The sequence below is a fragment of the Coturnix japonica genome, chromosome 2, assembly GCF_001577835.2.
Source record: "Coturnix japonica isolate 7356 chromosome 2, Coturnix japonica 2.1, whole genome shotgun sequence".
NCBI classification, from domain to species: domain Eukaryota; kingdom Metazoa; phylum Chordata; class Aves; order Galliformes; family Phasianidae; genus Coturnix; species Coturnix japonica.
In genome coordinates, this window is record NC_029517.1 from 97,203,946 (window position 1) to 97,348,124 (window position 144,179).

A 144,179-nucleotide genomic window follows, 5' to 3' on the forward strand; every position below is an offset into this window, starting at 1 on the left:
AAGGGGAAGTCCCTGGAGATGACATAACAGACTCAAAAGGAACAACGAATGCTTTCAGCATTTCCTGGCGAAGTAGTGCATGGGAATTATTGAGATATTGGCAAGAAAAAATGTATTTCAAACTGTTAACGGTTCCTTTCTCTCTGCGATTTCTCTACAAATAGACTCAGTTGTTTAAGGTTTCCTATTTTAAATTAGCCTATAAATGTTTTGCATGAACCCATTTCAGCCTGTGCCTGCTTTTGAGTGCTGTAGAGCTGTAGCCTTGGGTGTTTGCTTATCCAGAGGGAAAAACAATGGCTGTCTGTCTGTCTGCTGGTGCTGTTATACCCTCTTAATTGTCACTTCCTTCAGAAGTAATTCCTTTTCTCATATTTCTCTAATCGAGTGTGTTCTATAGATCAATTTTCATTACACTGCATTCTGCCTCACTGGTTATGAGGAACGAACCATGAACTGTAGACCACATCTCATTGTGGCCAGGGGAGATAATCAAAGAGATGGTTAGTTCTGCTTCCTATCCAGCCTGATAATTTTCAGCAATAATCTCCTTTTTCCCTTCTCCCTTCTGACCCCTGTGAATATGACTTATTAATTGGGGTTTCACATGAAAGAGGAGGGAAAAATGAAGCTACATACAGTACCACATTGTAGTGTGCTGTAACAGTGTCATTCAGTGATTCTCCCTTGAATTCAGAGCTACTGCAAAGCAATTGACATTCCTAATCTTTTAGTTAGAATGTTTTAATTTGACTCATGTGAAGTTACATTTGATAATACATAAACACAACCAGGACATTTAGCAGAGGGATGTTCTGGACAATATATAAAAACTATCAAGGAGGTTCTGTTGGATCTTGGTACCTCTGAAGAAAAATGTGTGGAGAAAGAAGCACAGTTTTATTAATGCTGTCAGAGACATATCTGCAAATCAGAATGCTGCAATCAATTGTACTTTAAGATTGTCACAAAACAGCTGTGAGGACTGTCTATCTGCCATCTCTTTTGATCTCTTGGCTCATCATAGTACTGGTTTAATATGCACTACAGTCCATCACTCAGAAATCACTCGGAAATAATTATCTTTGTTCAAAATCCATAAGATAAGAGTTCCTTTTACTTGGATCTGGGAACTGAAAATACAAGCTTCAAAGTTTAAAAGTCCTGAGTATTAAAATGTCCCCTTTTCTCTTCTCTTGCTGACAGTTAAGGTAAGATCAGAAGAACAGATACAGTGGATCAGATTCGAAGCCCAACTAGATCAGGATCCTGTCCCTGGCTGTAACAAATACTACATATTTGGGGAAGAATGCAAAAACAGACAGCAGTGTAGTGAAATTCTCCTAATACAGTTATTAGCCTTCTGCAACTTCAGGGAATGCCTGGACCAGAAATGGCATTTTTGTGTTCAATAGCCCCTGAGGATTTTTCTTCCATTAATCTATTTAGTCAGTTTTAACCTTTACAAGCCACTTGGTTCCATAACATTCTGTGGCAATGAGATCCATAATTTAGATACTTGTTGGGCAAAAAGCACATCTGTTCTTACATTTTTTTTTCTCAGTCTGACACCCAGAAACTGCATGTCTTATCCCAGTTTCTCTAGCTCTGGGAGTGAGTGATCACTCCCATATAACCTCCTCAGTGCTACAAAGGAGGTAATAGAGGTATCTGTCATATGCCCCCACTTGCCTTTTCTCCTGGTTGCAGAGAACATCTATGCATCTCAAACTGAGCAAAGCTGCCACATCCTTCATCTTTGTGGTCACTTCTCTGTGTAGCTCTTCCTTTGCTGTTAAACTCTTCCAGCCAGAAGTGTGAGAGAGAAACCAAATCTAGATGCACCGTATATCATGTCATAATGATAAATGACAGAATAGTGTGCAACTCATAACAAAAATGGCAGAAGTTAACAACACTGGGAGTGGAAGTAGCACTGCTGACCCATTAGCAACAGGGGAGAAAACACAAGATCTGCTTTGTGTGGTGCTGTACAAGTATTTTAATTGCATTTACAAGTTTTCTCCCATAATTAAGAACATGCACTCATCAGAGAATTACTATACTTGTTTTAGAAATTACAGATATTATGGAAATATTCAGAATGTCAGAAACTCCAGTCTGACACGTCAACTGTAGGTCAGCCCACAATGACCAACTATCTAGGTTCTCAGTCTCAATGTTTTCTCTCAGCTCAACAAACTTGATAATATTCCCGAGTTTCTGAATGAAATGTTCCTCCTTCAGCCTTGACCTTTCAATTCAAATGTAAGAACTGGGAAAATGGAAAAATACAGATTCTTTTCCAGAATGTTTTCAGTAACTTCTCAGCGTATCTGTGCAGTTGAAGTCCTTCCATGCCAAAAGCTGAGATTCATCATGGAGTAGCTCCAATTACTGAAAAGGTCTTTGAATGCTTTGGTAGAACTGATTGTAAGACTGCTTTAAATCAGCCTAGAGATGTACCACTGCATGGGAATGTTCTTGATCTGTGGGTGATAGTGAAGTCTATACAAAGACCTTGCTATTGATATCTGCAAACTTTACCACCTCTGCTGTGGCCAGCTGGGATGAAATCTGGATCCTTTAGTTACCAAACCCCAGACTTTGCTGCTCTGCTTTGAACCAGCCCCTGAAATGGTATGCTGTGTTCCTTTCTTGGGGGTTGTGTCAGTCCCACTTCCTAACCTCAAGTGCATTGAGCGGCCTGACACTGGCACACAGATACGTGACCTATACTTCTCTGTTGGGTCACTGTCTGTTTTAATCACGTGGGGAGCTGCAGGGCAGAAGGAGCACAGATGTGTGCATGCAAAGGGCAGAAAGCCTACGTTGGCCCTGACACAGTATCTCAGGCCGTGACAATTCTTATCTTCCTTACAATGCTCGCACCTCATGACCCTGAAGGAAGCTTTGTTTTGTGGACAGATGATTTTTAAAACATAATGGGGTCAGATAGGAGGAGATTCGAGAGGTTTTATTTTGTTGTGTGGTTCCATTTTTATTTTTAATGTTTACTTCTCACCAAGCACACTGAGCATTAAAAAGCAACAGCTATTGTTATTTTGTATCTTTCTAGGGAGCCTCATTAGTATCAGGGCATCTGTGGCACGGAGAGCTGTGAGTACTATTTGTTTAACTAAATCCTTACAATCAGCCCCTTTCTGGACAATTTGTAACAAACATAGCTGTGTGGTTCTCCTCTTCTTCCTCCTACCGCTGCCGCTCCTGGCTTTGCTCCCAGACAATTCTCCTCTCCAGCACAGAAGATGTCCCTTATTACAAGCCTGAACCATCACTTCACAACAATTAAAAAAACATTTGCTATAGTGATTTTTTTTCTCTTGTATTCTTGTTCCTGCCTGGTTTGAGGCTACAGCGGACATTCTGTCTCCACAACAGCTACACTCACACTGGGACCTCCAGCCTAACAAGCATTGCCACAGAAGAGTTGTATTTCTCTGCCTGAAAATAGGTAACTAAAAACAGGATGGTGGTTGTAAGAGATGAGAACAATCTGACTTTCCTTATTATCATCATCAGAGCTTGGAGGCTATTTGAGAATACGGGCCAACATATTTATGTGTGCCAAATCCTAACAAAATTCTTAAGTTATTTAGGTGTCTCCTTCAATATCAGGATGTTGGACATCTGATTGTTTTTGAAGTAAGCTTATCCAAGACTTGCCAAATTGGGTTTTCATTTCTGGGAGCTTAGTTCTTATTGAAACTCCACAGGCATAGAGCCTGCTGATTCTTCTCAGCCTACTTGAAAATCTCTGTTCATTTTCTGCTGTCACTAATAGCTGGGGATGCCAGCTTGTCTACAAAGGATGCAGTGAGATGGAGGTTTCAGCTCAGATCAGCATTATGACTGTCAGGTACACCATCATTTCCCTCTGCCCACTCCTGTAAGTAGAGTCAAACCTGTTCCAAGGATAACCGTAGACTGATTGAATCATTAAGATTGGAAAAGACCTCTAAGATCACCTAGTCCAACCATCAGCCCATTACCACCATGCCCACTTAAATGTATCTGATAACTATAATAAATTTTAAATTAATATTGAAAGCATATTTTATACCCCATACAAGCAGCACTGCATTTATAGCCTATGTCAATCTTTTCCTTCCTTCCTTCCTTAGGGATCTCTACTATCTGTTTAAATACAACCACTCCATAACTGGGATCACCTTACCTGTACTGATAAATGAGTTGCCAGTACACAAGTTTCCTTCTTTTATAAGCAGCATGCCTGGGTTTCCAATCAAACTTTGAAGGCGTAACTTCAATCAGGAGGTCATGATATAGGTGTTCTCTTCTTTCTTGTGTTATTGAGATTCTATGAATATTATAATTTTATGTAAATGAGAAGCAGAGAGCTTTTTAAGTTCGGCGATGATTGTATTTACTCAGGGGACTGGTACTTCTTCATGACTTTCTTTTACAGCTGTTCCTCGTGTTTAACTTCAAAATTTACTGACTTTTGAGGGAGAAAGTCACTTGTGGAGGTAGGCATTGCTAATTCAAACTGTTAAGTCCTCTGGGAAATGGTTTTGGCACTCGTCATTAGCTCATTTATTACCCACTGTAATGGATGAACAGTTATTGGTTTGAATACACATTCTTAGATGTAATATTTAATAAAACATTCTCCTGTTATATAGAAAAATAATAATCTGTGAACTACTCACAGGAGATCTACAGCCTAATAGGAAAATGTGTTAGTTTTTGTTCTAATGTTAGTCACTATTACGTGACAAAGCCAAATGCGCATACATGGATAGTGTGCAGAATTAATTTCTTAGAGAACAAAGAAACACGTGGTGGCAGGGTGAACAATGATGGGGTTTTCACTGCTCTGCTGACTAGGACATTCAGCCCCCTGGACTCTTCCTCTATTGTTAGTTTTACCCTTTATGGATTCACTAAGACCTGATCCAGCTCTGTAAACACAGTTCATTTACTTCTCACACGGCTTGTTTCTATGGTAATACTAAACCAGGAGATTTTTAGTTACTTATGACTCCTTATTTAGAAATACCAATGTCAGATGTCATAAACTGAGCCATTTTGACCCACTATGCTAACTAAGGGTGCCGCTTTGTATCTGGGTACCACAGTGCTTCTTGCTGCTCTGATTACCCTGAACTACCTTGGCCTAGGAGGATAAAAAGTTTTGTTGAGAGTAGGTGGTTCCTCACATTGCCCCTTATTTCACTGCTTCTGTTCCTGACTGAAGGGAGGAACAGGAATGGTGCTCTCCGGCTCCTGTTACAGTGAGATGTGCAGAGGATTTTCAAAGAAACATCGCCCTTCAAGTCAGGTGAGGTGATACAAAGGAAAACCACTGTAAAGGCGAGATGTGTTCAACACAAGCTTCAGCTCAGCTTCATAATTATCCCCTCAGGGAGCAGAATTTCTTCCAGATGTAAGAAGAAGTCTGACTCTTCAAAGCAGGAGATTTTCTGGCTTTTAAAGGGTTTGGGGGACACCTGTGGAAGGTGAGGAGACCTCACAGGATGGCATCACATGGTAGTTAGCAACCATTTTGTCAGATCTTTGCTGCTTTTCCTCAGGCAACACAGCAACCACAGTGTTGTCTTAGGGGTATGGGGGAAAGATTCACACTCTGCTCTGTGAGGTGCCACAGACACTGTCTGCTGAGCCATCTGTTTCAGTCCCACACACACTGCTATGATCCCACCTCCGTTTAGGTGAAGCTTCCAAGGGAAGGAGACTTTCAGCCTCATGTTACCATTCCTCATTCTCACAGTGCATTGCCCTAACTGTCAGCTGGCAGGTCCCAGCAGCTGGGGGCTGTCCCCATCCATAGATGTACGACTGCCTGCTTTCACTAAAAAAGGGGATCTATCTCCTTTTTAAACTATTTCTACCTTTGCAACACAGTCTGCATGGACTGGTGCAAATACCTCTCTAATATGACGACATAGATTATACTAATCTTGAGGGGTTTGCTTCTTTCCTGTCTTGGGCAGTGACCATAAATCCCATAGCACTGGGAAAGCAGCAGCAGGCCTCTTAGAGACTTTCATATTTGAAAGATTTAACTACCTCAGTTTCAACACAGAAGCAAAAAATAGCCAGGTTCTCACTTCATCCTAGTTAGAAAAGCATTTAGATGTGGCCTAATAGGAAGTGCAGGCCTAGGAACTCTTCTGTAAAGGGCCTTGATTGGCAAGTGCTGTTGCATAACCCACAATAAAGAACTTGCCTAGAGCATCTATTTCTTCAAATGTTGCCAATTTGTTAGCACTGAATGCATTTCTCACCACTATCTATCTGAATGTTCCACTGTGAGACACCCCCACCCCAGAGAGAACCATTTTAAAAGGCCACACTTGGGCCTTGACCTCATGGCAGTGCCCCTTAAATTAAATGCACTCTTAAAACTCATCCATTCATACCGGTAATATGGTATACCAGGGCCACGGTAAGGTTAGATAAGAAGGATTGCTCTCCAGGGATATTTGCAGAGTGGGCAAATATGTAGATACAGCTCAGAACCTAATTTTTAACGCTGAGACAGGGTTGAGGTAATTACCACTTAACACTGTTCTTCCCCAAGGCAAACACGTTAAGTAAAATGTGTGAAGGGAGGACTGTGCTGAAAAGTCTTGCTTTGGCCCTGCTAGGAATTACATATAGGGACAGCAACAGAAGCAATGATTATACCCTGCATGGCCCCTAAGATGCTCTACTCATACCTGCCTTTGAGCAATATCACGTAAAAGGTGATGAAATCAGTGTGCCCTTGAGTCAGACATGTCAGAATTACCCTGCTGCTGATTTATGCTTCACTATAAAACATTAAGAATGGCAGTTGATCTATCATATCCCTTCTGTTCCACACATGCCATGTAAAATGTGCTGTGTGAATCCAGGCGAACAATCTATTAAGCTAGCTTACCATTAATGGATTTCTAGATCTTTTTTTTTTCCTTGAGGTTTCAGCAGGGAGAACTTCCACAAAAGTACCATAAGTATTGACATAATAAAAGGTAAAGCTTTTGGAGCTTCCTCCCCTCCTGAAGCTCTGGTCTGTACACCGCAGCTATTCTAAGGGGGAGATAACAGAGGTGCTGTATTTAATGAGGCCACACGTGTTTTGAAGTGCTGTACACCCTGTGGGACCCAGCAGCTACACACTTATGGTGTGAGTGGTGAATCCTATGCCTCCATAGAATCATAGAACATGTTGAGTAGAAGGGGGCTCACAAGGATCACAGAATTACAGTATTGAAGGGGTTGGAAGGGATCTCCTGAGGTCACTGAGTCCAACCCCCTGCCAAAGAAGGATCACCAATTCCAGCTCCTGGCTCTTGTGCTCAAGATGAGACCACTCTGCAGAAGGCTGTAGGTTAAGCTGGAGCTGTTGGCTGACTTCAATACCAGACCATGCAGGGCATATTCTCTTCCTGGTGACTGCATTGTGCCTCAAATGAACAGGGTCTGTTTGTGTGAAATCTTCCAATTTGTTTTAATGGAAAATATATTGCGCATGTTGGCTACTGTAAAAAGAAACAACAAATCAGGAATCTCTTGCTGTGGTTAATGAAGTAGCAAATGAAGAAACAGAGAAACATCTACAAGTGGAAGTGCTAAGCTTTTTGCTCAGATAGATGGCTTTGCTGAATGCCTTTGATGGAAGAGTCAGCTTTTCCTGTGGGTTGTGTCTTGGGTAAGAGCTTAATGCTCATGGAAGAGCATCTAAATCAGTTTTGCATTAGAGAGACTGACACTCCTTTTGTTCCTTCTTTCTTTGCCTGCACTCACTGAGGAAAATGATTAAGATAATTAATCGCAGCAATGAAGAATGAAAGTGGAAGATCCATATTGCCTCCACAGCCATGACCCTGCACTGGATTAGCATCAGGGAGGCCGCAGGGTCAAAGGAGTTCAGGAAAAAGCCTTTGGTAATAAATGACACTGAGATGATGTCCCGTAACGTAGCTGCAACTATTCCATCAGTGATTAAAGATCAAATGTAAAGAGCTTTAAAAAAAAACAACAAAAACTAAAAGTCATCATTTCTCCCTGCAAGAAAAGTGTGGCTGAAGATGGATGTGTTTCCTCTGTGCTCTGCAGGGACAGATAATTCACCAACCCCTGTGACTGCAGTGGCCTTTTTTGTGCCAGGTCAGCCCTGACCGGGTCATGGCCGCATCTTTAGGTGCTTCTCCATATGTGTTTGGAGGAAACTTAAGGCACAAAAGTGTTGCTTTGCCCTTTGCTTTCTCAGTTTGGAGTCATTTCCTGGAGTCATTATTTGCTAAACAGGAATCCATAATGTGAGATGCAGAGCAAGTGTTGTGAAGGAATAACTAACAAGCAACTAGTTTTAGGGATGTGACAAATGTTCATTCTTTCTTTAAACAGTTTTGGTTTGGGTGCTGCTATATCAGGATCATTGGTGGAACGTGGTAAACAACTTACACAAAGCTAACCCGTTTAATTTCACCAACCCCTAACAAACAACAAACCAGGAAATCCTGACTCTGAATGGGAGGTTTTCAGAGTTTTGGCTACTTTGTGCTATCTGAGAGTATTTGTATTTGGGACACTTTTCCCCTTTGGTGTGTGAGACGTGGGGGTGCCCATGAGCACGCTAGGTCTCTGGGCCCTGTTTAATATCATCCCATCCGTGTGTGGGGCAGTGATGGCAGCATGACATTGTCACTGCCTTTCTACTGGGACCATCTGATGGCCATAAGTCTGGTTCAAGCCCCTGCCCACACCCTGCAGAACAGGGGGCTCTGGTCCTCTGGGTCTTGGCTTACGCTCAAGCAACAGGAGGGCCTGGAGTGCCTTGGGCTCCCCATACCCATTGCTGGGCTGTCCTTTCCCTTGGTTCAGAGGGAGAGCAGGGCTGTGCCAGGTCTGCTTGGGATCCGTGCATCCCCAAGGATATACGATCCCACAACGCACACAGCAGAGATCCCAAATACACCGTGATATAATCTGGGACCCACACAGAGCTGCCCAGGGGGGAGCCGCATCCTCCTGGAGCAGACATGCTGCTTTCCCCTGTCAAGAACAAGGGGCTGCAGAAAATCCAGCCTATTTATGTCGCAGCTTTTGAGCTTCCCCCGTCCCCTCCCACACGGTATTTTTAGTGTTTTTCTTCACCCGAGACTGTCCCGACTTCACTCCCAGCGGGAACCATCAGGTCGCACTAACAGGGAAGGAGATATCCGCGCCGTTTCCTTTCCTCCAAGCCGCGGTTTACGGTTCCCACCGTAATACACACACATAGGCAGAGCATCCCACACGGCCGCATGACAGAGCTGGAAAACACAAACACGGGGCTCCACGTGGGCAGGGCTGGAACAACAGCCCATCTGCGGCTCGGGACTGAGGCGGGGCCCGGGCTGCCGCGTGTGGGAGAGCAGGTGGGGAATCAAACACGGCGTGAGTACGTGGGCACCGGGAGGACGGCAGCAACGAACCGAACCGAACCGAACCGCGGGGAGCAGCGCCCGAGCGGATCACGCGGCGCCTCCCGAGCGGGGCGGAGCGCGGCGGGGCGGGCGGACAAAGCAGCGCTGACAGCGGGCGAGCGGGAGAAAGGAAAAGAGGCTGCGGAGCGGAGCCCAGCAGGTGAGCACAGCAACGCCCGAGAGACGGGCCACGTTGGCACCGGGGGAGGCCGAGTGGGGTGGGGGCGGCTTTGTCCCGGGATAACGGGACCGCTCGGCTCCGCGCTGGGGAGCGCGGCGGGGGATGCGGGCGGGGTTCGTCGTCACCGTCGGCCCGAAAGTACTTAATGGAGGGGAGCGAGCTGGGCAAACATCAATGCATCACTCGGTTAAACAGCGCCTGCCTGTAACAGCCCGCTGTGGTCTGTTACGGTCCTTTCTGTACTTTCCTGGCTTCCCAGAGGGATCTTAGCATTCTCTCTGCCCCCAAACTTGGTAGCGCATGGAATGTTAGCGATGGTGTAAGCTTTTGACTTCCAATAGTGAGAGACCTGCTGCGAGGAAGGAGGTGGAAACTTCCTAAAAAGAAATATCGCAGCAATTTTCTCCGTGCTTTGCAAGATTAACACCAACAGAGATATCATCTCCTGAGCGGAGCAGCAGAACAGTGCAGTGCTCTGTTTGAAATATGGCCTAAGAGTTGCATGATGCACTCGCTCTTCTAAAATATATTGTCTTTAAAGGTACAATGAGCTGCTCTAAAAACTTGTGCAGCAGCACTGCTGCAGGACGAATCTCTCAGTTAAGGTTCTGATTGCTTCAGTGAAGTGCTCAGTATTTGGAGGAAACATCTCAAGGGCATCCTGAGGTATTTCTCATTCTGCAGCTGTACATGCTGTCACATCAGGATGCCCAGCTCACAGTACAAGCACTCTCCAAGTCCCTGGTGTACGTGTGCTTTGTGCTGCCCTAGCAGGGAGAGCTGGCTGACCGTCCTCCATTTAAATACAACCTTGGGCTTCAGAAGTGACAAACAATTGATGAATCTGACTTGTCCTGAGGGCAAGTGAGGGTTTCTCCCAAGTCAAGTGTATGGGACCCCATATATTCTTCAGTGTTACAAGGAGGGAAGAATCAGCTTGGTAGGACAGCAGCAGATGGGGCAGTTTGCATCCGATAAGCTTGATGCCTGTTTCTGAGATACCTACACCCTTTGGATATGTTTCAAAGACAGAAAAAGTCTGGGTATTTTTCAATGGCATCACTGCATGGGATGTGATGTGCTGGGCTGGCGCGTGCTGGCCAACTTCCCAAGGAACTTCTGGTGTGTCCTTGTGAGGTTTAGTAATTTGGAGTGTTTTATGCTTATTTGAAGTTTTTGGCAATTGGCCCCTTACCACATGCCTGTTCCTCAAGGTTAAACCTTGCTGTAGTGTCTGCTTCCCCAAGGAAAACAGAGGTGCCCATGCTGTAGCTTTTGCTCCTCAGACCCTATCCACAAGGGCAGCAGGAACAGGGGATGTAGAAGGACACCAGGAGGCTGAGAGAACTGGGCTCGTTCTTAGAAAAAGCTCTGGGAAGACCTCATTGAAGCCTTCCAGTACTTGAATGGATCTTATATACAAGAGGAGGATCGATTTTCACACGGGCAGATAGTGACAAGACAAGGGGAGTGGTTCTAAACTAAAAGTGAGCAGAGTTAGATTAGATATTAGGAGGAAATTCTTTACTCAGAGGGTGATGGCACTGGCACAGCTGCCCAGAGAAGTTGTGGTGCCCCATCCTTGCAGGCACTCAAGGCCAGTTTGGTTGGATGGGGCCCCGTGCAGCTGAGCTGCTGGATGGTAGCACTGCCCATGGCGCAGGGTTGGAGTTTTTGAGGTCCCTTTCAACCCAAGCCATGCTATGTTAAGGACACAGAGGTTTTATTCCTGGTTCTCTAAGGCGTATTGGAAACAACCACAGTGTCAAATCTGTCTGGCAGCAGGGGAGCTTGGGCAGATATTTCAGCTCTTTGAATTTGATACGTATTGCCTTGTCCCAGTTAACTTCAGTAGTCTGATGTTCTGTATCTAGATCCTCTCAGTGACAGTAAGAATCTCAAATCATGTTCCTTTTTCTTTCAGCTCTTACAAGCTCAAGTATTCTAAGCTATTTAGCATTGTCTCTTCTGGCTAGTGTAAAACTTTGCTCAGATATTTTGGCATTATTTTTTGACCATTCCTCCAAATGCTAGTGAAATATTTGGAGGAGCAGTTACTTAAAGCACAAACAGTGCCCCACACATACATACACCCAAATGGGTAATTGCAAGAATTCATCCTCAGTAAACTCTGGGGGGAAGGGGAAATTGCAGTAAATTTTGCTAAAACACATCCCAAAAATGTAGCTCTGAATAGCCATTATCTTGGCCTTCTTTCTTTCGCAACACTGAAAGTTTTTAATACAGTTAAGTGTTTTGAAAACAAGCTTAATCCCAGAAGAGGGAGAAGCTTCAGACTAACACAATTAGGTGAGTGGAATTTTTCCCTCAGGCGCCTCTGGAGAGTGATACAATATCGTGTCAAAAACTGTAAGCTGTGGCTCACAGAGCTGGGCTGGGCCAGTGTTTGTGTGAGGCATGGGAAGGGAAAATGCAGATGGTGCAGAAAGTGCCAGTGGTGAGCGTGTCAATAGCACTGCTCTGAGTCACTGGTGGCCCTGAGTCCATCCACTGCATGATGACACACATATTAGTGTTGACTGAGGCTTCAATGAGATCCTGAATCTCTCAGCACCTTTATATATATTATTTTATATATGCATAGTGTACTTGTATACAAATGTCAGTGTTTTTGCTTAGCAAACCACTAAGTTCAGGATAGCTCCAACTGCCCACATTAATTCCTTGCAGCTTCAGTAGGGCTGCATTTCTCACTGCTGAAAAGATGACTTGATCTGTGTAATCAGTGCACAGCTTTTGTGTCACTGCCACGAGGTACCTCTGCACCATTCCTGCTGTCATACAGAATCACAGAATTATCAAGGTTGGAAAAGACCTAGAAGATCATCTAGTCCAACCATTACCAATACTTCCCAGCTAAATCATATTCATCAACACAACATCCAAATGTTTCTTGAACACTCTCATGGTCGGTGACTCCACCACCTCCCTGGGCAGTGCATTCCAATGCCTGACTACCCTTTCCGAGAAGTAATACTTCCTAATGTCCAGCCTGAATCTCCCCTGGCGCAGCTTAAAACCATTCCCTCTAGTCAGGCTCTGGGAACACTGTGAACTCTAAGGGGAGAGAGGGAAACTGGGATGCTTGGCCGCCTTGATAGGGGAGGTGGAGAAAACCTCAAACAGGATATCTTCTTACAAAGGGATTGAAAAGGCTTCATGGATGGTAAGGAAAAGCACCGACTAATCTGCATCTGGGGAGGCCAAGTGAGGGAAAGGGGCATGGAAGCAGGGTAAAGAATGAGGAAAGTAGAAGGCAGAACTTGAACTGCAGGTAAGAGATACAGAAAACAACAAGAGTGGTCCAGGAAAGCAGCCAGGATAAGCATATATCATATAAGCTGGAGATGCAGCTGGATCTTGGAGCTGTTTCACATTGCATTTGTCATCAATGGGCTGAACCACACCCCCAGCACACACTTGTGGGACAGGCAGGATTAAGGGCAGTTCTGGGAGCACTGCCAGCATCAGCAGCCTGGCTGCAGGGCTGCCCTGGGCTATTTTTATCTTGGCTATGTCCAGAAAGAGTTTTTAAAACAGTCTGAAGAAAGCCTGCCCTGCTGTCTGACAGTCCCCGTAGCAAGAGCAGGGCTTTAGGTGGGGCAAGTGTGCTCAGATTTGATCAGCCACTGAAGAGAACAACTAAAAAGCGGATGATGTTCCAGGCTGGTCAGGTAAAGACAGATGATGGAGAAGGGGTGATGAAGATGATGATCCTAGCTGAGCACCTCCTCAGGCCCAGAATCTTCTTTGAGTCTTGTGCTGAAAATTTTCATTTTCCCCCAGCTTTATTCCATTGAGCCTTGAATGACCCCATTTTAAATATGTCCTGTTTGAAGCTTAGGAATAGTTCTAACGCTTTACAGGAGCCTAATCATTAACCAAATCCCCTCTGAAAATGGCTGACTGTAACTTTTCCACCTTGTAGGAAGAAGTCAAAAGTATTTACTCAGACACTTTCAGATATTCAGTACTTAAAAGAATTTGAGTAAATTTTCATTAAGGGATAAAGTTAATTAGGTCCTAAAGCTAAGTAACCCACCATTCACATGAATAGAAAGCTTTCAGGTTGATCTAATTATCAATGCCTAACAAAAAGTAAAAATAACAAGTTGCTAGAAAGTATGAATCCTAGATTTGACAGGTGGGAAGGGAAGGAAGATGTAAGATGCAGGTTTATTAGAGGTAATCTTCAGACAGTGAAATTGTTCTAATCTAGTTAATCTTTTTGTACATTTGATAGACTTGTTAAAGTTGGCAGAGAAGAAGCTGCCTCTGATTTCATCACAGACGTTGGTTGTGCAATTTCTGATGAGAAATAGACAAGTATCTTCTCAGGCTACTCCTTTTTGAGGAATTTTATTCGAATATGCTTTGATCTCGTAACCATTTTATGTCCCATTAACATTAGGCTGAATATAGATTAGTGATAGTCTCATCAGACAGTTTTATCAAAGGAAAACAATATGTTTAGTTTGGCTTTGTCATATTCAGACTGAATAGAAATGCTATGAATAAACTTGTTCTTGAATTTTCATTGCAATGTGGCACTTGGAACTAACCTTGGATCTCATGACTCATCTCTTCTGGGAATGCAGCATCCCTTGTAGAGCTCAAGAATCCAAATTCAAGAACATTTGCAAGCCAGAGGAAAAGACCCAGGCTAAGAGGCAAAATAGAAGCGATAAGAGAATGCTTTTCTTGATTCCATGGTTAGAAAAGACTTCCAAGATCACCTAGTCCAACTATCAACCCATCCCCACAGTGCCCTCTAACCATGTCTCTCAGTGCCACATCCACACGGTTCTTGAACACCTCCCTTGGGAGGTTTTTCCAATACCTCACCACTATTTCTGAGAGTAAATTTTTCCTAATATCCAACCTGAACTTCCCCTGCTTTGACTTAAAGCCATTAGCTCTCATGGGATCTCTTTTCCACCTAGGAGAAGAGGCTGAACCCCACTTCGCTACAGCCTCCTTTCAGGTTGTTGCAGAGAGCAATAAAGTCTCCCTGGGCATTCTCTTCTCCAAACTGAACAGTCTTATTTCCCACAGCCACTTCAGCCTTTCACAGCTTCACTGCCTTTCTCTGGACATGCTCCAGCACCTCGGTGTATTTCTTGTAGCAAGAATCCTATCTGATTTCCATCAGGTTTCAGAGTTTTTCAGGCATGACAGTGCTAAATACATTATCTTGCAGGATATGCAAGTACATACACAAATGCAAGTATTGTTTGGCAGTATTTAGGTCTTTTGGATTTTGATGGACAGATAAATACATTTCCAAACACCTACAAATATTAATTGCTATAGCTTCTAACATTAGAAACAGCTCATTGGCAGATAGCATCTGTTTGATATCAAAAGAAGCATATACATTCAAGGAAAACAGGTGACTAATGTTTGTAATTAAACTAGTCAAAGAGGCAGTGGGTAACTCATACTTCTTCAGGACAGCTGTTTCAACTCTCAGCTACTGTGCTGTACCAGCTCTGACATAAACGTAGCATGCAATGTATGTGAGTTAAACCTTAAAGCTGTTAGTTGATTATCACAAACTTGCTTTATCTTCTCATGAATTAAGTTCTCAGCCATTAATAGTTGCAATAACTTTTTATAGGCACTTCCCTTCCACTTCTTTCAACTCCATTAATCCCTTAACAGCCTCATGTGCTTTGGTGTCAATCATCATCATGAGAAATGCTTGCAAACAAGATGGGAAGTTAGAGATACAGGAGAGTACACGCTGACAGCTGTTTGTGAAGATCTTTGTGCCTCCTTAGCAAGCCACGGGAAACTTATTAGGAGTATACATTCCGTAGGGAGCAAAGGTTACAACATGCAGTTGGAAACTGGGGAATGTGAGAGGAAAGCTGCATTTGCTGAAGTTCTGAACAGCAGCTCTTAGTTTGCCATCTCTTGGAAATGTTTTGAAGTATCAATTAAATAACTCCAGATTCAAACAAACAAACAAACAAACAAAAATGGTCTGAGCTTTCAGCTCTTTCTGCATTTAATACTCTTTTTTTTTTTGTGCCTGGGAGGAGCCCTGCTTTCATTCAGTGCTGCCTTTTCATGCATTGCACTCTTTTCTCACACAGTCCTTCCTATGTTTTCACGTTCTTTATCTATTTCTCTTCCTCCTAACTGCATCCTGACTGCACCACTTCCTCCTATCAGCATTTCTGTCAGCTTGTTTTTTCTCCTCCCCATCTCTGACTTTGTTGGGGCAATGGGCAACCTCCTCTTTTCATCTCTAGTTTGCGCACTACTGCTGTGGGGTGCTACTTACAACTTGCTCCAATGCACATTTTGGGGAGCACTTGTAATTACTCTTGCTCTGAAAAGCATGTGTGTTTTTAAGTCTTGCCTTTGTGCAGTAGTTGCTGGTAAAAGCCAGATGGCATCAATAGAGGTAGATATTGCCGAGGTGAGCTCCCATTATGTGCTGACCCACTGGACAGCTACTTGCTTGTTCACATTCATCTCTTCCAGTTTGGGCTGCTAAAATATGATCTGGTCAACTGAGCTTTAGCAGTTTCTCATGGCTGTAACAGCAACAAGTATGAGTGCTTGTACAGCTGCAGAATGCTTTGTTTGCCTTTAGAAAATTAATGAAGTAGTTCTAGCAGGCAGTGCAGGTGTGCTCTTGTAGTTGGAAGAGGCATTGCCAATACTCAGTAAATCACATTATTATTATTTTTTTTCATATGCAAGGTTTATTAGAAGCCAACCTGAAGCACAAATTATTTCTCTCTTGGTTTTAGTTGCTAGCTGCTACAGCTCAGGCCATATTGCTTTACCATTTCATGTTTTAGTGTTAGAGAATAGTTACTACCAGCCAAAACAGCAGTACTTGTAAAAATTAAAGCCTCTCTGTTATCTCACCATCCACCTAACAGAAGGTCCTAGCCTTGAGCCTAGTCCTAACCCTGGAGAACACTGCAGAATGTTTGTATTCCTGTATGGTATGACATGAGATTACGTTCTTTCATCTACAGAAAAAGACATAGGAATCTGTCCTTTAATTATAAAGTTTAAAGCAAAAGATGCTTTCTCTTGTTGCAGAGGTTTGGAAGCGATGAAAAGTAAAAGCTGTAGCTTATTAAGAGAATCTTTAGATTGTTTTTTTCTCCCTCCATCTGACACTTTGTGAGGACTGGAAGGGGAACACAGGCAATATTAAGCTTATATTTTAATGTTATAGCAAAAGTTCCATATGGATACATGTATTTTAATGGCCAATTAGCATTTTCTGACAGAAGTGGACTGGTTTTATGAGAAGGAATGTATGTTTTTTAATATTTGTTAAAGTTAAGACTTGGCCCAAACAATGAAATCTTGATCTGCATCCCTGGAGGCATTCAAGGCCAGGCTGGATGGGGCACTGAGCAGTCTAATCTGGTGGGAGGCAGCCCTGCCCATGGCTGGGGTTGAGACTGGATGAGCTTTAAGTTCCCTTCCACCCTAAACCATTCTGTGATGATGATTCAGGAAAATACCTCTCCATATCAAGATGGGGCAATCGCTTCAACTTAAATACAGGAAATGTTGGGCATAATAGCCATTACTTGCAGAGATCTTGTTAACAAGAACATAATCTCCTAATCACTCCCTTGACGGCAAACTCAGATAATAGAAGCATAGTTGGGCTCCTGCCAAGCAACTCAAGAACTCCAATTTCACACCCAATCTCCTGCAGGAGTGCCAGGATAACCTCAATTATTCACGGAAGAAGAGCCTAACCACTGTGAATTTGTAGTTCCTTATACCTACAGTTTTAAGAAGAAAAAAAAGATGAATTGGGAGTGCTCAAAATAAGAAACAGGAATATATACCTCTTGATCTGTTCATGCTACATACCAAAGCCATATATAACCACTAAGGCTGTAACATTCTAGTGCATCTCTTCACTCTCTTGAATTAAACTCTGAGGAAAGTTTTGTTGTTTTCTATAAAAATTAGAATAATAAAATAATTGGATCATAGAATCACAAGGTTGGAGAGGACTTACAAGATCAAGTAGTCCAACTGTCCTCCCATCACCATTACTACCCACTAAGCTACTAAACCATATCTCATAGCTCCTCATCCAGACGCCTCTTGAACACTGCCAGGGATGGCAACACCACACCTCCCTGGGCAGCCATTCCAGTGCCTGACCACTCTCTGAGAGAAAAGGTTTTTCCTTATGTCTAATCTAAATCTTAGAGTAGTTGGAACAGAATCCAGTTTTTAGGAGTTGTGGTCCCAGTGCATCCAAAGCATGTATATGTTTTGATGAGATTTGCGAAGGTTTTTAATCTTGCACCACCTTCACGATATCAGAGATGAAGACAGGAGCCTTACACTGGTGGTGGAGGCTCTTGGTATGTTATGGAGGTGTAAGCAGAGATTGCTGCAACTTCATAGATATGTTTGGTTTAAAATTTGATGCACCTCCAATACAAATTAATACTAAAGGTTTCACTCACTTTGCTACAGCAGTGCTTCTAAAAGGCAAGCAACCAAGCGAGCTCCCCCACTTAACTTTTGTAGACCATATGGCAGAAAATGCAAATATTAGGACAATGTTAATTTTGTTTATCTACATTTTACCATTATCTTGTAAAGCTGTCAACTGGCTATCTACTTTTTTTTCTTTCCCCACTAGTAAACAGAGCACACAAGAAGTTGACAACACAATCATCTTGCTTCAAACTTTATTACAGGCTGAGTTTCTGGGTGGGATGAAGGGTGGAGCCAGACATTTAGCTACACCCATGGTGAGGTTTATAAGAAGAAGGTTTCGAGGGGAGCTCTTTTCTCCTATTTACCAGTCTCTGGCAACTGTCATTTTTATTTAGCAGGTTTGTTTGTTTATTTGTTGTTTTATTCAACTGTTAATATGTCAAGGCCTCATAAAGACTCACGTAGTGGGGATGGTCCTGCAAATACATCTTTGAAACAGCGAAGTAAGGTAAGTCACAGAGTCTGCTTTACTAGCTTAGTTCCTTTTTGTGCATGATACCTCTGAGGCAGAGACCTGAGTACTACTGTAATTTCAAAGGCCTGTATTTTCTGTGCCATGTGTAATTGGAGTTTTGTTCTACATAGTTTTGCATTCCTGTAGTGCTAAGTCAAGTGGGGGAAAAAACAACCCTAAATGTCCCCAAATTTTGTGGACTTTGGGGAGGTTAGTATTTGCTATAGGGTGATCTGGTCTTTAAGAATGATGGCTTTGAGGACTAATTTGTGTCACCTGTCTGCAACATTGAGGTTATTGTGGTTTTTGTTGTAGTGCTGCTATTTGTTAGCCACCCCAACATTAACTTCTCAAATGTACAAATAAAGGATATGCTATGCTTAATTGCATAATTACTGTGGCTTAGTCAGAACTCTTTGATACACCCAGGAATCCTGTCATAATTCTGGTTTGAATTGTATCACAGTTTCCTTTTATACACCTGCACGTAAATGCTTAGAAACTATCCTGTTCGGCAGAGGTCTCTTGAGTTACTACGAATGTCCTGAATTGACAATATGTGCTATGAAGGCTTGTTGCTGTTCAACATAGGCTCTTTTGTTGGTACAGTGCTTGTCTAGATGCATCTGTATTTGTTTATAAGATGCCTGGGTGCAAACATTTGTAATCATCTACTGAAGTACTCAGAAGGGATCACAGCAACATAGAGAGGGTGCAGCTGGGACATATCAAGGTAATGGTCAGCATAAAAATACCTCTCTTGCACTGGTTTCCTAGCTCTGAGCTTATGGTTGGTAAACTGTAGTTGTAAGGAGCTAGCAAGAAGGGATTGAACCTTGGAAAGGCTTTCTTTTGGAGCTCCCATCAGTCCTTTGGCAAAATGGAAGACAGCCTGGACTTCTTAAAAAACAGAATAAGCAACCAGAGACATTTATCTGAAAAGTTAACTTTTTCCTCCAATCAATTCACTTGTAGCCATCCAGATTTTCTTTTGCGACCTTTCAATTTAGAAGGAACGATGCTGGATTTTATTTTGTTTTCGGTCATTCCTCCCCAAACATGGGAAGTATTGGAGAATCTCTAGTCTACAAGTTTCTCTGCCAAGTGCTGAATTTTACCACCAAGTGCCACAAAAGTAGCCAAAGTCTTGGTTTGCACAGAGCTGCTGCTGTTGATGGGTTCTCTTTTTTTGTTGTTTTGTTGGATTTTTGTTTGTTTGTTTCCCCAAGCTGTAAGCAAAACTGTGAAGACTGTATCTGGCAAGAAAAGCTGACTGACAGCCCCTTGGGCAAAGTGGTATGATGCAAGTTAGAGATGCTGTCAGAGCATTTTGACTGTGTGTGCTTAGTAGACATGAGAAATAAATGCACCCTGAGTTTGAGGAGATGCGTTTTCCACCATGATAATGCTGTGGTTTTGCTTTGGAGCTGGTAATGTCAATACTGAACTTGCAGGGTGCTTGAGCCACGTGGTTACTTCCACTTCTTACAATGTGTTTTTACTGATATGTGACAAGACTGGTTGTGGTGGGAGGATGCTTGTTAAACAGCAGAGCAGCATCCTGCAGAGGAGTCCCTTGGCCTTATCCAATGCCATTCTTACAGTATCTTGACGTGCTGTGGTTGGATTCTTCATAGATATTTTTAAGTGCATTGCATTTGTTTTTTGCAAGCCAGTATATTAACAAACTGTTCAAAAATACTTGCTGTTACTTTCTGTTTTGTTAATACAGTGAATGGGAGGGGAAAAAACGAGGAAAATAGAATCATCAAATAGAATCATTAAAGTTGAAAAAGATGTCTAAGACCATCCAGTTCAACTGTCAGCCCATCCCCACCATGCCCACTAACCTTGAACACCCCAGGGATGGTGACTTCACCAGCTCCCTGGGCAGCCTGTTCCAATGCCACACCACTCTTTCCGACAAAAATTTTTCCAAATATCCAGCCTGACACTTTCAATACCAGCAGAGAATTGTAGATATTTCTGCTCTTGGATTCTTTTGGATGGATTTTCTGAGTCAGAGAGAAAGTCTGAGCTTTTTCAAGTGAGTAACGGAGAGTTATTTGGGATATCAATACAATGCTTAACACGTGTCTGTGAATTTGGTCATCTCTCTAAGGTGGGATTAAACTGTCATGTCTTCTTGTGACTTGAAGAGTGTTACTCTTGGAATAAAGTACTTAGCCCATGTATTTATGATACTGACACGTTCAGTACTCATTCAACATGAATGAATAAGGGACACTGATTCTCTTATCACAGATTACCTTCTGTATTTGACCAAATTTAGGTAATTTTAATAGACTATTTTCAAGTAGCCAAACTGCAGACCTAAGGATGCCTCTAAGGATCTTCCTCTCCTGATTTTTTTATTTTTGGAGCCATGTTAATGCAGTATTAAGTGCAGAAGGTCTACAGAGATGATTTCTTGATAGTAAACTGTGTGATTAAGAGGCAGAAGGACCATGAAAATCTTTCAGTAACTTATTTTATTTGGTGTGGTGTGTGAATCCTAGAATCATTTGAGTTGAAAGGGGCCCTTAAAGGTCACCTGGTCCAGCTCCCCTGCAATGAAGAACGGCACTGGCAGCTGGATGACTCCAGATTGGTATTTTCTTAGTCCTGACATATTTAAGTAGTTTTGCTATCAGAAGTTTCAAGCATAAAACTTTATTGTATCTTGGTAGTTGCTAAAATTAATTTCTCCTCTGGGTTCTCCCTTCTTGGTCCATATGTGGCTGTGGGAGAGCATTTGGAACTGAGCTGAGGTGTGACCCTGGCACTGCTTAGCTGGGTGCCTCGTTACCTTAAGAACCAGCAAATCTCCATGGATTCTCCTGATTCTCTTGGTTTGTTTACATTTTAGGAACCTGAAATCAGAGGGATTTTACAGATCCTAAAATTACTGCAGTTCTCTCAAGATAACTGAATATCCTTAGTAGTATTCTTTTCTCAGGGTGCTGTTAGGTGAAAGTGCCAGCTGACCTCTACTGACCAGGGTTAGTTCAAGTCAAACTAAGCTGCTAAGGTTAAACAAGATGCTGCCTTTTATGGATTTGAAATTTTGCTATGTTTGTCTACCTGACAATCATGCAAATGATCGACATCTCCCATTACGAGGCAGGAGCCTGAACTTCATCTTCTCTGTGCATTGTAGCAGAGGCAGTGAAAATTCTCCTTCAATAACCAACATCACAAGAGGTTTTATTTATGTCTGCATGTAAAATAGCAAGCTGAGAAAGAAATGTAACGGCCAGTCACCCAGTCAGATGTTATTGACCTGAAATAGCTTTTGTGAAGTGTGCTAAATCCTTGAAGGCCACATCGGGGAAAGGATGTGATTAGTGCTATACTTATGTTTTTAGGGTGATGCATTGTCTGCTGCACCAATAGTCATTCATTGGGATGCAGCAGCTGCAACACATGATCATGTTAGAAAACCAGATAGAGAAGTGCTATGATGGGCTTGTCAAATGACAGGGACCTTATTATGTAGCTGTGGGCCAACAAGAACTGTTTGTCTGACCGTTGGCAGTGATGCCTTTTGTCTTCCTTTGAAAGGAACGCGTAGCTACTGGTACAGTGTCTGTCCATTAAAACAATGTGGCACTGAGGAATTGTTGCCACTTTGTTCTCTGTGCATTAGTGTGAAAAATTCAGAGTATTGCCTTGCTCTGCATGATGATCCTATTGAAGTTTTATTGAATTTAGTAATGTACTATAAGATAAATGTCTAGGTTATGCAGCAGCCTGAATGCATTCATTTAAACCCTGCAAGACAGTGGTGCAGGGGCTGTTATTCCTGTATGTCTCCCTCTTTGCAGTATAGACTATCTATGGGTTGTTTTTTTTTTTGTGTGTGTTATCTATTTGCATTTGACTTCTAAAACCTGAATCTGCAGGAAGAGGTTTACTGGGAGCAATATCTGAGATAGAACAGCATGATGTATTTCTCCCCGTCTCATAATCCCAGGCATAGAGGTTGGTCTTGGGGTGCTGTCAGTGTCTGTCAGTGTCCCACTGCAAAATTGCACTGGAGGAAAGCAGTGAAACTTCCATCATCTTGTAAATCAACAAATCTTTAGGGAAGGGCAGCAACTGGTGTTTCTGAATTGATGGGTTCTCACTCATGTCCTATTTTCTGCTGTATAACAGTAGGAAAGAGATCACAACACCTCAGCAAGGAGAGGTTATAAGCATCTGCTCTAAGGAAAGCAGAAGTGTTTCTGGGAATAAAAGTATTTGGGTTCCAAGTATAACAAAGCATCAATCCAATAAAGTTGAGACAGCTTCAGCTGTGTTATTCTTTGCATATCTTGTATGTCAAAATATATTATCATGGTCATTTTCGTATTCTGGAAGTTCAACATCAATTTATCATCAAAAAAGAGCAGGCAAACTGAATCCTGGCAGTCTTCTTTAGGATACAGCAGTTTGTCTAAGCTGACACATTGCGTTGAGGGAGAGCAGAGTTACACTGAAGTAAAGTGATGTGCTTGTGCTCTTGACAGGCAAAAGGCATTTAGCTTGTTTGGTAAGCTGCCAAACCCTGTCATTTGAGAATGTTGTAAAGACTCCCAGCTGTCTGTATGTGAACAAAATATCTGGGTGAATTAGAATTTGTCCCACTGAACATCTCACCAGAAATGACCTTGCCTGATCTCGTGTATTCAAGCTCAAGTGCAGCCTGCTGCAGCCTCCAGATGATGGTTGAGACCAGGACAGCACTGCTGAAAACCATGTTGAGGGAGAGGTGGATTTTCCTGTAAGATTGAGTCAGATGCATTCATATTCTTTATCATAAAGTTTTCCACACAACAGGAGTGATGAGGAACAGCTGCCAGTGTTTTGATTTTCCATCCAAGCTAAAAGATTTCACCTTCTAGGTGTGAAAATTCAGCCACCGTGGAGGTTCTGTCAGCTATAAGAGAAAGAGTGGGTATATAAGTGGTGAATCCATCCAAAGGAACCATTTCTCCAGTTAAGTGGTGGCTTTTCTTGCTTAGCTTGGAAAGCAAACAGAAAACAGGGAGTGTCTGGGAAAGGCAGTATGAGAAGTATCCACATTTACACTGTGTATGCTACTAAAAGGAGTTTAGTGTTCCTCCAGACCAATACTTGTATGCAGTGCGCTGAAGGAAAAGACGCTCCAGAGCCAAAATACCATGGAAGCTCCAATTCAATCTGATATGGTAGAACAACTTGTTAATTTCCCAGTCAGTGTTTATCTAATGAGCAGAAATGATGCACGTCTTCAAGTTAATGTGCCAGTCCACTTTGATCTGTGGCACTCGTCAGCAGAACAAATAAAGAAGAATAACAATTCCTGTGAGTTTTGTACTGTAGCCTCTTAGAGGAAATAGTACAGCTCACAAGTGCAGCCCAGAAACCTCTGATTTGAAATTTAAATACAAACTGCCCTTTCAAAACAAAGCATTGCTAATTGGAAAGGCTAAAGTTTGGCACCCAGCCTTGTGAGCCCCCTTCTATGTGACTTGCTTGAACTATGTGTAATATCATAGAATAACTAAATGAGGTAACAAGCTGTCACCATTATTTGTGCTTCCTGGGTTAAATGTACCGGTCTTGCAATTTCATCTATACTAGTTACTTGTACAGTGACATTATTGTAACGCAAGTGCCTTCAATTTTCCATGCATTTTAGCTCAGTACTCACCATTGCAATGCAGGGAGAATTTCACAAACTATGGCCTGCCTGCCTTCGCAGGTGTGTACATCTGCAATTTACTGCAAGCAAACCACTCCACTCACATGAGAGGAGTCCATGAATACTTCAGCTGTTTGACCAGGGCTATGGAGAGCAAAGATTTGTTTTCAGATTGGTATCTTAAATACAAGTGCATTGTGCACTATGTATTGTAGCTATACTTCCACATTACATATTCAGACTATTAAGGAGTGAAATAAAAAATTTAGATACAAGATTTTTTTCTGTCTCTTCCATCTCTACAGACACTGGAATCTATCTTTACATTACTGAGTTAGACTTATCATTTTTTTGATGTTGAGGAACTTGAGGCAGAGAAAGACACTAAAGCTTTTAAAAGGACAGAGATCTGTGATGTGTCAGTCTAGCACCCCAGTTAGGGCTCTGCTTCCTTAGTGTGCTATGCAGGCCATGAGCAGCCTGCAGGTGTGGCCCTCTCATACAGAAATATAGGATGAAAGTTGAAAGAGGCCTCTGGAGGTTGTCAGGTCTGACCCCCATTGGACCTAATCCCAATAGATCAGTTTGCTCAGCGACATGTTGAGCTCTACATGTCTCAAAGAACAGACATCACAGCTTCACTGAACACAATATTCAACCACCCTCATGCTAAGAACACTTTCCCTAACATGTAATCAGGATTTGCTTTGTTGAAACTTGCCTGTTGACTCTTGCACTGCCAATGCATATCTTTGAGAAGGGCCTGGCCCCATCTTCTCTATGCCCTCCCCCCAAGTAGCTGTGGGCTGCAATGGGACATTGCCCCACACCCTGAGCCTTCTCTCCATCAGGCTGGGCCCTCAGCCTCATGATCCAGCCCCTATACCACCTGGGTGTAATGGGCTGGGCTCCAGCTTGTCTGCCTCTGGTTTGTGGCTGCCCAGGACTCAGGTATGCTGCTTTCGCAAGGACTGATTATAGGGGAACAAACGCTACTCTAGATCTGCAAACCCAGCCCACAAAGCCCCCAGTTTTGTTTTGTTTTTCCTCTCCAGCTGGCTGGCACCCACCTGTACTGTCCAACAGGGTTGTTTTCCTCTCAGGGACTCTCCGTGCACTTGCTTTCCAGGCCATGCTCAGTTCTTTCCTGTGATAAAATAGACACAGGTAGCGAATCCTATACTGTTGTGGAGATTATTTTTACATTTTTAAGAAAGACACTGAATTCCTCATCTCAACAAAGGTTGCTGTTCGGTCAGATGGACATGCCAGCAGCAGGGTGGTGTTTTGGAACAGGTGATCCCTCCTAATGGGGATACCTACCTACTTGGTTAGCACTGAATACTCTCTGATATAACATCAGCCCAGGCATTTCAACATATCATGTCATGAAGTCCTCTTGCCTAACTTCAGTTTTTGTTATTTATAAGAACTTTGGACAATACACCTCAGATCAGAACTTAGGCACAATGTTTTATTTTGTTTTACCTCTAAATGTATAACTGAATTCTTTTCCCTGGACTTTACTTTAGTGTGCTGTGATTCTAGTGTATGAGATAATGAATAAAACTCGTTAACTCCTTCCATTCTTAAACCAGGAACGTGGTATAATCTCTACCAGAAATGAAATCAAAAAGCATATTTGGTGCACACAGAAGTGCATCAATAGCAAACTGCAGTCAGCTGTTCAGAGTGTAAGCGTGTGATGAAGTAAAGTTTTAACATAAAATGTGTCTCCAATAATTGAATTAAGATAGTTTTCTCAAAAAGAAGTAGAGGAAAACCTTTTTTAGACTGAAACAGAGCTAAGTATGATGTGGCAGCTTGCTGCTAAGTACAAAGGATGACACGCTTTGTATTCTTCCTATTAAGTCTGCCACCTACTGCTTGATGCACTTGCTTGGCATTGCTTCTTCTGCCCCCTCCCCCCCCCAAAAAAAAAACAGTGCCTAACTTTAACCGAAATCACGCTATTTGAGCACTGCTATTCTCTTTTAAATTGGGAGATGATTGATTATTGCATCTTCAGGTTCATGGGCAGGAAGGCAGAGGAGTTTACTGATGGAAGGAGGGCAGGTGGACTGCTGCAAAAAACGGGTGTTCGCTGTAACTGGCTGCAGCTTTGAACCCAATGCGGTCTCTAAGACATCTGCATCTGGGAAACTCCAGCTCCCAGAATGGAGGGGAGAAGACAACAGAAACAGGAGAAGACAACTACTACTCTCTGGGGAGTAAAGTAGGGTAGAAGGAGTATTCTGGAGAAATAAAAGTATTCTGGAGCATGTTCTTTGCTACTAAGTTGTTAAACGGGATGTGTTTGGATTTACTTTATATGTAAACAAGCAAAAAAAGGCTGGTTGCATTGTAATGAGAGGGAGGGAGCTGAGTTCTAAAGGAAGTCTCTAGACTTCTTTCATGCCAGTATGTGACTTGAAATCAGAGCAGTGACTGAGAAGCAGAACCACTGGAACTAAGCCCTGTTAGAAATGGCGACAGTAAAAGAGGTGGGAAGCTCGGATGGGTGCTCGGTGGCGGCATCTCTTGTCTTCTGTAGCTGCCTTCCTTGTTGAGTGCTCTGAGCCCAAGCTGAGCATTTCTTCTGGCTTTGGAGTTGTGAATGGTACTAAATTCAACTCTGCTCATTTATTTGCTTTGAATCTGTGTCTTTGTGCAAGAATCTCACTTCGCAGGGCAAATGCAGAGGATTCACTCATGAACAATGAGATGACATAGGGTTGGGCTGCTCATCAGCAGTAAATCCATCCAACTGCTATATATATGGGTCTTTACTTGTTTTATTATTTTTATTTTTTGATGTGTTTAGTTCATGTATAGATCATAAAAACTCAGGAATTCTTTACTTCGACACAGGATGTCTTAAAATTAATATTTCAGTTCATTTTCATTAAACAGGAAAGTATATGTAAATAGTTGTATACATTATTTTCTATGTGAAAAATGTGAGTTTATCCATTTCTGAATTTTGTCAGACTATTATCTAGCTGGTAAATGCCTTCCTGGATAGCAGCCACAGTGGGTTTGCTTGAATTCCTTCAGCTGCCAAAAATAAGTTGTTTATGAAGTTGTTTTCTGTAAATGCTGAGGATATCTGAAGCAATAATAGGTGACTGTTAGCCTATATACTACGAGTTGTTTTCATAAAACATCACTTTCCCAGTCGTCACTGGGAAGAGGAAAATATCTGTGCAGTGTAGCAGAGTATCCAGTCACTGAGGCTCAGGGCAGGACACGGGGCTGTGCGACCACAGGGGAAGCAGAGCTCCCTCAGACAAAGTCTTGAACAAATATAGTAAAATGTGAGAGAAAGCATTTGGCTTAAAGCACTTTAAAAACCCTTTTGTTTTAACTTTTCCGTGTCGATCCTTTCAGCTTACAGCTATGGCTACTCCTTCTCTTAATGTGAGTATGAGAGGTACATCTGAAAAGCATTGCGCCTTGATTTTTAGAGATCACTTTTCTTTTTTTAACCATCTTATATTTGGCTTAGTATCCTGGCTTTTGGCCTGTTTTCTCAAATCACTCTTGCTCATTCCTTGTTGGTGTTTTTTGTTTGTTTTCTCTCTTTTCTTTTTTTTTTTCTTTTTAAGTTTTTGTAGTGTTTGAAGGGACTTTGTTGCAGAAACAAAGTTCTGAGTTGATCTGTGTGAACGGGTTCAGTAGGTGATTATGTTTGTGGATTTAGCAATAGCTACCAGAAAACAAGTTCACAAAGGGGAAAAGCATGCACTGAGAGCTTGCGAAAGCTTCCTGAGGTAAGCAGATAAGCCCTGGAAAGGAGTGGTCCTGTTGAATCAATTGACTGTCCTGAGATCCAACAAACACCCAAGAGCAACGGTCTATTGAATCTGTCCAAGGCCATCAGCAGTGCACACTATCACAAAGAGCACGTTCTGGAACTCTACATCTGAGAAAGAAACAAACATAGGATAAAGGGCTGTGGATACAGCTGGTGAAGTGAGGGGCCCCACAAAGTTCTTTCTGATCTCCTTCCTGGAAGCCTGTGTCCTGCCGGTCCAGCAGCCTTTGGCTGGGCTTGGACTCACAGATTTGAGATCCTCTAGATATTTATTCTCTTCCCTTTTACTTCTTGGCCTTTTTCCCATGTTTATCAGTGTAGAAGGAATGACTTCTCAAGATGTTTTGATAGATAATCTATTTAGGAGGTGAGCACCTATTTTAATGTCAGAATGGCCTGTGTGTGTTGGAGAGTATTAAGGGGCTGAACTGTGCTTAACTACTACATGCACAGCAGTGCTATGATGCCTGAGTCTGCAGCTATGAACAGTGTGGCCTGGCATGTAGAGGAGGGAAAGAGATGGCATCCTTGCCTCTTCTTTGTCTTCACTGCATGCCTTTATCCTTCCACCATTCTAAAGAGAGCTCCAGCACCTCATAGTTATCTTCTTCACATTCAGTAACTAGGACCTCTTCTGCATTCCTTTGTCCACCTAAATTACATTTTACCTTAATGACCCAGTGTTTCCTACCACTCCCTTGCCTGGATGCTGCTCTGGCATCTGAAGCTAGAAGTACAGGTTGAGGTGTTGGCATGACTTGTGGAGCAGGTGGAGGCCTGGGAGTGCTGCTGCACACAGTGGCAAATGAATGCCAATTATCTCACCTGGCCAAAGCCACCATGCTGCTCATCAGCTGTGGCTCAGGTGAGCACCTGCATGCAGGTAGAAGTCAGGAGATGCTGCTGAGGTGTAACATCCTTGGTTTGACCTGTGTGTAGATCATAGATCATCAGTTTTCAGGCATCAGTAACCTCTGTTATGATGACTTTTTTTCTTCCCCCTCCCCTTTTTTTGTTATTTTTGTGATTATGTTGTTTATGGGCATAGTTCAGTGTGGTGTCATTAAGAGAAGAACTCTCAAATTGAGTTCTGCTTACCGAGGACAATGAAATAGTTACCTGCCTTTGATAAATAGCACTCTGTTCAGAAAATGTAGCTGAGAAGTGGTTCCATGATCAGATTGTCTATTGCATTTCCAAGGGAATCACCATGCTTCACCGCTGTTTTTGCCTGCTAGGGTTCTGCTCAACACCTTCTGATGCAAGATCACTCCTCTTAAACATTGTCTTAGGAGTGTCCCTTCCTTACAAGCTGTTGGAGCAGTGCTGTTAGATCCCAGCTTTGGTTCAGAAGGTCTACTTGAGTAAAAAGCTAACATACCACGTCAGATTTGCTGTTCCTATGCCAGTAGGATGCCTGAGGTTTGTCAGCTGTGCTGGAATCACTTTCCACATTAAACAAATGGAGGAAAAAGAGAGTACGTTGAAAAGCAAAGCTTAAGAGGCTGGGAGAGATTCAAAGAAATGAAACAATAACATGTTTAATAGCTAATTCCTATTCTGGTTTGGCTTTAAGGTAGCTTCAGCTTTCCAGTCTGCTCACAGGATTCCTAAGTTCTCTGCCAGAATGACTCACAGCTCCCGGAGCTGGGATCCAGCCCTCTAGACAGACAAGCTGTGTTTAGAGGTTTGTTTACCTTTCCCAGATAATAATGTATTGGAAAGAGACTTGTTTTTTTTCCTCCACTTAAAATAGTTTAGGACCAATGTAAATTCACCTGATCTGGAAGCTGGAGTTTCTTGCATCACTCAGTCCTGATTCAGTGTGAGTGCTGCTGGGATCTGTTTAATGTAGGTTCATGCTGTTCTACAGGGGTGGATGCCTTCAGAATACCCTTTCCTGCTGTTGTGTCTCAACTAGTTGGCCATGAATGCAAAACAAGCAATAACCAGAGCCTCAATCTGAGTAAACCATTATTTACCTGCTAGGAATGATATTTCCTGCTGACTGAGAAGGTGAATTAAGAAATCTAGCCACGTAACCCTAGTACGTAATTCATAACACAAACAGAAAACCATATATGAAAGCCACATATGGTTGCTCCTGCTTGTGTTTCTGTAGCCTGTGATGCAGCACTTGAGAGAATGGATGTGAGGACAAATCCAGGAATTGTAGGAAACTGTGCCAAAAAACATGGAAAGGATTGGGCCTTGAATGTGTCTGCTGCAAGTGGGCAGCATCGTGGCTTCATTGCCAAGTAAGAAAACTCTAATGATTGCCAGTGTCTTTTTAGTTTTGTATTAGCAAAACCATGAGTTTTCCTGGGTATTGTTTCATGTTTCTCAATGGTGGATTTATTTTCCCCCATAAATCTGTTTAGACAAGTGTAGCAAGGCCCCGGTTGCATGACACAATGGTCATAACTGATTGCCTGTGCTCTGCAGAAGCATGGCCAGATGAAGAATCAGCCATGTGCTCAACAATTATGAATAAACTCTGAATGTAGCGCCGCACAAGGGAGCTCATAGACTTGCTACTATATCAGAGGGGCATCTGATTGTTGTGCAGATGTGTTAGACACAGAACTATTGTGTACGCAGCTGAATTAGGTTATTGTAATGGGGGACTTCTCCTCTTGCTTCACTTTTAGAATACGGCTATTGCATCACTGTCCAACCAATACAGACAAAGACCATTCAGTGATGCATCTATTTATTTCCTATTTGCTTGTTGAACTAAATGTTTTCATGCTTTCTTTCCAGTTCCAAATTGCTGCAAGGAATAGCTCAAGCCAGCAAACAGGGAAAGTGTTTGGATGCTCAAAGTAAGTACTGTTTCTTTGTATGTGTTTGTTACTGTGCTTGTGATTGATAAGATGTTCAAGAATTTGCACTTGATTTGTGTTTTTAATGCAGTAGCTAAGTAGGTTTGGTACCAATAGTTAGTAGTATTCTTTTGCAGTGTATTTAACCGTGTAATTAAAAGATTCAAGTCATTAAGAGTTATTCATTCATGCAACAGAAATGATGGAAGCTAGACTAGCTGCCACAAACATTTTGGAAGCAGCTTGTCTTTTTGGCTGGTGTCGGAAGGAGATGATGGTAGAAGGGATGAAAGGGGAAAACTACTATTATTACTGAGAACACTGAGGAAATCATATTCTTATTTTTATTTGCTGTTGGTTTTTTTTTTAATATTAATACTTCTGTACATTATTAGTGCTTCCTTTAACTTGAAATGGAAAAGCACACCAAATGCTGCTGCACAGGGTTAGTAACTTACACCAGATGGAATCTGTAAAGTGCTGTCTTTTTTTAAATTCCCAAATATTTGAGTTAAATGGCATCCCATCCCAGCTGGATGCTGCCTCAAACTCTGCAGCCTCCAACTTGATTTCTCTGAAATCCTCTCACTGAGTCACCAGCGAAGAGAGAAGGGATGAATGTTACAGGGAAATGCAAGGCCCACAAGGTGGCAATGTTTAGAAAGGATGCACCTCCAGCAGATCTGTGCTTCTTCTAGCTGTCACTTTCTCTCTTTCTATCCTTACCATGCATCTCTGCTTCTACACAAGAAATGATAACTGTTGTCAAAATGCAGTGCAGGATGCTCAGTAATACAACTCCTTTTGGAATAAATGGGCCACTGGCACTGCACACTGTGTTGTGGTGGGTGCTATGTATGCATTTTCTCTTGGCATCATTAATGGTTTGTGGTACAGGGTGGGAGTGTGTGGTTATTCATAGCTAGTGCTGAAAATACGTATAACATTGAAACGATCCTGAGGCTGTATAATGAAGCACTTTCATTTTAAAATAGATCACCTGTTTTCTGGTAGTGCTTGGAAAGCTGATAAAAGCCTAACTTTGGATGGGGGTAGGAGACGCTGCACTTTGTGGTGGTACTTTTGCTCATGCTTTTAGTTAAGTTGAAAGTAAGAGGTTTGTGCCTGAGCTATTTTAAAGCCTCATTTCACAGTGAAACTAGGGATTTGCTCCAAGTTATTTAGTGCCCAGGAAAATGTATTGTGGACATGCTCCTTCCCATGTGGCAGGTGGAAGTGTGATGGGGCAGTGCCCTGTACTCATCCGTGGCAAATTTCATCTAGTTGTTCTACTCATGCAGGGATAAGGGATGCTGCTGAAGTACTGCATCATTACTGTTGTTATATTGCATTCTCACAAGTATTTTGGAGCTACTGGAAAATTGAAGAGAACGATGAGCACTGAGATATGATGTAGTTGGTCATATAAATGTTCATTTGGTGGTCACATACTATCTGTGTAATTAGGAACTTATCTGAAACACACGGTTTTCCTGGAATCAGTAACCCTACTCTTGAAGCAGCAGAGGGCTCTCTGGTGTATTCTCCATGCATTGCTGCTCACTGTGTAACCCTTTCTCTCCAAATCTTTTAGTCCTTATGGCCTACTATATCAAAATGAAAATCTGCTTTCCAGCCTTTAATACTAGACATTTGTTATATTGCTAGAGAGTTAGCTGAGCTTAGAACTGCAGAAAGTAAATCCATGTAACGTACTGCTACATGCTAGTTGTCACTCAGAAAACCTTCCAATCATGTTCTGGTGCTTTTGAGGCTGGCAAAGGAGCATTCTTTATGCTGGAATTAAGTTACATGGAGAATAATGTAAGGAATGAATGCTGGAGCATCCAAGAATTTTATAGTTCTCACATGAGTTCAGAAATGTTGTGGTAAGATTGAGGATAGGAGAAAAGAAAGCAAATTTTAGTTATGTATAAACACACACGTATGTTGAGCTACTGATTTGTGATTTGTTCAGGGAGGGACCTTTTCTCATTCCTCCCCTGTGCAGAAACAAATACTGCCTGGTCCTTCATGCAAATGCTGCACTGAGTTACATAAACTGGGAAAAATAAAGGCACATTCCCTCTCACTTCATTCTCCCTACATGCCAGCACCAGCACTGGTGTAAAATAAATGCTGCTTCTAGATAAGTGAGCTCTGTTTCCCGCTCGGTGGGAACCTTGCTTGTTTCCCCAGACTGGTCCCCTTAATTCCTACCACAGAAGACCTGACTTCCCTAAGGGCTGCTTTGAACTTTCAGCCAAAAGAATTCAGATGTATGAAATATTTGAACTTCTGGGCTGAGCGGACAGCTTTGAAAGCCTTTTCATCCTGTGGAAACAATGTCAGGTCCCCCAAAATGCAGTGGAGGACATCTGTTTGGGAGTCAGTTCAGTATAGGATGCAGCTGCTTTATGTGTTGTTTTGATCCATCATGAGAAAACGGGAGACCTAAATTCTGAACCTAACGGAGAAAAGTTAACTTAAATGGAATGTTTGTGTATGGCTTTGTATGCACCAGTGCTTGTTCCCTTTTTAACTTAGGAATTGGTTAGCTTGAATAGCCATTTATGGTATTGTCTGGAAATATTATGAACTTTGGGGTGATATTTATTTTTTCAGCATCCCGTACCAAAAATTATCCCACAGGAGCTCAGCAAAGCGGTGATTCATCAGGAACGTAACTTAGCTTTTCAAAAAGATAATGTGTGGGTTTGTTAGAACTTAATAATGAGATCTTTTTAAATGCAGGAGCTGACAACAGCACTGACATAAATTCACAATAACACAGAGGCTTATGGTTGGAGTTCTTATTAAATAGGAAACTCATTATCTACTGTAATGAGGATATTACGCTGTTTTCATGCCACTGTTACCTTTTGTGCTCAGAATGGTACAGAAGCCTCCTTTTTCATTTATACACAACAGGACTGTTCAGAGGTTATAGAATGCTGCTACTTTGTATCACGGCTGTCAATATAATGACAATATACAACAGAAATAAAAGAATTATACCTATGTTTGTGGGGTTGTTGTTGTTGCTGCCTTCTGTGTTTTGTCTGTCAGTGATGGTTCACTTAGAAATTGGAGAATAATTGATAAAGAACAACTCGTGTATGACTCAGCTTTTATTCTAACAGCAAACCATTATTATCATTGTTATTTTTGTAGGACCTTCATAGAAAGCAAAAACACGAAACCTCGTCAGATGTGTCAAATATGAGGTATTTGTAGTGCATCCAGATGCTGTAAAATAGCTGTTTCATTTTTTCAGAGCAGTGTCTGGATTTTATAAACATAGTCTTGCAAATGCGAGTAGAACCTCTGCTGGCTCTGTGCAGTCATCCTGCATCTGCTGACAGACTGGTTCAGTTTAAGGCAACAGAGGACCTGCTTCTAAAACCTGCAGGCTATTGCAGATGCGGTGGGAGGTGTGAAGCCGAGTGCTGTGGCTGTGTTCCTGCCTGTATCACATTCTGTGTGAAGTGCATGTGTGCTGTGATGTGGTGGGTGACATGTGGCCTCTCTGATGCTATGACTGAAGTAGGAACCTGAGCAGCAGGTGCTGGGGTGTTCAAGTTTCAGCATTTCCTAGTATTTCTTTACAGTCAGTTTGGATGGAAACTTAGGCTTTATTCATTTGTTTCTTAGACTCTGATATCAATAAGTTCCCCCACGATCTCCGGCTTCCAGAAAATCACCCTCTATGAGGAGTCACAGTAAAGCACGAGCTGCCAGCAATGCACAGCATGTTCATGAGGTCAGGTGGATGCAAGGCGTCTTTAATTCTAGGAGTTATCCTTAGGTTAAAAACTTTGTTTATAATAATGTCACCTTCAGCCTTGCTGGAGACTTGGTTAGTCAGAAGTAGGGTGTGGGGTGGCTGCTGCTGTGTGCTTTACTGCTATGTTACAAGGTGGTAAAATTAGGGGTTTTCAGTTTCCTAGGACCTAGTAATTTTCTGCCGTCGTTGTGTTTCCTCTGCTATTAACTGAGAGCTTACACCGAAGCCCAGTTTTTGTGATTGTCAGTATCTTCTCATGCATTTGTTCCTGCTTCAGAATGATGCAGGAGCAAAAGGGAGGCCTGTGGAGGCAGGAGCCTACACAAGGGCCAAGTGCTGCAGCCTCCGAAACCTCAGCTGGAGACCTGCCACCACCACCCATATAGCTCTGTTAGATATCTGCTGTGAGCAATTAGGCTGGCTGAGCATCACAGTGCCAGTGTGGGGAGTGCCAGTCTGAGTTTTCTGTGCATAAATATCTACAGTACGAGGAAAGCAGTGGTGCCCTCAAGCTGAGCTTTATGAAGTGGCTTCCATCAGCTTCATCCTCTTACATGAGGTCTGGATTTGGCTCATCGCTAATGACCTGAGCGGGCTGCATGGGATAAACATACTGTGAACAGTACTGTAGAAAATACTGTTACATTACATTGGACATTTTAAAAACGATAATGGGTTCCCACCTTGTGTCTTTACAGAAGAACACTATTGATTGCATTCAAGTGTTTTCAGACTTGATCTGATTTCATAACTCAAATCTGTTTTGTCTAATATAAGCGGCTTCATGTAATCACTCTTCTAAATCGAAAGCTTATGTTTGACAAGTGGGTCACTGGTTAATGGAAGCCAGTCAATCCAGCTGTTTATCTTTTCACTAAGATCGTGCACTTTCTGTATGCTCTTGTCTGTTCAAAATGGAGATGTGTACATTTCTAATGGCATTCCCTCTATTTTTTAATAGGAACCCGAGATTTATTTTGTTTCATCTGTCCCCTACATTCAAATAAATGAGTCATAGAGGTATTTCAGCTGGTATCACATTTGATCCACAAATATGTATCACTGGTTGTGGTATTATTCATCTGATTCTATAAAAGAAAGCGCACCGTGGCACAGAAGCTCACAAACATTATTTTAACCTCCCAGGCCCCAGTATTTTGCATGTGCCTGTGGACAGATCCACCTTCCACTACAGCAGCCCAATAGTAGCTTTCTTCTGACTTGCTTTGCCTCTCAGCAAATGGACGAGGACTTGGTTTTTTTGCTAGTTCTGAATTTCAGACTTCCAGAAAGTGCTGTGTCTAAATAAAGCACTTGCAGCATCAGGCTACTAACGGCCTCAAAGTATTCATGGAAACTTGGTCTGATATGCCAAGTTCCAAAAATCCACTTAGGAAATGTCTGTCTGTGAGATAAGTCTCCTGGCACAGTTTGCAGATCTTTGTTGTTTTGTTTTCTTGGTTTGTTTCTATTCAGAGCATTAGCGTAAGTGTAAAGTTATGGTTAAAATTATCTGTGAATTTTTTTTCCTCTTTTAACGGCAATCTTATTGATAAAGGCTGAGTAAACAGTAAGGTGCTAACAAACATTTACTGTCAAAAAGAATGATCTATCTTTTGTTTGTATCTGAGGAAACTGTCACTCGTTCGAGGTTAGTAAGACACTTGTGTAAGGGAGCAATAACATTGTGTTTAGAAGACTGACTTCTTGCTCCCAAAGAAGCAACACTCCTCATTGCCTCTGAGAGCTGGTGATTGCAAATAAACCCTTGCAACCTGGTGTTTGGGAGCTGCCCCTAAGGGTTCCAGCTGTGATGCATTCAGAGGTGATGTCTCACCTACAGTGAGGAGCTGCAAAGGTGATGGAGTCATAAATATGGGTGTCGTGGCTTAAGGTGGCTGCGTGTGAATGTGCATGCAGCTTAGCTCTTACTTCTGTAGCACATTCTTCTCGGCCTGTAGATGAAATGGGGCGTTATTAGCTAATGATAGAGTGTTAGCTGGACAATAGGCAAGCTGGGGGCTTTGTCTGAGGGAAGGAAACCGGTGTGACCCAGGTTCTCTGCAGGTGGCTGATGAAGGAAAGTGGAAACTGCCAGAGTGCTACAAAGGGTGATGCTTGACAAAGGAAGGGGGGGAAAGAATGGGAGAAGGAACAATGGGAAACCCCAGATGGGGAAGAAATCTCGAGATGAAAGGAGGAGCTACTCATCTCATTATAGCAATGGGGAAAAGGGGTGGGTTTGCTTCGCTGCAGAGCCAGTTGGAAAGGGCAAACAGCTAAAAGGACACATGGACCAGAAAGCAGACCCTGAAAGAAGGGACTGTGAACCAGCACCTGCCATAAGGGCAAGGCTGGGGAAATTTGTGAAGACAAGTGATGGTGTTTTGAGGAAGCTGGTTGTAGCATCAGGGTTCGTTTCTGTACTGTACTTAAAATGAGGAAAGCTGGCAGAAACTAGACTTTGTAAAATGCTATAAATGTAAGAGATAAAAAGTAGTTATTGAGGGAAGGGTGAAATGCAAACAAAACCAAAAACAACATAGCTCTTTTTATGTAATTTCTTGGCATTTTCTAATTTGGTGGGCACTTAATACGTGCTCTGTAAGAGAACGTTTTGTAGCATGCAGTAAGAACATGAGTAAACCTTGTATTCTGTGATAAGTCACTGGGTTCTTGGGTTCCGCTGTTGCCGAATGGTCACACGCTACTGGATGGTTTGGCAGTATGGTTTTGATCCGAAACATGCATGAATGTACTCTGTATTTCTTTCCCATTACCTAAAGTATGTAATAATGTTTATGTTGGCATTTTGCAGGGTGTGGGAGGACAGACACCTAATTAACCTTTTCCTGGGGTGAAGTAACCCCTTCAGATATTGGTTTGTAATGGTTCTGCCCTTTTAGTTGTCTGGTTGAAGCGTTTTTGATCCAGTAATATGTGTCAAAAAACTTGATGAACCCTCTGCTGGAACCATTGCTTTCTTGTGCCAGGCTTCTCTCTTCCTCTTTAGCAGCAGTGTCTTGGACAGCTTGGTAAACTTTGGCAAATATAGTTTTCCTTTTGATGGCTATAATCCTCTGCAAGCTTCATACATTCAGTAACTCTAATGCTGGTACTGGACAAAGGGCACTGCTGTAAGTAGGTCTTGATTGACAGTCATTGTAAAGCTTTTAAACTTCTACTTATGTTATATAGAGATACTGGACATTCACGTGAGGCATTTAGTTACTTGGGAAACACGCACAAATCAAGTAACTGTCAACTTCAAATCTCTTGCTACACAATATGAGCAGAGAATCACTTTTCATTATTAGCTATTGTTGAATTCATGGTGGATAATATCAGTGCCAGGTTGAGTTTTCAGCAGTGTAGTATAACAGTGCTCAAAATCATCACCTACCAATAAGGTATCGCTGTAGTGCAGGACCTCAGGCATGTATCAGGTTTTCATGCTAGAAACTTGTATCCTTGTCAGACAGCATTGCAAAGCATTTGTCCTCCCTTCTGTCCCAACGTTGCTTTTATGAAACATGTCATTAGACTGTAGTGTCTTTAAAGGACATTGCTACTATATTCTGTGTTGAGCTTAAGAATGACCGTCAGAGAGTTAGATTTTCCATTTCTGTATGGTGTTCTTTTTATTTCACCTTTCTGTTCTTCCAGCCACTTATCTTGAATTCCAGGAGAGCCAAGAAGATTCCTTGACAGCTGAAAACACTTGCAAAAAAAAAAAAGTATGCTAGATTCCTCTTCTACTCTCTTATATTTCTGAAGCCTTCAGTTCTTTTACCAGTCATAATTTGATGGAGTGTTTTTACCTAGTATACAAATGTCTGAAGTTCTGATCGCTTTATGTATTAACAAGTTATACCTTGTGGGAACTTCGGTATTCAAAATCCTTCATGACTGAAACTCGAATCTTGCGTTCATTTCATTAAGGTTTTGTCATTCTCTGAAAAAGATTGGTAACTCATTACCTGAGCAGTTCCAGTGCTGTTGGTTTGATTCTTCATAGTTAATATTGTAACATCTGAACTGTGTCAAAACAGGTTAAGAAAACGAGTTAAGGTTGCCCTATAAATGGAGCTTGCTACTGCAATCCTAGCTCTAGCTAGGATTACTCCATAGTATTTCTATGTAAATGGACATGCACAAGGAGTGAGTCAGGCCCTTCTCTTTATTCTTTTTAATCAGTATTAAAGGCAGGGTAAGGCGGAGGAGTTGTTTCTTCAAGCATTTATTGATCACAGCTGACGTTTATAGATTTTCAAATGAAGTGACTCCCCAAAATGTGCCTGAAAGCTTGTGATAAGCCACTACACGTTAAACATAGACTAAAGAATTCAATTATTGATTTGGTCTGGAGTAAAGGGAAGTAGGAATTTCTCCTCTTTGTAACTGTCATTCACTGAATGTTTCCTGCTGTCACTGCCTTTTGTTATGTAGGAAGTGTCGGGTAAAAAATGTTTCACATTCAGTGTGAACTACTAGTGTTTTAAACGTGGAAAGCTTTGATGTATATTGAAGAATGCTTTTTTTTTTTTCCTAACTAGGAGTTGTTTTTCTATAAAGCAGACAGATTTAGCTAAACCCTGCAAGTGCTGAGTTTAGCAAGTGTCCATTAAGCCTATTTATGAATTCCAATCTAACTACAGGAATAACACTACAGTATATGATTTGATTCACAGTATCTGTTCTGTTCAACAGTGATAAAACCCTATTTCTGTGAACAGAAACAACAAAAGAAAATACCAGGTTGTTTTGGTTTTTTTTTAGATGGTTTTTGAATCTTGGAATAATCCTTTGATTTCTGTTTGCTCTCTACAGCATCTACAAAAGGTAGCTAGCTGCTACCTTTCTAAAGGAAAATGCCCACAGGCTGTGGCTCTTCAAGACTACCCTCTTTAGTGAGGAATTCATACACTAATGGCCAGATTAGATTTGCAGCTTATGGCTAAATTTTCAGGAATGCTTTGCTGACAAAGACCTGAACTTTTCTCTCACTCTTCCTCCCAGGCACAGAACACTTTAAAATGTGAAATATGACCTCTGAAATATAAATATGTCCGTATATTTAAAAATAGGCTTGAATTACCTCATAGGGATGTGGTCCATGCACATTGTCTAATTGGGACAGCCCTCTCTTTCTTTCTCTTTCTGTCTCTCTCCAGGGAAGGCATAATCAAGACTTTGCTTAAAGTGGCAACAGTGTGATCCCCAAGGGTGGGAAGCTCATTCTTTATCTACAGGATGTCTGGAGTGATAAGTAGCTGTTTTAATAAAATTCATGCAATGTTTCTTTGTCCTGCCAAGCAGTTATTGTTTGCTCTTTGGTATGGTTAATTTAAATGCAGCGTGCCCTGAAACATACAGCATCAAATAGAGTAGTGGGATGGGAGAGTTGGTTTGGTGCCATATATACAATGAAAACCGTTCAGTTCTGGCTTAAAATTGTCATTTTAAGTGATTTTACGTCACAGTGGGAGCTTTCCTTTGGACTAATCAGTGAGGCCATTGGGTGATATGTCAGTGAAACAGGAAATGTGAGCTCTTCTGCACGGACCAGGTTAGCCTGAAACATATCGTACGCCACATCACATCTGATATGCGTTCCCTGTGTTAGTTAACACTGCTGTTGTTAATTCCCCTATGGATGTTTCTGTGTAATTGTTATCATTACAGGTTGAAACCATGCACTAATTTAGGCTGGCACAAACCAGTGCTCCCTGACAGGTGTGCAGTTGCAGATATCGCATCTCCGCTTCCATTAGATAATATGCAAATTGGGATTTCCTAAGGCTTCTATTTTTATTTTGCTAATGAAACTATTATTCAAGGTGTGTACTATCAGATATTAGGCTGATTCTGTCACAGCACACTCATGATTTTATCCATTTTACTGAAAATATATCTACTGGGAATGAACTGCATCTGTGTACCTTGATGAACAGGGGCTTCCTTTATCAGGATGTGTCCAAGCCTTCAGGCTAAGTTTTCCTGCTCTTTCCAACCTTTTTCTACTTTACTTTATTCACTTATTTTCAAATCTGAACACTGTTGGCCAGATCCTTTGTGTACGACCTGTTCCTGATGAACACACACACTTGAATGCTAAAAATAACGTTGATTTTGCTTTAGCAGGGTGTAAACCCTTTGTTTTGCAGAGATCTGTTAATCTTTATTCTGATAATTTAGGAGTATGGGGAATGATAGTTGGATTAGAAAAGTAAACTACGTTGGTTGGGGTTGCTGCTTGCTGAAAGGCTTTGCTACCTTCCAAGTGTTAGCCTGGAGTTTTCTCATTCTTTCCTAGTGAAAAAACTGCCCTTGTGACGGAAGTGTTCATGAAACTCCTCTGAGAAGGGAAGCATGTTGGCCAAAATAATCATACTGAGTGGTGTTTGCTGTGGTTTGAAGCTGTAGCTGAGGAGTATTCTGTAGCAGTGCAAGGAGTAACATCACACAGGGACTCCTTTGCTAATTGGAGCAAGAACAGAAGATGCCAGAGATGAGGGATGCTCATTGGCATTCTTTTCGATCTCTCCTCCATTTCCTTCTACCACAGAAAGAAGTTATGCGAGCAGTGGGGAATTTCTGCAATCATTAATTGTAATTTGCAATTTGGCTATGTCATATAAAGCTCACTACAGCTGTTTTTTTTAATCTTCTGACAAATATATTAGCTGAAGCCTCTGGTGTGGCCATCCACTCTGTTTTCAGAGGCTGTGCATTGGTCACTTCTTATCAGTGGTAAAATACTCATAATTTATTTCCGCATCAGCTAGATAGTGCAAAATTTTAGCTTGAGCACACCTGAGGCCTTTCAGCCCCTGCTGTTTGGGCAGGAACTGGAAATGAAAGCTCTGAAGAGAGAGGAGCAAGCAGAATTTTGGAGAACAGTGCTCAGGGCTGTTGGATTTCTGCTCTTCCCATTTTACTGAAGTATTGAAACACATGTACTGATGTAGGGTGATGCTTCTTCCTGTCTGTGGTTCATTTGAGGCTCTCTGGTGAAACTGTGGGGTCTCTTTGCAGCCAAACTCAGGTAGGAGATGGGGAAATACAGATGAATGTGGTACTGGGAAGGCAGAACATTTCTGTCCTTAGAGAGCTTTGGGATTTGGCTGGGGAAAGCCACACATGCCCTGAGCTCATGGTGGCAGTGGCAATCCTTTTCTGAGCAGGAGGGTGGGCTGGGTGACCTCCATATGTCCCTTCCCACCACTGCTGCTGTTCTTGATGCTTGAAGATCTGTTGCATCAAGCTTTGTCATCACCACTGTGCGTAAATTGGTTTCTTGGCTCTTCTTGATTTGCTCAGTTGACTTGCCAGATGTGAGCACTAGATTTCAGTTCCTTCAGTTTATCACAAATACATATATATATGTGTGTATGTATATATATATTTTAAACAAATGCTACTCTGACCTTTAGATCTTTGAGCTGCATTTCTGCTCCAATGCCCACTGCATCTGTGTGGCCAGCAAGGATGCAGTCACCTCGTAATAGTGGCAGGTCCCTGTTTCTCATTGTGTGTTACTGGAGCTCTGTCTCAAATCTGCGCTCAGATTGATGAAAACAGAAAGACAGTGTGGTGGCTTCCTGCACATAAAGATAAGTGCTGCATTGACAGGCCACACAATGCTTGGAAATGGAGGTGTAAACAGAAGGAATGCCATGCATGCCAGGTCAGTGCTGTACCCTGTGCTCCCCAGGCTCTGTGAGATTAACCAAAGCAGCATGTGTTGTCTGAGGCCCTGCAACAAGCAGCTTCTGCCTGTGCCTGGCTCACTGTCTTCACTGAGGCAGTATGCGTTCTTTGTGCTTAAATCCTAATGCAAAGGCAATGAGGGGTCTAAAGGGAAGGTGCCGTGCTGTCCTCACCTGCATTTCTCTGCTGTAGCTCTGCCAGTACATGTTTGAAATGGTTTGGGGAGGCTTCAATAAAGAAGCTTCTGTTCTATGTGAGTGGTGAAGAAGTGTAAAAATATTTTTACAAATGAGGGCAACAGTGTTTTATAGCTGGCTGCCTGGCAGAGCAGGTAGGGTTATGTCTGGCAGCTGAAGGCCCGCTATAGATTATTTTTATGTTCAGTGTAGCATTTCTGGCTTTTCCCTGCTCATCAGTGTTACTAAGGCATTTACTGGCCCTCCCTGCAAGATATATTTTGTTGCTTGTTTTTAAACAGACTCAAAGGAAACTTTCTGCAGCAGGTTTACTGTTGCCAGATGAATTGAGTATTTTTCAATACAGCATGTCATCTGCAAAGGGCAGGAGGTTGGTTACTGGAAACATCGTGTTTTTTTCTTTTTGGAGTATTGGAAAACCTGGCAGAGGCAATAAATAACACCTCCAGCCTCAGTGTTTAGAGGACTGTGGCAAATGGGCTGGTTGATGCGACTTCTGATAGATTGCTCTGGGCGTGTGTTACTGTGTGATGCTGATTTAAGCCCATGTCAGTTTTCAACTGAGCGTTGTGCAGTCAGTGTGGAGGCATTGACTGCACTGGTGGTTTCTCTGTGAATCTAAAATCTATATTGTGAACATAACCGTGTAAGCTCAGCTTTCAGCAATGTCATTTAGCCTGAAAGGTTAGGTAAGGTTTCAGGGGAGACTCAGGTTAGTTGTTAGGAATAAATCCTTTTCAGAAAGAGGTGTTCACAGAGTGTGTGGATCACAGAATTGTAGGGGTTGGAAGGGACCTCTAGAGATCATCGAGTCCAACCCCCCTGCCAAAGCAGGCTCCCTACACCACGTCACACAGGTAGGCATCCAGGCAGGTCTTAAATATCTCCAGAGAAGGAGACTCCACCACCTCCCTGGGCAACCTGTTCCAGTGAGTGAATGTGGTACTGAGGGATGTATTAATCTAATCAGACTGATCTGAAAGTGTTGTTCTTTCACATCCAGCAGCCTCGAGGCTGCAGGGATCTGTGTAGACGTTGTGCCCCATAGATGCCCTCACAGTTTTCAGGGCAGGGGAGATGAGCTGTGATCAGTTTGTCAGTAGTATGGTGGAGCTGTGATCAGTTTGTCAGTAGTATGGTGGAGGTGTGAGTGAGTTCTGCTCTGTGACTGTGGCCTGTGGGGAAGCTCAGGACGCCAAGGCCCAGGCCTGCCTCATGAAGAGGTGGCTGTCCCTTCTCTCTTCGGCTTCAGACGTCAGAGGGCATCGCAGGCTGAGGAAGGAAGTGTGGAGATGGCGAATGCCTGCTGCATGCAGGAGGGGCAGGGCTGGGGTGTGAGGTAACCGTGTGGTGGGCGATAACCCCGCAGCGTTACCGCCACCTGGGCACTAGTGCTGTGGTGCTGTGGGGGAGGCGCGGAGTCGGCGTGTTGCCATGGCGCGGGGCGGTCATGTGGCCGGGCTGACGCGCGGGGCGGGGCTGGCGGTGCGAGACGGCGGCGGCAGCAGCGGCACCTTCAGCCCAGGCCTGCAGCAGCAGCAGCTACAGCAGCAACAGCAGCAGCGCGGGGAGGCGCGGAGCCGCGGGAGCGCCAATGCCCGGACCGACCCAAGCCCTGTCCCCAAATGGCGAGAACAATAACGACATCATCCAGGACAACGGCACCACCATCATCCCCTTCAGGAAGCACACGGTGCGGGGGGAGCGCTCCTACAGGTACCGCTGGCGGGCGGCGGCCGGGCGTGAAGGCGGGGGGGGCTCAGCCCCCCCAATACACACACATAGAGACAGAGGCGGCAAGGCATTGTGCGGGAGGAGGAGGGGGGTGTCCTCGGCCGGGGCGGGAGGAAAAAAATAAAAAATGATAATTAAAATGTATTTTAAAAAATAATAATTTAATAATTAAAAAAAAAAAAAAATGAGGAGGAGGAAGAAAAAATCCCGCCCGCCCGCCGTTCTTAGAGCAGCCCCCGCCCCGCAACGCCGGGCGCGGCCCCCGGCCCAGCCCCGCTGCGAGGGCTGCGGGCCGAACGAAGGCTTTGTGCAGCCCCGCGCCCGCTGGCATTGTTCAGTGCGGGGCTCGGAGCCGGGTACGGCCGCTCGGATGCTGACAGCGAGCTGAGCCTCCGCGGGGAACACGCCCCTGGGGCAGGAAATGGGGCTGCGGCCCCGGGGTGGGCTGCGACGGGTCGCGGCGAAGCTTCTCCGAGCGGAATCGCCACGGTGTGCGGCTCCGTTGGGCGCTGCCAGCCGCAGGAGGGCTCGGTGCTGGCGCGTTGCCGTGGGGCGGGAGGGATACCGGGCTGCACCGTGGAGCTAAGCCGTACCGTGCCGCCCCCGAGCCTCGTCCTGCCTCTAGCGCAGCCCCGGAGCGCTGCGTGATGTCGGTGTTGTTTGCTTTTGTGATCGGCTTTATCTGCTCGCAGAAAAAAAAAATGGAGCCTTCACTTCCTATCCCTAAATGACTGCTCGGCAGCGAGTGGTTCTATGCTTGAGGAAAGCTGCGTTTTCACTGCGCTGCTGAGGAGAAATATGAGGTGGACACGTGATAATTCATTCCAAGCCAACCTTCGGTTATTGTAGTGCGAACCCCAGGTGCTGCAGATTGCTTGCAATCTGCAATTGTCTCACTGCTTGCTTGCAGAAAGCTCCTCTGGAAAACCTCTCCTGAATGGAGCACTCCATTATCCTTTTGCAGCACATAAATACAGTCTCCAGCAGCCATCAACAAGTCGGTTTGCTGGTCCTAATGTCTGCTTCACCCTGCACTCAGCTGTATCTAGGAAAGGCGTTTTGTGAGGCTGTTGTGTTGAGCACACGATGACGGAAATAATTGCATCAATTGCCCAATTTTGCAGAAAGCATGAATTTTCTCAGCATCTGAATGAAAGGCGAATTCTTCCCAGTGCAAGGCGCGTTGTAGGGCTTTGCATCCTTCTGTCTGCCTATGGGGATATGAGAATGCAGGGCAGGTGATGCTGGTGTTGCATTCTACATTGTGGGAGTAAGCAATCCAGTTAGAATTCTTTTAGAAATGAACCTTTAATGCACAAATGGATTCCCCAACGGAGTTGTTCCTATTTAGGCTCCTTGTGGAAACCCACCCTGCCCTTCACAGAATCACAGCATTGTAGGGCTTGGAAGGGACCTCTAGAGATCATCGAGTCCAACCCCCCTGCCAAAGCAGGTTCCCTACACCACGTCACACAGGTAGGCGTCCAGGAGGGTCTTGAATATCTCCAGAGAAGGAGACTCCACCACCTCCCTGGGCAGCCTGTTCCAGTGCTCCGTCACCCTCACTGTAAAGAAGTTCTTGTGCACATTCATGCGGAACTTCCTATGCTGTATTTTCATCCCATTACCTGTCTCCACGCACTACTGAAAAGAGACCAGCCTCACCACTATGGTTCCCACACCTCAGGTATTTATAAACGTGGATCAAATCCTCTCTCAGCCTTCTTTTCTCAAGGCTAAATAGACCCAGTTCCCTAAGTCTCTCCTCACAGGGGAGATGCTCCGGGCCCTTCACCATCTTAGTGGCCCTCTGCTGGACTCTTTCCAAGAGATCCCTGTCTTTTTTGTACTGGGGAGCCCAGAACTGGACACAATATTCCAGATGAGACCTCACCAGGTCAGAGTAGAGGGGGAGGATCACCTCCTTTGACCTGCTGGACACGCTCTTTTTAATACACCCCAGTATGCCATTGGCTTTTTTGGCTACAAGGGCACACTGCTGGCTCATGGTCAATCTGTCATCCACCAGGACTCCCAGGTCCCTCTCAGCAGAGCTCCTCTCCAGCAGGTCTTCCCCCAGCCTGTACTGGTGATGTGAGAGGGGTTCCCTGGTGTGTTACCACCGGGCTGAGAGTGCAGCAAGGAACCGAACCCACACCACGAGTCTCACCCGTGTGAAGCCACAAATAGTCCTCCCCAGCCTTCCAAAGCACATATTATATTTTGCAGACTGGGACATACAGGCCCAAGGTGTTAAATTTCTCATCCACGCTCCCTTAGCTGGTAAATGGAAACCAGTTGCTTTGGTATAAAATGCAACTGGGGGGAGATGTTGCCTTTTGCAGTAAATGATTAAGTCAGTAAGGAAATAATAATAAGTAAATAAATAATAAGAGTAAATCTGTATTTCTCTGCCCATGTGCTCCTTCTGTCCCAAAGGAAGGATCTGTGTGTGTTCCAGATCAGGAGACTGACTTTACAATGTGGTTGAAAACGAGGTGTTGTTTTGTTGGCTTGAAATAGATTCAGACTTGTTTTGGAGAACGGCATTAAATTTAAGTCTAGTTTCTTTTCTGTGTTCAAAGAAGACTGAGGAAATTCAATGAGTAACCAAGTCAACAGCTGGGTGGAGATATGTTCTCATGTAAGCATGTCTGCAGTGCTTCTTGGCTGATTAGGAGCACTCTGTATGGCTGATCAGCTCACCATGTGATTCCATTGAAGTGAGAAAAAAGACAGTTTGTATTGATAATGTTAGTAGCTCGAGGTCCAGACTTGTTGAGATCTTGTGGAGTCTGGGTAAATGCAGAGAGCTGTCGTTGTCCTCTGAAACTGTCAATGCTCCTGGTGTAAATCACAGAATGACCCGGGTTGGAAGGGACCTCAAGGATCATGTAGTTCCAACCCCCCTGCCTGGCAGGGCCACCAAACATACACATTTACTAGATCAGGTTGCCCAGGGCCCCGTCCAACCTGGTTTTGAACACCTCCAAGGACGGGGCATCCACAACCTCCCTGGGCAGCCTGTTCCAGGGAATGCTGGAAATGCTGCTAACCACATTAGTAACCTGGCGTGTTATTTCCAGGGGTGTTTGCTCTGGGCCTAACTGCTGCTATTTCCTGTCATAAGTTCCATCCTAGGTTGGATGGAACTGGAAGCAGGAGAAAGGCCAAGTGTTTGCAAGTGACCACACCCAGCGAATGTGGCCTCTGCTTCTCTAACAACTGCGTTTGTGATAAGCCCTTGCCTTGGAAGCACCCAGAGAGCAGCACAGTGCTCACTGCTCCCTGGGAGAAGCGGGGACCCTGCAGAAAGTCGTCATGTTTCAGCTCGGGCCCTTTTCTTTCACTTTCGTAAAGCTGGCTTCCTGCCTCTACTGCGGCTGCTCATCCGTAATCTTGTTTTGTGATTAGGGAGCGCTCTGCCCAGAGAGAACTGTGCTGGTCAGGCTCGGCTCTCAAAAAGCAGGGGGGGGGAAACTGCCTCATACGGATTGGGAATTGCCTGCAAGCCCACATTGGTGAGGGTGGCTCTGCTCAGTGCTGTTTGGGGGTTTGAAGCATGTTCCGTGGCAGACAACCCAATTTGTGCAAGGGAATGAGGTGCTTTCAGGCAGAACCATCTCCACAGCGTGCACCTAGGTGCTCTCACCAAGGAGGATCACAGAATGGTTTGGGTTAGAAGGGACCTCAGAGCTCATCTGGTCCCAACCCCTAGCAGTGGGCAGGGCTGCCACCCACCAGCTCAGGCTGCCCAGAGCCCATTCAACCTGGTCTTATGCAGCTCCAGGGATATCTGAGAACATCAGAACAGCACCCAACTTCTGTGGGTTTCCGGAGCATCCTTTTAGTAGCCCTATTTTAGTACGTGGTGGGTGTTGTTGGTTTTTTGTCACTTTTTTTTTTTTTTTTTTGCTTGTTTTTTTGTTTTTTAACCTTTCTGGGTTGCATAGCAACAGCAGTATTTCCGGCACGTTAACAAAAACAGGAGCAGGTTTAAGATAGAAGAGAACTGAATTGGATGCTGCTGCTTCTCGAAACAGGCGTTTTGCTTCAGTCCTGCCTCCCTAGATAACAGACAGTGAAAAACTGGTGATGTGGAAGCAGGACTGTGCATCAGGAGTGCCCCGTGGAAGCTTTTCCTTTGGGTTGCTCCTTTGCTGCATGAGTGGCTACTGCAAGGGAGGTGCAGCCACCGCTGTGCAGGCAGGCTGCGCTGCAGGAATGTTCTGGGAGGAGAACCCTGAGTAACCACTCGAGATAGGAAAAATTGGTTTTGGAGGCAGTAGGGAGGGGGGAATAAAAGAAGAACACAAGTGTAGTAGGTCTGTGTTTTAATCCTTGGCATTCAAATGAGTGACTTCTTAAAAATATCTTCAGAGGTTTTGGTTTTGGGGCCTGGGGGTGGGGAGGTTAGTTAATTTGACAGTCTTTTCTCCTTCCTCATGCCTAAAGATAATTATAGCAGAGGCTTGGTAAGGAAGGAGATGAAGTGTGTGCCAGCTTTTCATTTTGGGGATGCAACTTTCAGCCTTTGTTTGATAATTGAAAACGAGCAGTCGCGCCACATCTGTTCTCAATCACACAAACCACTGAACGGGATGGCATGAAGGCCTCAGCGTGCAGTAACAGCGGTGACAGCAGTGAGAATTGGGCTGTGTGCGGGTGCCCGTGTGTCCCACTAGATCCTTGTCCCCAGCTCGGGGTGCTGATTGCCTGCTGCCCCATCAGTGCCAGAGAGCGTAGATAGAACACATCTGTGTCTGTGCAGGGACGGTATTAACTTAGCCCTGAAGAGCTGCATGAGTCTTGCTGTGCTCAGATCCCTGCTGCCTGACTCACCAATCAAACATCTTCATCATATTGTTTCATTATAATTAGATGGGAGGGGAAGGGGAATATCAGCTATAAAAGTTTACTGAACATGCATTTAACTCTTCAGGTTTTTCAAAAACAGTGGCCTTTTGGTTTATTTTTAGCCCAGTTCTGTTGTCCTTACGCTAACTCTTATGCTAAGATCTGCTTGGGAGTTTTTTTTTTTCTTAATAGTCTAAATTTCTGATGGCACACTAAGCTACTAAATATTTGATAGAGAAGGCTCTGCATACGAAAAAGCACACCCAGTACGTGGCTTGGCTAATCTATGTGGAGATGTTTTCTTGCTTTTCATAGAGCTGAGAGGGGACTTGATCCAGGTTTATTAATACCTGAGGTGTGGGAGCCATAGTGGCGAGGCTGGTCTCTTTTCAGTAGTGCATGGGGACAGGACTAGGGGTAATGGGATGAAACTACAGCATAGGAAGTTCCGCACAAATGTGTGGAAGAACTTCTTTATGGCGAGGATAACAGAGCACTGGAACAGGCTGCCCAGGGAGGTGGTAGAGTCTCCTTCTCTGGAGATATTCAAGACCCGCCTGGATGCCTACCTGTGTGACATGGTGTAGGGAGCCTGCTTTGGCAGGGGGGTTGGACTCGATGATCTCTGGAGGTCTCTTTCAACCCCTATAATTGTGTGATTCTGTGAGCTCTATACTTATCGAACTGTGTTTTCGTATTAAATCTGCTGTTTTGTTGTGCTATCCAAACAGGAAATGTAAACATTAATCGGTGCTTAGAGACTTAGGGATGTAGCTTCCGGAGGAAATCCTACAACTGTGCAAATGTTCTGTGCCTGGAGAGGAATATGCCCTGCAGATCATGGTCTTGATGTTCTGGTCTTGCACGCATGCCTGACTCATGGTGTCTTGGGGAGGGAGCCATATGAGATGTGGGTGAGGTGATGGAAGACGGAGGGGCAAGGCATCTTTTCAAAGGTTTCATTTTCAATATTAAGTTTCTTGGAATCCTGAGGGTAGTTAGAGAGATCAGGGGACTTCAGTTTTGTCTTTCACAGAATTATCAAGGTTGGAAAAGAGCTAGAAGATCACCTAGTCCAACCATTACCAATACTTCCCAGCTAAATCATATTCCTCAACACAACATCCAAACGTTTCTTGAACATTCCCATGGTCAGTGACTCCACAACCTCACAGAATCACAGAATTATCAAGGTTGGAAAAGACCTATAAGATCAAAGTCTTTGAGGGGTAAGTAGAGTGACTATCCCCTCTACAGCTGGGTTCTTCAGAGCTGTACAAATCTACCCAAACAGCTGCAATTATTCAAGGATGCACTTGAATGCAAATTCTTGCTTGTCACTGTGGAATGCGGTGTTGATTCTCAGAAGGGTTTTGCTGGCAATACGTATGAAACAGTTTTGGGGGGATGAAAATTCATGTTAGCCAAATTTTACATGGTTGTTAGGCTTCACTTCTAATGGTTAATCTCTGTGGAGTTAGTCCAGTAATACCATGAATGAGAAGCACTGAAATACTTGGAGCAGAACATGCATTGCTTTACTTAGGGATTCAGTGTTATAAAAGTCATAGCTTATGAAAATAACTACAGAATCTGAGAGTAATTGTATGGAAGTGGAGTACGTAACCCATGATATGAAAGTCTCTTGGGAGCTTTCGTATACAGAAAGGCTGTTGTGTGCAGGAGTGTTGAGGGCGTGGAGGCAGTGAAATGATTATTGGTTGAATAAAAGAGAAATTTTCCTTGAAGGACAGTATTCACTTGTAAATAGCTGCCCTGTTGAAGACCATTTTGTGCAGAGTAGTTTTAATTCTATTTGACTGGAATATTATTTGGGGCTCACATTGCTCCTTGCCTGTACTGATGTTGAAAAGATTACAAGATAAAGATTTTGAATCAGCTCCTGAAAACACAGTTTTCAGTAAGAGTATTTCTGCCATGCCAGGTGCCAAACTTAAGGGGACATAGAAACAGGGATGCTGCAGAGCTGCCTCATGTTTAAGCAGCTGTCCTTCTCCTGAGACCTTCTCAGAACTGCAGAGGAAGAGAATGAGTGGCAATGACAGTCAGCAGTGGGAATTCCTTGAGATATCAGGAGAAAAGTTCTCACGGGGGGATGATGGTTGGACTGGAAGAGGTTGCCTGGAGGTTGCGGGGTGACCTCATTGCAGCCTTTCAATACCTGAAGGGAACTTACTCCCAGGAGGGGAGTAAACTCTTCGAAAGGGCTGACAATAGAAGGACACGGGGAAATGGATCCAAGTTGAAGGAGGGAAGATTTAGGTTGGATGTTAGGGGGAAGTTGTTCACTAGGAGAGTGGTTAGGCCCTGGAACAGGCTGCCCAGGGAGGTTGTGGATGCCCCGTCCTTGGAGGTGTTCAAGGCCAGGTTGGACGGGGCCCTGGGCAACCTGATCTAGTAAAGGTGTATGTTTGGTGGCCCTGCCAGGCAGGGGAGTTGGAACTTCATAATTCTTGAGGTCCCTTCCAACCCGGGTCATTCTGTGATTCTGTGATTGTGCAGTGTCTGTCCTTGGAGAGACCTGACACTGGCCTAGATGGTGTCATCAGCAGCTTCTCTTGTTGGCTCTGCTGCCACTGGGAGGTTGGAGTAAGTGATCTTTGGAGTTCTTTGCCTGCGTCCATTTCAGTATGATCATATTCGGTAACCTGAAGAGGCATAAACAGCTCTTGAGTTCAAAATGCACCACACAAAATTAAGTCATGGGATCAAGCTGCTTTAAAAGTGAAAAGAATCATTTGGGTTGGAAGGACCCCTAAAGGTCATCTAGTCCAACTCCCCTGCAATGAACAGGGACATCTAAAGCTTGATCAGGTTGCACAGAGCCCAGTCTGAGCTGATCTTGAATGTTTCCAAGGATGAGGCATCCACCAGCTCTCCGAGCAACCTGTTCCAGTGCTTCTCTATAAGTAACGTGTGGCACTGCACTTAGTACTGCCACCGAAGTGAAATCATTCTATGGTCAGAGGTTTCAAATGGGAAAGAAAAATGTGTGTATGCGATCTCAGTTCAATAGTTTTTGATCTCAGTTCATACAGAAGTTGTATTGCTGCTGCAGTGCACTAATTGCTTCTTGTTGCATCTCACAAAACACTTGAGAGATACTTCTGCAAAACTCAGGGATGGCCTAAGGTTCACTGACACACAGCGGAGCACAAGAATAGTTCTGTTGCATCATACAATTAATTATCTACATTTCAATTAAGGATTATATTGGCTCTTAACTTCAAAATATATTACCCCCTCAGCTTTTAATGACTTGTATACATTTTAATGCAGGATATGTTAACATTATTGATAAGTTTAATCTGCAGGAAATGTTGGGCTGTTAAGCTGTATCAGATATATGCTCAGTTTGACGTGTGTTTGTAGGGAGGGGTGCAGAACTGTCTCATCCCATGACCTACACCAGCACCGAGAGGGCTGAGGAAGCCAAATGTTCACATTGCAGCACGGGTTATTAACTTCTTAATTGCAGTTATATGTAGTTAAAGGTAATTCGAGCAATAAACTTTTCTCTTTGTCTTGTTTACTGTGGGAGTTGAATTTGCTAATGTGACCGTTTGCCAGCTGGAAGCAATGTACTTTAGGAGTTGACCTCAAGATATTCCATGAAAGGAGGCCAAATCCTATTAAACAGGACATCTATGCTTCTCTTAGCTTAAGGTGCAAGGCTTTGCTGAGGCTCACAGATAAAGGCTGTTGTAACCGTCAGTAATTCTGTTCTTAAAACTTCAGTTGCATCAATGCAGTGTAAGCACCATCTAAAGAAAATGGCTGGGAAAAAACCCACAACTTTGGGGATGTGCTGCTTTAGTTTGGCTGGAGATATTTAAAATTGAAAACCGAAAGAAAACAGTGACATCACAAACCTTCAAAGACCAATAGAGTTGAAAAAAGTTTGGGAGAAGCTTTACTTTATCCCAGTAGTTTCAACACTTGCATTGGTAGTGCAGCAAAGGTAGTTTGAGTCTGTGGTCACTGGCACTCAGAAAGAATAATGCATTACATAAATCACAGATGGCTGAGCTAGCGTGTTCATAAAGGGCAATTTTCTTCATGAAGGATTAGCGAATTCTAGTTTTAGTTGCTCTAAAATTAATTTAGCAGTTAAGCAATTGCACTATGAAGTTCAGTCCTATCCTAGGCAGCCCTCAGTAGGGTTAATCCTTAAGTACAAGTCATTTGCTGGTAATATTTTTGAGCACCAGAATAATTTCATAGCGTCTCCCTGGCTGTTAAGGGATTAACTCATGAAAATGAGGGAGGAGGTCAACTTTCTTTGGCGTCCAATACTGCAAGTAAGTGCCGTGGCTGAAATGCTAATACTGAAAACCTTTATGCTATTAATAATGATCAGTGGGGAGTTTGTAGGAGCTAGAGACAGGGATCACAGAATCACAGAATCACCCGGGTTGGAAGGGACCTCAAGGATCATGTAGTTCCAACCCCCCTGCCTGGCAGGGCCACCAAACATACACATTTACTAGATCAGGTTGCCAAGTCCAACCTGGTCTTGAACACCTCCAAGGACGGGGCATCCACAACCTCCCTGGGCAGCCTGTTCCAGGGCCTAACCACTTTCCTAGTGAAGAACTTCCCCCTAACATCCAACCTAAATCTTCCCTCTTTTAATTTAAAACCATTTCCTCGTGTCCTGCTATTGTCAGCCCTTTTGAAGAGTTTACTCCCCTCCTGGGTGTAAGTTCCCTTCAGGTATTGAAAGGCTGCAATGAGGTCACCCCGCAACCTTCTCTTCTCTAGGCTGAACAAGCCCAACTCCCTCAGCCTGTCCTCATAGGGGAGATGCTCCAGCCCCCTGATCATCTTCGTAGCCCTCCTCTGGACCCTTTCCAAAATCTCTATATCTTTCTTGTACTGAGGGCTCCACACCTGGACACAGTACTCCAGATGAGGCCTCACAAGAGCTGAGTAGAGAGAGACAATCACCTCTTTCTTTATATGGGCTTATTTCAACAACCTCAGATGTCAAAGCTCAGATTTTTTGCTGTTATTATTTTCAGTCTCACTTTCATTTGTGGTAGAAAGAGGAAGAGGCTGAGCACAGAACCCAGTGGAAGGCAGGCTGGTGAGCAGGCTTGCTGGTCTGCAGCACAGAGCTGGCCAGGCACCCAAGTGTGGGTCAGGCCATGGCTGTGTGCTGCTTAGACTCAGTCACCTGCCCACATGTGCCCTGCAGAGCCTGCTGCTTGTCCCTTGGCCCTGAGCACTGGTGGCAGTGGGAGTCCTGGGCAGCCATACTGGAGCACTGTGTCTTATTTTACAGAGCCATGTTTTAGAGGATGATACATGGGCACAAGCAGCCTGTGTGCTTATGTGTTGCTTCATCTGTTGTCACATGCTTGTTTACAACTGCAGGAGGAAGGTGGCTTAAAATAAACGTCTCTTCACCCGGCTCGGTGTCATCACCTTTATTCCTTTTCTAGTGCTGGCCGCCTGCCTGGCTCTGTCCCATGGGCTCTGCCTTGGCTCCCATTCCTGTCATCCAGGGATGAATGCGTGGGTGGCGGCTGTGATTCTGCTCCTCCTTCCCCAGGTGCAGTGCCACGTACCTCCACGATGCCTGCCTGGGAGGTATTGTTCTCTGTGATATCATGCATGTGTCAAGGTTAGAAGAGACAGCAGGCAAAAACAGCGTGCATCTGCTTTTGTTGCTCATGCAAGAGAGGAAAGCTGATGTGTGGTAAAGTCCTCATACTCTGCAGTGTGTTACAGAGAAACACTCTCTCTCTGCTCAGCTGCTGCAGCACCCTTCCAGCAAGGCATCGCCCTGTGAGCAGCAGCGCCGTGCATGCTGCTGGCAAGCTGCAGCTGCCTGTAATCAGTGAGCTGCTGCCTTTCCTGCTTAACCTTCTGTCACATCTCTCCCAGCCCTATGCTGCGTCATGGCCACGAGCTGGAGCTGCCAACCCCCCGTGTGCTGTTATGAAATCTCTTCTGCCATCATGCAAGCATCGGTGCCTTGCTCCAATGTATGGACATTGTGGGGATGGAAGGGGCAGCCAGGCCCCAGATAGGTCAGTGCTAAATTAATTTGGTGACTTCATCTTACTGGCTAACTGGATGCCAGCCCTGCTGGAGCTCCCAGGCTTCACGCTGCTTTTTGGACTTAAAAGGCGGAATGGCCAAAGCAGCAGGACGGAGACTGTGCACTGCAGCCCAAATCCCACCATGGATGCCAGCAGTCTGGGTGCACATGTGCCCATGCCAGAGCGCTTATTGTCCCTTAACCAAGGCTTGTGATGATTTCTGTCCCTTCCTCACCCTGCAGTGGCTGCTGGGGTGTCCTGTAGCTTGAGTGCTGTGCAGGTGAGCAGTGGGTTAAAGGGCCACCCCCTCCTCCACTCCCTGTGTGTCGCAGCAAATCTGCATTTTCTTGAGCACTTGGGATGTGCCATCTGAGTCTGCAACCATTTATGTGGCATCCAGTGAGAGCAATAAGGCAGAATGTTCATCTATTCATTTCAAGGCACCTGCAAATCCTTTCTCCACCATGGTGCTCGGCACTCCTGTTACCTTCATGTCATCTTGGAAATCTTTTATTATATTCCTAGTAATGTTATTTTCCCTAGGAGATTAAAATGAGTATACGGAGAATTTAAGCTCCCATGTTTGTCTTGGCAAATTGAGGCTTTGTTTCAAGGAGGATTAAATGTTTGTTTATTTGTCAGATTTTTTCCAAGGTTTTCCAGTTACAAAATAATCGTCCATCTTCCTTCTTATCCTTATTCCTGATTGGTTTGGGCTTGTTATCTAACAGCAGTCTGAGAATTCATTTTCTCTGAATCAACTTTATTTCTGTGCCGTCTCAGTGCCTATTGCAAAAGACGAAGTAGCTGCCGTCCTATTGTGAAAACTGCAGGTTGAATGTATTCCTTCAGGGCATCAGTGGAGCAATTCCAGCCTCAGATCTCAGAGTTGAAAGCCTTGCGGGGGAGGACAATAAGTGGAAGAAAAGGTAGTTAATATTTTAGCATTGCTGCCGCGCTGTGCTTACGTTCCTCATTCAGCCCACTTCAAAGCTTCTGGCAGTTCTTCATTAGTAAAAAACCTTCTTAATTTGTAGTAGCATTGTTTCATACCGAGGTTCGTGCAGCCTCTCCCCAGGATAATAAGCAGCTGTCTGCACAGAGTTGAGCCCTGCTGGGGCTCTGCTGGAGTAAGGGGGGCATTCCCCAATGGGATTCTTTTGCATCCAGAGTCTGCAACCTCTGCTGATATTTGCCTGCATTTTGTCAAGGGCATTTATTTTAGTTAGGATTCATTTATGCCTAGAAATTGAGAGGGAGTCAGTTAGGATATGCATATGCTTTCAGCCAAAATTAAAATGACTTGTAATTACGTGCTAATATTGTTACTATCAACATGGAGAAACGGCATTATGCATTACATCTCCGTATGGCTTCAGTGGCAGCAGGAGGAATGAAGGAATGAGAAGGTAATCTTCAAAAAGCTGTTGCTTTTGCTCTGCTAATATGAACATGGCAAATATGCCAGATAAAAAACCAAATACACAGTTCAGGTGTGCCTGCAGACATGGCTTCTCCCCTTCAGGTGCCCTGAAATATTCAAAGCACTGAGGCATTTTCTTGGAGCTTGGAACTGTTCCGTTTTGTTTCTGTGGACTACCCTGACTTCATAACTGGTTAGTGAATAAACTTCAAGTTACGTTGCTGAAAGTAAGCAATAGGCAGCGTAATGCATTGCGAGTTCTTGGGCCATCTCAGAGGTTTTGGCTTAAATTGTGCATATTGTTTGAATGCTTTTGATTGTGTTTTTCAGATTTGGGGGAACTGGAAAAGAACCAACGTTTTTCTGCCTCCCAGAGAAAATGGGCTTTTTTTGGTCTACATATTCTTAGGTCATATGTACCACAAAACAGAGTTACTGCTGCTCTTTCGGAGAGTGTTTTAGATTTGGGACTAACCAGGCCTTGAGACCCGTCAGAAAAATCTACGTAGGTCAAAAGATCCCAGCATTGGCAGGCAGCCTCTGATTTTAAAGAACAAAACTTGCAAGATAACATGTGCTAATCCAATGAAAGCAATCTCTTTGCACTCTAACCACACTCGCATTTAAACAGGGAACTGTGGAGAGAACAATACAAAATGTGCTTTTTTTTTTTTTTATCTGGTAATGTAGCAAGGTTCAAACCATTGAAACATACATGGCTTGCTTCATTCTTGTCTAGATTCTGTATCCTGCTTTGCAAATCATTTTAGGTCTCCCAGACAGATCCACGTTGTGAAGCTAAGGTGGTATTCAGATACATGGGTAGTAAAAGATTTCTAACGTGAGTCTATTTAGTAACCTGGGAACAAAGGCATGAGAGATCTGACGTTTTGCATTCTCAAAGGTGTGGATTTCCTCCATCTTACAACCAGAGGATTGTTTCTTATGTTGCAACAGTTTAATGTGATCAATCTGTACCTGCGTTTCTGACTAGACAGCTTTTATGCTGCTTGCTACAAATAGCACTTTGGTCAGAGCTCTGTGATTTGAGGGAGCTGTTCACAGCCATTGGCTTTGCTACATGAGCACAGCGTCAGTCCAAAGGGAGAGTAAGAGCAGTGTTGGCAAAATCATGCTGTGCTTTTCCTTGCTATTTTTTCCATCCTCTGGACCCCTTACAGTAGAGACAACCTTGAGCGAAACTGCCCTCTGATGATTATGGTTAAGACTGTCTGCAATGAATACTAAAGAGGGGAACAAATCAGCTGCCGTTGCAGGTTTATACTGAAGGAAGTATTTTCTTTTTGCAGGGATGTGGCTGCTGGGGCTCCCAGGTTTCTTCTTCCAGGAATCCTTATTTTGCAGTAGCTTTCATCTGCAGTGCTTTTCCAGCAGAAACTCAGGCTGCCTCACTGAGCTGCGTCCCCACTTTCTGTTGCATCTTCCACTTCAGCTGTTTTTGTTGCAAGAGCTTTTGTTCTGCTCCGAGTATCTATCCATCCTGGTGCTCTCTGGTGCCAGCTTCCAGCAGGCTCCTCTTTGTGCTGTTACACAGGCTTACTATTGTCTTGGAAAGTCCCTCATCGTACCTTGCTGAATTGTGCAAAACAGGAAAGCCCGTGGGCTAGAGGTTGATTGCACACACGTTCCATACTGACACTGTTGCGGTACTTCTAGTTGTGTCATTGTTACTGGTTTGGCATAAGACAGCTTCTGCAGTCAGGAGCTGCTAATTCCTCCCCTCTCCCTGGCAAGCAAAGTGAATGTGCCTCTTGCAAAGCTCTCCTTAATAGCCGCAGTTATCTATAGCTGGATGTCACTTGCCGCCTGTGATGCCTTAAAAATTAATGCTCCTTTGGCGGCAGTGTTTAATATTGGGCAAGCTCAGCCATTACGCTTCTGATTTGGAGAACTACCTAAGTGTATACGTGATTTTTAGCTCTTGATGAATCCTGTGAGCTCAACACTATAGTGCCTAGGCATGCTTGTGTAGAAGCACTGCTGTGATGTGGACTGGAGAATGTGTCACCAGGGGAGATTCAGGCTGGACATTAGGAAGTATTACTTCTCGGAAAGGGTAGTCAGGCATTGCAATGCACTGCCCAGGGAGGTGGTGGAGTCACTGACCATGGGAGTGTTCAAGAAACGTCTGGATGTTGTGTTGATGAATATGATGTAGCCGGGAAGTATTGGTAATGGTTGGACTGGATGATCTTCTAGGTCTTTTCCAACTTTGATAATTCTGTGATTCTATTGTATTTATTAGGGCTTTGGCCTTTGGGTTTCTGATAACTAAATTAAGGGAGAGTCCTTGGTGACTGGGCAGTACTGTGACAGCTGAAAGCTTTGAACCTTTACTGCATGCTCAAGGCTGGAGATGCAGTCTGCTGGCCTGGACCTGCTGTAAGCTGCTGTAGGATCGCTGGGCATCCGCACGGGTGGTGGGAGCTGACAGATCGCAGTGAGGTAGGTGCTAATTTTCAGGCCTCTGTAAGTGCCTCATCACAGGGTTATGCTTGAGAGCCTTCAGTCTAAACAAGGGCAAACCTTGAAAACATAAATAATGTATTCAGAAGAAGCAGTGCTTCAGGCCATACAAAGAAGCTGTTCGCTCCTTGGCCATTCTCAGGGCCCATGGGGCTCCACCTGCTCAGCCATCCACATGTGTCACGTTGCAGATGTTTGTGAGCACATGGAATGCAGAGCAGACTTCTCAGAGCAGCTCAGCACGCAGGGCGCTGAGTCACCCAGCGGAGCCTGCCTTCAGCCACATGTTTCAAGCACGAGGATTTTCATCTATGGCTTTGTATGGTGGCTCTTCTGCCTAGGTTTTCTTTTTCTTTTTTTCTTGTGCAAGGTCTGCCTGCATGACAAACGGAGTACGTGTGTATCTGAGTACCAAAATAGAGTGTGTGCTCTGGAAAGGAAACCTTTCCTAGCTGTGTTTATCCAAACTGTGGCTGTGGGAGGGTGGGGGACAAGCCAGCCAGAGACCTGTGACCTCTTCCCAAAGAGCAGGGCATGGAAGACTCAGACATGCGAGCAGGCCGACATGAGGAAATGGCAGTGGCATGTTACCGACTTTTTAAACAGAAATTCTGATTCACTTTGCTTAAGTTGGCTTAAAATTGTATTGGTACTGTCTCTATTTATATAGCTGTTGTCTCTTAATGTGGCCAAAGCTTTTGTTTGATGTGTAGATCATCATCATTCCTTTCACTTGCAAACATACCGTGAGTAATATTACACACATCTTTCAGGATATTGCTTTAAAACTCAGGTTGTTCATTTACTCATCCTCCATCCTGTGCAGCAAGGATCTTGTTTGCTCTGCTGTCAGTTGCAGTTGCTTTTGGAACAGTACGATGAGGGAATTCCTGTTTCCTTCCTGCATGTGGGTTTCTGGATCTCTCTAACAGAGCAGCCTTGCTGCTTTCACTACCAGTAGCCAGTGGTTGTTCTGACTTCTGCCCAGCCTAAAGAGGCCATTAAAATCAGCATGAGCTAATGGCAATTAAAATTAGCATAGATTTATTTCAAATGTTATTGTGCAATTATCTTTGACATCTCTAGAGCGAGTGCGCTGTTCTTTATTGAACTGCTGGTCTCATATCAAATCCACTGTTTGGAATTTGAAGTGAACACTGAATTCACTATTAAATTGTTACTCGAACTGATTTTATAAACAATATTTAACACATCAGTTTAATAGAGACAGAGTTAGTATCTTTCTGTTACCTTCTTATCTATATGAAAGGGCTCAAAATAGTAAAGTGAAAACCATGCTTAAAATGATGTTTTAAATTTGAGATGACATTGGTAACAAAAGTGCTGTTTTCCTACCCAGTCCCTCTTCAATCCCAGAGCTGGAGCTGAGTTTCCTTAATGAACCACCGTGGTTTGAAGGGTAAAAGGGAACACCTTATTTCTAAAACATTATTCCTGACTCTTAACTGAGTCCAAGCACTTACTGTGTGCCAAGAGAACAACCTTTGCTAACTGTTACAGCGCATTCAGTTGTGCTGTCCAGGATCCCACAGGAAGGCTGTGGGATGTCTGGTTTCTTCCACGCTTTGGATGTGTATGGAAGAAGGCAGAGGGGCAGCCTGGTTCTAAGGGAACTGCTGGCACTACAGGCACGGCTCTGACTATCAGAGCATGAATTTTTGGCGCCTGTTTTCTCTCTCTTACTGGCTTGCAGTTAATGGAAATAGTCCATGTGCTCTTCAAATCCCACAGAGGAGGTCCTGCAGTCTTTCACTGAATAAGAAGGTTGAGGTCTACAGCTGAGGTAGCTGGGCTAACCCCACATCTGGCCTGTGAAGTGGGAGCAACAGGGTGTCACTAGAGACAGAAATGTGGGGTCCTCTCCAAACCATTTCTTTTCAATATGAGCATTGCAAGTTTGTTGAGTATTTGGTTGTTTCTGAAACGTGTCACAGTATCACAGTATCACAGTCTCGTGCGGGTTGGAAGGGACCTTAGAGATCAACGAGTCCAACCCCCAGGATTCGAGCCCCTGTGTAGCAGAGCGGCACTTCTACCACTTGCGCCACAGGGGGGATTCGAACCCGGGCCCTCCAGTGTTACAACGCGGCATTCCTACCACTGCACCACTTGGCTTGTTACTAGTGCACTTCCTGGATTAGCTTTGAGAACAATATTTGCTCTTTTCATGAACAATCTTTGCTCAGGTCTTTGAAACTGCTGACGAGATAAACATGAATATGCTCATCTTTTATCTCAGCAGTGTCTTGCAACAGAAGGATGTGGCTCATGTAGAATCATAGGATATAAAATTCAGTAATATGCATTTCAAGTCAGTGCACTTGGGGACAGGTGCTACTATGAAGTAGAACTACTTGCAGAAAAGGACCTTAATTAACTAATTAATTCAAGTTGAAAATGTTTTAAATTATATGGCCATGCAAGTAGCAGATCCTCAGCACAATGTGCCATTTTCCAAGGTCTTGCTGAGAGGTTTTCTGAGTGCTGTGGAAATCTGCTCAGCTATGCCATAGAGGTCCCACTGGAGTGACCAGCAAATGAACATCTGACTTTGCAGAAGAGCTGAAGAATTGATTTGTTTATTCTAGCCTACCTGGGCACTGGGACAGGCTCTGATTGCTTTCTGCAACACATTAGGAAATCAAGTCAGGAAGAAAAGCCATTAGAGTTGGAGGATAATGTTGGCACAAGAACAAATGAGTTTGAGCTGACGGGAAATGTTTCTAATGATTTAGAGACATCAGGCTAGAAAACAGCATCCCAACCAGACAGTTGGGGTTGCAAAGCTGAGTTATTTTCAGAGTAGAGGTTGCTACGTTCGTTTAGAAAACAGATTGATTGCATCATGTTCACTGTGACTGCTAGGTACCGAGAAAGTCATCTAAAAAGCCCTGTCCCAACAAAGGAACCAGTATTTGAGTAAGCAGAACAGCTACATCATCTAGAAGTTATCTAAAAACTAAAGACAGATCTGGGAATTGGATCATCATGCAGTAGCAAAAACTAAGGCAGAGATGTCAAATCGCTGTATTTGTGCAGCACTATATGGAAGAATCCCAGGTCTGATTCTGTCTATCTTTAGGCTATGTTTGACTCTTTTTTTCTGTCTGACTTGGACAGCGTTAAGGATAATACTGTAGGCTTATGAGTTAAGTTCACCTTATCACCAAGAGAAATGTGCTCCTAGAATACAAGAGGACATGGAGAAGGTTATATGTTATCAAAGCACAAAAAGGTACCTTTCTCGTTAAAGGATGGAAGGTTCTAGATTAATGCAGCTTTTCCTTTTTTCTTTGAATATGAATTCTGAGTTCAGTATATCTAGAAAACAATGATCAAAATGTCAAAAGTACTTTTCTGACCTTTTGTTTGTTTCTTTGTTTGTAGCTGGGGAATGGCGGTCAACGTGTACTCTACCTCTATAACCCAGGAGACTATGAGCAGACATGACATCATCGCATGGGTTAATGATATATTAGCTTTAAACTACACAAAAGTCGAACAGCTCTGTTCAGGTAAGAAAATATCGCATGTTCTACAAATGTTTATTTAAAATCCACTTTAAAAGCCTGATTTGTTGAAAATAGATCACTTTCAGTTTTGACACGAAGCAGTTACCCCGCAGAAAGAAACTAATGTATGTACAGAGGAAAAGTTTTTATGATCATCTTAATCATAGAAAGATAAGGCGCCTTGAGAAAGCCTAGCATACAGAGGTGAGCAGGAGGAATGTAGCAGGAAATGTATGAAAATAATAAGAAGGGTGACTGAGTAGAGGAATATAGTGGTAAGATTTTTTTATGTGTACTTTGAGGCTACAAGGGTGGTAACTTTGCAAATGGAGAGTGGTACCATCGCTAAAAAGTGACCAATAGCCCTCTGAGAACCCAAGTGAACAAAATTCTCCACAGAATCACAGAATGCGCTGGGTTGGAAGGGACCTCAAGGATCATGTAGTTCCAACCCCCCTGCCTGGCAGGGCCACCAAACATACACATTTACTAGATCAGGTTGCCCAGGGCCCCGTCCAACCTGGTCTTGAACACCTCCAGGGATGGGGCATCCACAACCTCCCTGGGCAGCCTGTTCCAGGGCCTAACCACTCTCCTAGTGAAGAACTTCCCCCTAACATCCAACCTAAATCTTCCCTCTTTTAATTTAAAACCATTTCCCCGTGTCCTGCTATTGTCAGCCCTTTTGAAGAGTTTACTCCCCTCCTTGGTGTAGGTTCCCTTCAGGTACTGAAAGGCTGCAATGAGGTCACCCCTCAGCCTTCTCTTCTCCAGGCTGAACAAACCCAACTCCCTCCAGCAGCTGTTCCTTCCAGGTTCCTTCCTAAAACTCTACTGGTGTATGAACTCTACATGAGAATATCATGTGTGACCATGGGGAAAAATATACATTTGAGCAGATCAACATTTAGGCTGCTGTAAGTTGCTATAGAAGTTTGCCAAGGAAATCTGCCTCTTTCACTGCAAATGTAACTGAATTTCTTGTAGTAAATAATTTTATTTTTGGGGGACTTAGTGAACCCTAAAAGTAGAGTAATGGTTTGAATACTTTGGCCAGTGTGGTTAATCAGAGTGGGGACTGCAAGTTATGTGTTAAATAACAGTATCTGTAACCAGATGATGACTAGAAATGATACAGGGAAAGGGTAGCATTTTACTGAGATTACAGATGCCCCGGGGAGTGATTCTTTCTGATTTCCTGCTGTGATTTTTAAATTTGAAGATGTTTGTGTTGGAGGAGATCTAGTCAGATTGCTACTTCCATACAAATGACATGCTGGGAATATCTTGCGTATGAAGACAATGCTCTAAGTACATAGAACTGAAACCACATTACCACATTCCAGCTGCTTAGTGGTCCAGTTGAAATGGGGTCTTACATGGAAATATGTGACTTTACTTAATATTCTGGGTATGTTTTCTGTGCATAGATGTTCCCTGAAAAGTGCAGAAAATTATTTGAGGCCAACAGGCTCATAACATATTATTTAATTATTTCTTTTTACAAATCTCACCTGCATAATCAATCTTGCATGCTTGAAGAATTGCACAACAGCTATGAAACAAGGCTGAAGAAGAGCAGGTTAAAGTGCCTGCAAGTAACTGATCGCAACTGAGTAACTAAAGGCACACAACATGGGAAATGAAATGACCTTTCTGACACTTATTAAGCTCGGAACTGAAATACTGTATTTAGCTGCTGTTATATTTACAGGTCCGGAAGTTAGTCTAAGTGTTTTCTTTTGGTGAATTATGCATAGAGGAAATATACATGGGGGGATGTGCTGGAATGCCTGTGTTTATATAGGGGTGTATGTGTGTATATGTATACACTCTTCCAAGGAGATGGAAGGATGTGTGAAAAGGGGTGTTTTCATCATAAAATACACAGCGTTTGCCATTGTTTGGAACAGGAAACATCCTAGCTGTGTTATTGACTGGTTCCTGCACAGCTATTTATGTGCTCTTAAATCGTTGAAAGGAAGCTTTTGAAGTGAATTCTCCACCAAGTTAAATGTGTGTGTGGGCTTAAAATAAATAAATAAATAAATAGAACTTACCCAAAACAGGGAGGAGGTGATCTGAAAGAATTATGATTACTGAGGATACAAGCTGAAGATATTTAAACTGAGTCAAATTGAGAGATTGTAGCTGGGTAGGACAGGCAGGGGGGGAAGCATGGAAACTGTCACAAAAGAACCGTCCCATTTCATTATGCGACTTCTTATACAATTGTTTCTGTGACCTCTACTGAGGATATTAGGACATACCACAAGGGAAAGACTGAAAAAGGTTGTTTCATTTAGAGCTCTTACTCCATCCTGTGTAAAATTAATTTTTTCTTCCTTTAGAACTTCCTGTATTAATTGCTATTGTTACTTGCTTTTATGTTCGTATCTTAATGGGTCAAACCTGTAAGCTTGAATTTCTCCATTTGTTTTGACAGTCCAGCTTGCTACTTATTTACTTTATGTTTGTTACAGTGCCAAAATGGGATTTAATATTTCATTATCTCAAGAAGCATTCTTCCTTGCTAGCACAATACTTTCTGTTCCACAGAACTTCAGCTTTTCTGATTTCTGTTAAACCCTGTTAGATCACGGCAGGCTGTGGCACACAGAAATCCTACTGACAAGTTCCTTTCCATCTGAGACTGCACGTTTCACCTCTCACATGCTGTTGCAGGACTTTGCAGGGAGTGAAGGGAATCGGAGGAAAAGTTTTGGGGATCTTTATTTAATATGGTTTACTATGTTAACTACAAATAGTTTATTTCATGCACAGAGAGGTATCTTCCTGCAAACTACACTGGAAGTACAATAAATATGCTAAGTGAAATGGTAGCAAAGCCACCAGCCAGCTTGTGGGCAGACACCACAGGCACAGCATGGCCACAGCCTGGGAGCAGCTGACCTCCTTCATTCCTTCTGGTATTCTTCTGGCTGATGCTTCTTAAAGCGTTGGCAGCCTTCTTCCAGCCTAGCATTAGCTTCCAGAAAATATGAGCATTTCTCAAATACTTCAAAGAGAAGGAATATGTGGGAACCTCTGTAACACTGTGAAGCACATCACAGCACTAACAGTGCACTTCAGAGCCACTGCCACTGAAATTTTATTACCCCCTGTAAAATTGCGTGGGCCTTTTCTTCTTTTTAAGAAAAAAGGCATTAAGATTTGTCATGCTGTTATACAAGTATTCAGGTTTTGTTCATTTTTGTTAATAAGGAGCATTCACAAGTTCAGAAAAAGCTGAATGCAAGGGCACAAAAATCAGGGCAGGGGGGTTGAGGGTGCTAAGTCCAGACATGAAGCTCAGAGGCTTTGCTTTTAGGAGCCATGAGCCACCTAGGTGTGCCTTACGGTCATCTTTGGCATCTCACTGTGAGACTTTGTGTGTGCCTACGTTTTGCAGGCAGCCTGGAAGTAATTGGGGACAACTGAGCTAAAACAATAAGGAGGAATATGACATTGTGCCTTTACTAGAGGGCTTTATTCTGATCTGAAAAGTATACCTAAAACTTGACACTACAGATTGTAATGAGGAAAAGGCAGTTGGCCCTCTTTTTCTTTTTCTTTTTTTTTTTTAACTTTTCTACTTATTGCCGTGTGAAGAAGTAGCTTTAATAATATGCGTGCTGTGGAAGTAGCAGCTTGTTCCCTTATTGCCAGTTACAGGAACAGAGCTAAGATGAGAAGCAGCCAAGGAAAAAGCTGGATTAGTCATAAAGTATTTGTATTCTTCATGAGTCTTACATGTGTTTTTGTCCTTGCTAAGTAGGCCGAGCAATGTGTAGTATCCCCTGAGCTTTCTGAATGCCTGCAGTAGTTGTGATGTGCCAAAAAGGCCAGGTTATGGATGGATGCAGCCCCTGAGAGCCTAAATTTAGTGTGCAGCTCCTCTGGTAATTTAGTTTTGGCAACATGAGAGGGAAGATCTCCCTAAGCATCTCAAACCAGAAAAATTCCCTATGCTTTAGGTGAGTGTCCAGTCAGTTTGGGTCTCCATCTTTGACTTCCCTCAAAATTTTTAGCCAGAATATCAAGTTTATGATCCATGCCTATGATGTTAGGCATAGTATGTGTTGCTTTTAGGGTGGGCATTAGACTTGTAAGCATTTAATTTGATACAGATGAGTGAAGAATAATAGAAGAAAAACTGAAAGGATTTAATGTATTAAAGCCTTATGTGCAACACCCATGCGCACAGAGAATAAGAGCTTTAAATGAATTATGACACTAGTTGTTTCGTGGGATTCGTGCTATTTTTGTAATACATACACAGTGGCTTCTTAAAAACAATTCTAGCTAAATAGATTATAAGTGAATTTTCTTTACTAAGGCTATTTTTCATCTGTGGGGAATACCAAGTGAACTTGTAATATGCTTTTTCAGGATTGTTTGACTGCTGCATGAGTGTATATTCAAAATAAGAGTCAGGCAAAGGAGACTGTAGAGGGCTTGCATACAGAAAATGCCGAGTACACAAGCTGTATAAGTTACTAGCAGAATAGCCAGAAATTGTAAATGTATACAGAAAACACAACCCAAACTACATGTGAGCCTGGATTGTTATGCGAGCGAAAAGGATGTAATGTTTTCTATTCTCCCTTACTTTTAGTAAGCGACTATCTGATAAAAAGAGTATGCAGTTCAGCAGTTTCAAATGTTAGACTGTGATGCTTCCTCTGCAGATAACCTGGTTTCTGCAACTGGGTATTTTTTGCATAGCAACTGCTGTAGTTGTACCCTACCTCCATTGTCACTATTCCTGTGAGAGTATGTAGTTGCTGTAGGGATTATTTTCTGGTTCACCACCTCTCATCCTGAAGAACTGAAGGCCGTGTGCTGCTACAGCAGGTGCTGGTGTGTGAGGCTTTGTGCTGTTGTAATGGCTTGAGATTTGAGGGAGAACTTCATCACACTGATGCTGGCCAGCAGCTTGCTGCTGCACGGTGAGCCACTCTCTTCTGAGGGCCACTGGGTGAGGAGTTCTGCATGTCAGTTGTAAGTGTCTGTGTATGCAAACTCCATTACATACATGCATAGGATTCACTTCATTTTTCATGCTTTGGTGTTTGTATTTTGCTCAGTTTCTGCATTAACTCATAAACTTCCTACATGTATAGTACTAAAATCTGCATTATAGCACCCAATTGGAGCATTCAACATGGTTTCTGCACGACTGGTGTTCTAGCGCTAGCTGGGCTGGAGTGTACATCAGTGTTGTTTTTTTTCTTTTTTTCTTTTCTTTCTCTTTTTAAAATTCACAACCTGGCAAAGCCTCAGTCTCTAGAGCAGCTTGGAAATGTTAAAACATTGCATTAAAACACTATGAAACCAAGCCATGTTTCAGGGAACTGGAGTGTTGTTCTGGGGTCCTGCTACAGAGGATGCTCAGCGTAAACGACTCTTTAATGTCTTCCAGATGAAGTTTAGATTCAGAGGGATGTAATGTACATTGATGGTCAGATCATGATTGATTACAAACCTTTCTGGGGAAGTTCTCAAAGCAGTATCCTAAGACTTGTAACCTATATATATGTGTGTGTATATGTTATATATATGTATATAGGTTATATAGATATATAATCTGGAACAGCCTGCCCGGGGAGGTTGTGGATGCCTCGTCCTTGGAGGTGTTCAAGACCAGGTTGGATGGGGCCCTGGGCAACCTGATCTAGTATTTTCGTATGTTTGGTTGGAACTACATGATCCTTGAGGTCCCTTCCAACCCGGGTCATTCTGTTATTCTGTGTGATTCTGTGATAGTATGTATGTATGTGTGTATTTCATGTCATTCATTAGAAGTTCAGGAGGAATCAAATTTAAACAAGGCTTCTAGTTTTTTGTGTGTTTACTCATAATGCTGTCACTTGCCATTGCTTGCTTAGTCTTCCTCCCTTTCAAAGAGATCAATAGACTTTCCTGCTGTCATCTGGGTCGCTTGTATTTATTTGTTTAGGTGCCCTCCCCAGGCTGTTAGTGGAAAGGACAAAGCTCACACCAGCGTTGCTTCACTGATGCACATCTGGCTTCCCTCCCACTAAGCAGGCAGTAAATAGCAGCAGGCTCAGACATTCTCCAGGAAATGGGCTGAAACCTCTTTAAATCTGTGTGTTTCTTAATTGGAGCAGCAGAACTCATTCCCTTGTGCCCTCAGTCATCTGGGTGCTGCTGGAAACACACCTTTGTGGTCACTGGATGTAGGCATCATGGCGTGGGTTCATGTTTTTCATCAAAACCTGCTGCGGTCCTACCTTAATGCCGCTTCCAAGGACACAGTTTTAGGTAGCTGGAGGTAAAAAGTGAGCCAAAAGTGCCACCGTACTGCAAACACAGTTGGCCTTTGTATTTATTTCCCCATTTCACATCAAAACTGCAATGTCTCGCATGCTCCTTGTGAGTTACCTCCTTTTTTTGGTTGCTTTCTCAGCAACAGAAGCGCTGGGTGTGTGCACTTTCCCATCAGTGCTAGCAACCGTCGCTCCAGTGAGCTGAAGCGCTGATGACTAACACACATGGGAATCATGCCGCATTTTCCAAGTACGTGGTGAGGTTGTTGCAGCTTTGGAGAGAACGAGTAATTTGAAGAAATTTCTATCTAATGTGACAGGATACATTTTTACAGAATCTTAAAGAAAAAGAAATCATGTGTTTTGTTTGTTTTTTTTCCCAAGAAGTTGAGGCCTGACTGAGGCTTGAATCGTGTGCTGGTTTTAGATCCAATTCTTTATTAAACATTTCCAGCAAAATTCTAGTTTGCAACTTAGTTCTGACAGCAGAACTCAACCAAAGCCCGCCCTCACGCAGACAGGCCTTGCCTTTTCACAGCTCCCTTGTGTTCCTATGCCATCCGCTGTAGTTTTACATGACTTTGAGGGACCTCACCTCCAACGTGTTGCAGTGATGGAGGGCCAGGGAAGTACCTTGGATAGGAAGGATTAATTCAGCTCCGCCTTGAAGGGACAAATAATTACTTGGGCATGGTTCTGAGCACTGCCCCAGCTGTGCTTCCCCTCCGCTGCCCTCAGCCTGGCCAGCAGCCCTCCCTACAGCCCAGTGCCATGCACAGTGTGGCCTGCTATGCACAACCACAGCCAGCGATGCTGCCTGGCTCACCAATCTAGGCCACAGCCAAATTCCTCCCAAAGAGGAGGGGGTAGTAAATGAGTCACAAGGCTCCCTTTGGACAGCAGCAGCCTGCCAGCCAGATTCAACACTGCTGAGATTCTCCACTCTGTTATTTTCCTATAAATATTATAAAGGAGTCCATGAGGACAGTTGTGCTCGTAGCTGGGTGTGCCAGCAGGGTGCTGCAGCCCCCCAGGCCACTGTTGTGTCCTGCACTGTGAAGCAAGTGTGGAGTTTTCCTCTCACTGGTTGTGTTTGGAAGCTGGTTTTGGCATCTGGCCCATGAATATCTTTTGTAATTGGTGGCTGCGTCAGTGTTGTAGATAGAAAAGTGAAAGGGGTTTTGCGCCTGGATTCAGAATTGCTCGTTGGCTAATAGAGAGTGGGAGAGTTTAATATCAGTGCATCTCCCATGTTCAGAAATCCCACTTCCCCAGTGCTACCAGCTGTGGTTTTTATCTATATTTTGAAGAGATTTTGTACTATTTCTCTGTGTGTTTTTGCAGATTTGTAAATATGTACAAGTTTTTTGGTCATAGAGACAGATTTGCTCTGTTTTCTTGGTGTTGTGTTAAAAATACTCCTTTCCTGGGCAGCTGCATTGAAACATCGGTTGTATGGTAAATAGAATATTCCTGAAGGGCTGTGCAGTATACAGGAAACTTCATGTCTGTGTGCTGGGGCTGAGAAGCAAAGGCACAGTGATCTTATATTACTTCTGTCGGGCTGCTTCTGCTGCCTCCATGAAACCTCAACAATTGGCAGTGTTGAAAGCAGCATCCTGGTTCTGCCATGTTGGTATCCTAATGCACTGTGACAGGCACAGGCCTTTGGAGCAAAATTTTAAATAAGTAATGCTTATTTTGTATTAAATATATATGTCATCTTGATGTACAAAATCAGGTAGCCCCAGTTAAATGTGATAATACTTGTAGCTTTCTTTTCTGCTATGTGGGAGGCAGAAGAAGTTTCTTCTTTTCGTAGTTTGCAGTATTTGGCTAAGTCTGTATTTACACGTTGCCCCTGCACTTCAGGAAGAAGCATTTTAACAAGCTGTTTTGCCACTATAATAAAATCCTCCTGTTGGGGAAGTAGTCTGACAGCAGGCTTGGTTATTGTGTCAGAGACGGGGTTTGTACCATCACGTGGACGCTTGCCAGTGTTCTCTGCCCTCGGGCACTGAACAGACCCAGGACCACCTCCTGGCTGACAAAATACAGAAACAACTGCTTGCACAAGGAGAAGGAAACACGAGGAAATGTCTTAACTAGAGTCTCTAGTCTAGTCAGACTCCATCTAAAGGCATGCAAGAGGAATTTGCATCACCAGCAGAAGGAGGAAATCTCATGTGAACATTTTAGGTTTCCAGTTTTCTAAAAGGATGTAGATGAAAGGTTGCACAGTGCATTTTCAGGGCCTCCAGGCAATTACTTAGATATCAGAGTAAACCTTATAATTGGGATGCGGGTGGGATGAAAGGGCAGAGTTGGGAACAAATTCAATTTATGGCATGAAATGATTGCGTAATAGTTCTTTTGCATGAAATTAAATAGTAATAAGTATAGTTGAGCCTTGGATCTGTGTATCTATGCTTTTAATTGTGATGTAATTTTTGTGTTGCTGCATACGTGCCAGTTCTCCTGCTAAGGATGGGTTTTGAATTACTAATTCTGTTTGTATGGCTTCCTATAAGAAGATGCAAATGTGTCATCTCATGTTTGTAGCTTGCCAGAAGGCTCCTTTTCCTTTAGGGAATATCTTACTTTGATTCTTAATCATATCAAAACCACTACAAACAGCAAAGTACAAGGTGTCCTTGGAAAATCAGATTATTTTTTTAACAGTGTTCCCCTCACAAAGTTAGTCAACATGAAGTGTATTTTTAAAAATGGAAGTTGTTTTCAACACTGGAGCTTGATCTTGTTAAGTCACAGTCAAATTTTGGATCAGTATTTTAGGTGTTTTTAGACTCCTCTCTGAATCTCTCTTCCTCACTGGAGGAGTTTCAAGCTCTGTCACCCTTGACATATGGAGCTTGAATGGACACAAAGAATGAGAACTATCTGATGTGTAAAGTTGGTCCTGTCAAAACACATGCATACCCACAGAGAAACACATCATAAAGCTTCAGTTATTGTTGCCCCTCCTGCAAAACTAGACAAACCAGGTGTCTGATTTGTTCATTTGGTTTTTGTATGAGCATGGTGATCAAGTAGTTTTCACAGATACTGACCTGAACTGTTACGTGAGATTTGGACATTGAAGTTTATCAGAACTGATTTGCACTAAGTCTTTAGAAGTCCTTTTTGTTGAAGTCAAATTTAACTTATGACTATTTGGTTGCTGATTTACCTTGCCTGTGTGCTCCAGTGGAGGTGTTAAGCCTGTGCCCTCTTGCTTCAGATATGACCCTGAGTGAGTCTTCGAGTATCAAGCACTTTGTTGACTAGCCAACTCTTTTCTGATGAGGAACTTAAATTGCTGTTGCTCTGATTCCCTCAAACATCTTCATCCTTAGTTTCAAAACACTTAATTGAGTCAGCAGTAGATATTTTGCAAATGACAGTGACGTGATAATGTAGAGGGAAGATCTCTCGTATGAGAAAAGACTATCTCCGTTAGCTGTACTTAGTACACTATTTAGGTGTTTGTCCTTATATTTGCCTCTCTGTGCTGAAGTCTGCATATATAAACACTTTTCACAGGTTATGAAGGTCATTAACGTTGTTTAGCTTAAAGGGGATGAAAAAGGTTAGTGTATTTTAACAGGCAGGAGCTTTGCAATTTTATTTTTAAATCATGATTTGGGGTAGTCCTGAAACGTTGCTTCGGAATTCATCAGTCTGTAGGATAGCTTCCAGCTTCAATTGCCAGAATTAATAAGATCTTGTTTTGGTTGAATTTTGGGTACTGTGAATACTGAAGGAGCTTATTAGGAGATTTCCACCTTGGCCATAATCATCACACTACAATGGACAGTCCTAATGTGTACATGGACTCCAAGAACATCAGTTTTAAGTAGAAGAAAGATGCACTTTGTGTTACATGTGGTGATTCTTCAGCTGTTTCACAACAGTGCTCAGTGCATCCAGACAATGGCAAAACTACACAAGAACGTCCAGTGTACAACGAACAATGTGACAAATACATCTGTGATGCATAGTATTAGACTAAATTATAGCAGGGACTTATTCAGCGTTGTTGCTTTCTGTTCATGCTTTCTGCTAATGACATTAAATGCCATTTTGGTCTTAGCTGGGTGAATCTGGATTAATGTCAATGGATTCTCTTGTTATAGGAGCAGCTTACTGCCAGTTCATGGACATGTTGTTCCCCGGGTGTATTAGCTTGAAGAAAGTAAAGTTCCAAGCAAAGCTGGAACATGAATACATTCACAACTTCAAGCTTCTGCAAGCATCGTTTAAAAGAATGAATGTGGATAAGGTAGGCATTCTGTATTTGTATTTCAATCATTGTACAAGCTGTGTAAACTGGATAAAGTCAATAAATAGAAGAAAGAAACTTCAGAACACTTAAAGTTCACTTTTTTGAATTTTAACTGGGAACTGGAATTATTGTGTATGAAGATGTTCTTCTTGACCTTTCATCATCTGAAAACAGTGTTTGGGCACATGGGAAGAAATTTGGCATGCTCCAGTTAGGTACAAAGTGAAAATTGAGTCCATGTGTCTGCTAAGGAGTTGTGCAGCTCAACTCATTATTTCTTAATATCAGTGACTCTTTTGATAAAATGCCATCTGTTGGAAATTCTTTGCCATCACTGAACAGCAGGCCTTTAATTTGAGATACCATAAAATTACTGATGATCTGGATTTCCAACAGAACAACCTGGAAGTATACTGTTATTGTAAGCATTCCATATTTCTTGTCCAAAACTGGGTTTAAGGAATTTCAGGTATTCAAGAGCTGGAATAATATACACCGTGATTTGGTAGGCTGGCCAGTGTACGTGATCTCATAAAGTTTAAGAATGGAGGTCTCTCTTAGGAAATGACTTGTAATTCAACCACAAGATACTGATTTCGTGCTTGCATCTGGGAGTCTGATAGACTTACAGATACAAATTACTGCATTGATAAAACTGAATAATGGAAGTTATATTCTTTGCTTGCAGTTTTATACAGATGCGGTACCTGTTTATCATTTGAGGAATCTCCACTGTCTTTAGTGTTGCCTTATCCAGAAATTTAAGCAGCGTTATTAGAAAGTCCCACAATAATTTCATAAAGAATTGGAAACTTTTATTATTTCCTGAAAAGTTATGCTTATCTTTACAGTATGATTTGATAATGAAGCATTGGAAAACCCAATGAAGATGAACAGTGTCCATTTTTCCATAGGAAGAAAACTTGCTCTACTCAAATGAAACAACAACAAAAGGGATATGCAAAATGCTATGTGAATCGATACAGGAGTATCATAGTCTTACAAAATGCTGGGCATTTGTCTTAACCTTGAAGAAAAAAATGAAAATTACAATGTTTTTTAGGTACTCTGTTTCCAGTCGATAACTGAAGTCCTCATAGCCTTACTAGATGTTTCAACTTCTTAGATCAATAAACTATTTTATGTATAGCTATATACAGAATGGGAAAAAGTTACAAGGTTAAATCTTCAAGGTTAGTTCGTAGTGAACATGTACTACCAAAATATAGGGTGGTTTGAGATTCAGCATATCTTGGAAAAGCTGATTCAGGCAGTAGAGCAGAGACCAAGAAACTTCATTTGGATCTTTTGAAGAGCTGTTCATCGTTACTGTGCTCACCTGCACCATGTAAATTTAAAAACCAGAAATCCCCACTTAGCTGAATCTAATCCTACTCCCAGAGCAGCTTTGTTAACCAGAGCTGTCACTGCAATAGGAAAGGAGTAGCTGTGTGGAACGGTAGTTATGAAGGCTTGCATATAGCCACCTCAAAGGTGGACCTTCATTTTAGTTATTATTAAGACCACTTGTAATTACAGCATAGTTTGCTTTTAGGAAAACAACAATGGCAGAGGAATATATGCTGAAAGAGATAGATAGATAGATAGATAGATAGATAGATAGATAGATAGATAGATAGATAGATAGATAGATAGCCTGTTCTAGTGGTTGGCGACCCTGCACATAGCAGGGGGGTTGAAACTAGATGATCATTGTGGTCCTTTTCAACTTGGGCCATTCTATGATATATATATATATTATTTTTTAATTTTGAAACATCACTGGGCTGTTATTGGAAACTGTTCTACCTTTCAGGTAATTCCAGTGGAAAAACTCGTCAAAGGACGCTTCCAAGACAACTTAGATTTCATTCAGTGGTTTAAGAAGTTCTTTGATGCTAACTATGATGGGAAGGAGTATGATCCTGTGGAAGCTCGACAAGGCCAAGATGCTCTTCCCCCGCCAGATCCTGGTGAACAAATCTTTAATCTGCCCAAAAAGTCTCACCATGCAAACTCTCCTACTGCAGGTATGTTGTATCTAAAATCATTCTGTTTTTGTCTCTGAAGATGATTACAAACTTTTTGTGGTGCTAAATTGTAAATGCTGTCCAGAAAGCAAACATGATAATAATCTGTGCTTTGTGCAGCTTACAGCTCAGTCTTCTAAGTGAGCAACATAGCAGCTATTGCTCTTTCTTGAAATTACATCTCTCTTCTGACTTTTTGCTTTGTGTTTCTGCAACAGGTTAAACCTGGTCCTTGCTGTTTATCTAATGTGAGTGCTTCTGGTCACTCAGCAGTGCCATTTTTCTTGGTAATTGTGAGTTAAGTGAACAGAAGAGTAGATATATAGATATTTTTTATTTTTTTTAAGTAACCACTAAGCAAGTGGTGCTGGAGTTGGTTGTCTATAGACATGTAGGTTTGTACATACAGAAACACGCATACGTACACTCCTAATTCCTTTATTGGTGTGTCCTGAGATTGTTTTATTTATGCTAAACCAGTCCTCAAATAACGATTGATTTTCAGTTGATGTAGTTCCGTGACCTGTCTTCTCATTGACTCAGTTGCTGGCAAAAGAGAAGGGGCAAGTATCAGGCAACCTCAGATTTAGACTGGCTTAGACTCTGGAATCGTACCCAGATTTCAGCAATCTGCTCTGACCATTTCTGACGTCAGAGGTGGGCATACTTGGCCAGCTGCCTTCATCTCCTTAGCGATCCAAGGAAGCTGAGCACCTAATAGCTGGGCAGTGCTGCTCTGGGATTCTGAAGTGTTTGTGGTTTTGTTATCACTGTTGTGGGTTTTTTTTTCCACTTCTTTGTTTTTGCATCATCTTCTATCTAAGCTTTTGTATTCTAGGGCTTAGTATGTTATAACTTCCTGCGTGGTACCCTGCACAGCCTCTGAAAACAAAAATCCCAAGTGATCATCAGGTGGTCCATTTGATAAATTGGAAAATACACCCTTGTTAAATACAGAATTTACTATGCTCCTTGATCCTTCTTGCCAGCGGCCTATTTCTACTTAAGTCACAAGTGTGTCATCCCAATTAAGGTAGTGGAGGTAGAGTAGCAGCTGGAATGGAGTAAGCCAGTTTGAATGATAATGCAGTGATGTCATGTCCCGTTGCTGGTTGTAAAAGAACATGCCACATCCTTCAACGTGGGTTTGATATAATAACCTCTTACACCAACTCATCAAGCATTTGCCAACATCAGTAGCAGATTGCCACAACATCTTGCCTTTTTTTGTTGTTACTTTTAGTAAGTGATACTCACTTTATTTTAACGGTGGAGCTCTGAAATTGTAATGGATTTCAAATCACTAACAAAACAAAGAGATGCAATAGTGGTACAAAGGAGCCAGCAGATCTTTTAGTGTCATATAGAAGTTTTTAAACAGTGTGTAGTAGGCAGGTATGTATCTTTTGTTGTATCAGGAGCAAAGTAGACTTCAGGGCACTTACACCATATTTTTGTTTTTGTCGCTGACCTTTAAATAGGCCTATTCCAAATTGATTGAATATATGACCCAAACTGATCAAATATTTTAAGGGAATAATATATTTAGCTGCTAGCAATTCCATATGTGTTCAGATGATTCGTATTGTTCCACACAACAGCTATTCCAGTGCCCTTTGCCAGATCTTTGTTTTTGAGTGATTTAGGAGGTGTTAATCTCTTTAATGATTCATAATAGAGTTCTAACACTGTGTTTTCAGAGGTATACAAGGATAATGTCATTCGGTTACATAAAAAGTAGTCAAATCCCTAAGGACTGATTGGAAATCTTACCCTAAAAGGTAGCTGCAGTGAGTTAGGATTATTTTTGGTGTTTTAATCTGACTCTTACACTCTACAGACCCACCATATCAGATAGCTGCTTTCTGTACCACAAAGTGGAATATAACTATATCTCTGCAGATGCCAAGTGCGGTGTTTATTTCATTATGTGAAATAATGATAACACAAGGCAGAATCTGAGAAGTGTGAAAACACACTGATTTTTGTGTTAGTTGGTGAGCACGTCAACAACCCCTTCCATACCCCTTCAGAATGTACTGCAACTGGTGAGTCAGCCAGGTCAAGGAGAATGTAGCTCAACAGGGCAGCGTAAACAGTTCTGCCATCTAATCCCTCATCCTTATAGTCTCATAGTCTTGTGCAGGTTGGAAGGGACCTTAGAGATCATCGAGTCCAACCCCTGGGATTCGAGCCTCCTGCCCATCTTTTTCAAGAGACAGAACTGATTTGCTACAGGGCTGGCATTGCTGTGAAGGAAAGATGACTTCTGGAAACAGCAGATACAGCAAGAAGTGCCAGCTAAACACAGCTCCCTGCTGGCAGATGACTGCGTTTTCATCCACTGTGGGGTGAACCCACAGCACAGCCCACCGACGTGGGCTCTGTGCCAGTACGGCCACAGCTGCTTTCAGATAGGATGCCATCTGCCTGCCCCGAGCCTTTAGGTGTCCTGCAGCCCCCTGCTTTTCTCTATGCAGTGGTAAACAGCCTACAGATGTAGAATTGCAATTATTGTAAGGGATTAAAATATTAGCATGTTGTTCTTTGTGCTGGTTCTAATCCTCTCAGGAAAAAATAAAAAAATAAAAGCAGAAAAGCTTCATCTGATCAAATTGAAAATGTTGATCCAGTTGTCAGGGTTTTAGCTTAGTGGCTTATATAAGTCACTGTGCATCAGAGCTTTTTGTATGGGAGAGGAGCGTCAAAAATGCATGAGTTGAAGACAGCTTAATAAAATTAATTATTTACATGTAAGCTAAAAATGTGAGAGGTCCTTAGAACTGAAGGCTGCTGGACTTCTTAGTTTGAAATATTCTGTGAGAGCAGGATGACTAAAGCAGAACTGGAAAATACTGGAGGATCACATGAGGGCTAAAAATAATCATGCTATGACAGGGAAAATAACCAGGGCAGAATGAACTGTTTGTGCACGGATGCTATATATATATGTGTGTATGCTGTCAAAGAGCCAGTTATGCAAGAAAAATGCCAATATTCTGTAGGGAGATGGTAAATCCTGCTATGGCAAAAGTGCTGCAAATGAATTTTGAGGGATAAATATATTCAACAGAAACAGTTTTCATTGTAGCAGTTAGTGGTATGATTAAGCATCCCGGGGAACCGGAGAGCTCATCCTGAGGCATTTTCTTTGCTTTCCACCAAAGCACACTGCCTTTTTCCCCATGTTGTGGGCAGTTGGTATTTCCGAGGGTAACCCTGTCCGTCGTGGCACATTGCTGTAGAGCCAGAGATAAGAAGAGCTGCAAGGCGACAACTGAAAATGCTTTTGTGCCTGGTTCATGCAAGGCCAAAGGAGTGTGTTGCCCCACAGGAACAGTATGTGCAAAGTGGAGAGGGAAACAGCTCAGCCATCAGACAGAGATCTCTCCTATCCGCATCAGGAGGGTTTAATTTTTAAAGCCACTAGGGCAGAGAAATGAGACCACATAGCAACACTGCTTGCAATGCAGGAGCAAGGGCTTTTGTCTTTTTATTTTTTCCAGTTAGGGTTATTTCCTTATAGCTAACCAGGTAGTTACAGAATTGTATCAATCATAGGGTTTTTTCTTTTCAGCTGACAATTATTTTTGTCACCAATAAAATGTTGGTTTTTTATACTTTAAGATACAATTTGTGATGAGGAGAGTGCTGTGGTTTGTTCCTGTTTACCACATCTCCTTCTTTTAAAGATGTATGTGGGTGGTCATACCGTAAACAAGACGTTCGTCTAACCAGGAGATTCCATTGTATGTTCTCTCTTGGATGGCTTGGTTGAAATTTGTGGGTGTTCCATTTTTAGGCATTTGTACAAACTTCTCCTCACCAGTTCCCTGGCAGTGCAGAGCTCATTGGACCATTGGAGCCAACAGCAGTGGCAGTGTGGAGAGCTGAGGGGAGAGGGGTGCTGCCACGACTTAGGGGAGTCAGTACCGTGAAGTAACCGAGTGCTGCACTGCTGTGTGTGAGAATGCTGAGAGCTGGTTTGACTGAGGTCATTTCACTCCTGTTAAGCACCAGTTGTCATCACTTGTGCCATTAAGCATCCCTAGATGGAACACTTTCTTGCACCCCACTGTAGCTGTAACAATAAGCATGTGTGAATATTAATTTGCTTACTGTTCTCACTCATTTGTTTTAAATGGGCCGATATTTTAGTTTGTGAGTAAATCGCTTGCTCTGCGGCCTTTTAGTGGGTTTGTGTATTCTTCTGTGGCATGAGTCAGGAATACACATTTTAGGAAGCATTACGATTTGAAATTAACATTTCAGTTTTTTAATTTGAAGATACAGTGCAAATGGTTCCCCATTCAGTTGATGCAATAGCTGTGAGGGGCTCAGCCAAGTCTTGCTTGCTCAGGGCTTCCACTGCTCTCACACGCATCCACACTGCAGTCATGCACGTGTTCCCTTGGAACTTCACATAAATATTTAACAGCGTACTAATTACTTGTGTAGCTTCAAGGAAAAATTGTCTCTAAGCATTGAATGAGTCTTGTCTACAAGACCACACTTGCGATGTAAAGTGACCTGGAATTCCAAGTCTGGCTTTGTACCCAAAACCCACATGGTGCCAACATTTTGTGCTTTGTGTTTTGGAAGCGTACATCTTTCTTTTTCACATTTAGCAAAATACAATAATGGTCTTACCAACTAGTAATTGTTTCTGGAGCATTACTGTTAGAAAACTGCAAGGCATTTCAGAATTGCTTCATCTTGTTTTGGTAAGAATGAGAACAAAATAACGTGTCTTTAGAAACAGTTGATGCCCAGGTTCACTTATTGTTCTCGTCTCTGCTAGTGTTGCACAGGTAGGAACAAAAAATTATTCAGGTGCTAATGAATACGCCTGCAACACTGCTTAACAAATGTTCTTATTTAACCCTGTTCTGACCTCAGATCAGAGCATGCTGTGATAGAAGTTTTCACAATGTGGTGGAAGCTGGCAGTGCCCTTTGGGTCCATTGGGCTCTCCCCCCACTCCATCATGGACACCAGAGCAGGGGCCCAGGCCCAGGTCCAGTTGGCTGCTGAAGGTCTCTGAGGAGCAGAGCCCACACACAGCCTCTGGGCAGCCTGTGCCAGTGCTCTGTCACCTGCACAGCACAGAAGTGCTCCTGGTGTTTAAATACAGCTTGTTGTATTTCAGTTTGTGAGTGCTTCATCTTGCCCTAAACACCATTGTAAACAGTTTGTCTGTCACCTTAACTCTCCCCCATCAGATGTATACACATTGAGATCCTCCTGAGCCTTCCCTTCTCCAGGCTGAAAGGGCACAGCTCCCAGCCTCCCTCATAGAGGAGAATATCCAGGCCCTTCATCATCTCTGTGGTCCTTTGTTGGACACTCTTCAGTGTGTCCAGATTTCTCTTGTGCCAAGGGAGCAGAATTGGAACCAGCTCTCCAGATACAGCCTCACCATTGCTAAATAGATGGGACAACTTTCTTGTCCTGCTGGCAACGCCCTACCAAGTGCAGCCCAGGGAACTGTTGGCCTCCTTGTTGTGAGGACACAGTGCTGAGTTACATTCAACTTGGTGTCCATCAAGGCCCACAGGTCTTTTTTCTGCCATGGGGCTTTCCAGACATTTGGACCCCAGCATGTTTTGGGGCACAGGGTTTTTCCTGCCCGGTGCAGGACTCTGCACTTTTCTTTGAACACTGACAGTAAACATGGGAAGGAATCAGTAATAGGTAACATTTATGACGCTGATTACAATGCAGTTCTCTCAGTGTTCCGTGAAAAAAAAGCTGATAAGAATACATTTTGTAGTAAAATATTTGTGTGAGATATTGTGCTTTCCATGTTCACTACCAGTGTAAGTTTTCTTTGTAGATGGACAACAAGTATTTTCATGGAAGATGTGATGTTGGATGGAATTGGAGCTGCTCAAGTTATCTAGCTTCTTTGAGCACTAAATTAGGAGTTATTCCATACTTGCACTCATTGACTGCAGGGTCATTGCAGTGCTCAATAGCGAAGTTATTAATGTCTATTAAAATCTTTCATCTCTGTTAAGGTATTTGACTGTCTCAAGCACATTGCACAACTCTTATCAATCAGCATCTTTTAAATCCTTTATGAAATTAAGCTTATTTTAGAAATGGGAAGCTTACCTCTGAGCTGATCCCAAAAGAGATATTTTAGAATAAATGTGCATTAAAGATTTTTCTTTTTTTTTCTTTCTTTCCTTTCTTTCTCCAGGAAATATTTAATTAGAAACCCCTAGGCATTCTCTGTTGCAATTAAGTTCTATCCAGCTGTCACCAATACTGTCTGAAAGGCTCAGATTATTTAGCCGGCTTTTAACTGCGTTACTGGAATTGGAATATCGTGTTCATTTCAGAGCTGATCCTGAGGAGGGGAGAGAAGTCCATTTCCTTTGATTTGTCTGGACTGTATGAAGCTTAGTATCACTTCAGTGCAGAAATCCAGAAGGCTTTGTAGCTTTCAAAGGGCAGAACACAATGCAATGTATTTGGTGCTATCCAGCCCGCAGACAGTGGTGATGTGAGTTTGCACAGCGTGCTTTGTGAGGATGCATCACTGCAAATTGGAGAGAAAATCTGGCGGTTCAGTGTTGGCTCTTGCTCTGTCTTTGTATCTCTCTGCAGGTAAAAAAGATATGTGTCCTTAACAATTCAGCTTTTTGTGATCCCTGCCTCAGTCTACACAGAACTAGCTCTCTTCACAGGGCCGTTGGATATGAAAGGGAGCACTATATAGGGGCTGCACAGCCTGCCTTGCTTGATTCATGTGCCATCGCCTCTGAGGGGAAACCATGCATAGCTGCTGGGCAAAGGGGTTTACCCTGCAAAGCTGAGCAGCCTGTTGTCTGCTCGTGTGCAGGCACCTAGTGAGGAAATCCAGCACAGCCGTAGTGTGCAAGAATGGCAGTGAGCAGAGGGAAGCTGTACTGCCCAGCTAAGGTTTCACATCTGAATGGCCACACCTTGATTTTAGCATTCAGTTCTCAGCTGAACTGCTTCCTGCACGCGTGGAATACAGGAGGAACTCAGCTGCATGAGATGGCTGTAAGGGGAGCAAAGCGCTGGTGGCACTGGGGCAAACTGGGAGGCTGCATGCCAACCAGGAGGGACCAGCTCTGTCAGGGCAAGGCCTGAGGGACCTGCTGAGGGGAGTGAAGAGGCTGATTTGGTTCTGCTCACAGTGCCTGAATCTCCATGCCCTCATCACAGGGATGGTTTATAGAGACAACAAGGAAAGTGTGGGGATGGCTTAGCTGACTTTATTCCAAGTCCATCTTTCTCCAGGAGGCTGAAGTTAGATTGGTACACTAAGCATTGGGCCGAGGGAATGGTCTCCTAACAGCTCTGTTTGTAAAGGCTAAAAGTTGCCAGCATTTAAGGGAACTTGATACTCCGAGTCTGGTTTCATGTGTTTTAGTTTGAGTTGCTTCCCTCTTAGTAATAAGGTCAAAGTAAAACTGATGGAAATTTGTTTTCCTTTCTTGTGGTAGAACGCTGGAACCTTTTCCACTGAAGTAATGGTGAGAATGGCTGTTTGCAAGTGAGATGCGTGAATTTCAGCATCGGGCTAATAGCGATGTATTTATTTCTAGGATATGTTTTGATTGCTATTTATTAATTGTACTTTTTAGGTGCTGCTAAATCCAGTCCAGCATCTAAACCGGGATCAACACCTTCTCGCCCATCTTCAGCAAAAAAAGCTGCACCTAGCAGCTCAGCATCCAAATCAGATAAAGATTTGGAAACTCAAGTCATACAGCTCAGCGAACAGGTAAATTTACTTGAGGCATTAAATTAGATGCATTCATTATCACAGACGGGCATGAAATCTGATATTGCTCTCTGCTGAATGATATCCTTCAGAATTATGAAGGTTCAAAAGATTGAAATAGCCCAGCTGAGAAGAGAAAGATATTTATTGTTAAAAACAGCATTTACCAGATATGGCTGGTATTGTGTCAGTACATTTGAAAGGGAATCTTGGGAATACCAGGTAAGTCTTGGTGAAGTGTGAGAGCTTTATTACAGATGGTTTTATTAATTAGATTTTGCAATGTATCTTCTATTTCATTTGGAAAGGAAAAAGCCCAACAGTTTCTTTGCTCCTCTGTATTATGGATTTGAAATAAATCATTTTAATGTGTTGTTGTGCAGAAAACAAGCCTGTCTGTAATAGCAGGGTTAGAGAATTGCAGCTGAACCGAGACTAGCTCGTTACACTCTGCTTTCTGGAATGAAAGCATTCAGGGGTAAATTTGCCTTTCTCATTTAAAATACTTCGTATTTAGTGTTCTGCAACATCATAGATTTTCAGAATTTCTTCATTGTTATGAAAGTAAGGGCTTAATTTTCATTTCTGCGATTTGGCTCTGTCATTCCTGGGCACACAAGAGTGTCTGTGCTGGACAGGAATAAATACCAGCGTCTGGCTCAAGACTGTGGTGTTGATGGTGTCAAGGCCACCTTTGTAAATGAGACCTGACTGCTGTATTTGTCAGGGGAATACAGAAAGGAAAAGCCTCATATTTTATAGCAAGAGCTGCCTGGCAGCTGCATACAGAAAGTCATTATTCTGGATTAAGTATAATTTTCCACAATTAAGGTCATTTCAGTTTCAGACTTCCATTGACCTGAACAGCAGAGATCTTGGTTTGTTTGGGTGCTGGTTGCAAATTCTTTGTTACTGTTATGTGCCCAAGGTGGTGATGGACAGCCACATACAGAACACAACATACTATAGGTTGTGTATAATTCTGAGCTGAGCAACAACAGAGCTCACCAGCCTTCCAGGGTCGTTGCTGTAGCAGAAATGCTTTAAAATGTTGTACATAGGATGGATGTATATACTTCTGATGGAATCAGAATCTTTTTTATGTCATTTTTAGTGGAGTTCGAAAGCATTTAAACGTGGCTTAAACCATGACATCTGTACATGGAAGTCAGAATGCGTTCACTTCAGCAGGAAGAGTCACTTTGGATATGAACAAGATAAAAATACTCGATCTTTACTAAGATGCAAGCAGGCAGTCACTATCACATCCTCTGCAAATGTATTCCTAGCAGCTTCCACGTGTGAAAACCTTGAGCTTTATATACAAACAGCCCTGAGGAAAATTAATGATTTCCTCCATCACAAAAAAGAAATTCTAAGGATTTTGAAAGTTGGTGTTTTACAAGCCAGGTTTGGAGAGACCTTTTCTAGCTAGAATGATCCAGGAGCCTTTTTTTTTTCTCTCTCTCTTTTTTTTTAATGCTGGCAGTACTCAGTATCTCATTTGCCACTAATGATTACTTATGCACCCCAGGCAAATAACATGAGCCAAGAAAGCTCTGTTGCAAGCAGCTTTGAGCCAGGTTTTTCTTATCCCCAGTATGAACATGTTGGAAGAGCCAAATTGACCATTTTTTTCCCAACTCTGCAGCAACCAGGGGTATTATGGGCAGGAGCTAATTATACTACCTTCAATTATACTACCTTTGCTGTCTTGATAGAAAAAAATTGTTGAATGGCATCCACGGTTATCACATCTTTGTCTGGCTGTTAACAGACTTAATTTCAGCCCTTTTACAAATGGCAGTTGAGGGAGATTCAGACATTTAAACTTCCGTGCAACTTGTAGTGGAAAAGTTTAAGTATGGATGTCCATATGTTGTATTTTACCATAGGATTACTTGATGATCTATTTGCAATGGTTGTAAGCCGTGCATAACATTTGCTGACTTAATGGCTCTCAAAGTCTCTCTTAAAATGGCCATAGCTATTGCCTTGGCTTGTGCTAGTAAATTAAACACTTTCAAGGCATGTCACCGCGCACTGGAGCTTGATTATCCATAGCATTAAAATGCTAAATGGTCCCTGCTGTGCTTTAGGTCTGAGCCAACTAGCACTCTCCCAAAGGGTTTCTGAGTGCAGCTGAGGAGAAAACACAGACCAGGAACATTACATTACGCTTGAAGAAGGGACCTTTACATATGGAGAGTGGTCCCAGAACAGTTAACTGGATACTAGCGTAGACATAATATCTGAAAACAGCACCGTCTTGGCTGCATGTTTACAGCAGGTGCTTAATCTTCATCCTGGATATGCAGTCCTGTGAGCGTTCATACTACCAGAGGAAGGAGCAGTTAGTAAGAGCTGCTGCTTTGCACCCGCTAACTGGATTGCAGGGGTACTTCTGGTCCGGACACCGCACGTGGGAGTGAACATCTGCTGTTCCTCCTACAGGATAAGCCTCTTGGCATCTTAATACAAGGAAATACTAGCATGCAGATGTGCTAATTGTCTGAAGGAATACAAATCACTTCATCACAGACACGTTAGATAATATGCAAGTGAAGGAAAGTGTATCTGCTTTGGTTATAACTACGTTTAGTGAATGTTACATATAATTCACTGTGTGCATATGTGCATGCCTTAATGATTCTGTTTCTCAGAACGGTGTGTATGTGATGCAGTGAGAACAGGAAACTGCCTTGGTGGTAAATAGGTTAGAAGGTGAAGCTGCCTCTGCTGTTAGCTGCAGATATTCCAGCTCAGGCTGGTTGGTTTGCTGCATGGAGTGGATGATGTGGCAGTCGTTAGGTTCTTGTTCCATCTGGATACCGGAGCTGCTCTCAAGGAATGCACCACTGCAGATCCAGAAGACATGTCTTAAATGTGAGGAAGACCCCACATTTCAGTAGGATAAATATCTATAAACCAACCTGTTGTAAACATTTATTCCATTTTGCTATCTCTACTTAACCCGTGACTAAATAGTTAGTTTTAAGGTGACCAGTCAGTGCATCACTGATAGATTCAAACTGCCAAGGGAAGAGTAGGGTGTCAAGCTCAGAAAGCTGCTAGGAGATGGGTTCGTACATGAATGAGATGCTATGAGATCCTGCCCTGGCAGCAGGTCCATTCTGCTGTCTGACACCTCTGGGAGTGCAATCAGAGGTCAGAAGAAGGCAGCTCAGCAGTTATGGGAAGATGAACTGATAGGATTTAGTGGGCTGTCAAAGCGGTGCGTGAGCTCCCTTGGTGTTCTTCCTGGTGAAGGGAATAAATCAGCTTGCAGTGGATCTGGCAACAGGGAACTTTTCTATTAAACTGTATCTGTTCCCTCAAATGTCATCTTGATGCAAGTTAATTTATTTAGCATATTTTCTTTAGAAAACTCTTTTGTGTAATTGCAGGCCTTAAAATGTGGATGCTAATTTAGCAGTAATTTGGACATGTCTGGGGTCAGAGCATTTGCTGTAGGCAGCTTCATCCATGATTATTTTCGTTGGTTGACACACTTCTGTCTTCCAGATTTGAGAGCCACTTGCACATGTTTCACCGATCATCCATACCACTTTGAGTAGTAATTCATGCTTTGCTGCCGCAAAATTATTCTTTATAATATATGTATGTGTGTGTACATGTATATGTATGTATAAAAATATACTGCGACATCTGTCTTGGTTTATATGAAGCCTAATCTTTAATAGCTGGGTTACCCATAAATTATTTGCAGCAGTCTTAGCAGTGAAATAAAAACCAACAGCATAGCCCAAAGACTCTTGTGTATGAGGAAAGACTGACATTTGAGAGAATCTGTTGATAGCAACAGCACGCGAACCAGAACAGAAAATCCACAGTGCATCCTGGTCACCGCAGCAGCCGCAGGGTGCCAAGATGCAGGTTCTTTGGGGTGGTTCAGCAAGTCAGGAGGAAGCAAAGAGGTGAGAAAACTGCACAGCAGCGCTTACAGCTGAAAGGCAATGTACTTCTCAACTCATCCATTTCCCTTTATGAGCTTTTCTGATGGACCTGTATATTCTTAGGGAAGATGATATGGTAGGTTTCCCAACAGCTACACATGAATCCAGGCAGAGTAATGGAATTCCTGTGCTGAATGTTTTATTAATTACCCTTATATGACATTTCTGGCAGCTTTGCTAGAAGCCACACTTTAATTAGCGGCTGACTCCTGAACTGCCACTTCAGGTTTCAATTTGCAAGAGCGCTAAGAAAACTGACCTCTATGGATCCAAGGTTAAGATTGGATCCAGGAGTTGTAATCCTGATTTGCTGTTTATTCTTTGTTGTGTTGCACTTCAGAAAAAGAAGAATTCACTTTAAGCTATAAAATGGAATATATATTTCAGGTGACGGTCGACCTGTGCATTTGTGTACTTTTAGGCTGATTTGTTTTGTCTGCAGTGTGCTTCACAACTGATGCATCACGTACTGGTTTCTATGCAGGTACATTCATTAAAACTTGCACTTGAAGGAGTGGAGAAGGAAAGGGATTTCTACTTTGGCAAATTAAGGGAGATTGAACTTCTCTGCCAAGAACACGGGGGAGAGAATAACGACCTTGTCCACCGGCTAATGGAAGTCCTCTATGCTTCAGAAGAACACGTAAGTTCAAATTCAATGTGTGTTTTATCGAGATAAGACAGCCTCATTCCATTAGAAAATATTGGCACAGTGTTAACTCATATGCAATATGTAGGTCAGCAGAGCTGCAGGAGGAAGGCTTTCCATGTGTCCTCCCCCAAAAGGAAGCTTGCATTTACAAACAACAGACTTTTCAGCTTGGGGGATAGATTCAGGAGGCCAGCTTGATTTTTGCTGCTTTGGCATAGGTTTTGTATTCTATTTTAGCACGAATTAATCTGGAAGGGGAGTGTGTGTGTGTGTGTCACAGTTTTAAATCAATTTCAGGTGGTCCCAATCCTTAGCTCTGTTTTGGTCCTACCTTTCTGCATGGAGTCTTCCACTCTGTGTTCTTTAAGGTGCTGAAGACTGAAAAGCAGAGAAATTCTCATAGAGGTTTTGATTGCCATGTGCGACTGTGAACTTTCTCTCTGCCACGTGGCATGGCTGCAGTAGGCACTGTGCAGGTTGCCAAGTGCATAATTATATCTGCAGAGATAATGCTCCTTAGCATTTTTTATCCCGTTGCTATAGGCAAAATTCTTCAGTATGCAAACGCAATAATCCCCTATTACCAAAACTGCAGAAATGTATTGTCTGCAAGATTAAACAAGAATCTCACTGCATTTTAGGCATAACACCGTAGACACTGAACAAAGCAAGGAGCTGTAAAGGATACTGGTTAAATTCCTGAGATACACTGAGGGATAATGATTTGGTGGAGATTTAGCTCAACTATTCCCATTCATGCTAACTAAATCCCTGTATGCGCTGCTCTGACGATTGACCTCTCCAGTCTCCTGTGAACGGTAGCTTTGGCTCCAGAGCACATAAGCATCAGCCTAATCTCTCTCTAGCCCTGTGGCACTGTAGCCTTTATTACATCTGTTCCCAGAAAGCTGCTGCAACTCAGCCGACTCAAATTTTTATATCAGAAGTAGCACTGAAGCTGCTGCTAACTCGTATGCTTTCCTAAAACAGACTAGTGAAGGCTGGGTGCAAGAGGGTCACAAGGTTGCCACTCAGAGAGGCTGCTGCTCAGATTAGAGGTGACAGAGGAAAGAGGATTTGTTCAGTGGTGTGGGACAAGTGATGGAGGGGAAAAGGAGGAGGAAACCGTTATTTTCACGGGAGTAAACAATCAGACACATTTCCCAGACTCGTGATAACAGGCTTAAGGAATTACACACATATAGCAGTCAGAGAAAATGTCTTCTGGATTCAAGAACAGTGATTTATTTATAAAGCGAAGCCAGAAAAATCCCTCCTCTCCCCATACCCCTACCACATCTGTCTCACTTGGCTTCAATAGGAAGCGATTCCCAGCCAAGAAATGCATTTGTTGCTTTTCTCCCTGCAGTTTTCCTTACTGGCAGAACACATTACAAAATGTCCTACTTCAGCCCACATCTCAGTGCTTTATCTGCTTCCTTCCTCCAACCCTTTCTCTGTTGAAAGCACCATCAGTGCCTGCACATGAGCTACACACACCAGCTGTGCTTTTATCTAGAATGCGTATCCAGTTGGAGGCCATGGATGTCACTCCAGAAGCCCTCATCTCCCAGGGAAGAATGCAGAGGCCAATCCCCACTCAATTTTTTCTGCCTTTCAGTGGGAGGATTCATCTCCTTATCTTCTGGGGTACATTTCTCCTCCTCACTGTTGCAGATGGACTGTAATGCACCCTCGTGCTTTAACTCTGAGAACCAAAGGTTGTATTTTCTTGCTGATTCCTGCTCCTTGCTCCTGTGCTCTGCTATGTCTCACCAGCCTGCTTTGCCTTTCAGTTCTGTTTGTTTTTTCTTTCTATGTAATGAAGTTGTTCCAGTTTAAACTCTCTTACCTTGCAGCATTTTGGGAGTTAATCCCTTGGTAACAGCAGTTTGGATTTCCCAAGCCACAGGTGGGAAAAATCCCCAATTCCCAACACATAGGCAATGCCAGCATTTCTGGTTTCTTGCTAATAAATTAATGGAAAGTCCAGCTTGGATTGTTGCTTTTCTTTCAGGATCCCCGACAGTTATAAATGCTGCAGTGCCCATTGTGTTTTTCTTTTAGGAAGGGGATGTGAGGTAACGCAGCTCACACACAGTACACGTATCAAACCCAACCAGAGCCTCTTGCTTGACTATCGTGGCTAATTTTGAGTTCATAGCTCCAATAAGCATTGGATAGTAATCTCAAACTATTCCTTCCTAGCTGTAATTTGACAGACATTTATTGTATTCATAGTGATCACATCCTGTTTTTTACACCTACTGCTCTTATTCTGGAGGGAAAAGTCTCTCTGTATATCCTAATTTTGTGTTATGGTTATTTTAATCCTCATAAAAGATAAATGATGTTGGGACAGAACTTTAAGTGCTCAGGTCTCCCAGTAGCTCACAGATCCCTCCTGGGAGTTGTAGGCTGTCAGGTAAATTCCTTGTAGATGAACTCAGAGTGCAAATAAAAAGTAGTGTTCCTACAAAAGCATTCTCCCCAAGTTTAATTATTGTAGTTTTGCACTGAAGGGATTTTATCAGGTTCGTGTTAAATTTTGTTCGTTACTTTTTCAGAATCCCAAGTCCCTGCTTAGTTTCAAGTAGGTGTCTTCATAGTCTTGTGTTTAACCCAATAAAGAGCAAGCTTTTAAGACTTTTTTTCCCCCTTTATTTGAGTGGGTTTTTGAGTCTTACAGCACAATTATCAATGTACATGGGCTCTTTGTCTTTCAAAGATTCTTCCACTTCTCCATGATATGCTTCTGTTCTGACTTCATTGTTCATCTTTGCTTATGCGAGAGGGATGTTGTGACTGCTAGCGTAGCTTAGACTGGTCTGGCCAATCACTCTGTAATCCTTTGTAATTTTTCAATACTGATTGCCTATTTGTAATCTTTCTGCTGCTTTGTTTAAAAAGAAAATGCTTTTCAAGAAATCAAAACTGACCAAGAATAGTGTTCAAAAAGGATGTGTTCGGGTGTTGCAGGAAGTGACCTCTAGCATTTGTACTGTGACCTCTTGTAGACAGGACTGGGGCCTGGACAGCATGCGGAGCATTTGGTAGTCTGGCAGAGCCATAAAGGTCTTGTTGTAAAGTGAAAGCGCTGCTGCATTTGCTTTCCTTGATAGGCTGTTGTGGCTCAGTTCATGCAGAAGCTGAATGGGTTGTTGCTCTTTGGTCTATCTGTTGCTCAGCTCATATTTCCAAACTGGAAGTTTAAAATTCCATTGGTTTTGTGACTTTCTGCTGTACGTCTGCTACTGCTGCTTCTGGGCAAGACACTCACTCCCATAGCAGCTGGTTTTCATAGACCACGGCTCCTCCATCTGCAGGCACACCTGAAGAGTTCAAGGCACATGGACTGAGGGGTCAAACGCAAGCATCTTGTGTAGCAGGAGGCAGAGATGGCCATGGCCGTGTGATCTGAGTCAGAAATAAATGCTCTAAATAGACCTTCCACTGCTTTCCTTATTAGGGGATGCTATTCAAGGAGATTCCACAGTCCCAAGGTAATTGTGCACAGTGACTCTTGTCTTTCCTGTTTCATGTATTTATACAAGCTGTGCATACTGAAAAGCACGTGTCCAATTCTCAGAACAACTTCTGTGGTAGTCACATAAGATTTACCATTTCCATCAAAGGTAACTCTGTCAAGAGAGGAGCCAGCCATTCCCTATGGCCTGTTCTGAATGGAAGGAGAGTACACAGATGACCTGTAACACCTGCCTGAATGTGCTTTCTATTGGTATCTCATAAAAGCTGTCTATGTGGAGCCTATTGAAGAGGTGCATAACAGAGCAGGCCACAGCTTTAGGGTTAACCACTCCTCAGCTTTCTCACCCTGTACTGGTGGATCGTTTTCCCACAGCTGTTGGTTTCTGCCCACAAAGCTCCTGTGCTCCAGAAGCCTTGCACTCTTGCAGCCCATTAGAGAGGATGTGGTTCTTAGGTGCTATGCATGAAGACATTCCGACTTGAAGTATCACATGTAATAAAGGGCATCATTCCCCCCAGAGGGCCATGAGACACAGAAGTGCAATTGTACTGATCGACATATTGGACATCTACCTGAAAGTAGCATCTGAATGGTAGAAAGCTTGCTTCCAATTGAAATGTGACTGTTTCTGCATGTAGGAAACAGGTGAATATTTCAGTTTTTTCCGTATTTCTATCAGCAAACAGCAAATTGGAGACCTTATTCGCCTGTTCTTTTAGAAACAGACATATTTTGCTGCCAGAAGGGAGGCACTTTCTTATTGCATAAGCTACTTCAAACTGTTCTGGCAAGATTGACATTAGGGCCTCTCTTTTCTTTCAGTTTTGGCCTCAGTTTGTAAACCTCAACAATATCAATTTCTTACGGTCTGTTGTCCAAACCTCTTGCTTCTAAAGAGAAGCACCAGGGGCCGGGCAAGTTCTGCAGAGGTATCGTGTCAGTGATGGTGCATTTTAAATGGCAACTCAGGGTCCTGGAACATCAGTGCCCTTAGAAACTGCCTACAGCTGAGCTCTGCCAGTGCAGGGCAGGGAGTAGATGTAGTGGATCTTCTCAGTGAGCAGTGCTGTGGAAAGATGGAAATCCACCTGAGAGAAGCCTTAGGGGAATGCAGAGACAGTGCTCTAAGCAGCAGCCTGCCTTTCTGAGTGCTGGTGCATGTAGGTCAACACAAGATAACGGGTCTGCTGGCTGTAAATTGGAATCTGCATAAAACCTGCATCCTCAACAGTGGAGAACCAGCATTCCTCTTGGTCTCTTAGAAACAGAGACTCAGCGGCACAGCTCTAGAAGACAGTAGGTATAACAGTCATTTGCAATAGGGAGTTGTTCTTCAACCATCACCTGCCTTTAGCGGTAGCTCTGTAAGTTGAGGAATGCTGGACTTAAATTTCTTTCAAAGAAAATGCATTCTTAATTAGCAAATTTTTGGTTGTATTTTCTGCATAACATTAAAAACCATGTTTTCAGTAGCCTTTGGACTCTGGTGTGTACTAACATAGACATATCATTTTGGGAAAGTGAGGTTTGACCTAAAAATGGGGCAGGGTTCAACTTTTAAAGCAAGAGATAGCTGAAGTGTCTTGTCTGTTTTGTGATATGAGCCTGGAGTGAAGGTTGTGTGAGAACTGTAGAGGCAGGTTCAGAAATCCTTGGAGAGACAAAATGAGAGGACACTGGGATACTATGGTACATGGAACTGCTCATGACCTGCTTATTCATGTTGCTCCCTTGCTGGAGCAGATAACACCATAGTGTTGAAAATGGACATTTATCTGGGGATCTGCCAGTGCTGCACATACACTGTAATGTATCAAGTGTGGCATTTGCTATTTGTACAGATAGAGCCTTGTGAAAAGCAAAAAGCTGGGTGTGGGTGGGGAGGTGAGATGGAGCCAGTTTGAGGCTGTTGAAACAAATTGGTGGCAACCTTGTGATTGTTAGCTACTGCTGTCTGCTCACTGCAAGGAAAATAAGGCGTTAAGCTTGAGGCTGGAGTGAGCACTGAGGGGGAGGAGGTGACTCCCTTCCACTGAAGAATGTTTTGGGGTGTTTTTCTGCCCGCAGGAGAGCCACACAGAGGAGCATGAAGGCGAAGAGCAGGTCCACGAACAGCCCCCGCAGCAGGAGGAGTACTGATTCACGCAGCGTCTCCGACAATTTTCATTTTGTGTGAGAACTTTCTTCTGGAGAATGGAACATGTGTGGCCTCAAACTTGAAATCGGTTCACTCCCAGTCTGCCATTAACATTTATGTACCATAGTGAGTGCCAGCCAACCACTGCATTCTGTACCCATACTTTGCCAAGATGCATTTGCAGAAGTCTTCTTTCAGTGTATCCTCCCGAGAGGCTGTAGGGCTCCATCACCTACTGTACATCGCTGCAACTTCACCACTTGGCTGCTTGAGATTTGTTCTGCTCTTTAAGAAAATATATATATTTATTTTTTGTTTGTTTTTTTTTTCCTTTTTGTCTTAAGTATGATACACTTGTAACTTGGTCTAACATATTTATATTGGCATTTTGTGTGGCAAGAAGTACCGTACCACTAGCTGTGTCTCTCACTTTGTGGTGCTTTGGCGTTTTCTCGTACGTCTGCCCTGGGGCGTAAATTTGATCAAACAATTGGAATAAAGGGATACAGTGGAAGTCATGTTCAAGCCATAACTATGAGATGTGTTGTGGAGGAAAGTGCTCGTGTTGCTCACGTTTGTTTCTTTCCTGCCTTTACCAAATGGGAGGCAAAGCATCTGTTTCACTAGGAGAGATTTAAAACCTTGTGTTAGAAAGCTGCATGGTCTGTTTTTTGGCTTATTTCTGGAGGACAGAACATCCACTTAAGTTCTTCAAAACCCTCCCGGTTTCTTGACTAGTCAATAGACATTACCCAGCTTTTCTTCCTGAGGAATTCTGCCCCGGCCTGCAGCTGCAGCTCCGCCTCCACGGGGCACAGCGCTGACAGAGGTGAAGAAATCTCCTTGACACGAGCGTAGCTGCAGGACACCATCTCTGCCATCACACTTGGCTCTGCACCCTCAGAAGAGGACAAAGTAGGGCAGCTGTTTCCTTCCGCTCTGCTGCCCTAACCACACAAGCATGGATGAGGAAACCAACCACAGAACCAGCCCTGAAAGCCTCCCAACCCCCTGTAAGTGGTGGTGAGCACTTTGTGGGTGCAGAGGCTGCTTCTGAAGCATGGAGAGGCATCAAGAAATCCTCCTGGAGGTGGTGCCCATCCAACTGGCCAAGGGCACCGCAGTTGGCTGAGTCCTTCGGAAAAGCCGACATGCTGTACAAGTACATCAGACCTGGAGGTGCCTGTGGTGAGAGTGCTCCCTTCCAGAGCGGTCCCTGCTACCCTGTTCTAAAGGATGGTATTTTATCAACAGAAGTATCTTGAAGTGTATAAAGCATTCCTTGTTTTTATTGTGAAACTGTGCATTCTAGTTGCTCTGAATATTTTATGCTTGGTATTCTTGGCCTCTCACTTAATTTTCTGAATTCTGAATCGTTCCTCTAGTTAAGCAGATACTTGGAAGTCCCAGCTCAGTCTGCAGTCATTGAAAAGTTCAAAAGCCCTTGGAACAGCAAGATCACCTGAGCTCTAAGGCTAAACTAAACTCAAGCTCAGGTTCTCAGCTGATGCTTCCACAGAGAGGGTTTTAATGAATCAGCCCCCTCACACACACACACACTCACACTCACACACACACACATGCACACACGCATGCAGCTTTCTGTTCCCAGGAAATCTTTTGCAGCTAAGTGGCTCTGAGGTAAATGTGAGAACGCTGCTGTTGTGCTGCGCCACAGGCAATATATAGAATACTGCTAGACATTAGAGCAGGTATTCCTGTTCCCTTGATCTCTCCCCCTGCCCCGCAGATGAGTTTTGGACCATCCGGGTTCAGGTTTACCTAGTTGTGCCTCCAGCACTGAGCTCACATCCAGCCCGGTAACACCTAAAGTGCTGCAACCAGCAGGGCAGTGCTTCCCTTCCTGATTTGGATTGGTTACAAGTAAGATCTGGTGTATAAAGATATGTATTTTCCAAATGAATTATTTCCAGGAATCACCACAGATGGGGGAATTGTCATTTTCATTGTATTTGTGTTTATTAGAACATATGTACTTATTACAATTGTCATTGTAATAAACAGTAGTTCTTCATAACGCTGTTGAACTGAGGAGCAGTTGTCCTTTAACCCAGAGGGGATTTGGGATGGGGGGCACACAGTTTGGGTCCGGGCATCAACTTGGCTTTGCCATCCCTGGTCTCTGATGGCCATGGTTTGTCCTGCTAGTGGTAGAGCAGGGGAACGGGGCTCCAACAGGCGCCTTCTGCTGTGGCAGCGCTGCACCTGCTGGGCGCTGGAAGCCGCTGTGCTGAGTGGAGAGCCGTGCTCTGAGCGGAGAGCGTCCTCCTCCTCCCAGCCTGTGAGTAACCCGCCTTTCCATTGTGGTTTCCATAGGCGACTGTAATGACCTTTACTCAATAGCACACCGTAAAGCTTCGGTTATATATTAAATGTAAACTCAAAGGAATGTAAACATTGTGTATTGCTGATTATAAATAGAGAAGTAATGACGTAATAGATTTTAAAAAGTTCTCATTCAGATGTATGGGGCGTTTCACATTATCCACAAACTGTCGCATGGTAGAGTAGGTTTTTGTCTGAATGTGTGAATAACTTGACTTGCCTTTATCTTTTTACTATTTAATAAAAAAATATATGTTAAAAGCTGCCCACTCCTACAGGCTAAAATAATCCTTTTTTTCTAAGCATTTACTCGCTTCGTTACTGACCGCACATGGGAGCAGGATGGAAAAGAGCTGCTTTAAAAAGTTGATTTCTCTCATTTTGTGTGTGCAGGTAGTATCTATGCATGTACCTGTGTATACCTATGTACATGTAAACAGCATTCCTTTTTATGGCAGATTTCCAACTTTAAATCTCGTGTAGTATCAATTTTAATGCAGCAAAAGCAAAACTTGAGGGATGCGGGAGTCCCCTGTGTGTGGCTCCGGTGAGGCTGCACTATAAGAACTGTGTTCAGTTTTGGGCCTCTCTCTACAAGAAAGACATTGAGGCCCTGGAGTGTGTCCAGAGAAAGGCAGCAAAGCTGTGAGGGGTCTGGAGTACAAGTGTGATGGGGAAAGCTGGGATTGTAAGGTCTGGAGAGGAGGCTCAGGGGAGACCTTACTGCTCTCTGCAATGACCTTAAAGGAGAAGTAGGGCAACTAGTGATAGGATGAGAGGTGATGGCCTTAAGTTGTGCTGGAACACATTCCGGTTGGATATCAGGAGAAATTTCTTCTCAGAAAGAGCAGTGCTGCAGTGGCACAGGCTGCCCAGGGAGGTGGAGGAGTCACTGTCCCTGGGGGTGTTCAAGAACAGTGTGGATGTGACACTGAGGGACGTGGTCAGCGGGCACAGTGGGAATAGGCTGTTGGTTGGATCGGGGGATCTTAGAGGGTTTGTCCAACCTTCATGAGTCTGTGAGAGGAACACTGTACAGCAAAGGCACTGAAGCACCCAGTGCACTTCGTTGGGTGAGCAGCCAAGTATTTGGGGATGAATCTGCTGCACCATACCTAAAAGCCACCTTGTTTAGATTACAATACCACTTGTGAAGGGGTAAATTTTACTGTGGTTCTCAGGGCTGAGCTTTGGCAGCACATGCAGTGGTGCTGCAATGGTTCTGCTGACTTTGCAGGGGTGTGAGCTCTGGGGGACATCTCAGTGCTGTGGGTTGAGGTCACCTGGGTGTGTGCCACCACCACAGGGTCAGATTGGGTCCTCCAGATACACCCATGCTGTGGCTGACCCTCTGCCCAGCCCCACTTTGGAAGGATTCTGGTAGAGGGGAGCTCAGCACTCCAACCTGTAGAGCAGAGCCAGCTGAGTCGCCTTTCATAGCCCACTGGGGATGTGTGTCTTTGGGCCTGTTCCAATGTGCAACAGCACAACAAGGAGCTGATGTGTTTTCCAGTTCAAATAGTTGAAAACTTTCAGACAATTGCTTTGTTCTTAAACTAAACTCTGGTCATCCCCACGCCATTACCTGACATTGCACAAATAAACCTGGGACCATACTGCTGTATGAACAGAGCATTTTTATTCTCTTTCATTGTAGCTCTTACCATCTCTGATGGTTCACAATTCAGTATATACACTGTGCATTGCGTTATCTCTGCTTATACTTGTCCTTACGTAGACTGTAGTGACAAATTACTTTAAAAAGGAAAAAAAAGTGCTCAGTTTCCTTTTACACTGATGTTATGCTTCTCTTCAGAATGAGACAAGTGCAGGCAGCTGTGGCAGTTCAAGTTTTATAACTTCATTAATGTAATATTCCAAAACACTCCGGTACAGTGCATCAAAGTGTGGCAATTCTGTGACCATTATTTCCAGTTATTTTACAATTAAGTGCAAGACAGAGGGAAAAATAAGACCTGTCCACAGAGTTCTCTTCAGCAAAACCCCATGAACAAATCTGCCTGCGCTTCTGCCTGACACGAGCCTTAAGCTTTCTTTGGTCTGTAGCATGATGTTCACTGAGGTGGAGCGGCCCTCGATGTGGTCATGGATTAGGTGGAACGTGCATCCTTCCAAAGCACAGGGTATTTCACAAGTTCATCTGGGGCTGCTGCTTTGTGAAGGGGGAAAAGTAACACACAGGCTTGTCCCCAGCGCACGCGTTAAGTTGATGAATCTAATGTTCAGTGATTCGCTAACCGCTTCTGCCCTGCTTCCCTGCTTCTGCTGGCTGAGATGGGTCCCTGCTGGATACACGTGCTGATCAGTCACTCGTGTGTCTGTGCAAGGAATGGAATAAAGTGCTCCCCTCGGGGCAGGTGGGCAGGTAGTTTGGTTAGTGCCACAGGGCCACAGGGCCCTATGGTGAGGGCAGCTTAGGGAAAGAGGGGGAACTCAGATTTCTGTGCCTTCCTCCAAGGCACACAGAAAACCCACCCGGATTATGGATGAAGTGAGCAGTTTACATCTGCATGCAAATGGGTGATGCTAAAAAGCAAAAAAAGCTCTTCTCAATTCTTGTCTTGTTTGTTGTTTTTTCCATCATCTAAAACCACAAGAATTCAGATCAAGAACACAAGCAAATAATCACTTGCTTAGCATTTTGAACTGAGAGATGGGGCTTAAAAATGCTTGGAACGTGGCTCGTTTTTCATTGCTTGTTCGTGGTTTTGAATGCTGTGTGCTGAGTCGGCCTATCAGCAACCACCCGTCAGGCAGTGAAATACAAGCATCTTTGCCGGCCACATTTCTGCTCAGCTGGTTACCTTTGTAGGGCACGCTGTTTGCTGCTACTTAAGTACCAACTGCACGCCGGTTACTGCATAGAACAGAAGCGTAACGACAAGTTCCTTGGGTACGGAGCCCGTGTTTTTGACAGATGCAGGTCAGTTGAGGCTCATCCTAATGCTGCAGAGGGGGAAGATATGCCATGCCCATAACTTTCTGATCTCATTCTCTTCACGCATTCGGATAAGGTGAAGAAATGCCTGGGTGTACATAAGCCTTTCAGGGAGCTGCATGGAAGAAATGAGTCGTGAGGAAACAAATATGGAAATGGCAGCAGGCACAGATGTCTGAGTGAGAAGGATGCAGCGGGTGGGTCTGCAATGCGGGGTCCCGCTGGTGGACAGAGCAGGCAAGGAGTTATAAAACATGGTGGGTCCCATGTGAGCCAGCACGGCGGTACCCAGCGCTTGGGGCATGGGGGCAAGGAGGAGGAAGACCAGCACTTCATAGCAGGGTTATGGCATTAGTGAAGAGAGTAAATACTGGCAGCAGAACAACCTGGTAAACGCCCCTCTGCCAGACAGGAATTTTCCTCTGAGATGCAGCATTGTTGTCACAGTGGTTCGAGTATCTGGGCTATTCTGATCTTTGGTTGCTCGAATCAGATTCATTCCATGATTGATCACATCCAGAAGCTGGAAATCTCATGTGAAGCGTCACAGTCCGGTCCCAGTGTGAGTGCTCACTCCTGGACACGTTTCTTCAACGAAAAGATGTAAATGTTGAAGTGTTCGCTCAGCTGCCTCCCCTAAGGACAAACCACAGAGATCAGCTTGGCACACGGACCACAGATCAGCACCTCTCCTCTCATGGTCACAGTGGGGAGCGCTCAGCCCCATGCACCAACAGGGCTCCAGGTGTGCCTGGAGCCCTGTTGGTGCATGGGGACCCTCAGGTTGTGCCCTTGGCTTTCCTCTCATGGCGCACTGATTCACAGATGGCATAAATCGTGGCAGAGTTGGACCCAACCATTCAGTAGTGGATGTTGACCAGGTAACCCCATTCTGCTCCTCACAGACTATCCCCACATTTGTGCTTGGGTAAAGCCTGCTACAGTGGCAATATCTTCTGGTAACAGGGCCTCTTTCATAGCCAGGAGGAAAAATCCTCCTGTCCCAACAGCATATCTTCAATAAAAGAATGCTGAGCAAATCCCTTTTAAATGAGGTCTTTGCCATGCAAGATGTTTTATCTGAACGCAAACCCCCATTAGGACATTTCCTAAGGATTATTTGACAATGCTTTTTAGAAAAAAAAAAGGGTATTAGCTGAGAAAAAATGAATTACAGCAGTAATTCAGATGCCAATAAAGGACAAAACTGATATCTGGCAGACACAGAAATGTGCTGGAAAGACTGAATTAACTGCAGAACCATTTGGATCTGCAGCATAAGAGATGCTAATAGAAGGCCGTGAAAAGGCGAGAAATTTGAGCAGCCGTTTTGCCTGCAGATTCAAAGTTCACCACCTTATTGTAAGAAAGAATCTGACACATTTACTTCCTACTTTACCTTCCTGCTTTCTTCGCTCAAGTAACCTCAGGAACAGAAAGAGCAAAGATGAGAGGACATCCATGCCCTATTGATCAACTATATGCAGCACGTGAGGAGCCGATAGCTTAACACTCAGGCTGTGGGACAACACCCCGCCCAGACAGCACAGACACCACCCCCAGAAGGCCCTGACCCCCACAGTGTGCACAGCTCCCCCTGTCCCCTTACCACACAGATGCCGTAGTGCACGTGTGCAGCCGTGACCAGCGCGGTGAAGGCACCCAGCACAGCTTCCTCCGCTTGGCCCAGCAGCCCTGAGATGGCTGCATAGACCACCAGCGCCAAGGGGAACAGGAACCAGTGCAGCAGCTCTGGCTGTGTGCTGCTCATCTGGCAGATGATGACTTTGCACTGTGGGAAGAAAGGCAGATGGGTGAGAAGTGCTGGGGCAGCCGGCTCACTCCTAACAACCTGCATCCATTTTCTCTTCAGGTTGTTTTCGATGGGGAAAAATAGGCTGGGTCTCAAAATGGAGCCTGTTTCTACTAAGGAAACTGCTATCGACAGCCTTTGTGCCTCATTGTCTGTGGTTCTTTAAGGACCTTATTGAAGGTAATTTAAAATATACTCTTCTTTCAGGGAGGCAACGTTTTGACATGCCACACTTTATGAGCTGAAGCCTGGTTTTGCAAAAGGGGAGTTTGTTTGACACTATGTGCTTTCACACAGCCTCATAAAGTTGTAATCCTAAATCAAATTGCCACCGCTTAATCACTGGGAGAGCACAGTGGTATTCTAATCACATGGCGTGGAGAGATATATTCTGGTTCAGTGTGTGTGTAAGGGAGGGGAAATAATAGGCCTCTTCTGAACTGTATTTTCCTGTTCTAGCGCTCCTTCCTATACCGCATCACCCACCTCAACAGCATCGCTTCCCTTTCTTAGTTACAGTGACAGGCTCTCTGGGGTGGAGCTGGGGCCTTGGGAAAGGAATCCCACCCAGAATGGCAGAAAAAATGAATGTATGAATACGTTGAGCTAAAAGCAGATAAATAGCTTCATTCAGAATTTGAATATGGTTAAAAACAGATGTTGTGAATCCTGGAAACAATGAAAAAATGAAAACCTTTTCCTGTGCAGTGTTTAAAATCCTGTAAGAGCAGCAATAACAGTCTGAATGAAATCTAACGATAGGGGAAAATAATGGCATGAAGAATGTTCAAAAATGAAAACCTTTCAATAATGCGATATGTGTCTGTACATAACATAAACTGATTTGCTTACAATGAATTATCAGTATGGATGATGAATGTTTCAAGTAGCACCAATTCTACGAGTCTTTTAGGAACCATTCCAGACATTGCTAAAGCAATCTCTCCAGTTCATGAATATAGGCCATAATTTCTGGCTGAATAATTGCACCTGTCCCAAGGTTGGATTTCACATTGCTTTAAATCATTATTACACCTTGTTAAGTATATTACTCAATCCTTCATAAAGATTTACGGTGAGAATTTGGAGCAAGGCAAGCTTAGTGCCGAGCGGGGTTGCAGAACCTCTCTCACCCCTCTGCCAGGCCGGTAGCTTTCATTTCCAGGCCCTTCTGCCTCTGTTTAACCAAAAACATGGGGAATGCCCCATCCCTCAGGATGGGCTGGATGCCTTTCACCTGCCTTCTTGTGGGAGGCCATTGCACAGGTATGTGCAGTGCAGACAAGGACAAGGCGGCCTGTGGGAGCACAGAGAGAAGATGCACATTGCCATGACAACCTCCCCCTGCTGCGGGGGAGCGAGGGGCCAGGGGAGGTGAGAGGAAACGGGGGCCTGGCTTTTGCTTTTAAATGTTAAAGATTACAACTAATACACATACATTTTTTATGCCCGCTTTTTAAATGTTATACGTTTCAACTAACATGCATACATTTTTAATTCCTGTGAGTCTCTCATACTGCAGTACATGCCTCGGTTCAAGGAAAAACAAGGCCTCACGTTCAATGCACTGCTCTCAATGCCTTATAAACTGCAGTCTATGGTGAAGCTACTGCTTCCAACCCCTACAAGCTGCTGTCTGCAGCACGGTCTTATTCAGAGCAGTGAGGAGGAGATGCAGGACCATCTGATGTGCATGTAGCACGCTAATGGGAGAACAGCAGGGGAAGGCTGCAGACAACCCGTGCTCTTTATGGTAAATCTAAGCCTGCGCTCAGCTTTACTGTACTTGATTCCTGATGTGCCGGTGCACAGCTGCTATATTTCTGGAACTAAAGCCTCCTCAGGTTGTTCATAAAACCTTGAGGAGGAGGATGGGGGAAGAGCCTTCATCAAAATATCCTTCTGTGGTAAAATAAATGCTGCAGCGCTGTGAGCTCCTCAGCCCAGCCAAGTGCTGTGATGTATTTTGGTAAGAAGGAGCGTAACACGGAGGAAGAGGAGCAGTGTGGGCGATTCTGCTGAATTTTAACTAGTTTCTGCTCCTTCTGTTTATTCACATAAAAATAGAAGTCTCGCTGACACGAAGCTGTCTCTAAATAATACCATCACCACAAACATACTTACAATAACATTTGAGAAAGTAACCCCAACCATCCATAAAAACAATCTTGGTTGCTTTGCTAATATGTTGCCCGGAGATAAAACCACCCAGACTGTAAGAAGCATGAAGAGCAACAGAGGTGACACAAGAGGTAGGAGTCCTTCATACAAAGAATCATTCTTCAGTGTTTTCCTTAAATGTGCTCTGCAAATAAATACAACGGTTTTATGGAGTAAGAAAACTTATCCATTCCATTTCCGCACAGTAACTCCAGCCTGAACTCAGCCCAAGAATTCATCTTGCAACACAACTGCTCGTACAAATGTGTTAGGTACCCAAGCTTTTAAATAGAAAGGGTAGGATACCAAAGGAACTGGGCTAAAATTACACTGCTTTATTCACATAGCTTCTGGTCAGCTCCACTCTCTCGTCATTGTCTGGCAGTGGACTCCTTGGCTTGCACACAGTGAGCTGTGATAGCTCCGATGTCGTCAAATGCACAGCATGCAAATTTACTGTGAACTCAAAACGTGTATTTTTAGATGATTAACTTTCCAATATAAGACAGGAAATTACTTCAGCCAATACAGAGATAACACAGCTGAGCACATGGCTGGCAGGTACTGCTGTTACTCTCACTGAGAGGAGACATGCTGGACAGTCCTGCTGCAATGGCAAAGTGCAGCCTAAAGGTAGGGGGTACCTTTTTTTTGCTAACTAAAGTAATGGAAAATTTGTGATGCATTGTTTGTTTGGTTTTTTTTCTTCTTGGATGTTTTAAGCTGCTTTTTAGAGATAGTACTAAATAAAGGTAGCGGAGGACTGTATTTCCTGTCAGCTGGGATAATGGTAAATGCAGCATCAGAACCTTTTGCATCTAGTTTGCATTCTCACTCAGGCAGAACTCACTCACTGAGAGGTTATAAAAGCAGTAGGAGCTTTAATGTACTAAAGTTCACTATCATTAAACTGTTTCTCATGAGCGATTCTTTGTTTGAAGTGTACTGGGAAATGTCCTGTTTTAAATCTCTGACTATCTGTGTTTATAAGAGCAGCTAGACAAAAAGCCAATAAATACTTTCTTCAGTCCTAAAAAGAATATTCCTTTGATAAAATAATGACTGAGAACAGACAGCAGGATGGAGAGAAAGAGCATTACTGGAAAACTCAAATTCCTCACCAGCACATAGCTTGTGTGTGCATCCATCAAGCAACTCCAGCTGGATGTTTAGAATTAGGTGCTCTTCTGCTTAGAGGAATGATAAAACTTGCCAAAAGGCCTGTGTCAGATGATGACATGAGGAGGCAAATGCTAAGCAAAAGTCCTGAAATGAGTGGAAAGAAAATGGTGCTGCCCTCCTCCTCCCAGCCCTCCCTGATGCCCTCACTGAGGGCAGGCTGTGATGGGATGAGGGCCTCTTAGGAGCTCTGCATAACTATCATAGAGTCTCTCCAAAATCAATGTGCTAATATTCATTGCCACTAATTCCTTATGATAGGGAGTGACAGTCTCTCCCTCAGGAAGAGTGGGCTCTGAGATACCTGATGTGACAGGTGAGGGAAACGAGCTAGCAAATACTAGAGGAAGGCAGACAGCATTAGTAAAAATAGGCCACCGGAGTATACGCGAGCTGTGTATGAAATCACTAGGTGCAGCAAGCCAACTCTTAGATGTAATCACAGCTTGCCACCTGCCTAGCCCATATCTGATGGCAATTATCTGCAGCCTTCATACAGAGAGAAGTTTTACAGGAGGATCTGAAAGACAATAAACTCTTTATGGAGTGGAGATGATCAGCTACGTAATTTTGCTTCAAGCAGGTAAAAGTCAGGAATCACATTTGGCTGCAAATAAAACACACCGTTTGTATCTGGAGGGCTTTCATTGCTTTGCCATGCGGGAACAGTGTGAGACTGCCTGAAGAATGGCAAGTGAAAGGGGAATCAGGGAGGCTACAGACATGGGAAAGAAGCCAGTCAGCTGCTGAAAGCTGGACTGAAAGTAAAGCTGTTGTACCATCTTAGTACAGCTGGCTGAAAGTCTACATACATTTCTCATGTAAGGAAACCATTAAATACACAATTAAATGGGAGGGGGTAGAAATGATTTAATGTTAATTCACTTACCTGTGGATGTTGTATAGTGTCTGTGGAAATGAAAGGAGTAAACTGAAGCCTGGAAGAAAAGAGAGATTGATATGCATTGATTTACAGTCATGGTGGGTTGACGGTCCCACAGTCTCTCGTATGACAAAAGAGCCGATGATGTGCCATTGTAGAAACGTCATGGTACTCTAGTACTCATCACAGGATGCAAATGAAATTCAGAGGCTTTGGGCAATAACAGAACCTTCCTTATTTTCCAAGAGTTAGCTGCTAGAAGTAGTTGCTGATACAGATTTTCTTGTGCAATGAGTGATAAGAGCTGGAAGACTTTTAAAACATGTGATGCCGCAAGTCGGTACGATCGGTTGTGTGCAATGCAGAAAGATCATGGCCCCATTTTGCATGAGCTGCTCTCTGTTCATGTAGAGAGAGACAAGTCTGACACCAAAAGCTTTCCAATGGAATATATAAGGATAATTAATCTCCAACAGCGCTGCCCACATTAGCGGAAAAATAATAGGTTTATAGTCCAATATGCTGAGATTCAATTAATGAGAGGCTTTGCTGAGACAATGGCGTAAGTGAATTAATTTTCATGATATAGCCATCATTTTGATGAGTTGCTTTTAAAAAAAAAATACAGCTGTGACCTTTCTGGAGCTCAGCTTTAACCAATAAAGGTCAAGGAATTTGCCTATGTTAACTCTGTGTCTCTGTGCCTTGCTGCTGCCGAGGACCCAGGAGCAGGCTGAGGACCCACGTGGTGCCCCATGCAACACACTTTCATCTCATTATTAGAATTATCGCAAATTACAGCGCAGCAGGAATGGGCACAAGAAAGAACCATTTCAAATTACTCTGCACCAGGGTCAGTGCTGCATAGTGGAATCTCAAGAAATATCGATGTTCAGCACTCAGCCCTCATCAAAGATGTACCTAAGTCTTAGCATGGCCAGAGTGGCAATGCAGGAGAAGGAAAAGCAAAATTGTAGGGATAATAGAGATCAGAATTGCTGGAAAACAAATAAACAGGGATAGAATAGATATTCTATTTCTGCAGTCTTTTTGATTATCTTTTAAAGAGGAAGAAACAGAGAATTGGAAACAGAATATCCAGCCTGTAAGTCATTTCAGGTATTGCATTTTCACGTGTTTACTTCTTGTTGCTTCTTAAGACATGTAAGATAAAGAGCTCTGCTTCTTCACCATGGTGGAATCTCCGTATCATACAGCTGAACACTGAGCAACTGAAGTAACAGCCCAAGTGTTTTGTAAATGTATTTACAAAATTTGCAAGCTTAGTCCCTTCAGAATGATCCGTGTTTCATGTGCGCTGCAGTTATCTATGTTTCCTATTAGGCAAGGAGGGCTGGTTCAATAAAAGCTTGAGTAACGTACAGCAGTTCCAACATCTGTATCACATTAGAGCAGACATGAGACAAAACACTGACTCTTGAGGTTAAATCTAAATTTCCTGCTGCAATCCTGAAGTTTGATTTGTTAGGAGAAAAGCAACCAAGAGGAACAGAAATAGAGACTGGAACTAGAAATAGAATTCAAAGCCCAATGGTTGCCAGCAATTTGTTATTTTTATGAAGTGCCATTTTAGTTAGAAATAACACACTGACCACAGGCAATCCCCAAGCTGTAGCTGAAAGTCACTTTTGGATCGGGACAGTTACAGCAGCCACTCCTCTGTATTTTTAGGCACCTTCCCTTTAACAAAGCGAGCGCAAAGGATGCAGCAGGGAAGGCAAAGGGTGTTCCCCTCTTTCTTAAGGGATTTTCAAAATTCCATCATTTCCTACAACACGTTGCTCTCCTCCATCGTCTTTTAGCGAGGGAGGCCTGGCTAGGGGGCTGCTTTTGGTATTCATTAAGTCTGCTTTTTAATTGGTATTAAGAAGCCCTTTGTGCCCGGGAGCTAAATTACCGCTTCCGCATTGCTACCATTCCCTGCTGGTCCAGGGGACAAAAGGTACAGCCTGGAAAGCCACTACCAGGCTGCCCCTCAGGCGCTGGGCCAGTTCTGTGCTGCCCAAGGGACAGCCTTGGTGCTTTCTTCTATTATTTTTAATATCCTATTTTATTGCAAAATCATAACAAAGTCAAGCTGAGCGCATTAGAAGTTTGTAACACGCTACAGACAATTTACATGTACACAGGATTGTAGGGGTTGGATGGGACTTCCAGATATCGCTGAGTCCAGCCCCCATATGCTTGTTAAAAATATCCCTGCTGGTGCAGTATTGTCTGTTTCACCTTTAATATCTTCCCCAGCTGACTAAAATCCAGAATCCCTAAGGTAAGAAAACAGCTCTGCTCTGAGGGCAGAAATACAGAGCACAGATGGGTGGCACAGATACACACAGGGAATTCTTGTGTCAAGCTGGGCATCAAGTCCAAATCCTGGGATTTAGGCACAATCCTGTATTCAGTCCTGAGCTTTTCAATATCTTGTCTCACTTTTAGGGGAAATAAGCATTTGCAAAGCTCTTTATCAGGAATTATTTTGTCCATATTAAAAAACAACTACTACAAAAAAATACAACCCAAAAGCAATCGGCGCATTCAGGATTACAGGTATGTCAGAAATGAAGGCGTATCTTGTATTCTAAATGTGAGTAGAGATGTGTGTAGAGATTTCTATATCTGTGAACTTACAGTTATGTACACAAGCACACGCACACTTATATACGTGTGAAAAGGACAAAAAGACAATCCCCATCAGTTCTAGTGACAGCCTGAGGTTTCATTTGTTGCTTTCAGTTTCACTTCCAAGACTTCTAAGGTGTTACTTATGTTATACTTCTGAGTGAATATACAACAAAAACAGAAAAAAACCAACCAAGCAGTGATGGGCAGCGCAGTACATTTGTCCACCATGATAATCTGGCAGTAATGGCAGTGATGTATTTAAGTTCATTTACACAAAGGTACCTTAGGGCATACCCCAAAGCCTCCTGGTGGCACGAAGACTGCAAGGCTTATCTCACCATAGAATGGTGCAGCCACTTGGGTGACTTGCTTGTTGTAGAGAAAGGGAGTTTGAGTCCAGAAACATTTGCCAGGGAAGGCAGCTCCTAATTGGTTGTGGACACAGATAACTGCATGTTCAGTTGTCCACTCTACTATAAAACTACATTTTCCTGCTATGTAAAATTGCCATTTTATAACCACTGAGTAAGTGAAGAAAACTCTTAAGCTTATAATTTTCAGACTTAATTGAGCCTGTAAATTCTGAATGTATTAAGTAATTTAAGAACAGATGAAAAATAAACCTGGACACATTTACACACCGTCAAAGGATTTTACATGATAAAAGGGCACTGTGTAAACATGAGTACTGCGTTCATGCAACAAGTTGATGGAAGTTTGGGATGTTTAGTTTTGTTTGGTTCACCCCAGAGTTTCAGGGTGTAACTCTGCCACCAAACCCCAGAGCTCTTGTTTTCTGGGTTACTGTGGCTATGTTGGATGGGTTACTCCAGACATGAACTTCAGTGCATTTTATGTAGACCTGGAGTGACAGATGAGCATTTCACACCCTTTTCTTCAATGAAGCCTTATACAATCTGTCACAGCAATGCTTTAACAAATGGTAAATTGGTGACAGAAAAGTAGAAGCCAACTCATGTTCACTCCACTTTTAAAACAAGGCTAGTCAGGGCCTGTAGGAGTGATAACATTTAGAAAAGACATAACTGAGCATTTAATCACTTAAATGTCCACCAGTGAGGCAGAACAATCAGCCACTTTGCAAAGGGAACTATAGAAAATCAGTGGAGAATGACTTGCAGGCATGAAGCAGAAAAAAAATATACAATTAATGTATCTAAGAAAGAAAAATTCCTTCCACCATCAGAAGTGTATTTAAGTTGTCTTTGTGATCAGTGCCTTGCATTGCTATGAAGGCTCTCAACATCACCAGTTTCACACTGATGAAGCACAACACATCCACTCTATGCTCTGGTGATCTTTCAACCACGAAGCATAGTTCTGCAATGGCAGAGGAGAGTAGGAACCTTTCTGTGCATCTAGGAGTAGTTTTTCCAACCGTAAGAAATGAAGCTGATATGACTGATAACACATTGTCTTTTCATCTGCATCCTACCATAACTTCTTCTGAGCCCTCTGGTCAATTCTGAACAAATTTAATAGCTTTAAAGACATTTCCTGTAAGTTGCCTGGAAATAAACAGTCAAGTAAAGGAAAACAGTTACATGGATGTTTCCAGTGAGAAGGAGATTGCAGCCTGAGCTCAAATTTTATTGCATATTATAAAATCTATTCCACAGAGAGCTACTATGTGTGTCTTCAGTATGAAAAAGCTTCATGCACCCATCCCAGGTCACGTCATTGCAATGTGAGACAGAAACCACGATCAATTAGTAATTCTGCTCCTTAAACTACTGACGTTTATCTGTCAGTGAAAATCTTTGCATGAAGTCCATAACATCTTTTGGCATCGTATTTGGTACTAGACTGCATGTAGCAAACGGATTGTTTTAAAATGCTCATTGTAAATATTTTATATGGCTCTCAACCTGATAAGGCAGCGACATGGAATGCCTGGTATTTGGGGCATCCTGGAGGGGTGAAAATAAATGACGGGTCTCACCCCGGTGGTGCCCTTTGAAGAGACCCTTGTTAGCCAGATAACGCTACAGGACAGTTGTGGTTAAATCCCAGCGGGGCTTTTGGAGTGTCATCCACAAAAGCTTTGCTGAGAGCAACAAGTAATTAGTTCCAGCTGAGCACACAGGCACATAACTTTAGTAAGGTCTGGCTACTCTCACGCTAAGAAGGGAAAAAAACAAAGGTATTTCTGTCCAGGAGGCAGTATAACATGCTCTGGAAATGGAGAACAGCCTTTTTTGTTTGGTTTGGTGCTCAGCTAGGTGTGTGTTAGGGGGCATAAGGACTGGAGCTTCAGGATGGAATTGCATTCACTGCCTGCAAAAATTACATGTTCCTATTGACTGGGTAGCAGAATTCTCATAGAACAACACATAGAAGTTTCTCAGCTTCACAAGGAAGGCCTCTGAGGGCACTTTTCAAGAGCTGACCTTCCTACAGGTGTTCACTGTGTGCTAGAGAGTTCCCAGGGACGTGTGTAAAGCTCTCTCTTGGGAGGTTTTCATAAAGCTTCTAATCTAAACACCAGTATCACTGTGGTTTTTATGTATATCTTTGTGTGTTCTGGCACCTGATAAAAACTGCATTTTGGGGGAGTGAATGTCACCTGGTGATACCGCAGCTTCCACTGAGGATGTGCCTGGAGTGGAGTTCATCCTCGGGTTAGATGTGGGCTCTTCTCTTTTTTTCTTTTTCTCCAAGAAACTCCAGGAAACACATCTGAAAAACTCCACTCTTGTGCTTCTTGTTTGGATTCCTTCCCACTATAAAAGGTACTTGCTAAAGCCCAGCTGTGCTCAGAAAAGTGACAGCTCAGCAGTTGAACTCCTGTTGTGCACGGAACAGTAAAAGCACAAAACTGCAGGCATGCTCTTGGCCGAGTATCGATGGAGCAGACATGTGGGTCCATTGTTAGGGCGAGCACTGGTGACTCTTAAATGCCATCAGATGGTTAAGGATAAGCCAGTTAGGGCTTAATGGCTCCTCTCAGGGTTCTGGGAAACAAACTCATAAAAAGCAGTGGAGGCCCTATTGCAGTGCTCTGTCCTTGGTGTGGGCTATGTCAATGCCTTTTCAGTAGGCACGGCAGGGCCCTGCAAGCTTCTAAAAGCTTTATATATCCAGATTTATGGAGCACAGGTTATTCAGTGATAAAACACTTTAAATACTACTGTTGAAAGGGGATTCACACCTGTGACAAAGCTGAAGTGCTTTCTGGATCAGGCATACTTTAAACCTATGTTAAAGTTATAATTCAGCTGCAAAAGTTACCCTGCTAATGGCATTATAGACAAAGTGCAAGAAACAATATTTTTAAAGCAATGTTTTGGCTCTCAGTTATGTCTCCTCTGCTTGGGACAATGATGGAAGAACTACTCAGCTCCCTGCTTATGAATCCAGCCATGCAAGTATACTACATCAGACAGATGCAATGCTTCTTCCTACATCTAGGGGAACATTCCATCAATTTTCTCTTTGCAGTAGAATATGAAAAAAGATGCTCACTTCTGTGGATTTTATCATGCTGACGTGCCTTCCTAGCACAAATCTTCTTAATACATTGACTAGTTTGAGTTAAACCTTTACCCATGACTTCCCAAGTGCATCCAGCTCCTCACTGAGGCGGCTGTCACATGCCTTGACAAGAGGAGCAGAAATGATGTACACAGCGTGGATGGAGCTCTGCACTTGCAGGCCCAAGCAGCACGGCTCGCTTAGAAGCCAGCACCCATCTCTGGCTCTGCAGCACGTCTCCCAGAGCACACAGTTCCTTCTTCCCACCAGAGGGCATTTCTTCACTGGACATGACCAGGTTGATCCTTGCATTGCCTACTGAAAGGGCAGCCACTGTTTTTTCCCTTCCCTTTCTTTCTTTTTCTCTGTGCTCACAAAACAGGCCTGACGAATAAATAGACTGCTCAGCCTCAGTCACACAGGGTCAGTTTCAGATGCTGCAGTCATCTTTGCAGGCAGGTGACAACATGAAGCTGTGCAAATGCAGCAGGTTCAGAAGCACCCCAGGACGAACTCTGGCAGCCCTTGCTGGGAGTTGGAGATGGGTGATGGCCTATGGCCTTTTCTGAAGTTCTCTGTCAGACTCAAGGCCCGAATGCATTTCTGTTTGCCTTACCTGTGCCAAACCCTATGTTTTGTGCCCTCTTGTCATTACTTGTAAGTTCATATAGAAATCCTGGAAAAATACATATGCCAGCTTACGTTTAGCAGTACAACTCCTATTAATCACCCCCACTCATGTCAGCTTGCAAATGGCCAATGCTTACAAAAGAAAAAAGAAATTTATAGGCAAAATAAGGAATTATCTAATCAAAGGAATTAAATAACAGTAAAGTTCTCCATGGATTCAGGCACTTACCTATAAGTAGGATTACTAATATATCTGTAATGTAATAACCAAGCAGGAAAGGCTTCTGCCAAACTTCCACACCCACAATGCCAGTGAGCAGATATGCTGCTATTAACACCTACAGGAAAAAAAAAGACAATGTGTTTTTAATCCTTTCCTCCTAAAGGCACAGAATTTTACTTACCATTTCAGCACAAACACTACATTACCATATGATAGATTTTACCATCTTTTTGCTTGCTTTTTTTGGTCAGATATAACTATGTTTTACTTCATTCACTTCTCTGTATCTAAGCTCAAGGGTCCTGCCCCATCATTACACAGATTTTAAAGGATTTCATTGAATGGGGCATCATAAAACTCTATGTGCAATTGCCTGTGTGAGAACCAAAAGGGGAAGAACAGGCACTAGAACAAAAAACATGTCTTAGGACTCTGAGAAACATTGGTCTAAATGAAGGATGTATATAATGAATTTTACAACCCACTACAACAGAGGTAACATTTGGCTCTCTAAGGATACTGCATTATGTTATCCATAAGACATAACAGATGAACTCTTAGCTCCATCAGATTTGAGGGCAAAACTCCAGCTGGCTTTGACAGAGCCTGAATTTACCCTCACACGTTGCACTCCGAACAGATATTTTTGGCGAGCAATAAAAGAAGATCTTTGGTATTATCCGCTATTACAGTCAGTATTTTTGGCAGAACACAGGCGGGTATCACTGTCAGATGTCAGCACACCTCTAGGAACAGGAGCGCTGAGGAAACGTGCTGTGTGGGGAATCCCCTGCCCTGGGATAGGGGGATTCAGTGCTCCCAGGCTGAGGTTGTCTCTCATTTAACTGACATTGTGTAGTAGGAGAAACACTCCTTGGCTCTTTTGCACACAGGCTCATTTACTCTGTACTATGCAGAAAAGAAATACATTTTCTCATCTTTGTTGAAAATATACTGGATGCATTTACAACTTTTTATGATTCCACATCAAATGGCATCATTAATTGGTTGATATTCAGTGTCACCAGCGTCTTACAACAATATGAACTGCTCATGCCTTGTGATACTTTCCATTAACACAGTACTCACACTGAACATCTAGGGGGTACAGTCACATAAATGCAAGTTTTGCACTGAAAATAAAGATGGCATTTTCCTAAAATAATAAAAATCAATGATTTCCCACAAGTGATTTCACTTTATAGCTTTAGTGTGATGTGCAATTTTTCAGTTTTCCCTTTTTTTCCCAGTATTTCAATAAATAGTTGAAGGTGGCACAATTAGCCTGTTTCTTATGTTTGTTAATTGGTTTCTTATGTTTTAAAGAAGCTCATTTTGCATTCATACACACTGTGTGTGGCGGGTGAACAACCAAACACACACAGAGATTAATGAACCAAGTAGCATTTGAGTGGAATCATAATCAAGTGGCTCAGAAGGAAGGGATCTGATGCAGGACATGGGCTTTCCCCTCTACCCATGATATCACCTTGCTCCCACTAAATCTCACAGTGTTCAGGAAGATGCCACAGCCTCCTCCTTTAGGAATCAGACGGGAGGAGAAACCATCACGGTCCTTCCAACAATATGACACAGAATCAATGAATGATTTGACTTGGAAGGGGCTTCTACCAGAAACTGTCAGGATGACACAGTGCCAAGAGGCTGCTCCTGTTCCTCTCTCTGCTTTCAGAGGAATAAGGGCAAGGCAGCCTTGTGCCCTGCTCCTTGATGCTGGGCCCACCAACATTCAGCCCTCCGACTGACCCTCCTTCAGGTGTATCAAAGCTGTATCTCCTGTTTACATGCCATAGCTTCCCATAAATGGCTGTTTGCTGTAATCAGAGCTAATGGGAGTGCCAGCTACAGCTCAGCTACTGAAATTAGGTTACCAGTTCTGATGAGTCATCAACTCACAGAAAAATGTGATCAGCAAAAGTTCCACAAACATCTCTTCTAGTAATGAGTAGAACAACAGCTCTTTTAACACCACGGTTAATGCAGAGCCAGTCAGAGGACCATCTGTGTTTATATGCAGATAAGTTAGGAGCTGGAATGGGCTGCTCAGGGAGGGGATTGAGCCACCATCCCTGGAGGTGTTCAAGAAACATTTAGATGTTGTATAGAGGGACGTGGTTTAGTGGGGATATATTGGTGATAGGCCAGTAGTTGGACTAGGTCTTGGAGGTCTTTTCCAACCTTGGTGATTCTATGATTCTGTGATTCCATGATTCTAAGTTACTTATTTACACACTTATATTAAAAGCAGTACTTCTGAGCTTTGTAATGATAATGAAGTCCAACTTTCCTGGATGCCACACATTTGAAAAGCTGGAGCAGAGGACCAGACTAGCTGAATTTCTGGCATGCCAATGCAATTGCATAATACTGCCAATGGAATCATTTAAGACAGAGCACAGTGGCACGCTCGTGCAGCAGCACAGCTAGGAATGCCATGGAGGAAATCGTGAACATGGGAGCAGCCTGAAAACAGTCTGCAAGTGCTGCCTCACCCTCTTCCTCTGAATGTGTCTGTGGCAATATCTGGTGGGTAAGTTGAGGGGAAAAAAAAACAAAGCAGCAAGGAGAGCATTTTCTTTCTTGTTTCTCATTAGCCATTTGCTGGTGTCCTTGGTATCCAGTCACTAGAGGTGTTCAAGGCCAAGTTGGATGGGGCAACCTGATCTAGTGTGTGTGTTATTCAGTGTCTGACAACACTGCCTGTGGGGATGGGAGGGATGGGGGGGTTCAATCTACCACCACTGGTGATGATTGTTCTACTAAGCTTAAAAAAAATCCTTACATTTATATGCTTATTATTTTGACAGCAATTCCTCATCAAAGGGGAAGAGGAAATAACACTTGTTAGCACCTTGCACCCAGGATAATCAAAATAGTTTACAAACTCTACCGAAATTAAGCCTCACCACAAGTCTGCGAGGCGGGGAAATGTTATTACATTATTCCCCAGATGGGAAAGCTGCTGCAGGGGCCTAGGTCACTGAAAGGCACTGGAAGATTTAACAGTACTGCTCCATTAGTTGATATCCGCTCCCACATTTAAGCACTAATACGGTTCTGATGATGTTGAAATCAAAAAGATCTTCTAAACACTCACATATTTATCTGCAGTGATCATCCAAGCAACAAGTGAAATTGGTTTGAGCACAGGCTGAAAGGACTTCACTGAGAAGCCTTGCACAGATACGGCAGAAACTCGCAGACCAGCTGGCTGCCTAATGTCTTAGTGCTCAGCCAAGTGCTTCTCCCCGGACCTATTTTGTAGGAGATGAAACAGATGCACCACATCTGGACCACCGTCTCCGAGCTGTTCTCAAACCACTGGATTCTGATTATGTTTACAACAATACATCTGCAGCCGTTAATTCAAATACTATATTTCCATTAACACACATCTTTGAATGTTTGTCAGACTTCTTTTCAATTATGTCTCTCTGGCTGTACCTTTCATCCCATGCCCGGGATGGGAATCTCACAAGTCTGGGAGTTTGCTCTTCAGGCTGCAAGAGCCTGGCTATCTCAGAGACTAGCTAGTCCCAGAATCCAAGCACAGGGCCCTTGGCAACACACGATGCTGCTGCCACTGCTAGCACTCATTTGCACTTATTTGCACTGGTCGTGTTTGTGAAGGTGTCCACCTTGTGGTAGGGCTGTACACTGGGCAAAGAAGTCAGCTGTGAACTGGCTGTGGACTGATATATTATTCACATTTCTGAATCATGTTCACATCATTCCCAAAGAAGAAATCTTTCAAGGATGGAAATCACCTGACAACAGTTAATGCTCGCTGAATAGGTACGATGCTGTTTATATTACCACATTCATAGTAAGACTTAGGAGAATTGGTCAGGTCTAGTAACGTACAGTTGTGTAATTAATAAACGCTGTTTGGACTAATTTGCCTAGTGCCTTAGAACCTAATTTTGGTGGGAAAATTGCTTAAAGCTTTGGAGCACATAACAGTGTTTGTTAATTTTACCAATCAAATGCAGTTAAGTGATGCTCTCACGCATGCCATCCAGCTGCTAGGATTGCTGCAAGTCTGCTTTTTCCTACAAGGCAATGAATCCCTGATGCTGACAGTTTGCCTGAGAATATCCTCTCTTTGCATATGCAGGAAATTTTTCTGCATTACTTGTAGGGTTATTCTATTTCACATTCAACCTTTCAGCCAAATACATTTGCCTTGAGCTATATAATTTTTTTTCTATTCCGGTAATATTATGAAAACACTAACATAGCTAAAAAAAATAAAAATAAAACAGGAATGATAAATACTCACCACTTGGCTCAGATCGTATCCCCAAGGAAGAAAAAGAACTCCTGTGTTATATTTCTCCCAGTGTGAACACATAAAGTTAAACAAGACAATGCTTAAATACATATACATTGTATATACAGAAACTCCAGTCTTCCCATTGTCCCGGGAACAGACAGAAAAAAAAGAGAGCACAAAAATGGAGGTAGCCCAGCTGTCCAGCCCATGGTCAAACAGTTCTCCCAGAGGACTACTCGACTGAGTCCTTCGAGCGTGCTTCCCATCTATGGAATCTGAAAAGGTTGGGAAAGAAAGAGAAGCAAAGAATTAGAGCACAAGAAGAAAAACTCTCCCATAGACTTTATTACATATGTATTTCTCTCTCTATATATATGTATACAATTTACTGCTATATGTACCTGGGAAAAAAGCACTTTTGACAGCAAGCTGAAGCATAACCTTCTCCTCAACAACAATGTATTAGGACCGCTCACAAAATATTTACCTCGGTTCTCGTGTAATGTTGTTCTTACCTCAGTTCTTCTATTAAAAGCCACTATCCTTATCCTTTAGAAACACATTCAGAAACATTTGTCACAGAATATCCTGATTTAGAAGGGGCCCATATGGATCACCAAGCCCAACCCCTGGCTCCACACAGGACCACCCTATATGTGAGAGCACTGTCCAAACACTGCCTTGACTCCAACAGCTCAGGGCTGTGCCCACCGCCCTCTGGTGCAGACTCTTTCCCTCACCCCCAGCTGCCCCTCCCCTGACTCAGCTCCATGCCATTTCCAGAAAAAATTCTTAAAGATTACTTAGTGTAATTTCAAGGAGTATGTATTTTTTATTCTCATTTTAATTGGAAGGTACCACAGCCAACAATTATTGGCTGTTGATGGCACCATTAACCCTGAGCTGACTGAAGGGACAATTCTGCAGAGTGAGACAAAAAATCCACAGCTGCTATAGATCATACGCAGCTTCTCTGGATTATTTGGCAGCGCTCTGGGTTTTGTTTAATGTAAATATACTTCAGAGAACTAAACCAGAAAAACATGGAAATTCATTTTGTCACAGAACGCAGACTATCTTCCTATTGTCATACCTACACAGCTGTGAGATATTCTCAGCTCAGATACAAATCTCTTGAGGCAGTTCTCACAGTTCTAAAAACTAAAGACCTTAAAGCTCTCCCTTCTCAAGCCGCATTCTCCATTAACATTGCCATTGAGTTAGCAGCATCTTACTGAAACATGCAGAAAGAAATCTGCCTATAAGCCTGAGGTTACCTGAATAATGTGTTAGAAGTGCAGAAATTCTTTAGTCTATTAAGCAATGCTTCTGAAACTTAGCTAGCAAACAGGTATCTAAACATTTCTAAGCACTGTATGGTCTTTCATGTTTCAGGAACATCTATCCCAGATCAGAGAGATTTCAGATTCAGGGTTAGTTTTTTTTGTTTGTTTGTTTGTTTTTAAATGAGGATGATAGAGGATTGGTCTGTTGTAGTGGCAGTGCTAAGTCATGACCTGAACCAGTGATTGAGCACCTGGTGGTAAGGCAGGGCCAACCCAGGGCAGCTCAGGTACATGCAATGCACCTGAGTGACCAGAGGGTTGGAGCCAGGATCCACCCCTTCCCAGACCTCTTTTAAGGGTTGGTAGTTGAGGCAAGGGTATCTTTCTGAATATCCCTGTACACAGGAAGCCTTCTTAAGGTAAGTAGTTTCTTTCCTTTGTTTCTCTGCCCATAGATGTATCTGAGCCCTCACACGCAGCAGCCTAGGATTTCACTTCTCTGTTGTTATTGCTATGCTTTCTATCACTCTACAGCCTATTTGTAAGTTATTTTTGGTTTCCTTGAAAGGAAACTCACATTAGATACTAGACTACATACATCACAATGAGACAGTGGCTCTTATGCTTTAGGAATATTTTAGTTTAAAAAGAAATCTTACACTAATAACATCAAGAAACATAGTGCTTCTAATTATAATGCATGTGGGAAGAAATACAGGAACTTTCCAAAGAATACATAAAACTGGACTTTCACAAAATCTTACTCCTTTTTTCCATTTAGTTTCACTAGCTTTTCAAGGTATTGAAAGTATTTTCTGTTTTAGGTGTCAGTTGGAAATCATTTATGACAGTAACTGTGTGCCATAGTGGATGTATATTGTCTCACGTTTCCGTTGCTTTAGAATTCTCATATTATTTCTCATGAAGGTTCACAAATCTTCAGTTTTATTAAAGTTTATATAACTTTTAAGCAGTGGAATTCAAAATAATAGCAAAACATAGTCTGCTTTATGAGAGAGGAAAATAAACCAAACCACCTTAACAAAGAGGGGAAAAAAGAGCAGCATGTTTGGGAATTTGGAGAGAGTAACTGTGTCATTAAAAAGAAGCCGGGAGAGATTTAAGTTGCATATTTGGTTAGTTACTATGGCTCTTTGCAGTCTTCCAGAGGGAAAACTTTGGCCATGGAGAATTAAATCTGAGACTAAATATTTCATATAGTGGCTTGGGCAGCAGACGCAAAAATCTACATATACATCAGTTCATTACAGCTTTTACTGTCAGCATCATGTTCACTGCCTTCCAAGTAATAGGAACTATAGTCCTCGCTGGCAAAATCTGCTGTAAGAACCTCCAAAGCTCAATATCCAGAGAGCTTTTAGAGATGTCATACAATAATAGCTCCAACATGAAATTCCCATTTATGAAACAATAGCTACTTGATTAACTTTCTCACAGTTGCAAAGAAAATAGTTGGCATAAAAGAAGCTGCTGCTTCTGATAGTGATTAAGGAAAGTTGTTTTAGGAAATCTGACTGTTAATCAGTGTTAGGTGATGGTTGTCCCAGTCATGTTTGTGGTACAAATGGAAACTAAGAAATACTGCAGAAAGTAATTTTGGCACAAACTCCAACTTGAATCTAAAATGCTAAGGTACTCAAAGTACAAAGGGAAGTGTCTGCACAGTAGAGCACACCATGGTTAATGAAGATGGCTCCACATGCGTGAGTCACACTAAAAGTGCTCAGCATATGTAGAACACAGTCATCTAGTCCAGGTAGCTGAGGTGTGGCACACAACTACATGGCTACACTGCACAGCACAGTATCTTACAAGAACCAGTTCCAGAAGAGATGATACTTCCATGTAGCACAATACAATGCATGTAAATATACTAGCTGGAGTCCTTCCCCCCCCCCCCCACCCCCCAAAATGAGCTCTGTTGTACTGAGTGCTTTTTTGGAATGAGTTAGCTTTGCAAGAGGAAGTATCCATCTGGTGCAGATGTCACTCTGATACCTGCACCACTTTACATCTATATCTGAACTTAGTGAGGTGTAGCTTCACATGGTAGCACAGCAAGGCATGCTGGACCTTGAAATACTATCTTGGTATACTGGTAAAAGTAAATATGGAACATATAACCAAAGATGATGATGATATGTTATTAAAGAAAAGCAGCCCTAGGACAAACAGAAAAAAATGTACCTCATCTCCATTAGAGGCTCAGGCTAACAGAGCTGCCCACACATTCTCTGCCCAATAATTTCTCCATTATGACTCTTTTGGAACCAGTACTAGTGAGCTAGTAGGTAAAACTATACGAAGCACTAATTCCATTGTACAGTTCCATTGTACTTTACCTAAGGCATAGGCACAGAAGGTGGTAAAAGCACTGAACAGCCACACCCAGGTTGGAACACGTCCAGGACTGGTACCTGAAACAAATTGGGCATAACTGTGTTTTTAAGCTTGATCATTTTTATTGGAGCAAATATGTGTCTTGTTTAGAAGTTTTACCATACAAATATGAATGGGAGACTTTTGCCTCGGTCAAAATAGGTAACCCTTTGGGTTAGGTCAGATATTAGTACCTTTTATTTCCTTTTGGTAAGGTGCCTGGTAATTTGTAATGAATGCAAAGCTGAGCAAGCTGAATTGGACCGAACCCAGGGTTCTGTCATTGGTCTGTAACCCAAGGCTGTCTTTGCTCTTTTCAAGAAGTCAGCGTTATATCCAAAGAACATTCTGTTTAAACTATCCATAACCCAGTAAGGGCTACCACAGCAGCCATCCATGTGCAGCCTATCACCCAGCTCCTGCATGTGAGCCCAGCACCCAGGGTTGCAGGGGGAGGCTGGCACCTGAGGCAGGGCCCCTGTCCACCTGCCCCTCAGCACCTTGCACTGACAGCAGGAGAAACAAGATGGCATTTCCTGGCTCCTAGCTGCATGTTTTCAAGCTGCAGAATGAAAGACAGCTGTCCAGGAAATTAAGGCTTTTATTTCTGATCCTGTGTGTGGAATTGATATAGGTTACTCAAAAGACTCATTGGATCACATCAACATTTTCAATTTAAAAATGCTGAATGTTGTTCTGTGAAGCTAAGAGAAGGCCTGCAAACTACACACAAAGGAACAAACTGTGTCACAAATACCTTTGTGTTCAGTATGTATCTACGTGATACTGTTCTCCTGTCAAAAGTTCTGTGCTGGATTCTCTACTACTACAGAACTTGGTAATTACCAGCTGTATTGATTGAAATGCAAGTGTTAAAGCATGAGTATTGGCAACCCAAGCTTCATGACACCTCAGAATGTGATGTTCATCCAGGATTATTTTTGTACCAGAACTGCTAGCACATTGCTCCGCCCACAGAATTGTTATATGAAAAGTACTACAAAAGAGAACCTCCTGAAATCCAGCCACAGGCATACAAAGTTAAATTTTTTATTTATTTTATATTATCATAGAGTTCAAGCAACACATGCTGAAACTTATATTTAGGGATGAAATTAAGTTTTTCCAATAAAAATGGTCTGAATTTATAATGCCATGTGTGAGGTCAGACCCTACTATACGTACATTAAAGGAACGAGAGAAAGATTCAGGTATCTGTTCCACCTCTATCATTCAAAGTGTGATATAAGCAGCTTTGTAATTCTGAGGAAAAAATAAATTACAATATGAGGATACTTACCTGAAGCAGTGTAGTCCCAGTCATAAAAAGATATCAGAAAATAATTAACTAAAATCATGACAAATCCAGAGAAGGTGAGAAGGTTTGGAGCAATCCATAAAGGCACGATCTGTTAAAGAGAAAAAGAGAAATCTAAGAAATCGGGCTTCAAATTAGAAGAGCTATTTTGATGAAATGTTTTGTATTTTCATCATTAGATAAGAATCCCAAGTAAAACATCAGTAATATTTAGATTTGTGAAGGCTTTTCCATTCTGAATTTACAATCCAGTTTTTGTTCCTGAAGCAATTTATCTTCACATTTGCCTGATCTTTGAGACTGCAGCGAAAGCTTCAGTTAAAAATGTTATATTTTCTCAATTATGTGCTCTCCTTGTTTTCTCTGACACAAGGGAAAGCTTCTCATTTCTCTGTGTAGCATAAACGAAAGTGGCCTGCAGCACCCCAGTGTGGCAAGACAGCATCAGCGTGGCAGGGTTTTGTCAGGCTTCCTACTTCCAACTGCAGCAAGGAAATCTCTTCTGCAGTATGTATGTTAATAATTCCCAGCTCAGAACAGCAACAAGATCAGACACTTCTCGGTTCAAAAGAACTCTGTATTACAAATAGCTCCCTACTTCTCCAGACAGTAACTTTCTGCAGCTTTAGCTATAAATCATAAACATTAGATTAATTCATTTTACTTTTTGGAGTGTAGAAATGGACTCTGCCGCCTCCTAAGCCAGTAATTCTTTGTCCCATTAACCCTTCTCAGCCATTAATTTCCCGTGACTTTTGGGGTATTCCTTACACTGCTGTAGGGGTACTTTCTGGTAATGCTCTTTCCAAGTTACCCATTTGCTCCAATATGTTTTCTGAAGTCATATACACATCTTTCTGTATTATTTTTAGACAGAATGTGTGTGCACAAATATTGTCCAAACAGCAGCCACTGCTTTACTCAAATACCATTATCAATATGTGCAAAATATAAAAATATACTGGAGGTTTATAATCAAGTTCTCTGGACTGTTTTAGGACTGGAAATGCATATGAAGATGTATTTCAACACTATAATGTATTAGAAAGTGGTATAAGTGTTGTAGAAAAAGAGGAATAATAACTTCGTGTTCTAATATCTGTTTTGAAATCCAGCCTGTTAATTCATTTGGAATAGGTAAACGGACAGATGGATGAACAGATATGAATTTATATACATTTCATACATCCTAAAAATTGTATGTAAAATAAGAATGTTGGACTGATTAATCGTCATGATTAGATCCTTGCTTTGCTGGTACACTATGACCAAGGAATAATATTCCAGATAATCAGCACACTTTAAGGATTGCACGCTGTTACAGGTATGTACAGTCCCTTTGGCTAGTGGACGTGCAATGAAAAACAGTTACAGGAGCTCTGTCCTTAGGAAAAGAGCCCCTTCCCCAATTACAGTCACTGTTTTAATCCTTCCCTGACATAAACTGTCCTTGCATTTGGAAAATATTCCAGTTGCAAAATCTCAGTTCTCTTTCATTGTGTTCAGTGTCCCTTATTCTTTTGTTAAGCATTACACTACTATTGCCCTATTTCATAAATCATAAATTGAAAGGTAGTAAAGAGTAACTTCTCAAACGCACTGGAAAAACAACACCTGACTTTACTCACACTGTAGTATACTAATTAAGGACACCTCTGAATCTTTACTGTCTAATTAACAGGCATTAGAAAGCTAACACATCCGTGCACTACATGATTAATGCAGCTGGAGGCTCCACTGGGAAGAATCACATCTGCTCTCTTGCAAAAGCATTGCATGCTTCAACCTTTTAAGAAACCTACTTCTACAGAATTCCAATGCCTGTTTTAATGGGCCCACAGCAACTCATGCTAAAAGCCTTAATACTAACAACAAATATTTTAATATAATCAACTGCCTGTTTGGATAATAAGTTGTGAAGTCCCTGTATTTCTATAAGGCTCTGTTCAAACCTGAAATATTCCTTAAGTAGGTCACCTGAGACTGCTAAAATTCTACTCACGTGCAGTTCTAACAATAAAATCAAAGTTCATAAAGGAACCTGAGGGGTGGTTAATTGACTTCAGTGGAGATGCATACACCTGTGTAGCCTAGTGGGACTTCCTCCTTTTATTGTTCCCACACAAATGTGACTCCTCATGAATACAGAATGCAGGAAGAAGAGTGCAGTAGCCAAGTAATGCTGCCTATTATCTGCCAGACAGTGCACGATAGTTATTTATTATAGAACACAAATCTTAATAAAAGGCATAAGAATCATGGATTAAATAGTCATGAAGAAGAAATGTCTATAATTGCACAACCAGAATAATTTTAAATAACGTGTTGAAAAAGTTACTTGTTAATCTGTAGTTTCAGGCAGGTCATACTGTTGTTTTATGTGTGGTGGAAAAGCTACTACAAGGCCTGTAGAGTTGCTGCCAGGTTCTGCACTCCTGCCTCCCAGTTTCAGCCCTGTGTTCAGCTTTGGTTTCTATTCTAAACAAAACCATGCTCAGCTAGTATACAAGGAGGTTGAAGGTATCTGAAGAGGCCAAACTTTACAAAGGACCTATCGCCCTGTGCTCAGAAAGTATGACAAGCAGTGCACTGCTTTCCTTCCAGGAAAACTCCCATGGCAGGAGGGTTGGAACTAGATGATCTTTGAGGTTCCTCCCAACCCAAGCCATTCTGTGATTCTATTATTCTAAAACTCTACAGCTGCCAGAAGAACTCAACCCCAAGGGAGGTTTATCTCTGTGACACCCTCCTTTCAGTCTGACATCAGTGGAACACACCCATGGATCCCCCAAAGCACATTGCAGACATGCAGCAAAGCCTCTGCTCAACTACTGCATGGGACTCCAGAGTTGAAGGATTGTCTTTCTGCCTCACTGTTTGCCCCCACATTATGATGGAAATGGAACAGATCTCTCATAACTGAATTTCTGAATTCAGTTTCCCCTCTTGGAATTTCTTTCCTCTCATGTCTGTTCCAGTTATTTTTTAATTCTGAAGTTAGGATATACAAACTGTTTTATCAAAGTACATTGAGGTAATGAGCAAGAGATTACAATTTTCTGCTGTATCAAACATAAGCTGTAGCTGGATTATAAAACCCAAATATGGCAGATTCTGACCACATGCATCTATTTTTCTAGCGTATACATTTCCTTTCAAGTCTACTCCAATCCAAAGATTTCCATTTCAGAGGCAGATGCAGCGGTCTCTGCTTCCTTGAAGATCAATAAAGTTTACGATTATTGAGATCCAGCCTCTGCTTTTGCCAACAACAGCAAAACTAATTGTGAGCAGCTTTATATTTAAGAAGCGCAGATCATAATGCATTCAAGAGATGCCATCTCCCAATCGTTACGGTGATCATGGTAACTGCTCTCATTTTCAGCTTCTTACAGAAACGTCTGGCTCCCTGGAGCAAGTACCCAGGGGAGAAAATGAGACAGCGCTTGCATAAAATCACTTGCACAGCAGAGATTCAGTCGTGCTGTTGTTAGGTGGCATATGCTGAACAAAAAATAATGTGTACTACTTAAACCCTATAAGGCCTGCAAAGCTGTTTAATGGAAGATGTAACAGAAACTGATGATCTTTGCGTAACAGTAAAGAGAAAGATGCAACCCTTCCTTTTCTAAAAAAATGCTATTGTTTCTAAAATTCTAATGTTTCTAAATCCAAACACATCCATCTAAATATAGCTATATATCCAGTACTGTGGGTTCTTTCACATACATGTCCTAATTTCAGCTTTACTGATCAATATGTATCTTTAAATGAAAATATTTCTTGTATTTAAAAGTAATTCGTCCATTATCGTCTGATATTTCTGTTTAGGAAGACTCTTACCTTAATGATTTTGTTCCAGATGGGCTGCATAACATACACTGATAAAGGATTTGTATCCACAGCACTGTACTGTAAGGAAAAAAGCAAAGATGTAAAACAAAGCACTGAACGATATGTATTTTTCCATCACTGTACACCATTCAGCAGCTAAGAACCTTAATACACACACTTAACCCACACATCTGAGCTGTCAAAGAGCTTTCAGTGCATAAGTGCAAGCAGGACAAAAGATTTGTGCAGCATGGCTCCTTATTTAAGTGCGTGACTTTTCATCCAATCTTTCTGAGCTCCTGATGCTACAATGGGCTTTACCACATTACTTTTTTTCTATCTGCATACAGAGGATATATTTTAATTACTTTCTACTGGAAATAATTTATATTTTATTTACTGAAATATTTTATACTGTATCTTTCAAACATTGGTTTTTAAGACCAGTTGGTCTTTTGATAGTACATGAACAGCCCAGTCTGAGCCATCCATACACTTTGCCTATGTTAACACCAGAAACAGCAGCAATACAAAGCCATAAAATCCTTATGCTGATAGAATAGTCAGATAGTGATTAGTTCAGATGAGAATGGAGGAAATCCTCTGAAAATGGGGGAAAAAGAGTCCAAGTATTCATTAGCACTGTTGAGGCACATTTACTTACTACAGATGTTATTCAAAGACTACTTGAGCTACATGATAACTTACTGACCAGCAAGCTCCGTTAATTCAAACCTGCCTAGATAAGAAGGCACAGTGCATCACCTCAGCTCCTGATCCTTTGGCTTTAGCTTTCTCATTCTCCTCACCTCAGCCCTCCAAAGCCATGAATAACATCATGCAATCCTTGCTAAATAACAGTAGCAAAATGAGGCTTTCTACCCAAGCTATACACCAGCTTTCCAGAACAACTACTTGTTCCCAGGAGGAGACTAGGAAAAATGGTCTCATTTATTTGGAACTATTTTCTTGCTCTTAGGTGGATATACTTTGAAAAACACGCAACACGATGAAATTATTGAATTGTTGTTTGCTTGATGGTTTCCAAAGTCGAGTAAACGAAAAATCAGAATAGTCTTTGTCTGTTACTAAAAAAGTGAGGACTGTGACCACATTATACCACCTAGAGACGTTCCAAGAACCCTCACACTGAACCTTCTTCCATCTGCAGGTGAACCACAGTCCTCTGGGATGGAAAAGAGCATTAAGGAGATGTGAAGAATGGAAAGCTGCTCTGCCCTCATTCAGTGATTTCTTCTAGTCAGACAAAAGGAAATGTACATGGAAAAAAAAATATTCCAGTTTTCTCTCATGGCAAAAATAACACTTTACTAGTAACATCTGCTATATAGTCCAGCAGTCTGCTCTAAAGAATCTACTAACCTCAAGGTCTTCAATCCTCAGCAGTTCAATGTTCACAGATTCTCAGAAAAGCAAATTACTTTGTCAAACATCCATATTCTAATGAATGAACATCATTAACACAAGACTGCACCAGAACTTCATGTGAAGTTCCGCATGAATGTGCACAAGAACTTCTTTACAGTGAGGGTGACGGAGCACTGGAACAGGCTGCCCAGGGAGGTGGTGGAGTCTCCTTCTCTGGAGATATTCAAGACCCGCCTGGACGCCTACCTGTGTGACGTGGTGTAGGGAGCCTGCTTTGGCAGGGGGGTTGGACTCGATGATCTCTAGAGGTCCCTTCCAACCCCTACAATTCTGTGATTCTGTGAAAATAGTACTCCGATTTGCCATTGCGTAACTCTGACATTTTCAGGCCATGCACTTACACTGAAAGACTAAAAAACATTACCTTCTGGCTGTCATCCAGCACAGCTCAGCATTGCCTCCAGCTGTTAACAGCAGGTCACATCCTCACCTCACCACACTTGGTAGAGGGGTCTGAGGCCTTGTTATCTGTTCAACTCATACCTCATTAGCATTGAGTCTGTTTCAGTACTACAGGATCTGAAACAACGTGGAGACTACATTGTAACCCAGAGGGAACTTTCGAAGATCCAAATGTGCAGGCTGGAAGAGGGATGAAGAATGGTGAAGGCCACATAATGGTGCACAACACCTCCAGGATGGACTATTTCCAAAACAAAATCTTGCTATGGCCTTGCAGAGAAAATGGAAAAGAAAAGAGGAGGGAGTGAGCTAACCAATAGTCAGAGCAGAGAGCCGGATCTCCACTTGGCTTCCCAGCCCCCTCCAGCACTGCACTATGGAAACATCCCAAGAATAGAATTTGAAACGAAGAGAACATAAAGCACATCTACACAAACCTCAGAGTCAGGAAAGAAAGTAAGCTGAAGATGTAGCTGCTTTTATTGCAGGAAGATAGTTACTTCATTTCAAGCTGGTCTTTAAGCTACCAGACAAATTATATTACTCCAGATTGCACCATACTGTGCAATACAGCCACATTCATTCAGAGATACAGAGCAAAACTGAAGTGAACTGTTTACACTTGAATTGCTAGCATCGTAATGACTCCATAGATATTGATTTCATCTTAGCAGCAACAATTATTCTATGGTTTACCTTCCTGCCTGCAAATCACCCGCTTCAACCTGCTCATTAAAATATGCAATAATTTGGTGATTTATCACAGGTCTTATTATCCCCAATGGACATTCTGCAAGATGGAGGCACAGATGAGCAGTGATTCAGTCTAAGATTATGTAGCAAAGGGTACAGACACAAGATTATTAGAAGGATCGTGTTTACAGACACCATTGAACTATACGCAATACCAGTGCCAATGTATTCAAACAAGTCACCCAAATTAGCTCAACTTTGTACTTGAGCTCACTTTTGCAGAAGGAAAGAAAGAAAGAAATATGTCCAGAATGAAAAGGCTGCAAAAAAATTATTTCCCAGACAAACTAACTTTTAAAATAACTGTATATCAGGTAGCTATCATGGTGTACGTTGCAATATATTGAATACGTGGTTCTGTGGTCCTTCTAACATTTCATGTGAGATTAGATGCCTCCAGTGGAAGAATACACAGCTGTTCCCACAGAGAAAAGATGAGAACCACTGAACAACAACACAAGGACATACATGAAGAACATAAATATTGTGATATCTGCTCTTTTCCTGCAAGAAAGCACAGCCACCTCAGGCACACTTGCAATTTAAGAGGGCTCAGTAAGGATTCTCGCTTCTGGCAAGTTATTTCATGATTTTGTAACACAAACTTTCTCCCTTCAGTAATTTATACTTTTGTAACCACAAAAAAATTAAAGAAAACACTTAAATATTGAAACATCTGGGAATAATCTTCCATCCCCCTTCCTATAATGCACTAAACACAAGGATTTTTACTTTTACTATATGAGTCTTGTAGATATTACAGGTCTGGGGTTTAAACAGAAGCTTCACAAAGGGAAAGATGAAAAGTAAACTATAAGACAACAAAACACAGCTATACAGTGTTGTGGATGCCAGATAAATCCCAAATGTTCAGCAGTTTAAAAGTGCTGATGCATTCCAAAACACAAGTCTGGCACTTTTAATAATGAAATTCCTTTATACCATCATTCAGTTAATTATTCATAAGTAGATGACTTGGATTTTTTTTATGTCCCGTCACTTAGTTTGGATTAGCTCGTCCATGTGTCTGTATTTTGATCAGGTCACTGATACCTAAGTCCAGGAGGTATAAGCCTATAGGTCATCTTAGACATCTTAGGGCTGAAGCCTACAGCAGAGTGGAAACAGAAGAAAAGGGTTTGTAACTGAGCCTGGAGAAGAGCAGAGAGTGGAGAGCATGCAATTGCATGCTTGGATACAAATGACTGTCCTCTGCATTTCCCTCCTTCAATTCCATTAGCCTGTGTACAATCACAGTCAGGAAACCTGATCAAGTTAAACTACTCGTAGAAAAATATTCAAAATCCAATATGATGATTTGGACACCTGTGCAGTTCTGATTATTAAGTTGTTAGGAAGTTGTTATTACATAAACCACTGTGCTATGGTTACTCCTTTGTAGATGTTTACTTATCATTCAGGCATCCCTCCCCATTTTGGGGAATGCCAACACAGACAGCAGGCCACACACCACACATGAGGCTGTGGGGCTCGTGAAGCTGTAGAGCGAGATAGGCTGCTCCAAGGGAGTCATGCCTGCTAGTGACCTATCATCTTGTCTGCAAAGCAGTGCCATTGCCTCAAGATCACAGGGTAAATCAGGTCAGAAAGGACCTCAGGAGGTCAGTACAAGGGGGCTGTGGTTTGCTGTGTCCAGAGCTGGCTCATCTCAGGCCAAACAAGTTCCAGCCTTGCAGCTTCTTCTCACAGAGGAACAGCTCCAGCCCCAGCCATCTTGGAGGTCGTCTGCTGAACTTGCTCTGGTTAGTTGATGTCTTCCCTGTATTGAGGGACTCAAAATTGGATGCAGTATTCTAGATACAACCTAACAAATGCCAAATAAAGGGAGATAATTACTTCTCTTGGGCCATGTCACTGTTAATACAACCCAGGATGCTCTTGATCTTCTTTGCTGTCAGGGCACAGAGGGCTCATATTCAGTTTCCTGCTTCCCACAGCCCCATTTGTCAGGAGCAAGAGGCCAATGGCCTCATCTGTTGACTGACTATGCCTGAAATGTGGGATCTGTGAGAGACATCAGAGCCACACTACTGCTGAGAGGGATGTGCTTCTGGGGGCAAGAAGAAGTAATGTGCTGGCCCCAAGAGTTAACGTGTTGCTCAATATGAGAGAATAGATGTGATTCATTGTTGGCAGGAATGTTAGTGCTCGAAGCAGAGAGAGGTGGAGAGGGATAATGCTGGAAGTCAGCAATACTTTTCAGTCAACAGCAGTTATATTAAGGGAGCTGCCTAACTTGTCCTCAGGAAAAGAGTTTGTGTAATGGAACATGTCCAAACACATTAATGAAGAAAAATGACAGAAAAGGACACAGAAATATGATTGAATACTGAGCAAGGGATAACAGGAGCCAGATACAAGTTTATAGTTGTAAAGTTAGAGGATGGACTAGTCTGGCAAAAGCACAAACCCTAATAAAAAAGCAAGACTTGTCCATTCCCAAGGAACTCACAGAAAGAACCTTAACTATCCATACTCAAAGGAGTTCTAACATGACAAGGGACTCAATTGGTATGTGGGTTTTTTGTTTGTTTGCTTTTGTTTCATTTTGCTTGCTGCATCTCTCTGTGTATATGTACAAACACTAGTGTTGTGCAAACAGTAGCCAGAACTCCCACCTGGAGAGAGCTCTGACTGGCTGTGCACTCAGACCTCTAGACAGCCCAAAGAAATTGCTTTAGTCCCAAAAGAGTAGACAGATAAAACCAGAAGAGTAGACAGATAAAAGTGGGCTGCAGTTTTTCATGAGGGATGCTGAACAGGAGCTCTGTACCATTTGTGCTAAACAAGCAGCCACCTGATCAAGAATCTTGATGCTTAAAAGAGAGGCAAGATTTCACAGAGTGATGCAAAAATCCAATTCCTCCCTCTATGACACGATCCTGACACGAGAAAGCAAATAATAATAACAAAAAAAAAACCCCAAATCATTTACATCAATTAGTGTTCTGTTAAAGCATGGATGAAAAAACCCCCACAAAAATACATATGAATACGTGGATGTGTATATGTGCATATTCTTGTATATCCCATACATAAGAATCCAGTAAGCATCTCAAAGCACTAACATCTTTTGATAGAGCAATAGAACAAAAATATATAATTGTTATTTGCATGTAATGAGACTCGAGGCATACAATTTTATCCAGAACATATCCAAAAAGTGAACTAATGGACAGAAAATCTTTGTAAACATACGAGTGAAATTCAGCACCCGAAAACAGGTACAATTACACCATCACTGGGAAAAAGTCCTGTGGCTGGTAATATCAGATGCAACATCTTTATGATGTAATTTCATTATGTTGCTGACTCATTAGCATTAGTATTTGATATGTATCATGGTTACAGAGGACTTGATACGCTACATTATGATGTCAGCTACCATTATAATGGGGTGAGAAATAAGAGATGAGAGTCATACTGTAGTTCATGGCCCATGGCCCTTCTAGACATGCACACAGTGAGTGGAAATGTAAAGTGAACTTTATATAAGAACTTTATATAACATCCTGTGCTCCACTTTGTGCCCACTGCCTCTTGTCCTGGCACTGGGCACCACCGAGAAGAGCCTGGCTCTGTCCTCTTTGCAGGTTTTTATACATGTTAAGATCCTTCCTTAAGCCTTCCCTTGTCCAGGCTGAATGTGCCCAGCTCTCAGCCCCTCCTCATGAGAGAGCTGCTTCAGTCCCTTTGTGATCCTACAGTGGGCCCGTTCCAGTATGTCCAGCTCTTGTGCTTCTGGTACTGAAAGCAAAACTCCTATTCATCCAATGTGAGCAGAACCCATTATTTCTCAGTCTCTTAGTTATAGAGGTAGCCTATAAAGATTTAGAAGACATCCAATCTTGTATTTTTTCACATCAGTCCAATCCTGGATTTAGACAAAGGAACTCGCTAGAAGGCACTGAACACACTTTGCTCTTTTGCTGTACGTTGGCAGGAGAGAAACAATCCAACCTTGAAACATGATGATCAGACCTGATACTGTTTCTCCAGCTCACCAAACTGAGGGGAGGTAACTTGAGAGGTCATGCAGCCCGATGCTTCCATCCACCACAGGATCACATTTGTTAGACACTCAGGAAGCAGATCAAGTTAACATGAGGTGACGAGTTCTGCCTTCCAATTGCTTGTGATAAATTACCATGCTGGTGAATTAAAATAAAACACAATAACCAAAACTTGCCCAAGAAAGTTGTAAGCAGCTGGTTTGTAACACTCTAACCACTGGGTTTTACATCCTTCTGAGAGAAAGGGAATGATTTCTTAAGACTGGTGAAACGGTTACACAGTCTCCTCCAGAACCTGCTGTTACAGTGCTTGGCTGCCCTTACCATCACGGCACTGACACACCACCCAACTTAAATGTGTCTTTGTGCAGCCAAAGCTTGTATATTATCTTTCTTTAAAAGGGCATGCACGAAGACTATCTAGCTGGTATCTCTCCTAGCCTGAGTGTATTATGACTTTCTCTCAGCTTGTGCTTTCTGAGAGTCTTAAACATTTTAAAGCCATTCTGTGGGCTGTAAATTGTGCGCCAAAGCAAGTAGGGTGCGCTATTCCATCTGATACCCAAGTGGTGCCTCAAGGACAGCAGTATATGCAGCCCCTTTGATTAACTATGACACTTCACACATCATAGCTTCTCTTGTTTAAAACAGCTACAACTCTGATGACGCATCAATCCCAGGTATGTCTTGCAGTCTGTTGTTATGGTTTTCTTTCAAAATGCTGGTTTTCTTTCCCTTGCACATTGTACCTTGCTGACCGAATTGCATTGTATTTATTTCTGGATATTATATCTGTTTTTTTCAAGAACATTTTAAATCATAAGCCTATTCTTCAAAGTCCTGTGGTATCACTTGAAAATTTTACTCTGTCCTGGCAGTCATACAGTGTAATTCCATGGGTGCTCCCCTAGCACTGAAAAACACTGGTAACAGAAATACTAAAGTAGGAACAACATGGCCCAAGACCTAAAATTGCAGCTGGCTGTAGCTATTCCCAATGGGAGGAAGCAGAGCCAAGTCCAGGTATGAGCTGATTCTGCTTTACAATTACAGTGAATCTCCTGTGCTTGCAATTGTCTGAAATCTGTACATTGCCATCTGCCCCACAGGCAGGATATGGCAGAATTATCACAGCAGTGATACCAAGGGTTGCAAGTCTTGTCATCACACCTCTACCTGTTCACTGCACAGTTTGGGCCAGAGCAAACTAAAATGAACCTCTAAATGGCTGTGTCCCCACTGGTATTTAGAACAGACCAAGAAGGGCATATTTGTAAAGCAAAATAGCTGACACTGAGGATCTAGTGTCCATGTCATAAGGATTTCAGAAGGTTTTATACTGAACTCATTCTAGACTGACTTCATAGACTGTATGCTAATAACTACATTAGCGTGTGCCCAGTACACCTACATTAGGGACATTCCAAGGGAATCCCTCCTGTGTACCTCAGGGTGGCTCTGTGACATGAACTAAAGCTTGGTAATGAGAGACTTACCTAAAAGCACACTCCTGATCTGAGCTGTAATGCTAAATATGCGTACAACTGATGATGCTAAAGGATGCTGAAGTTTCTGCATTCATTAGGTCTGCCGTTCCTGTTGCAAAGAACTGTATGGGTTTTGTTGCCAAGATCCTCCTCCCACTGCGAACAAGAGACAGCAAATGGCCAAGGCATACAACTGGGGCATTCATGGCAAAGAAATCAGTTCAGCTGTGTGGAGATTGTGAAAATTACAAAGTGATTTATTCTTGCTAAAAGTGTACCTTTATGAAATGGATTTGATTACACACTCTTTTAAGTTGTGTTATGTTTGGCTCTTAGTTGTCAGTGTCTTAAATGTGCAAAGTGTGGATTGCATTGAGCCACTGTGTTGGTGCAAGTACAGTGCTGCAATGTAGTGTACGGTGGAGATGGATGCCTCTGTCTAGCTTCCTAGGCATGCAATAGGCTGCTTTAGCGCTCATAAATCCTCCCAGAGCTTACCCAGCTCTCCACAGGGCCTGCTCTCATGCCCCTCCCTGTGCTCTAGAGCTTGGTCCACCAAAAAAGAAACTGGAGGAAACCTGTGTCTGCTGGGTACAGTGAGCTGAGTTTAGCACTGGGACTCTGCAGTAAAGGAAGCAGGGCTAGGAAGCTGGAGGTGCAGGCCAAGGCCTTGGGTTGGAGCTGAAAATGGAGGAGAGATGGCAGCCTGAGAGAAACGAGGAGTGGATGAATACAAACTCAGGCCTGGGAGGGGCAAGAAGCTGTGGTTGTGGTATCAGTGTCGGGCATAGGACTGAGTAGGGAGGAGGTGGGGAGAGATGGAGGTTTGTGGTATGGTCTGCTTGCCTCACCTTGCTGCATTCCCCTTGTGGAAGCTCAAACACACCGTGAGCAGCACTGCAGGAATGGGCCACTGCCTGCTCTGCCACCACCTCCTGCGGCCTGGAGCAGGGTGGGCAAGAACTGTGACCTGCAATGCACACCTCATCCGGCCGTGCTGCTCTGTGTCATTTGTTTCTGCCATGTCCCTGCCACAGGTAACCTGGGATAAAGTTGCTATTTGGTCTCATTTCTCCAAAACCTGCGCTTACCATCATTTTCCAGATCAGCAGATACTTCTGAAGTGTGTTGGCTGATCTCTATGGTTAAGAAAGCAGTCTAACATACTTTCCAACGCAACCGAGAAACCAAAGGCACTTTAATATGCTGGAGTAAAATGTTGCAACGTGTGATTCTGCCTTCTGGTAATGATTAATTCCGAAGAAGCACACAATGGTTACAAGCTTAAAAAAAAATGTTATTTTGGTTCTTTTCCATCTGCATTTGTTTGCTGCTACTTTTACCCAAATGATAAGGAAGAATGTAACACAAACTTCTTGTGTTTGCCTTGCAAGCCCCAGTTATTATGTCTGCTCCTGCTCAAAATAGCTTTTCATTTTTCCTCAGGCGAACCCAGTCAGGAGCTCAGATCTGCTGCCCAAGCACGGGTCTGTGCAGCTCACAGCCAGCGGCAGCCCACAGCACAGCAGACACCCAGCCACGTTAACACCTTCACCAAATTGCTGGCAAAACAAGCTGCTGGAAAGTATCCTGGAGCAGGTCTTGCAGCCACAGCTCCTCCTAAACAACTCCCTCAGCAGTGAACGGAGCTGGGTGGGAACCCCACAGAGAAGACAGAGGCCAAGTAAAAGAAAGCAAGGAGCACGGTGAGCACAAGGTAGGAACAACTCTGGGAAAGTGGGCCTGAAATACGAGGTTCGCTGCTGGAAGCTGGAAGCTGGCACATCCCCGTGCCTGTAGGATGGAACAGGTGAAGGTGTGCTGGTGTCCCGGGCACCCACAGCTCTGCTGAGGAACTGCGCAGGCAGCAGCCTGGGAACGAAACTCGGTATCTCCTCCATCTGCTGCACACTGACGGTAAATCAAGATATTTCACGACCCACCCATTCATTTAAATTCTGCAGGTCTCTTATTTGCAAACATGAGGTTTGTTTCAACTTATTTAAAGTAAGCTTTTTCTTTTTTTCTTTTCTAGCTTTCTTATTTATTTCTCAAAGCTGAAGCATTCTTCTGAAGGCAGGACGTGCACCAAACCACAACCAGCCCCGTAAAGATGCATAAGGAGGCTACACCCCACCCGTGCTTTAGCAGGAGGGTGGGCTCGGTGATCTCCAGAGGTCCCTTCCAACCCCTACATCCTGTGACTGTGATTCTTAAAAACGCCATCCACACAGGATCCACCAGGATCCGATGCTACGCGACTCCCGTTCACCTCCCCGGAGCCTTATACAGGCAGCGGGGCTCCGCGCCGCCTCAGCCCGTACCGTAGCCCCGGGACACCCGCGGGGCTCGGAGCCCACCCGTCGCGGTGCTGAGCTCCGTTACCTTGTAGTGGCGGAAGCCGTCCAGCTGCCGGCCGCTCACATAACGCCGCCGCCACATCGCGTCGAGCCACGCCGGGCGGGGAAGGCAGAGCCGGGGCTGGATGGGGCTGGGAGGGCCGGGGGCGGGCGCAGGGCGGGGATTAAAATCCATTACTCAGCCCTGTGAGCTTTGCCAGGCACCGAGTGCATTGCGAGAGCCGGTGTTATTTTACAAGCTGTGCAGATTTGATAGGAATTTATATACAAGTTAAAATCGCTAAGTGCAAGCTGTATACAATAGATCTTGTTCTCTGTTATTAATTACGCATTAATCACTTAAGACACACGCCCACTTTCTGCTTCCAGAAGCAACATCTGAGCTTCAGGCCTTGAAAACAGCCAATGCATACTGAGCTTCTCATCACCGAGTTAATGATGCCAGTCAGGGAAGGTAAAGGATTTGGATCTGACACTTTTCAGAAGCCAGTGCCTTAAATTAACGTGCATGCATACATGGGATTTTGATTTGGGATTCCCTTCACCCCATTTGATCACCATTTGATTTGATTTGAAGCAGTCACTGTTGGGTAGGGGAGACTGAGAGAGCTGGGCCTGTTCAGCCTGGAAAAGAGGTTCTAGTGATCTTATCAGTGTATGTAGATATCTGAAGGGAGGGTGCAAAGAGGACAGAGCCAGGCTCTTTTCAGTGGTGCCCAGTGCCAGGATAAGAGGCAGTGGGCACAAACTAGAACATGGGATGTTCCCCCAGAGCACCAGGAGCACTTCTGTGCTGTGCAGGTGATGGAGCACTGGCACAGGCTGCCCAGAGGCTGTGTGTGGGCTCTGCTCCTCTGAGACCTACAGCAGCCAACTATTCTTCACATGGGGACATCAGTAAAGCAATGAAAGCAGCCTTAGTGCTTTAGCCCATTTCCTTGTATATGTTCCTGAAAATTAATGAGTTATAGCCTGAGGAAAATAGAGCTCTAGCTGGCACCAGTGAGTGGGTATTACAACCTGAAAGCACTTCCATTTCACAATCTTGAGTGTGGATGAGACAAACATTAAGACAAATGTGCAAATAAGAACATCGTTAGCTTTCAGTAAAGACGAGGCTTAAGTTTTATAAAATCTCTGGCTTGAATACTTGTGACAGTTCAGACTTTAGTACTAAAGAAATTACCCCAACAGGGCTTTCTACAGCTCAGAGGGAAATGATCTGAGGCCAGATCTGACTGCAGTGAAATCAGTAGTGGAGTTCCCAGGACTTCAGTGCTGTTTACTAATGATGTGTAGCACAGGGGAAAATGTGTTGGATCTAGACTGGCTTGTCTTTGATCTAGGCCAGGCTTTGGGATCGTCTATTATCTATTATTCAGGCTGGACATTAGGAAGTATTACTTCTTGGAAAGGGTAGTCAGGCATTGGAATGCACTGCCCAGGGAGGTGGTGGAGTCACTGACCATGGGAGTGTTCCAGAAACGTCTGGATGTTGTGTTGATGGATATGATTTAGCCAGGAAGTATTGGTAATGGTTGGACTAGATGATCTTCTAGGTCTTTTCCAACCTTGATAATTCTGTGATTCTCTGTGATTCATTTGTCAGTCTGGTAAGTGGAAACACTGCGAGCTTTTGGAAGGATGTGGCTTTTAACACTGTTTTGAACGTAGCATAAAAGCATTTAAGAATAACGGGGATGCCCCCACAGCCGACACACGGCGCTATTGTGGTAGCCCAAGAGACCCCACACACCACACAGCGCCCGCTCTCCTCCTTAAGTACGGCCCCTCGTGACATCACCGCGCAGACCAATGAGGAGCGGCGGCCGCGTTGGCGCCAAACCCGGACCGGGGTTCTTGGCCGCCACGCCCCTAGGGCTCCCCTGCCACGTGACCGGGGCGATGCCCAGTAGGAAGGTAGTGTGTGCGGGTCGGGGCTGTGCGGGTGGGGGGGGCTGTGTGTGTGTGTGTGTGGGGAGGGATGGCCGCCCTGCTCCCCTCATGGAGCTCCGGGTGCCGTGGGGGGTGCGCTGCTCCTGGTGCTGGGTTGGGAGCGCTGAAGGGATTCAGAGCGGGTTCGGTGGCAGCCGGGGAACATAAACCCTGAGGCTTCGGTCGGGGCGAGCGGGGTCGGTGTCATAGTATCACAGTCTCATGCGGGTTGGAAGGGACTTTAGAGATCATCGAGTCCAACCCCCGGGATTCGAGCCTCTGTGTAGCAGAGCGGCACTTCTACCACTTGCACCATACGGGGGGATTCGAACCTGGGTCCCCAGTGTTGCAAGGCGGCATTCCTACCACTGCGCCACCGGGGCACACTCCGGTGTGGGTCTCTCCGTGGCTCGGTCTCTTGCTGCCTGGCGGCTGTGCGGATAGACACGGCTTAAGGTGGGATGGGCTTTACAGATCATCTTGTTTCAATCCTCTGTTGTTTCCAGCCGGCAGCTCACGCTGCTCAGGGCCCCGTCCAACATGCTCTTAAACAGCTCCTGGAATGGGGCACCCGCAGCTTCTCTGGGCAACCTTGTACCTACTTCAGGTAGTAGGTGCTTAAAAATCACTTCTCCTTTTAGCACGTTGATAGGCTATGTGTATTTCGCAACAGTTCTTTAAGCACAGCTAAGTTTGAAGCCCATCTTTATTGAAAGATGTCATCAGACCTATGGTAACCTACTCTATCATGTCCATATTTTCTTCTAAAGATACTAAAAATTACAGACTGGTGGAAGAGCTACGAGTGAGCAGCAATGGCTGAACTAGATGGTGATGGCATTTGATGACAGCTTTAGGTCATGTTTTCCCCCTTCAGTGTTACCACAGTAACTTGTATCGGTGCTTACACAAGCATGTGTAGGTTTAAAAGGAAAAACACCCTGTGTTCAAGTGGGAATATTACACAGTTGTGTGTATATCCATGTAAGGATCAGTTAATGAGAAAATAGCCTTTCATTGTGGTGTTGAGGAACATGATTTAGCCGGGAAGTATTGGTAATGGTTGGACTAGATGATCTTCTAGGTCTTTTCCAACCTTGATAATTCTGTGATTCTGTGATTAACAGATGTAAAGATCAGAAGCACATGAAAATACCAGTCCCATGCATCAGCATCAATAGAAGTATTTTGGAAAGTAATATATATGTATTTTGAAGCACACGCTGGCAGTCTGGAAGGAGGAATGCCAGGTCACTGTGACCGTAGTTATGCAGCTCAGCATTTTTTGCAAGTGATTACAACTTGGTGAGAACACTGAGTTAAGATAGTGGGTATTTTTGCCAGTTGACTTTGGAAAGGATGTGTGCTGGTTTTCATTATGGAAAAAGAAATCTTGTCTCTTTTAAAAGAGCAAAGCCTTTTCCTTTATGTCCTTCAGTTTGTGTTGCTTTTGTGCGTTAGAGAAAGTGATGTGTCAAAGAGATGCTGCTGGTGTATGCAGTAGATACTGTACTGGGTCATGCTTTTGTGGGGGCTTGTTTCATAGTTCTCAGGCACAGGCTCAAGGAGTTGGGATTGTCTGGTGTGTAAAGGGCTGTGTACAGTCAGTCGACACTGAACATATGGGCCCAATGACTGCAGTCATTTATGGTGCCTCTGCTTAACAAACATTTGCAGAAGTAACGATATATAGATCGGTTGAGTTGGATAGTTAAAAATCAAAACCAACCCTCCAGCCCTGTACATTTAGCAGCCTGGTGTCCAATCATTATATACTTATTGAAGTGTCACTGTCTCACTTCTCATTGCACCACAGAGGCTGATTTGCCCTTTACCTTGCTGAGAGTTACTGCAGGGGTAAATGGGGCAAGCAGTGTTTTATGTGCCTTTGGCATGGAGGGGGGGGGCGTATTTTGTCTCCAGACACTGTGCTCAAATCCACAAGATTTAGTGACCCTGTGTTTTGCAGTCCCTTTATTTTTGAGATGCACTGGATCTACATAGTCTTATCTCCTTTGAACTTCATTTGGTTGCTTTTTTTTTTTTTTTTTAATACCACGACCTTGGGTTTGGATGCTTCATGCATAACACTAATCATTACCCAATATATTTTTGCATCCCACTTTTATACCAGAGCAAAAAGTTTAACCTTGTGACTTGAGGTGAAAAGAACTTGCTGTTTGTGCTGCAGTTCTTTAGGAACAGCATGTCCCTTGGACTGGCTTTGTTATCTTACAGTGCAGAGAAACGGAGGGTTTCTCTGTGAAAAGGGATTTAATGATTTTTAAGGATAATATAGTGAGAAACATGACAGATTCATTCTTTAGTTCTGTGTTTGAAATGCTTCCTGACAATAGAAAATCATTACGAAGCCTGTTTTACATAACTCTTAGCACATGCATTTGTGTGGCTTTTTCAGTTGTTTGCCACTGCCTCTGCTTTTAATTGACCATCAAAAGCTGTGTACTGCAAACCCTGGAGCAAGTCCTAGTGATGTTACTGACACAGATATGCATTCTTGCAAACTGCAGTACCCCAGTTAAGAAACATGCTTGGTTGGTTGTTTAATGGAGTTCTGGGTATTGATTACCTGCTCTGACCTCCTGCACAACGCAGAATTCAATCAGATTAAATGAGACTTTGAAGGAATTGTGTAGTTGTATTATACTGAGCTGCTATTAGGACTGTCATCTTCATTGGGCAGCTGACAGGTACTACAAGCAGAAGTTCAGATGAACAGCAAATAGCACACTTGTCAAAGATCATATTTACCCATGACAATTAGCACTACTGTTGTTGTGTGGCATTGCATTAAAAAATGCTTGGTCGTGTTCAATACTTTTCTTGTTCCATCTCTTAAAATATGGAGCTTGGTTGGAAGTATTTAGGAAAGGGGAATTTCTAGATTAAATAAATGTCACTTGAGAAGCATTATGTATGTGCAGTTTTTGATGGGTTCCTTTTTCTTAGCGGAAGCGGTTTTGGAACGTGTCCTTCCCAGAAGATACAGCCCTACAGCTGAAAAAACCAAGTCTCAGGACGTCAGTGGCTGCTGCTTCAATTTCCAGTGCGTGGCTTAAGTGTGGGGATGGCTTCCAGAGCACTTCTATGCTTGAGGTAAAATGCTGGCTTGCTTAAAGGTGTAAGAAAGAAAAGCCAACTGATAGAGTGGTTTCCATGCTTGACTGAATAGTCACCCTTTTTTGTATTGTACCTGATTGTATTATTTAAAGGTAATTTAACACTTGGGGTTGGGAGTTGTTTCTTCCTTTAAAAAAAATTAAGAACGGAACAAAATGACTTTATATCTAACTAGAATTCTTCTAATGCAAAATAAAGAGTGTGTTTGCAACAAGGAATTCACTGTAGAAAAATACTGCTTCATGACCTTGCAGCTTCTGTTTTGAATTACATGTCAAATTAAGTGTATTTTTTTCTATGTTAGTCTTGGTCATGAAGTGAGATATTCAGTCAGCTCAGAGTGAGAAAGGGCTGTGTGCTGAAAATAGTCTTTGATTGATTTGTTTTTGTTTCTTTCTGGTACTGAGCAGTGATAGTGTTACATAGTTTGTGGGATTTAGTGAAATAGAGACAGAACCACAGAAGGCTTCTGTCTGCAACTTTGGAACAGGGCATGTGCTTTAACAAGCATGGTCTTCCTGCCCCCTTTTGACACTAATGCTGAAAATAGTGGCTTTTGTTGTTTGCAAGGTTAGATATAATTCTTGTCATTGTCACAGTGAACTTATTTTCCTCAATTACGAAAATTAAGCTTTTCTGTTAATGTTCTCATGGTACTGCAGTGTAGTAGGAGACTGAAAAATTTGTCTGAAGATGTGCTCAGCTGTGGGTGTTTAATAACAGTTCTGAAGTATATTACTATAAGGACAATGTTAACGCAACATTGATAATCTTGATTCAATCTCTTTTTCTAGTCATCGAGACCTGCTGCTAATAAAACCAAGACTAAGAAGCACCTTGGACCGCTCCTAACAACTGCCGAAAGCCCAGCTGGTATGTTACAGCAGCGTCATCTTGGTATTGTCAAAAAGACTTCTGCTTTGTTTCACCCCTTATCAAGGTAGAAGCTGCTAAAAGTACTGGTTTTCTTCTATTTTTGTACTTAGAATCAAATTTAGAGAAGAGACAGTCTTGATATTATTGTGATTGGGCTCCTCTCTTTACCTAGAATGCCAGTTCTGTGAAACTGCATCAACTTTAGCTATTGCTCTTGAACAGGTAGAGCAGTACTAGTACAGTGTATAGTACATATCCTAGCAGGGACAGAACATTGTCCACAGTTTTAAGAGGAAGGAGCAAAAACCAACTTGTGGCTGTCTAGATGGAGGGTGAGATAATTCTCACTTCATCTTAGAGACTGAGAAGCAGGTGTGTGAGTAACAAGGTATTTTGTAAGTATGAAGAATAGGGAGTAAAATGGAACTTTGTCAACATCCTGCATTCAACATCTTCTCGATGTACCTGAGTCTGTTTAGTGTTGTGATAGAAAAAGAACTCTAGGCACAGTGAGTAGTATGAGGACTTAGGGACTGCCTCATATCTTTCACTTTTTGAGTCCAGAGGAAAGGAGAGATAGGGCAATGATTTCTTCAGCCTTCATTTTTCTACTTGCTCTAGTAGCAGAATGAAAATGAAAATAAAGCATGGGTGTATAAGAAATATTCAAGTTAACTTTCCAGTATTCATCTCTTGCTTGCTGACAGAACTGGTAAGTTTTTTTTTTCCAGTTCAAAAGCAGTATAGTTTAATTTTTTAAAGATTTTACATTTAATTGTACTGTATTTCTGTAACAATCTAAAACTTAATTCTCTTTAATAGGATCTGCTGCTGAAAGCTCTAAGGAGGCTGAAGACATAATTTGGACCTCTAGTGGCAGCGATTTTTCAGATAATGAAGATAAAACATCGATTTCAAGGTTACACAGCAAAAAAAGTCTCACTTCCAAAATAGAGAAGTCACAGGGCAGACATGTTTTGTTAGAGGATGGAAGTGATGAAGGTAAGTTCAGACAGAAGCAGATTTGTCAAAAAACTTCGTCAGCTTCAAGTGCTGTAATAGAAATACTGTGAGGTCATTCTGCATAAAGGACACAACTAAACTAAAATGAGTTTAGATTATTTGGAGGATTTTTTTTCCATCAGTATCAGCAAATATAGTATAACCTCTCATTATGAATTAAGTCCAAGAAATTAAACTCTGGAGTTCAATAGTATTTTGTATTGTTTCCTTTCCTATGGTCATAGAGGCTGGGGTTGTGAACACCTTCCTCTGCCTGCTCTGTTCTACTAGTGGTATTGCTGTCTCTACATAACACTGAGTAGACTTGGCAGGATCTGCAGCTGCAGATAACATCATTTTACGTGGCATGAGTTCTCATTTCAGTACACAGTATTCCTTGTTTTCTCTGCTAGCTGTACTGTGCAAGCAACCGTGAGTTTTTTTTTTTTAGGACTTGCTTTCTACTTTGTAAAGCAGGGGATGACAGATAGCAGAGACTTTGATCAGGCAGTACAGCTGAAGACAGAAGAATTTAGTGTGCTTTATTATACTAGATGATTAGGATAATGTTTAGTTTGTGTTAGAACTTGTCAAGAAGCATTTCCAATGTGATTACTTGAGATGGATCTGAATCATTACAGGCAGGCTTTGGATCCCGGGTATCTGGTAGCTTTCAAACTGTATTTCAAACTGACTAATGTGCCACATAGTTTTAAGAGACCTCTGTGTGCTAAACTAGTCACCAGTGGCTGTATTTAAAACTTTTTCTATACAGCTTCCTTGTTTTTTTTAGAAACAGAAATGAATTCACACACAGGCAAACCAGAGCTTTCTGTTTATTTGCCTGGGTGTCTTCAGCATTAGAAGTTCTGTGTAGAAACTGTTTAATGATGTAGCAGAGCAAGCTACCGCTGTTCCATGTATCTATAGAGATGCCAGGAGCATCTTTACATGTAGGTGCCTCCTTTCTCTGCTTTCTGCTAAAACAACACAAGCAAAACTCATGTACTCGTTTTTTGTTTTTTTTTTTTGACAATAGCAGGACACGGGGAAATGGATCCAAGTTGAAAGAGGGAAGATTTAGGTTGGATGTTAGGGGGAAGTTCTTCACTAGGAGAGTGGTTAGGCCCTGGAACAGGCTGCCCAGGGAGGTTGTGGATGCCCCATCCTTGGAGGTGTTCAAGACCAGGTTGGACAGGGCCCTGGGCAACCTGATCTAGTAAATGTGTATGTTTGGTGGCCCTGCCAGGCAGGGGGGTTGGATCTACATGATCTTTGAGGTCCCTTCCAACCCAGGTCGTTCTGTGATTCTGTTTTCTTCCTCTAAACTTCATATTTTCAAAATGGAATGAGATTCTATTTGCCAGTAGCTTGTGTTCTGAGACTCTTGTACCTGAAGGGAGCATTTAGGGGGGCTGCTACGGCAGCTCAGGCTCCCACCGCCTTTCAGAAGAACCTTTTGAATGAGTACAAGTGTATTTCTGGACTACTTGGTCATGAGTGTGGTGAAAGAACAGATCTGCATCTGTGTTTATTGATGTTTTGTCACTGTTCTTTGAGGTAAACACTTAATTTCTCCTGAGCAATCAGGCAGAAGAAAACAACTCAAACATCTGTCGGATGTGCTCAGAGGATTGGTTTGCAGACCTGTGTGGTTGGCCATGGTGTTCCATAAGGTTACTGTTTCAAGTACAGGTGGGAGTTACCACTCGTAACAGATGTTAATTTCCATAAGCTTTGTGGCTCTTCCAGGTCACTGTCTGAAGTATTTGCTTTTACTTAGAAGTTAATCTTGAATAAGTAGACTTGGGAAAAATCCAATGCAACTGGATGGAAAAAAAACCAAAGCTACTCTAAATCCTAAAAAATTAACAACTAAACCAAGTCATGGGTAATTGATGTTTT

The 144,179-nt window shown here is 42.9% G+C and overlaps 3 protein-coding genes and 1 long non-coding RNA gene across 7 annotated transcripts in view; 3 read left to right on the forward strand and 1 right to left on the reverse strand.

Annotated features, from left to right (window-relative positions):
• The first annotated feature begins 9,423 nt into the window (after positions 1-9,423).
• MAPRE2 (microtubule associated protein RP/EB family member 2) lies at positions 9,424-95,417 on the forward strand. Of its 2 annotated transcripts, XM_015855514.2 has the most exons (8): positions 9,424-9,621; positions 30,880-30,941; positions 62,619-62,746; positions 73,173-73,318; positions 75,138-75,351; positions 82,974-83,113; positions 87,575-87,733; positions 93,300-95,417. In XM_015855514.2, exons 3-8 carry the CDS (start codon positions 62,626-62,628, stop codon positions 93,369-93,371), a joined length of 852 nt encoding a protein of 283 aa, XP_015711000.1. In that variant the 5' UTR covers positions 9,424-9,621; positions 30,880-30,941; positions 62,619-62,625; the 3' UTR covers positions 93,372-95,417. The 2 variants fall into 2 exon arrangements, with proteins under 2 accessions (XP_015711000.1, XP_015710999.1); XM_015855513.2 differs by lacking the exons at positions 9,424-9,621; positions 30,880-30,941 and adding an exon at positions 44,149-44,354.
• A 1,915-nt stretch (positions 95,418-97,332) lies between these two features.
• LOC107310144 (ethanolaminephosphotransferase 1-like) lies at positions 97,333-135,457 on the reverse strand. Its single transcript, XM_015855512.2, has 10 exons — positions 135,346-135,457; positions 124,845-124,913; positions 120,984-121,092; positions 119,647-119,721; positions 116,004-116,272; positions 111,707-111,815; positions 104,716-104,764; positions 102,612-102,792; positions 100,284-100,466; positions 97,333-99,310 (listed from the first exon to the last, which is right to left on the reverse strand). Exons 1-10 carry the CDS (start codon positions 135,400-135,402, stop codon positions 99,245-99,247), a joined length of 1,167 nt encoding a protein of 388 aa, XP_015710998.1. The 5' UTR covers positions 135,403-135,457; the 3' UTR covers positions 97,333-99,244.
• LOC116652957 lies at positions 134,308-135,623 on the forward strand. Its single transcript, XR_004306216.1, has 2 exons — positions 134,308-134,677; positions 134,996-135,623. It is a non-coding gene; the product is annotated as an uncharacterized LOC116652957 (long non-coding RNA).
• A 1,495-nt stretch (positions 135,624-137,118) lies between these two features.
• The window catches only part of SPIDR (scaffold protein involved in DNA repair), a 181,017-nt gene continuing 173,956 nt past the window's right edge, over positions 137,119-144,179 (forward strand). For all 3 annotated transcript variants that reach the window (XM_015855506.2, XM_015855508.2, XM_015855509.2), the window contains exons 1-4: positions 137,119-137,240; positions 140,226-140,372; positions 141,191-141,269; positions 142,095-142,274. In XM_015855506.2, coding sequence (XP_015710992.1) covers positions 137,136-137,240; positions 140,226-140,372; positions 141,191-141,269; positions 142,095-142,274 — 511 coding nt within the window. In that variant the 5' untranslated portion in view covers positions 137,119-137,135. The remainder of the gene's footprint in view (positions 137,241-140,225; positions 140,373-141,190; positions 141,270-142,094; positions 142,275-144,179) is intronic.

Coding starts and splice junctions, on each gene's coding strand:
- MAPRE2 (XM_015855513.2), top strand. CDS start 44,233: ATGCCCGGACCGACCCAAGCCCTGTCCCCAAATGGCGAGAACAATAAC. Junction 73,319..75,137: donor AAAGAATGAATGTGGATAAG/GTAGGCATTCTG, acceptor TCTACCTTTCAG/GTAATTCCAGTGGAAAAACT. Junction 87,734..93,299: donor TCTATGCTTCAGAAGAACAC/GTAAGTTCAAAT, acceptor TTCTGCCCGCAG/GAGAGCCACACAGAGGAGCA.
- LOC107310144 (XM_015855512.2), bottom strand. CDS start 135,402: ATGTGGCGGCGGCGTTATGTGAGCGGCCGGCAGCTGGACGGCTTCCGC. Junction 111,816..116,003: donor GATACGATCTGAGCCAAGTG/GTGAGTATTTAT, acceptor TTTTTCCTGTAG/GTGTTAATAGCAGCATATCT. Junction 102,793..104,715: donor ACACTATACAACATCCACAG/GTAAGTGAATTA, acceptor ATTTATTTGCAG/AGCACATTTAAGGAAAACAC.